Source organism: Zosterops lateralis, assembly GCF_965231275.1.
Source record: "Zosterops lateralis genome assembly, chromosome: 1".
Lineage (NCBI taxonomy): Eukaryota > Metazoa > Chordata > Aves > Passeriformes > Zosteropidae > Zosterops > Zosterops lateralis.
In genome coordinates this window covers 130002560-130146738 of record NC_139762.1, presented here as the reverse complement: position 1 = coordinate 130146738, position 144179 = coordinate 130002560, and the positions used below count along the sequence as shown (strand labels likewise).

The following is a 144179-nucleotide window of genomic DNA, read 5'->3' as shown; positions in this document are numbered from 1 at the left end:
TAAAGCTCTTTGTGAATGTAGGTCTCTCAATCTAAGGATGAAAATATATTCTCATATTTCTAGTCCTAGGAGAGATGTCCAGCAGGAACCATAGGTTTTGCTTGCTCATGAACTGGCAAGCCTCAAGGCATCTCATTTGGTTTCGCTCATTACTTTCAAATAAATCATAGTTTTCTCTAAAAGCAGCCTCCATTCAAAAAGATCTTGTGTCCAAACACCAAAATGGCTCATCCTTACCTGGCCTCCTATAAAATATTTCCACTGCATCCAGGAGACAGAGGTAGATGATTATGAGCCATGCCATAGACTGTCCTCTCTCTCTTTCCACCTTTTCCTTCCCTATCACAGGCAACACACATCTTCACCTCCCTCCTTGGTGTTATGTCCTACACACCAGGCAAACACCGAATATGAAAACTCAAGCTTGTTATTAATTTTACAGAATCTTCCCTCCCTTCTCTTTTTCCATCTGAGGACTCACTGTTAGAGCTCTAAGTGTCATCCATGCTTGGGGATCTTGGATAGAAATAAACAAATGTTGATTTGGGGCCTCCAGGATGGGTGTCCAGCAACCGCCCCCAGAGTCTCACCAGAAAAAAAGACAAATATCTGTTCCTATGCAGGCTTCTGAAATGCCAGAGTTAGACTTAGCAACTTCTCAAACCGTGAATTCAGTGTCCAGCTAGGAAGAAGTTTGTATCTGATGCTATACGTGTGTTAGCACATAGTGTGTTAGCACATGCCACAAGTGTTTGGGTACAGACTCCCTATCTGAAGCATAATCATATTGGGAGAGGAAAATACATTTTATTAGAATAATTAAATATTAATAAATATTATAAATTAATAAATTAAAATGTTTTCACCTACCTTCATGTTTAGGCACTTCTATTACCCCTTGACTACTTTCTGGCATTTTATTTTAATCTCTCAGAGTATTTAAAAGTACATCTCACACACACCACTGTACAGGGTCATAGGCAGCCAGACTCCCTTGAAGCAGATGAGGATTTATGATCCCAAAAATGGGATACAGGACCCAGGTGAGGGAAGAAGAAGAAGCAGTGGAGATGATTCCTCCGTGTACCTCTGGTGTCAAGCATGGCAGTGCTTGGTGAAGGGAGACAGTCAAGCAGACAATGAAGCAAGCACCCTCCTTCTCTTTCTTCCTTTCCACTCTCCCCCAAGGAAATCTGAGCCTGTAACATGGGCTTGCCATGAAACCTGGGCCTGATTTTCAGGTTGTTAATGCATAATACAGCCTTAACATAACTCACTGAAATCAAACAAGATGGTAATTTAGGCATGTCAGAAATTATCTATGATGCAAGCAGGGAAAAACTTTAAAAAACTACACACTGTGTTGTACATCCATGTACATAGCTCACTGTTCAGAGCTCCCAAAGAGGAGCAGCCTTGTAAAGAAAGGCATGTCTGTGAAACACTGCATATATGACATAAAGAAAAATGGGTTACTGTCTTAAACAGATAGTTCACCACCACTACAGCTGGTCATATGAAATCTGGGAATCAAGTGGCAGGAATTGTAGAACTATACTGGTAAGTTTAGTCTTGTTGGTGAAAAAAATCTAGCAAAGATAGAACGCAGTGTCAGAGGTAAAATAAAATTATTTAGAAATAAGCTTTTTCAAATCCTCTTGTGAGGAACACCAGAAACACTGCATTATTACTGTTCCACCCCAGGTAATTGCAGTGAACATTGGCAGTATATCAACAGCAGATTTGTCACTTCTCTTATAGCTCAGAATTAGTTTTGAGAGTCAGAATAACATTTTTGGAGGCAGAAGAGTTGATCCAGCATGGAGTTTGCACTGGGACCCTCCTCAAGTAGCACAGCAGTGGGCATTTGCATGATAGGCCCTTGGCAGCTGCAGCCAAGGCCTCTAAGAATGGATCTGTTCAAGGTTTGGTTTAACAAAAAATGCCCAACACATTAATATGACTTTCAATATGCTTGCCCTACGCCTGCCACATCAGGCTTTATAATCAGCTTTATTAACTGTATGGGAGAAGCACAGGCTGGGGAGGGCAGCAGGACTGGACAAGAAACCAAATTAAGCAAACCTAGAAGAAGCTTTGTAATTTTTGCCTGAAGTCCAATTAGACTTTTTTTTTTTTCTCACTTTTTGTGAAGCTAATGCAAAATTCTCACTCTCTGTAGTGAGTTATGAACTCTGCCAGGTTGGTGAGTGTGCTGGCAGAGATACCCCCAGCCAGTTTTTCATTTTTGAGCAACTACTAATTTCTAAAAATGTCCACTTGAAGCATGTAATAAGCACGTAGAAAGGAGTTCTTTCCAGGCCCATGGAAATGTTTATACTCCCTATTCTGCCTAAAATAAAAATCATGGGGCAAGTTCCTGGCTGGTAAAGCTCAGTGTGATTCTGTCAAATTTCTTGGCATTTTTCCACCTTCTGCCAGCTGAGAACCTGGACAAATTAGAGTTTTAGCAAAAAAGATAACAGAATTATAAAATTCTTCCAAAATTTTCAATAACTACATATTTGTTTATGAACATGGATCTGGTTGTGTAGAATTTAGAAAAATAAATATCTAGCATTTACAGTAATTAGACCCCCAAAAATTTATACTTATACATTTCTAGTGAATAACAGAGTTTCTATTAAATAATATATTTCTTCACCTCTGAAAGAGATGAAAACTAAAATTCTATGGCTATGCAATGTACAGAGATACAGGCAAAAATGAAGGGGAAGGGGAAGGGGAAGCGGAGGAAAAGGAAAAGGGAAAGGGAAAGGGAAAGGGGGAAGAAATATCAGGAAAAGCCCTGCTCAGCCCCTCCCTGCTTATGCTGGGCTATGCTCAGGGCAGGCAGAATATTTGGGATAAGAACTACCAAACTCTAGGCAAAACATACCCAGATGTGGCAGACTGATTTTTTTTTCACAGCTTCATCAAATTGACCACCTTTTCATGAGAACAGGAAAAGGCATATTCTGAGCTCTTAAGTAATTTTGAGACACAAGGGCCAAATGCAACAGTGCTAGAATTCACCACAAGAGTTTCTTTCTTATTCTCTTATTGATAGAAATGCCCAGACTGCCTAATTTGATTATTTGCCCAGCTAATTCAAAATGGCATGAGAATTTCAGCCCAAATATTTAGGTTCACTTATGTGGGTGAAAGATGAACTTATATGGGAAACTTCTAAGTGGAAATTGCACTTACCAACTCATCCTAGGAAAGCCTGAAAAATGTCCCCCACTACTGCTTGATGGAAAGAGAACAAGTAAAATCTTAAGAGAATTTGTGATGAATTATATAATAATTGGAAAGGATGATAACAATACCTGGTAATACCTGACAATAACTACAATGCCTTAAGATTGTAGGAGGGGTCCTAGACTCTACATGAAGCAGACACCTGGCCATGTTCTTGTGTGAGTGCTCCTGAGTGACTCCTCATGCTGCATCCATCAGTCTTCAGCCAAGACTTTGAGCACAGCTTCCTCCTCCCCATCCAGGGGCTCCCCATCCAGCAGTTGCCCTCATCCAGCAGCATGGTCCCACACAGTCCCTACCTCTCCACACCAAACCCATCTCCCCTCTCTTGGCAGCAGGAGAGTTGCTGCAAATTATGGAATTTTTGCAGTTGGAGAATGCTATGGATGTAAAGAGATTAAACCTTGCCCTTTGGGCATGACCAAGCTATGTGTGTCTAGGTATGCTGCACCTTAGCAAAAAAAGAAAAGTGAAGAAATATTTGAATTTTCCAGTCTAGAGGAACTTAATCACAGTGCTCACTGACTTTCTGTCTCAGGTGCTCTAGCAACCCCAACGAGATGCCCCATGGGAGCAGGGCATTTTTGCCTGTGAAAATAACCCTGGGTGCACCATCAAGGTCTTTAGGAAAGAGTTTGTTTTGGATACTCAGCTGATGAACTTTGCTCTAGTGATACCCACTGAAGTCAGTGGGACAGTATCTGAATTACAGCAACAAGGAGATGACATCTTGCCCCAGGGGTTGTAGACTAATGGTGGTGCTGGCATTGACATGCAAGCTACATAATATAAAAAAGAGGATCAAGAGAAGAGGGGTCATTATGCTTCCCAGGTACAACCAGCAAACTCATCCTCTGGCAGCAGTAGGGTGAGAGTGGCATGGCAGGAAAACAGCAGGGCCTGGTCATCCCAGGGACCAGTCATCTCCACCTTGCTGGAGATCCCCATCTGAACAGTGAAAATGAAAAGGACGAGAAGGCCTGGATCAGAAACAACAGCTGAAAAGTGCAGGATTTAACTACTGATTTCTGCAGGAAGAGGGAAGCGGATGACTGTGGTTATGGCTTGATAGTCTTATAACAGCCTGCTGTTTTCTCAAATAACACGGAGTGTGCTCCGTAAAGCAGGAGCCACCAAGCACCTGCTTCCCCTTTGCCTGCATCGGGAGGCTTGGCCAAACATAAACACGCAGGTGAAGAGGCTGAGATGATGAAAGACAATAGACTATTACCAGGGACTTAATGGTGTTGTAAAGGAGATAAATGTCTTTGAAGTAACACCCTTAAAACATGTGACCTTTGGGCTGACCTTTCCTTTCAGATTATGGTATGCAGATCGTTTTATACTGGCTAGTGCAAACAAAGCAAGCAGAGCTAGCATCTCAGCCCCTGTGATGGGAAAGTACTTGGACATCATATCCATTTAGACAGCCTGTTGTTTACTCTAGCTCACCAAAAGTAAAACTCTGCCACAATTACTGCCTTTCAAGACACATATCTCACACTCCAAATAAAACAAGTGTATTATTTTCACCAGAATTTCATTAAGAAGATTGAATCCTGAAGACAGAGAGCCAAACCCAAACCATCCCTCCTGAGATCATAGGCTTTCTCTATTCTAGAAAAGCACTGTTATATGTCACTGGAGCAGGACAGTCTGGAGGACTGAGGTGAACCTGAAGGGGTCACCACTGCAAAGAGTAGAGATGATGGAAGCACAGGCTCTGATTGAGACTATGAGAAAATAAGCAGAACTTTCCCATTCCTCTTTTTCCAGCTGGGAGTATGCCAGCATGAATTAGCAGGTTTTTTCTATGTATAATCACAGCACTGATTTATACTATTAAGATTGCAAGTTCTTCTAGTCACCAGCAGCTTTTCTGCTCTGTGTTTGCATGGTGCTTGGTATAACAATAATAAATAAGGGTAAGAAGAAAGCTGCAAATGTTATTTGAAAGGTTGCATGCACACAGTCTTTGCAAAAGACACTTGGAGAAAAAAACAGAAAACTGGAAATTTTCTGAATCCAGATGCAGGGAGCTATCTCAGGTCTACAGAGGTGAAGATGGGCACTGCTGAGTGAGGATAAGAGAACAAATACTGGCAAGAGAGGTCCCTCACACCTTTCAGCACCCTTGTAAAACAACTGAGTCAACTTTAAAGAACAAGGTCTGAAGATCCTAGCCAGCCTAGAGCCATCTGCTAGGGCAGATGGGACACTGAACATGCAAGGAATTGTTTGAGCTTAGAGAAACTGGGCTGACCTGTGCTTCCCCAGGCACATCTGGAGGGGCAGCACTGGGAATGGTGCCAGGGCAGGGGGTGGAAAGGGGCAATGGTGAACTGAGCACATGGTGGTGCACCTTCAGCAGCCACAAAACAGACACCCATGGGACTTCTTGTAAGCCTCAGAATTGTTGTGGAGGAGAATGGGGCTCGCAGACCTGGGCAGCAAAGCCTGATCTGTTGCTCTTCCTCTTCCCTGAGCTGTTGCCAAATGTCCCACATGCATCTCCTGGGCACTCTGGCCCCACTCCTGCAGCTATGTGTGGAGACATGAACTCCTGCACCTATTTGCAGCCACATGAATGCAAAACTCGGGAACGCGCCCTGTGAGTAAGTGCTGCCCGAGCCAGGGAGCTTCCTGAAATAATCCCCTGCATTGCTGTCCGACCTTCCTCGCTGGGGCTGGGGACATGTTGCAGCCCGCTTCGTCCAGCTGGCCTGGGGTCATGCAGGGCCCTGGGGCAGGGCAGCCCCGAAGGGGAGTTTGGGGTTTTCTCTGTGCTTTTGCCTATTTTTATTTGGCCCTGATTTTTCAGTGACCCAATAGGCTACAGAAGAGCCTCAGCACCAGGGCAGTTCTGGTTAGCCCTTTCAGAAAAGTGCCTGTGTTTGCAGTTGTGGGAAGCAAAGGGAAGGTGATGGGTAGGACCAATACTTGGTTCCAGCCTTAAAATCTTTTGATGGGAGTAGAAAAACAATTCTAATTACAAATGGACTTCGGTGTTAAATTGGCCCCTGGTCTAGAGAAAACCTACCAGCTTTCCAAGAAACAAATAAAGGTGCTATATGGATTTATATGTCCAAGGGACTTGATCCATAATTTTTATATGCTTGGAGTGTTTTTTTCTAAGCTAGATTTCATTTTCCCAAGCCTTGTCATTTAAATGTCTCTCAGCTGCAAATGGTCAGAGGTTAGGAGAGGGCTTGGAAGATGGTACTATGTCTGCTTACCCATATTTATGCTGTCCCCTAAACTGTTGCTTTGGGATATTGAGTTAGATGGATATTTGCCTAATCAACTTGGCTGCTCTTGAGTGCTTATAAAATACATCCTATGTATTATATGTCATGGATTTCAAAGGAGTTTGGGTGGGATTTTGGTTTTGTTGGTGCTTTAATTAGCTGCAAACTTCACTAAGTAACAAAGCCAGTGGTATTTGCAGACAATGCAAAATCCACCCTCAGACAGAACTTGCTGCTGCTTTTAACCTTCCCTGTTGCCAGAAAACCTGCTCTGTTTGTGCCATAGCTGTAATCAGAGGCATAGTGAGGGTGGGGTGGGTGGGGGCAGACAGGCATCCCTCAAGGAGGGCACCTGGGCTGGGGATTTGCTCCTCTAGAACAAAAACAGAACTTGACACTGGCATGTTTTTGACTCCGTGCCACAAACATTTGCACTCCACAGAGCTTTCTTAATTTGGCTAGATGGTATTTATTCACTCCTTGGGAGAGATGGCTGGGACTCCAGGCAGTTTGATTTATGCCAGTTGTTCAGTCTGTGACAAATGGTGTCAACAGTTGTTCATTTTAATTACTGTTCTTGGGCCCAGATGTCTCAAAGATGAGCTCAGCACCGCATAAATATAATAAATGCAGATAATATTAGCAACTCAGCTTCCTTCCTAGGGGAGGAGCATGGAGCAACCTACTGCCCTTTCTCCCCAACTTGTCTCTCCTCTACCTGTCTTCAGTGTGGTACTGGAAGCAGCAGTAGAAAGGGGAGGTGGATTACCTTTCCTTCCTGTTTGCTGGTGGGCTGCTCATGCCTGCTGCTCCCACACTAAAATCACACCTTGATTTGTTCATCATATAGGTGCATATCACTTTGCCCAGACCACACCAGAGCAAGCCCTCTGGCCTCTACAGCAGAGCTGTTCCTGCTTTTCCAGGCTTTTGGCACAAAAGGGAGAAACAGTGGAAACAGAAGAGCTCTCTGCCCATCTCTGTTCTCTCCAGTAGTACTAGACACCATTGAACCAAAAGGGGAACTATAATCCTAAAAACATTTAGCAGGACCACTTTCTCAAGGCCTTTGTTCCCTCACTCAGATCACTATATGGAGGGCTTTTTTTCATGAGAGGTTCAGAGCCTTCCTCATCCCAGCTGGAGCTGGGCTCAGAAAGGTGGCATTAAGGTGATTATTAGTCCCAGGTCATTATTAGTCCCCCTGTCCCCTGTGCTGGACAACCCATCACTCCTGCAGGCTGTTCAACACTTTTTGGAAGGTCACAGGGACTTTGGTAAAACTCAGGAGGGATGAATACAACCCTATATCCTACCCAAGCTGTGGAAAGTCTTGTTCTCCTCTGCTGCCTTCAGGGTAGTGGATGTTGTTCACTAAAACTTGTCTAAAAATGTATCCAAAACCACAACTGGAATTCCAGTGCCTGTATATAATTAATAAGCAATATGGGTAATTTAATGTCTTTATTCTAACTATTAGCTCAGAGTAGGAATCCTTTCAAGAGTGTCAAGCCATGTAGGCAACATTAGAACCTAAGCAAATTATGAGCCAAGTTGTTTACCTCGTGAAACCTCTCACATATTAATTTTGTTTCTTGGCACTTTCTTAATTTTTTACCACTGACTCATGCTGAAGAATTTTCCAGGGTAATTGCAGAAAGCACTTCAGACAGCTCCTATCTTTGGTTCTTGCCTACTGTCTCCCCTTGCACAAGGAGGCAAGCACTGTCCTCTGCCTGGCAGGTGGGGGGATTTACCTGCTTGGCCTCTAGTGGGGTCAGGGTCAGTGCCAGGAAAGCGAAGTCCATCATCATCTGAAGAAATATGGATGCATTGGGAGCTCAAGCCCGTACTGACTTCGGATGCTTTTTGGCAGGATTGGTGACTTTTCCCATCATGAGTGTCTGGGGCAGTGGCTGGGCTCAGAGAGGACATGCCTCTGCCCATGGGTGACAGCCACCCCACAGCCCTCCCCTGAGCCCTCCAACGTCACATGCCATTCAGAGGATGAAACCTGGAATGTGACACCCTGGGGTCTGGGGCCAGCTGGAGGTGGGAGGACAGAGCCGGGAGCACGTTACGACGCCTGTAATCACACTGGACACATACGGTTATATTTAAGTGCTGGATGTCTGCTGGCTGGGGAGGCCGAGGCAAGACTGGACTTGATTAGACATAATGACAAAAATGGACCAACTGTTGTTGAGAAAGCCTCTGCAGCAAAGTATTAGCTCTTTGTTATTGAGATATTACTGTCTGAGGCTTCACTGCTTTCAACTCCCCATCGTTATCTTTACAGACTTCGACTGCACTTTAAATAGGTTCCCAAGTTCAGCTCTTTGCCCTCGGCCATAAATTTAACTCACTAAATATTTTCATCTGCTGTAGAACACACCACACTGTAGAACTTGTTTCTTCATGGCAAATAAATACAGCTTGGAAACAGGACATGCTTTTGAATTTTTTTTTTTAATGTATAACTCTTCTCCCCTAAAATTGTTAAAAATCAACATTTTTGTTTTCCAGTGTCTGAGTTAATGTGTATCCTTTGTATCTTTTATTATGCAATCAGTACTGACTGTACTTCTCTGTATCTAAACATAATGGTTAAAAAATTAACAAGTTTAAATCAATATTTAAATATTTATGTGTTTATTTGCTGCTAAAAGATACAATAAATATATTTATTTTTCAGACTTCATTTAATATAATGCTTTTGTATATGATTGCATTTATCTGCCTGTGTTCATACCCAACAAATACATCAACGTATCTTCTGTTGCTATCAAATGCACTTTTATATTATCTCTAATATACTGGCATTATTTCTATTTGTTCAAAAGTATTAGCAGAAAAGTGCATTTCTATGCAAAATTTTATACAGAACTAAATAACCCTCACTTACACAAACTATTAAAATATATCATTTAGTTCTTTGATCAAATTAGTGGAGATTTTACTTAAGTAAGAGTGACCCTGAGAGTCTTGCCTTTACTGGCAACTGCAGTAGCTTTTAATCTCTGTGCATTATGTAAAAAACCTCCTGAAGACTCTGTACCTCCACAGCTGAGCTTCCTTAGATTTACGGAGGCAGAGGTAGAACAGGCATGAAGCAACATGCTTGTACCTAATGGCTAGGGGACTTCACTGGGGGATTTTACATGAAACAGTAGCTGGATAAAAAACAGTGCTAGACACAGAATCACAGAATAATTTAGCTTTGAAGATACCTCTGGAGGTCATCTAGCCCATCCCCCGCTCAGAGCAGGCTAAACTTCAAAGTGAAATACAACCTCAAGTTAGATCAGGTAGTACAGGGTCATAACCAGCTGAGGTATGAGTATCTCCATGGGCAGGGTTGCTCTTGGGTGTAGACACCAGAGCAGCCCTGCCCAGACAACTACCCAACAAAAGTCATGCTTTTTGCTCAGTTTCCTCCTAGCCCTGTGATTCCTGGCTGTGCAATGCTGCAGTTTCTACACAGACCTACAGGCCAGAGGGAGATGAGGGTACTTGCCTGAAATGTGGGAATGTGGTTTAAAATCCCCTCAGGCAGAGGAAGCCTCAAACCCTTCCTTGAATGGTGGTCCATCTGCTGTGGCCAGAAATGCCGCCGACCACAGGCTTTCTTGTATTATTGATTCAAGTCCTGTGTCTGTTGCTAAAAGCATTCGGATGCTGCTTTATCCCCTTCCAGCAGCTGTACTCACTCAGGGGAGTGCCCCAATCCCAGCCCCAGCCCTGTCCCTGTGTGGGGGTTCTAGCAGGCCAGTGCTGCTTCTCCCCATGGTCAGCTTTGCTGCTGGATCTCTGCAGCTAAGGGGCTTGGTCTGGTGCAAGCAAAGCAAAAGTTACCCACCCAAAGGGAGCTGCTGTTCTCCCTCTATTTCTGAGTCAAAAAATTGTCCCCTTGGTTTTAATCACTGAGGACTAGAACTCAGCCAGCAGAGGGGTGCTTTGGGACAAAAAGGTTTTCTCTTCCACATTTGGGCTCCCTTTCTCGTGGCACCCGCTGGAGAGAATGCCACTGTTCAAGCAGCAGAGACAGCAGGCTCCTGTTGTGGCCCTGGGGCAATTCTAGGGGGAGATCAGTGGTGTGGGCATCTTACAAACCCCCTACTACCACCTGCTAGAGCAGGGGTAGAGACCAAGCAGCAGCTTTTATCCCTGCTCCAGACACTGAGCACAGAGAGATCCTCATCCCGGTGGACACCTGCAGCAGCAGGACTTCCATCAGAGGAGATGACACCAAAGTGAGTTTAGTCCTCTCAGCCATACTCCTAATATATCTTGCAATGGCAGTCTTAAAATGCCCATTTATACCTTTTCCATGTTACTCAGGATCTCAGGGTCACACTTTTTGTAAAAATACTGTTTAGAAACTGGTTATGCATTTTGAAAAAGAATTAGAGAACAGTCATTAGAAAAAACCAGGCTCATTAAGCAACTTATAGAATGGGCATAAACCAAAATAATTATGATGCATAATTTTGAACACAGAATCATGGAATCATAGTAGGGAAAGGCCTTCAAAGGTCGTCTAGTCCAGCTGGACTAATCATCACCCTGTCCATCATTAAACCACGTCTCAAATGCCATATTCACATGTTTTTTTGAATACCTCTGGGGATGGTGACTACATCCCTTCCATGGGCAGTCTGTTCCAATGCTTTACAACTCTTTCCTAAGATTCAATCTAAACCTCCTCTGGTGCAACTGGATGCATTTTTTCCACTTCTGTCACTTTTTACCTGAGAGAAGAGTTTGACCCCCACCTCACAACAACTTTATTTCAGGTTCTTGTAGAGAGTGATAAGGTCTCCCCGAGTCTCCTTTTAGGCTATATCACCCCATCTCCCTCAGCCACTTCTCAAAGGACTTGTGCTCCAGACCCTTCACCAGCTGTTTCCCTTCTCTGGACATGCTCCAGCACCTCAATGTCCTTCCCAAATTGAAGGCCCCAGAACTGAACACAACACTCCAGGTAAAGTCCCACCAGGGCCATCACAATCTTGGGCCTTACCCCGATCCCTGATGTTAGCAGTGGTGTTTTCTGGACTGACCTTCACTTTAGAGACCCCCATAGCAGCCAAGGTTGGAGCACCAACACAAATCTTTGTTGCCCCTACATTTTTCCCACATTTCTGGGCCCCTCAGTTTAGGAAGGACATTAAGATGCTTGAACACGTCCAGAGGAGGCAACAAAGCTGGTGAAGGGCTTGGAAAACAAGCCATGTGAGGAATGACTGAGGGAGCTGGGGTTGTTTAGCCTGGAGAAAGGGAGACTCAGAGGTGACCTTATCACTCTCTATAACTACCTGAAGAGGGGTTGTAGCCAGGTGGGGGTTGGTCTTTTTCTCCAGGCAGCAACTGACAGAATGAGAGGATATAATCTTAAACTGTATCAAGGGAAATATAGATTGGATATTAGGAAGAAGTTTTTCACAGAAAGAGTGATTAAATACTGGAATAGTCTGCCCAGGGAAGTTGTGGAGTCACCATCCCTGGATGTGTTTAAAAAAAGACTAGATGTGGCACTTGATGCCATGAGCTCCATGTTGAGGTGTTAGAGATGGGTTTGACTCAATGATCTTGAAGGTCTCTTCCAACCTATACATTATGTGGTTCTGTGATTTTCCATAAGGAGTAGTGGGACAACAACTGTCCCTGTAATGACTTGCCCAGTTAAATATGGATATTCCAAATGTCTGTAGCTACAGTCTACATCTCTTATCTCAATCTGCACCCTTACCACTGCAAGATGCTGAAATCAGGTCTAAGCTTGGCCAGCTCAACACTATTCCCTGCCTTCATTTGTCCTGTGTCATGTAATGAGTACTCAAACACAGAACTCTGCAAAGGATCGTCTGGGGCTAGGTCCATGTCCTCCTGCTGTGCAGTTACCTGCTTTGGTTATCAGCACCACAGAGATGGTGGTAGTACAGACCAAGACTCCAGGGAGGGAGGGACAAAGTAGGTGATTCTCACATCTGCCCACAGGTTCAGCAAGCATGACTGAACATGCAGTATGGTCCCTCTGGGAAAAGGGTCCAACAGAGATAATGTTATGGAGGTGTTTTATAGGGATTAGGTCCTATTATAAAGGTAGATAGCATATTATATATTATTATTATTATAATTATTACGATGATGATTATTATTTATATGTAAATATGCATTTTATTATTATATGCCTGCATGCATATAAACTATTATTCTTAAATAACTAATATTATGGAGATATGTAATATTGCATATATTATTCTGGTGGTGACAGGAATTGAGACAGGTGTTTCTGAACCAGGGACATATTCTACTCATCATGCCTCGGTGCTGCAGAGCTGCTCTGGCCATGATCCTGCTGTTGGGAGTTGATCTAGAGTTGACTCAGAAGAGAGAGCAGAGCCCTTCCAGGAAGAAGCACTCTCCTGGAGCACAGAGCAATGCTCTTCAGTTCTGTGGGATTGTAGCCTAAAGGATGGGAACTTTGTGCCTGGCTGCAGGGTAGTTTTGCTGTGGGATATTTCAGAAGGCACTTTCGTTGATCACAGAGCAAGATATGCTCCTTGCCTCCTTAGGCATGATGGAAGTCCCAGATTCTTTCTTACTCTCTTGCGTGGAGATTTTTATACTCTCTTGAGTGGAGATTGGATTTCCCATGGGGAAGAAATCAGTGATTCAGAATGAGGGGTTTTCTGTGTATAGTGTGTTTCATTTATTCTTTATCTTCAAACAATGAAGGGTGAAATGGCATGGAGATCATCCCCATTTGGGAGCTGGGGCCAACAAGGCAGTGATCAGCCTAGGAGTGCTCAGCCCCAGGGTCTGCATTGGACCGGGAGGGAGGAAGGCAGAGAGCAAACCACCCCAGAGCTCTCATCCTACAGAGAAACCCCTCAAGGTCCCTTCAAAGAACAGATGATGGTGACACACGCACAAAAATAGTGTGCACAATAGCACCATCTGGTGACTTTGGCTATCAGATTGTATTTCCATGGCACCATATTACCCAGGGGACAATTTCCTCTCCAGTCCCTGGGCTGCTGCTCTTCATGGTCTTTTCATAAAATCAGTGGTTTCAGTTCTTTTGCAGAATAAAAAACAGTAGACATGGCAGAGTCTTTCAAAATCATTCCTGCCAACCTCCCATACTGTTGCTGGTGTGACCCCAAATTTTAACATTCTTATGCTTCAGTAAAGTTTGGTTTACTTTCTTCTTCTTTCATGTTTGTTAGGTATTTGGCACATATAGCGCTACCTACCAGATGCTAGGAGAACTCTCACAGGCCAGTTATGAAATGAAGCATTTTTTTGGCTTTCTTGATGGTTTGTTTCCTACTCCTTGGAAGCAATGTGTCACTGCACTAACACACATTTCTTCAGGTCAACAATCCCACCCTGAGCATGCTCCACTGCTTCTTCCACTGCCACTAATGCAATATTCAGAAGAAAATCCCCCACTCAAGAGTAAGCCTTGTGGGAAGCCAACCATGTGGTCACCCTTTTTGGCTGGCACATACAAAAGTCTTGAAGTAAGCAGTAAGAAGACAGAAACACAGCCCAGGATTACCACAAAGCATAAGTGCCCAAAGCATGCTCTCTTTCCTCTGCCTCACCTTTTTTTTTATTCCTTGTTGCATGAGAAAACAAAAAGTGATAGGAAGTTCTTTTTCATACTCCAGAGAGAATTCTGAGGGTCTTGGTTGGTTTGAGGCAGCACTGAAGTAAAACATAAACATGTGAGTCCAGAAAACCTCCCTTGCTCCATTCATCCAAAGCAGAGGGAATTCTATTCATGGATTCCTCTTCTCAACCAGCTGAGAGTGATGCTTGCTCATGGCTCTGTCCATGACAGGTGCCTCTCCTTGGCTGCCTGCCAGTGCATGCACATCACACTACAGTCATGCTGGTGACAAAGGTGTACCATATACCCCTTTCACTGTGCTCTCCAAACACCTCCTGACCTTTTGTCCTGAGACATCTAGCACATGGAATTCCTGTCAAGATCCACCTTTTCCAGAGCAGTAGGTCAGCTCCAGATTTTACACAGCCTCATGAGCTTCAGTCAGCTCTCTTTGTGTGGTTGGCCTGTGCTGTACCAGCAAATTAATGGACACCTGTGCAGTGATGTATCACTCTGTATTACAATTTCATCTTACAAGGATGTCTAATATTATAAAGTCATCATTACAATTAAATACATTACTGACTACTTGCTAGGTTATTTTGAAACATTCTGTTTCAATAGGACAAGGGGTAATGGTTTTAAACTAAAATAAGGTTGATTTAGATTAGATGTAAGAAAGAAGGATTTTTTACAATGGGGGTGGTTAAACACTGTTACAGGTTGCCCTGAGAGGCCGTAGATGCCCCATCCCTGGAAACATTCAAGGTCAGATTGGACAGTGGCTCTGAGCCCCCTGATCTAGTTGAAGATGACCTTGCTCATTGCAAAGGGTTTGGACAAGATGATCTTACAGGTTTCTTCCACCCCAAACTATTCTTTGATTATCAGACACAATTGAAATTACATTCACCCTTCCCCTGTAGATGAACAAAGCATATTTTGGGATCAGTCTTATCTGCTGTTTTGATTATGCACTTGCATACCCAGAGAAGAAATAGTTGCAAAAAATCATCCAGAAATTCATACCAAGATTCAGAGTTTCCTGTCTAATTACATGTGCTGGATGTGGTCAAAGAGCTGGGACATTCTTCATTACCAGTTTGTTGTCCCTGTGGTTTTGGAATGCCCTGATCCCCTGAAGGCCTAACTCTGCACAGCCAGTGCAGATCAGTGCCACCAATTCAGGGGCACTCTGGCTTCTTGCAGAGAGAAATGCTCAGATGGAAATCTGTGGCTTCTTTCCCCAGCTGTCATTTTGTCCTGTGTTGAACCATGCCTGAACAATCAGGTTGCATCCATTCTGGCAAAACAAACATAGCCAAGGCAGAGCTACAGCACTGGCACCTGATGGTCCAGTTGTTGTCAGTGTAGGGCTGGCTGGGCCCCTCACCCTGCCCCAGGCCTGGCAGCCTTCCCGTCTTCTGCCTGTACTGTGAACAAGGGTAGAATGTGAAAACGGTATTTTTAAATTATGGTGATTTTTTTTTTATTTTGTGAACTTTAATTTTGAAGCACTAAGGTTTCTCATGGGTGAGTCCCAAAATGCCTCCTAGTTACATATTTTATTAAATAATTTGTCATTAGTGCTTCTGTTAGTTAAGCTACAAGATGAAGTGGGCATCCTTTCTGGACAGAGTAGAAGCTGGCCTCTACTGCAGAAAAAATCACTTGGGTGTCTGTTTTTCCTCAATTTCTTTTTCTTGTATAATATCTTAAAATTAGATTAGTAAATTTTTTAACCCCATTCTTCTTCCCATATAGGCACTGTGTCCCATGCACCTTACCAGCACCTTTTCCTGTGCTGAGGGCTGCTGAAAGGGCCAATAAGGAAAACCTGGCTCTGAAATATTACTGTAGGCATAATTTGTGTCCCCATATTTCCGAAGCGTGTGCTTTGTTTCAAAACCTGAGGAAAACTCAGCTTTTCACTTGGGGAAAAAGTCCTGAGAAGGTGCCTTAGTGAAGATGGTCAATAGATAGATCAAAGATAATGTCTCCTCAAGCTTTGCTGGCTCAGCTGCCTGCAAGGACTCATACCACAGCATTTCCAGAGAGGAAAGAAAAGTAATATCAACCCCTCTAGCTGAAACAGCTCCACTTGGCAAAGAGTTGTGAAAGATCACTTGGACCACAGGAAGAGAGCAAGCAAGAGTGCTCTCAGCCTCAATCATCTGCCCAGAGAAGGACTGAGGGTATCATTCTTACTCTAACATCTATTATTACGGTTCCTGAAATGACTAATTAACATACAACAATTAACTGGTTATCAGAGCACAACTGAGACCCTCCCCTGGCCAGACTCCCACGGAGCACAACAGGTGCAGACAGCACTACCTCAAGCCCCTGGGGCAATGGCTGGAACAACATGCATCCTAGGAAAAATGCCAAGCTCTTGGAGGTGAGGTGCTCTTCCTCAGGCCAGTGCAGAGTTTTAGGTCTCTTAGGACTTGTCAGATGCCAGAAAGAAGAGTCATGGTTTTGGGCTTAGATCAAGACGTCCCTACACAGCATTAAGAGCTCTCTGAGCTCCTCAGTACTAGGATCTTAAGTCCCAGGCAGTGGCTTAGGGAGACAGCACAGCTCTTCTGGCATGACCAGCACCACACTGGCCACAGGTGAGCAGCTCTGTGGACCCACAGTAGCACTGCTGTCCTCTCCCAAACCTCTGCCTGACTCTGGTTTCTCAAGCCAAACCCAGTCCCTTAGCCCCAGGTTACACATTGCTTCCATGTCCTGTTGGCAGAAGGCTGGACAGCAGTGATACCTCTGAATGAAAACCTAAGCAAGGCCCTTGGCCTCATCCCTTAATTGTTCCCATGCCTGGCAGACCTCTGAGAGCAGACTGCCCATCCCACTTTTACTGACTGAATCCACTGTGGTGGCCAGGGAGGGACCTTTCACCTCATCCAGCCTGTGTTGAAGCTCAGGCTGGAAGGGTCTCACTAGAAGCAGAGGTCAGTTCCTGCTGGTACTTTGTGGCTGCATTTTTTTTGCATATGCCAAGCATCCTGCAAAGCTCTTATTTATTTTTTTTGTTGTTGGAGGTTTTTTCTGTTTTATTTTGGTTTGGTTTGGTTTGGTTTGGTTTGGTTTGGTTTGTGGAGGTAGGGTTTCAGGGCTTTTTTTCCCTTTCCCTTTCCCTTCCCCTTCCTTTCTCTCTCCCCTTCTCTCTCCTGTTCCCTTTTTTCTTCTTTTTGTGTATCTAAGGATTTGTCTTTGAAAATAAGCTGAAAACTGAATCAGGAAAATGATGGAGAGGAGAATATCCAAAAAAAAAAAAAATAAATATTGGGGCAATAATGAAGACCTGGTTGAGGGAGAAACCAAGAATGAGTAAAGGATTTTATATGTGAGTTACATCTGAGTTTCACCCCTGAGTTACTTCTGTCTCAGGGATGAGAGAAGTGTGGTTTCCCCAGTGAGAAGGTAGCAGCAGGGTGGCTGGGGGTGATTCCCTAGCAGCAGAGTCACCTCTCCTGACACTGGGTGTCCTGAGGGAACCCCAGCAGCACCTCAGCCTGTCCCCCACAGTAGCACCACAGGGAGAGCAGTGAGGGTGAGAGGTGCCTTTCTCAGAAGCAGAAATACCAGACATCCCCCACCTAATAAAGGGGACAAAGGAGCAGAGGAGAAAGGCTTGTCCATGAGAAGACAGAAACAGGTCAATTTTCTTCATGTTTCTGCTGCTGCAGGATTAATTAAGTGAAAAATACACTACGCTAAACACTCAACTTTTCTGTAAATATAAGAATGGAAAAAGCAAATTCTTGTGAAGTGAGTCCTTTTACAGTGCACCTTTTTGTCAAGTCAGGAAAATGTAGCTTTTATCTAATGAACACCCTCTGCCCCCCTCACCCCATGCACCATACATACTTTCTGAATCCCAGACAACTCACAGATATCAGTAGGAAGATGAAGGTAAAACAGTCATTACTTGCATGGCTAGGGGGCATCTGATGTAAAGTGCATTCCCTGGGTTTTGGGTTATGGTTTGTAAAGAAGTGCAGAACACTTACATCTCCCCTTTCAGCCCATCTGTGGCTTCAGTTGACAGGACAAAATGTGGCACAACAGAGCCAGACAATAAACTATTGTACAGTGGAACAGGAAGCAACAGGTAGTGTTTAGAGGAATTAAATTATTTTTGGATCTGATACTGATAATCAGTTTAGGCGAGGGGTATCCAGTGCAAATTTATACAACATTTTTAAAAGACTGGGAGCACTCAAGAAACAGATAAGTTAAAGTGCAGTATAAATGAACCATTCATGAACTCTGAGACTTCCTTGCCTGAATACAAAGCACATGAGAACAGACCTTGTTGCCTGTCATCCCGGACTTTTTTTAATTAACAGTTGCGAGCCATTCTTGTGCAGTATGTCTGATACTGTCAAGACAGCTTTGTGCCTTTTATAGAAGAACAGAGAATATATTAATAAGGAATTCCTGGAAATACAAAAAATACTGGATATCATTCTATCTTCAAAAAAATCTGTATTTCATCCAAATGATAATGTGAAACCTTCACATGACATTCATCTGTTAAAAACTGAGGTGCTGTAAATCAGTCTAATGTGCAGCTATTTAAAACAGCTGCTAGAGTAATGCTTATTTAATTAATCTAAGATTTGTGACATCCTAGATGTCTGTGGAATGGTTCCCATCCAAAGCCATGCCACTTTTTTGAAAGTAGCCACCGTAGATGGCCCAGGGGTCCCATCACCTGTTCTAGGCAAAAAATGCTGGAATCACAGGAGTGTGGGTCAGTAAAGTTCTCTGCTCTCATGGTGTATATTTTTATATAGAAAATGCCTGGGTCTGCAGCCCTTGCTTCAGATCTGCTTGGCAGGAGCCCTGCCCTGCAAGGCTGAGCTGGGCACTGTCACTGGCCAGGCAGCTGAAGAGGAAGCAGCACTGACACTTCCTTTACAGGAAGGCAGGGGATAAGAAAGAAAGCAGGCTCCTCCCGGTTATCTGGTAAAAGCAATAAAGGGCTTTCTACAGCTGTCAGGATGACCCAGGGAAATCTACCAGACACATCAACTCGACCCTGTTTTCTGTCCCAAGGCCAAAGAGCTGACACGTCAAAACCCTGCTGTCAGTTCCTGCCTCAGCCCAGATCTCTGTGGGGGCTGATCCTGCAAGGTGCTCTGAGCAGAAGTCTGGAAACCCTTTTGTCCTGACAGCAAAATACATGAGAAAGTATTATTTGCAGTCAACGGAGCTCATGTTAGGCTGTTGTTCCCATCGTCCCCATTTTCACTGTCATTCTGCAGTGTTTGCACTTCATACAGGTTTATTTTCTATGGGATGTGTCCATCTGAGGTGCCCTGTAACCTGCTCAAGCAAAGGATTCACCTGGAACTATGTAAACAGAACTTTAGTCAAGTGAAGACCAGCTCCAGCATCTATTTCACCTAGCTCCAAACAGCTATTGCAAATAAGAGGAATATTTATTTGTGTCTGCTGTTCTCATCTGGCCTGGCCCCAAGATATCATTGGTACATGTATATGGAGGAAGTTTGTCAGAACAGAGCTCGTGCTGTTGGGGATCCTCAGAAATGAGGGGAAATCAAGGACAGATGTAAAAAAAGAGTGGGGTGTTTTTTAAAGAATGCAGAAAAATCATATCTTTTCTGAGGATCTGTTATACCATGTCTAGAGACATCCAAGAGTAAAACAAGAAGTTTAAATTCTACTTCAAGTGAAAATATTAACTCAAACTTTAACATGGAGCTGCTAACAACATCTTCACTTTTATATCATGTAAGCACATATGCCACCACAGAGCTATTAATTTCCATGCACAAAAACTTTTGAAGGCACAGCACCAGCTGCTTAAATATGTCTATAATTATTCACGCATTAACACCTACTGAATTAGCAGCATTAGCACCTACTGAATCATCTTGTATGCGTTTAAATAAATTAAGGCTGGGATTCAGTAGCACTGGCCTGGGAAGCTGTAGCTGCTGGAGTTATGGATGCGGTGCTGCCTGACCTGCAGAGCAGGTGAAAGGTGTTGCAAAAGCCTTTTTGAAAGAGCCTGTTCTCTAATTGGTAGCAGTGCAACCCGTCAGGCAACGGTGGTTGGCACTGAAATATATTTCCTCTGATTCTTTGTTTCTGTTTCAATTGAGAAAGATTCTTAAACTCCCCCCTCCTTTTTTTTTTTTTTTGAATTCCTGCACTCTTCTTACTAGGCCCCATTAGGAAACTCACATTTCTCCATCTGTCTCAGAGCTTATTTTATGTGGAAATATTTCAAAACTCATGCAGCTCTTGTTCAGCCCCATACAATTGAAAGAAGTTCAAAGTTGGGCAGGGCACCAAGTCAGCAGACATTAATAACATTACTTGCAACCATTCAAAACCTGTCATTTGTTAAGTCTGTCTCTCTCATTCCAACAGGCATAAATCATGTGTATAAATGAGCTCCTACCCACAAAGGAGAGCTGATTTTAACATCTAAGCCTGCGCTGTCACCATCAGGATTTTTTCTTTCCACTATTTTATTTTTGAGTCCAAGACCAGAAGGGAGGTGACTCAGTGCAAATACACCTCAGGAACGTTTTGGGAAAAGAAGTCAAGCAACTTCTGCATGAAAACTTCAGCTCTTCCCATAAACATCCCCCATAAACATCCCCCATAAACATCCAGCATAGCAGAAACACCCTTCACATCCCACTGACAGCACCTGCAACAATCAGGTGGGGAGAGGGGCTGCCCAAGGGGAGGGCAGTGGGTGTCCCTGCTGCCTGAGCAATGAGGGGGCTCTGGAGAGACCATCCTTGCAAACAACCTGTCTCACTCTTGCCACTTTCTCCTCAAGCCCTGAAAAGTCTGTGTCCAGTGCTGTCCTTCTGCAAAAGACTTGTAAATCTGAAGAGAAAGTAAATCGTGACACTATCACACCAAACTGCCATGGAGCTCAGGGCTGGTGGTTATAGAACATCCCACTCATCAGGCAGGCCCTCATCCCTGCCCTCACCCTGCTCCTGCAGACACCAACATGCTGCTTCTACAAGGTAGCCTCCCAGGCACTGGGACTGACCTCACAAATTGAAACACAAGAAATTTCATTTAAAACATAAGAGAAAAACATTTTCATGTGGAGGGCAATCAAGCACTGGTACAGGTTGACCAGGGAGGTGGCAAAGTCTCCATCCTTGGAGATATTCAAAGTCTGACAGGGCACAGGACTTATCAACCTGCTGCAGCTGATGGTGTTGGAGCAGGGGGTGGACCAGACAATCTCCAGAAGTGCCTGTGAGCTTCAGATATTCTTCTATACTATGACACTGTGACTTTGCCTCCCAGCTACTCTCAGACACTGTATTTCTGCTGTGTGCCTCCCAACTCTAATACATCTTTGGTCCAAACCATCTTGCTGTGGCCAGAAACTGTCCTCTACTGTACTGTGAGACAACACCTTGAGAGCACATTCGCCCTGGGCAGGAGTGCCTGTTACTCAGCAGGTCATGGGAAGAGAAGAGGCATCCTCTCCTTTTCATGCATTTCTCTATATTCCTTGCTCACATCTGGTGCTCACAACTAGAGCTAGGAGATCAGGCTCTGGAAGGACATGGTGCCCAGGACTGTGCACAGCTGCAACCCTGCAGCACTGTCATCTTCCCACACACACAGTGTCTGAGCAGCACATATGGCTATAGATGATCATGGCAAGTGCTGTCCCAACCACAGGCTTCCTGCCATGAGAAATTATAGTGACTGGGAAATTGTAGCTTTCTGGGACAGGCCATTACAAAGAAGTGCTTTAGAACCTACTCAAGTATTTTGTGCTCAAGTTAGCCTGAATCATTCTAGCTGGCTTTTTTTTGTTCATACTCTCACTTATTATGAACTTGGGGATTTGAAATTTATTTAATCTGCAAAAATATCTAAGGATAATTTTTGCTTCAGCAAGAGTTGTGGAATCTTGCTCCCCAGAGATATTATTTTTTATATCTCTGGAGCTAGGCAAGATTTCCTCAGAAGTTCCTAAGAACTTCCTTAGAAGCTTCATTCAGTCACAAGATGCTTGGGTTCCTTCCCTCTAGTGAATAATCTCACATGGAATACAGCAATCAGGCTATCAAAAACCTCAGCAAAGCCTTTACTGATTTAAAATGCTGCACCTGGGTGGCTTCCCGAGATGGAGAAATGCTTTGTAGATGTTGTCTTCAACAATTTTCAATCTAAGGCTTGTTCCTTTGCCTTTTTGGGAAACTTCCAGACATTGCTCTCATCTTTTTGCAAAGCCTTCAGCTCATATTTTATACCCTCTTTTAATTCCTTCTCTGACATCTCCAGCTGCTTCAAGTCTTAATTCCAACTGCAAAGTCTGTGGGTCTTGTTTTAGACCTTGTCTGTGATTTTTTTTTCTTTCCTTAATTCCAGACAAGTAATTTTGATATTTCCACCATTTGGTTCTTCTCAGTTCAATGACACCATCAGCTCACAACTCTTTTGCCATGATTGCTTTTCTGCCTGGCTCCTGGTTGTACTTCCAGACACAGGCATTACAGGGTGTTCTCCTGCTCATTTCAATTAAGAAAAGTAGATGGCAGAATCAGGGAGTTCACTGAAATGATTCCACTCAATTACAAAAAATAAAAAAGAGAAAACATGTCCTACAATCATGTTTGGATTCAAAATAGCAAGATACAATTTCTTTGCTATTTCTATCTGCCATTCTCAGGCAGTACTCTACTCCAGGATCACATTACAAATGCTTCCCTCTGGCTGTCTTTAGCTGAACACTGCCATTTTTGCCTACTTTTCTGCTGACCTGGCTCCATTTTTCATGTCATGTTCCTACAACAAGTAACAGTCAGTCACTGGCTACCTGCCCCCAGTGAAACCTCTCTGCCCACGCAGCTTCCCTCCCACCAGCCCTGCCTGCTGCCCACTGTTTCATTGATGGATTTTTTTTGTTGTTGTTGCTGTTTTGCTTGTCATATACTTGCAATGAGCTTCCCCATTTCTTAGAAGAGATGTAGGGGATGAATCATGTTGGCTTGTGTTGTGAGTAAGCCTAGGAAATGTTCCTAGGTGAGTAGTACTCTTTTCCTCCTACTGCCTCCCATCAAGGTGGGACCCCAAATCCATGTCCTACACCTGTGCCCCTCACTACTTGTAAAATGCAGGAGCACATCTCATGCCATCCTCACCACTCACCTCCTGAGTACTTACTACACTTTTTACTTTAGCTTCTGAACTCAACTCATCTTGCTTCTCATAGATATAGGAAGATAGAGATTAGATATAGATAGATATAAATAGATATAGATATATATATAGATATAGATGATATAGATATAGATATAGATATAGATATAGATATAGATATAGATAGATACTTGCAAAGGCCAAGGCAGCAGCACCAGCTCTGGACTCTGTCAAGGCACCAGCTTTCCCTGGAGATAAAGGACACCTGTCCAACAGCACCTGTAGGAGCCTGTATCAGAACAGCATCCATTACTCTTAGCTTTAAATATGCTGCTTATAAGTGCTTTAGGGTCAGTTACGGACTAGTCTGGGACACTCTACTTTCCAACAAGCCAAGTTTTAAGTTTTTCAAAGATAAATATATTCCCAGAGCCAGATGCAAGTAGCTTTTACAATATCTGCATTTTTGTTTTACTCTATACCCTGTTCCTATTATCCCAAAAGATTAAAATTTGATTGCTACTGTCCTGGGAAACCAGAAACTGACGGCAGAGCAGTTAAAGCACAGTTGGTTTTTTTCTGAGCCAACATCAAAATAGCATTGAGTTTTGCATGGTTGCAAGGGAACCAGAAAAAGAGTATCAGATGCATACATAGCTTAAACACCCCCCTTCCACTCTCACAGGCACACACACCCAGAGCAGAGACCAGGAGGAACACTAAAAAGCTCCATAGAAGTATTTATTTTAAAAATAGAAGCTATAGCTCAGCTCCACACTGACTTGCATGACAGTTGCCTGTGCTGGTTCTTTGCAGGGGTCTGTGAAGTGTTGCTTGCAGCAGCCCGACAGGCTGATAAACCCCTGACAGATCCTGCAGGGTTGGAGGGACTCAGCACAGTGATTCTCACAGCCAGCCAGCACCACCACTCTGTATTGACATTGGCAGGGCTGCATGGGTCCGTCAGAGGGAAACTGGTGACATCATGCAGCCTTCATCCTTCCACAGTGACCCACATCAAAGGCAATTTAATTGCTGCCCAGAGGAATGGACATTCTGTAATATACAATGAATCACGTTTTGAAGTCCTAGGAGGTCATACACAGCTCCTGGCAAATCCAGTGGAGGAAGGTGATGTGGATGACAACCTTTTACAGCAGATCCCAGAGAGATTGTAAATGATGATGAACTAGCCCCCTCAAGGGCTTAGCCCTGCACACTGTAATGCCTGGACAAGGACTTATCAGTAGCTCTGTAGGGACACTAAACATCATGGTTATCCCAAGTGTTAATACAGCTCGAGAAAGAAAATCCTATTGTAAATGTTCTTGGTCAGAAATTACTAGGATGATTAAATCAGCTGAATATCCCTGTTGTCAGATTCAGCTGCACACAGCTTGGTACCCCAGTGATGCTCTGGGCTGCCTTTCCAGTCCTGTGAATCCAGGTCTGCTGGGCAAGAAGCATGGTCCTTTAGCCATGCCTTCCACAGCAGCCAGCTCCCTTTGCTCTCGTTTCAGCAGTACTTCTGCACCAGCAAGGAAGACCTTAATGAAGGACCATTACTTGCTTAGCCCTACCTCTGCTCTTGAAGAACTGTGTGATGTCTAACTGTATCTCAAGGCTAATTTGAAGCTATGCAGTGACATTTAAATAATGCTCTTTGTTGACCACTGTTGCATGTATCAATTTTTACTTACACTGTTACACACAGATGCATACCCATATGCCTATAAAAATAATGTGTTCTTCATGATTGGATATCAAAAAAAGATAAATAAAAAATGTTTATGAGACTGCCTTGCATGCCTAGGTCTCCAAAACATTAATTTAAAAATTGTGAAGTCCAGAATATGCAGGGGGATGTAATATCCCTAAAGTTCAGTCTTATTACTCACTGCTGGCTAGGCCTATTCAGAAAACCAGGACTCTATTTTGTGTGAAACATGAATGTCAATATATTTTATTTCTCTGTAGGATGAAATCAAAATAAAATATTCTCCATGGATGCTACCATGAAAAACAGACTCAGAAGACATCTGGTGGCCCTATAGGTGACCTAGATTCTCTAGTTTAGCTGAGGGGTTTGGATCTCAGTCTCTGATATTCCAGGTTCTCTCCAAGGAAAGGTAAAATTTCTTCTGGATGTGAGAAACTTACCCAGCAGCTTCATTTAGGTACTGCTGTGTTTTAGCAAAATGTTCTACAATTATATTTTTTGATGAATCTGTGATTCTGTGAAGCATTTCCAACTAAAAGCCTTGTTCAGCTGGATAACAAATGTTTTATTCTGGTTAGTCCTACAGATGAACTCATTGGAGTCACACCTTGTCTGTCTGTGAGTACCAGCTCCTCCTCCACTTTAGTACATCTCAGGGAGGAAAGATCATAAACACAGAAGAGACGCAATGGGAGTTTCTGGGTATCTGAAATCAATTGAACATGTGTGGGAAAGTCTTAGGATACAAGTGGATCTGGCTGCTGGTGCAGCTACCCCTCTAAAGTCCAACCTGTGCAAGGCCAAGGCTTGTTGGTCACATAGAGCCACCCTGGGCCTCTGACCCCACCAGCTGAAGGTACTCTGGATTCTCAGCATGACAAGTGCAGATACTTCAATGTACTGAGAACAGTAAAGAGCAGGACATTTGTGAACAGCTGCCTAGGACACAGAGGTGAGTGGAGACCTTTGCCTTTTTTTTTATGAGCATATTGCAGCTGCTGGCTGGTCTCTGTTCACAACTGACAAAACAGCAGAAGAAAACAAAGGAGGAGAGGAGGCCTGTGTCTGCATCTGCAAGGGCTTGGGAATCCAGAGATTATTCACTGCAGCTGCAAGCTTCATCATGGGCAACTTCAGCAGGAAGAGTTTTCCTACTTGCCAAAAAGATCACCTCAAAGCGTTTAGTTGTCCTGAGCTGTGCTGAACAAAGTAGAAATGTCATTATTTCTTTGATCAACAGTTCAAAGTGGTACTTAAAATGCCAAGGCTTTTTGCAAACTCATTTTCAGATGAACCTAAAAAAAATTAAGGGTAGAACTTGTTCAGAACTGATAGTTACCATGTGATGATCCACTCTCCCAAACAGGTTCCGAACAGAAAAGTGAGTATTTTCTCTAAAAACCTGGCAAGTCACAGATTTCCTGAGTCAAGTGAGAGACCTGTTATTTGCATAAACCTTTTTCAAAATCCTTGTATGAGAGAAGAGTTTTTTCCTGGTCTGAATATATTCAAATCAGAGCATGGAACTGCTCAGCAGACTCACTCAAACTCCTCTGGCCATCTCAAAGGCAAAGCTGATGGTTTGAGAGGAGCTAGGGACAGATTTCCCACTGACATCACTTTCCCAGCTATGACAGGAAACCACAACGTCTTTATTATTCAGGTGTTTAATGCAGTCAGAGCAGTCAGTAATAAAAAATAATGACTCTGTGCATGTAACACAGACCAAAATCCAGTGATATGCAGTTCTGTGTAGTCCTCAGGCTCCTTCCATATGCTGCTGTCAGCTGTGTTCCTCTGCTGTGAAATTCTATAATTTTTCCTATGAAATAAAAAAAAAAAAAAAAAAAAAAAAAAAAAAAAGAAAAGCCTGTGTCTTTTCCTGAAGATGGTGAGAAGATCTCTCCCATATACTGCTGGGTTCAGTCTGTAAGGACCTCCACAGAAAGTGAACATTGAAAAGAAAGTATCTAGGATTATGGTGCTCCAGGTTCTCCAAATCACACCTATTTGCTGCCTCCACTGAAAAACCTTCTCAGAGCTCATGTTTTCTACTACTGCTAGTGGGAATCCTCCCACTCTTTCTTCTTTCCTATGTGATTAAGTTAGCTTTCCTAGAAAAGCAGGTTTGCAGGAAGTTGTACTTCTGAGGGCATTCTTGCACTCCTGCTTAGACCTAGACCCAGTCCTAAGGCCCACAGTCAGTACTGCCCATACTGCAAGTTTGGGTCTAGTACACAGCACATCTGTCTGTTTGGGTCTAGTACACAGCACATCTGCCACTAAACCCCAGGGCCGTGCCCTAGACAATGATCAGTGCTGTGCCAGGAAGCATTCCAGAAAACAACCTCAGCTCCCTTTTGGAGATATAGCTGTGGAAAGGATGTGCGTTCATGTTTTAACACAGTAAGTAGGATTTAACTGCTTCAGCATTGAACTTTTGGGCTATTTGAGATGCCCCAGCTGGTGTCACCTGGCCCCAAGCATCTGGAGAGCAGTTTCCCACAAACCCTCTCCCCACCAACCACCAGAAGATGTCTTGGTGTGTCAGGCCCTCTCAAGTGTCACTAGACACCTACAGCTGGGAAACTGCACTGGGCTGGTTGATGTCTTCACTAGGAAACTCCCAAGGAGAGGTCAGAACACAAGTATAAATGCTTAAATAGAGACTCATGGTTTATGGCTGAGCTACTTATTTTCTAAAATGATTTGGAAGTGATTTTGTTGTCTGACTTAATTTGCAAACAGCAGTGCATCAGCTTACATACATGAATGTGTATTTTGTTCTGTGTCAGTGAGTGTGTGTGTACCAGATCCAGCACAGAGATAACACTCAAAAAGCACCTAAAGCAGGTAGAGATAATGTAGGTCTGATTTGGCTCTAGATGTAGATCTTATTTCCTTTAAAATCAGGAGGTGTTGGGATCTGAGGTTTTGCAGCAGACAAAGCCCTGCAAACCTCAGCTTCACTTGCTCCCTCCTTCTGTCTCCCACTGTGGAATGACAGAGGAAAACAGGCAAAGCTGATTGCCAAGTGGGCACAACCTGAGGGGAAAATTCCTCCTAATCCCCACAGGGGAATTCATGTCTACGCTGGTGCAAAAGGCCTACTTACCTCAATCTTTGCATGTCCAGCTCCAAGTGTAATTAATTGATATAAAATTATCCAGTCGTTTTTCAAATCCTGACCCATTGTTTGAATCAGTGACCTCCTGCAGTACCAAATTCCACAGGTTGACTACATACTGTGTGAAGTAATATTTCTATCCATTTACCAGCCATTAATTTCCGACCTTTGGGAAATCTGAAATATGTATGATCATGTGAAGGATCTTGAGCCATTCATAGCTGTGTGTTGTGCAAAACACATTTGTTCATTTAACCAAGTCCCAAGTTCATCTGGCCCCAACCTGAGCACCAGGCAAGACAAATTAGCCCAGAAAGCAAGAGAAATAGCAAGAAGCAAGCTGCCAGCTGTTAGATGAGCAAGCGGGGAACCACAGAGATTCCCAGAGCCAAATTGTTATCTTATTTATGTTAGCATAAATCTAAAGTAACTGCACTGAATTACCTTCTGGATTTATCCTTCTGTAAAAGAGATCAGAATCTGACACTCGCTTTGGAAATTTCCTTCCTCCGATTTCCATTTTTCCTAGAAACAGAATGAGACACCATTGTGCCACAGCTTTGTCAAATATTTCCTTACAGAAAAGTATCAAATAACCAATCGTTCTGAGGAAAAACAAATTCCCTTGCTAACTTCCAATAATCAAAAGAAATCTCACAGCTTTACAAATCCAGAGGTCGCACTACTAAGAGAACTAGACAGAATTAACATTTAAAGTGTTCTTTGTCTCTTTGGTCCCTACAACTATCTTTTTCTGTGAAGTTCAGTTTTGGGTCTCAGTCAGTCCTTCCTGTGGAAATGAGTTTGATCAGTGGGAAACACAAAGAGAGAGCAGGAATGGAGATGTTGCAGATGAAAGAGAAAGAGATGCAGGCAGGTTCGAATGTGCTCTACAAATTCAAGTGCCCTCTTATTTTTGGCTTTATTTCCTCTTATCATTGTCCCTTACAATTTTATCACAATGCAAGAGAGAAGCAAAACACAAATATTTCAAGAGAACAGACTAAGTGATGTAATAACATTTCAGCCTGTCCTGAAAAGAAAATTACTACTTCCCACATTTCTAGTAAAGTCCTCAGCATATTTTTTCTCACACATACAATTTTATTGCCAGGGTGTTTTATGCGAGATGTTCTCAATTTGCAAAAGTAGTTCTGAAAAGTTTCTTAAATTATTACCTTGCAAAACATTCTAGGGTATTTAATTGAAATGGCATCACTCTGTTTTAAAACATTGTAGTGTTAAATAAACTTGACCTGTAGCACCAAAGCACTCATTATTCTCCCACTGCGTCATACCCTTGAAATGCTTATGTATATGTACAAAACACTGACTTCTCCAGCCGAAAACAAATCCAAGCCCCCATGGAAAAATAATGACACTGCCACCTTTCTTCTTGTCACTTGAAACTAATAGAGGAAGAGGCTTTAAGAAAGAAGTGGCCTTATCTTAACTACCAATGGAAAATGAGATTGAATGAGACAGGTATTTTAGGTACACAATTGTGCTCTGGGGGTCCAGATCCCACTTGTGCAGTCACAGAGCTCTGCCTGCAGCCCCAGCTGGCAGCCAGCTCTGCCTGCCCGTGGTCTGGGGAGCGGAGGGCAGGAGTGGGCAGGGGGATCACACCAGGAATGTGCGGTCAGGGCCATGGGCAGCAAGGGGACAATGCTCTTGGCAGGACGGTGGGCGACCCAGGAGAACTCATCCTTGCATGGCCAACATCCAGTGTGGATGCTCTCCAGCTAACCCTGCCTCTCACAGGGGCTGTGGACATCACCAGCTGCCTGCCAGGAGCTGTGTATAACATTTGCAAAGCTCAGGAGGGCACAGCCTCTCATCTCTTCCTCCTCTCCAGACTCTGATGTTTGTTCATCCTCCAGCACTGATTTTTTTGTGTCAGAATTAAAGAAGAGGAAGGCATAGCTCAGTGCTGTTACCCAAATTGCATAATTGTGCTGTATGTGTGAGAACCAATAAAACTATTAGCTGCTGAGGTCAAGCCAAGAATCTGTTAATGACAAATTGGTATCTCTCCACGAATGTAAAATGTTTTACTAAATAAACAATTAAAACCAGGAAACTTTGAACTTCTGTCACTACATAAAACCTCATTGTGACTCTATTGGAAGGAGGGATAGCCAGGAGGCAGGCAAGGAAACTTTGTCACACTGATAATAAACTATTTAGTACCAAGAAGAGCTGGTGTGCTGTGTTTTCACAGTGGTTTACAAAGCATGGTGAATGAAGATCAGTGCTTTCATGGGACCAACACGCTGACTATATGGAAAGGAAAGAAGGCAGTGGCATGTGCAGGCAGAAGGTTCCATCATGGAGGATGATACTCAGAAATCAGTTCACTGAATTTTGTACCCTCTCCTGTGTGGCACCACTGTGCTGTTATTTACGGTTTTCCAGTGAAAGAGACTGCAGTTTGGAAATACAGACACCTGAGTTCCCACAATTCACAGCAGGCCAAGGAAGTGGTCACAAACACTAGCCTGACAGAGTTCAAGAAACATTTGACAGTGTTCTCAGGCACATGAAGTGACTCTTGGGCTGTCATATGCAGGAGTTGGACTTGATGATCCTGATGAGTCCCTTCCACCTCTGCATATTCAATACTTCTATGATAGCTGAGACACAGAAGGAATTCATCTCTTGGAATTCATGAGGAAAAGATATAACCCATTGTTATACAGCTACTTCCAGGTCATGTCATTGAAAGGATTAAGGTGTACCAAAGATGGGATGCAGGATAGATATTAATAAGGCTAAGAGGCAACTTAAATAATGGGCAGCTAAAGACAAAAACACATGACACGAATTTTTGAAGGCATTCAGGGGCAAGACTCCTGTAAGAAATCTTGTGGCTTCTCTAAACTCATGCACAGTCAAAGTCATTGCAGAGAAGCAGTTAAAATGTATATGCTGCCAGAGAGAGCATTGCATAGAGATAAGAGAGCCAATGTGAGGGTCACATAAGCTAGTGTCACCCTTCTGGTAAAGAGGGTGAGATATCCACAGGAATCTGAAATCTGCAGTGACAGTACTGGGTGCAGCCTCAGTGGTGCACCCAGCCTCAGAAACAGCATCTCCACAGGTGTTTCATACTATGCACAGTTCTGTCTGCAGAGAGCCCATGGAGCTTCTCTTGCCCTGCAGCCCAGAAGTCAACCTGTCTGTTTGGCAACTGGTGCCCCAAATTCCATCCAGGTCTTCCCCAAGGAAGAGACCCCTATGATGAGTTCAGAGCACCCAAAATTTTAGATTGTCAGTACAGATCTGAAAATGTTCCTGCAGCCTGCAATCTTCTCGTGTCTGTTGTTCCTGTCCTCTGTAGAAGAAAATCAGTCCGAGACAGAAACAGTCTGATGGTGGATGTGGTCTCAGTTGCAGGCTGTGTATGAAAGGCATCCATGGCACACTTCCATCCAATTTCCAAGGCCAGCATAAGAGTCTGAGGAGAGTACTCAAGATATGAAAAGGCAGAAGGAGCAAGTCTGCCAGAGAGAATTCAGCTTGCCATCCCCAAAGGCAGTGTGCTTCTGCCAGGGCAAAGGCAGGAGGAGCTAGTCTTTGAATAGAAGATGAGAGGCAGGGGCTTGTAAGGCTTGGCAGGAATCTGCAAGGGGTAGGAGGAAGAAGACTCAGAGAATAGAGCATAGCCTAGATCAAGCCCTGTGGTGATTGAAATCCTAAGCTACAGAGTGCAGATCATTTGGGTGCACTTCGGGCTAGAGGCAGGGGTTTGCTGAATGCTGCCATTCTGTGCTTGAAATTTTACTCCCCTATTTGCTCTCTGTTGATTTTTACACAGGATGCTCATCTGCACAGACATGTACCAATTGGCTTGACTGCAGCTACATCTATGAGGAGGAAAATGGTTTAGAGCCAGATCCTCAGCTGGAGTAAATCAAGCAGATATGGACTCAGGCCAACTGAGACCATGCATGAGATCTCCCAGTTTCTCCTCTCAAACTGTTATATTAAACTAAACATAAGATACAGTAGCTCCCTATCTTTGCCTTGGTTTTGCACACTGATGTTTTGTTCAACTTCAGGTGCCAGGGTAAATACAAGGAAGGTGATCACACGAAAACTGTATCCAAATCACCAGTGACTCACCCTCTCAGACACCTGTAAGGAAATACAGGGATGGCTGTCACCATTCACTGTTTTAGGAAAGCAGAAGCATAATCCATGAGATCCTGCATAGATATCAGACCTGAAAGGTCTTGATGACTACACCCCAGCACACAGGATCTAAGAGCCAGCCCTGCAGGTACAAGAGGGTCTGGGCAGCCCTGCCCAGAAGCCACATCTCTTGAAGCTCAGAGGTGAAGAGATGATGCTGCCCCACAACCTGATGCTGAAATGAGAAAGCAAAGACTCGGCAGTTCCCCCTTTCTGGAGTTTCTGCAGCATGCTACCATGTCACTCTCCATGTCACACTGAGCCACCAGAAGGCTGCTGTGACTTGTTTGTTAATATTTGCAGAGCTTGGTGGGCTCTGTGAGGTGTTGGTAGGAAGTGCTTCGTCACAGCCTTTTCCATTAGCACACTAATGTGAAAGAGATCATTATACAGCTTGTTTCAGAAATACAAAAGAATCCCTCAGTACCATGGGCCCTCCACTGGTCAGGGAAGCCAACCATAAAGGTGCTTTCATAAGCAGACAAAAGCTTCAAGTAGCCTTTGGGCTACTGTGGGTCTTGTACCTGGAAATCCAAGAGGAGCCATGAGTGTTCCAGTACACTGTGCCCTGGGACAGATCATGGGCACTCCCATCATCTGCAGTACCCAGAAGGCCCCCCCACACCCCAGCCCATTCCTCTGAGACTGCTTAAATTGGTTTTTATGTCACTTTGAGAACTCAGGTGTGCTGCACGAAAAACAGCAGCTCTATATAAGGCATAAAGACAGCATCAGGCCCCTTGGCTCAGACTCTTTTGGAATTTTATTTCAGTGAGGAAAAGGTTGTAGATAAAAAAGATGCTGAGTTTTTTCCCCTCAAACAGCTTGCAAATAGAACAGAAGTATTCACTGGTCTGGGCTTCCTAACTCCACAGAGATCATTCCTGTGTACAGCTGATCTCATAAACTGATGAACAATGATTGTGGCATCCAAAGGTGACCAGTGACTTGCTGGTCTGCAGCACTCAGGGGAGACTCTTTGGTTTTCACATCTGGCCAAACTCTAACATTTGTGTGACCTTTCAAAACCAGGGGAACTTTCCATGAAATACACAGGCAGCCAAATATTTAGGTCTGCAGAGTTACTGTGGGACATTACTTACTTATCACAAACACAAAACTCAGGAGAGACAGAGCAGTCCAAAATTTGGATAGCATGTCAACTCTTCACATTAATGCACTTTCTCTGTTATTACACAGAAACATTATATTTCTCCAAGAGCTTTGTCAGAGCCTGAGTCTGATAGGAATAGATATGTGGCTCCATCATCCCAAGGTATTGATCAGGACTTTCCTACAGCATCTATGTGCCCTAATTACAATTACTAGAAATTACAGTACTAAAAGCACTTCTTCTCCTATCACAACAACGCTGAGCACTATTCCTCCATAAAGGTCATGGAAATCAAAGTTTTTGTTTCCTTCCTGGGTTGATAACAACACGTGCACCACACTTACTTCCCCACCAGCACAGGTGGAGTGACCCTCCACCACCACCCACAGTGGGCCACCATGAGACCTGCCACCAACTGCTGTGTGGTAGCCTTTGGACAGCTGCCAGCAGACACTTTATTCTCAGGGTCACTTCACTGCCATAGGAGGCATACACCACACTTTCCTGCTGCGATTGCTTTCCTCACTTTTGAACAGGTGCTGTTTGCAGAGCTCCAACCTGCTTTGTTGCTCAGGTACATGAATCATCATCTTCTCATGAAGCATCTGCTGCCTCAGAGAAGTGGGATGCTTATCTCCTTCAGCTTCTCCCCATCCTAAATGGGCAGCAGAGATATCTTCTGTAAGGTCCAGGAACTGAGAAGGGCAGGAAATGGAGATGGCAATGAGGTCTTTGAACTCCCTCTTCTGAAGTAAGAACCTCTCACACTGACTAGTGAAAAAGCCATGACCAGCTCCATCAGCTACCTTACGGTCCCCATGAATGCCTCAGGAGTGCATATGAACCAAAACCCAAAGCAGAGTGTTCACTACACTTAATAACAGCTCCTGTGCCTTTATTTCTCACCTGACATTTATGAGCAGCTCTATCCCTTACACACCTCTGGGCATCATCACTGTTTTAATTTTGGTTTGATTACAAATATCCAGAACTGAGGCTGTGCTGTTGAGCTGCTGCTGCTTATGTAAGTGGCATGACCTCCTTTCCCTTTTCAGCACAAATAAGAGGAATATGAACCCTGCAATTTGTTTTCTACCTCCTCTTTTCTTTTTTTAATTTTATATTGTTAATGAAACTAACATTTTAAAATACAATGAGTTCTTTTGCCTGCGGAACTCAAACTTTGCCATGTTCATGCACAAAGAGGACAGGAATATGCATAGAATATGTTGAAAATTGCACTGTAGAAAGGCAGAAAATGCATTGCAATTTCCACACCCTCCATGCAGGGCAACATCTGTCTTTTTTTTTTTTTTTCTGTTTTCAGTCCTTATTGCAACATGAAAAACCTTTTAAAAATAGTCAGTATAATTACAGTATTTTCTTCATCAAAATACATCACAGGCTGTCTGCAAAAGGGAAATGCTGAGCTGCTCCAGTCTCCACCATGGGAGCTACCTACGCCTGCCCTCAGGTCACATACATATTTCTCTGCTTCCCACAACCTTCTGGGAGGAATCTCTTTGAAATAGTGGAAACAAGGGGTGGCTTTTACCAAGCCAGTTATGTCACTTTAGGTGAATTAGGAGCCATCAGCATGCTGGGGAACAGCCAGTGCAGCTGAGCATGGTGTCTGGGTTTATCGCCCAGCCAAGCCAGGGAGGTGTGCTTGGCAGAGGAAGGCACAGTCCCTGCTCTTGGTGTCACTGTCACATCCCAGGGAGCCCCATGGCACACAGGAACCAGCACATTTACCTGCACCTGGTTCCTGCAGCGCTGAACCTGCCAGGTCTTAGAGCATCCCAGCTGCCCCAACTGCTCCTGCTGTGGAGGGGAATAGTTGCTGATTTTGAAAAAAAACCCCAAAAACAGCATGCTGGGGTGAGAAAGCTTGCTGAGGAACTAAGCCTGTAATAAAGTGAAAGTGTTCACTTTTTTAATGAAAAAATTAAGTCTTTAGGATTTGTGTTTTCCTCTTTTGCTCAGCATAGGGTATTGAAAAAAATGGAGAAGGCAGAGATTAAAAACCACAGAAAGTTATATTTTACCTCCATCCTTGTAGAACCTTCTTTAATATCAACAGTGAAATTTTTTTCAGTGATATTTTTTCCACAAAAAAACCCTTTTATTCTTCTTAGGAATATGTCTGTTCTAGTGAGGGGGCAGAGTTTTGCATCATAAAAAAAAATTTGTAGCCATTTTTTAGGTAAAAATAAGAAAGCAAGAAAAAAGCCACTGGGGAAAGCCTTTTTTTTTTTTTTTTTTTTTTTTTTTTTTTTTTTTTTTTTTTTTTTAATGCCAGTCAGCATCCACTTTTGCTATCAGGATTTTGCCAGACTAGTCTTTGGGGAGGTGAAATGGTGTGAATTGAGCTAGCAGAATTGCAAGGGTACAGTGCACCTGAAGATGATGAAATTTGTGTAGCTATGACAATAATGCTAGGCTTTAAATCTGGGTGCAAGAAGGGGTGATTAACATGAAAAAAGCCACAAAGGGAAGAGGGAGAGGAAGGAGGAAATAGAAGATGCCATTGTCTTTAAGAGGCCAGAGAAAGGACAACATTCAGAGTGGTTATTAGCTGCACAGGTTTTTGAAAATAAAACTAAGTGCAAGAGGAGTAGAATCTGCAAAAGAAAAAGCAGAGGCAAGGGTGTGAGCGGGGAGCATTGTTAGCCTGATCACAGGGGATAAATGGTTATTTACTCACCGTGCTTGGCTGGGATGGAGCAGAGTGATGTTGGAGCCTGGATGAGTGCAAGGGAGCAGAGCGGGTGATCAGCAGGTAGGGAACAGCAGTGTTGAAAAGGATGGATCACTCCAGGGCAATGGTTTATACTTGCTTCATTATTTTAAGTAGGCTGAGGCAGGCAATTACTCATGAGTCTGACCACGAGGTATTTAACAGTTGAACCACAGAAGAAGCTGTCTGCATGGCCTACCTCTGCCTGGCAGAAGGCATAAGTTGATGATTAATACAGCTTAAGTCACATCTCGCTTCTCCCATTGGCCATTGGCTAAAATGAGCCCATTTTCCTTGAGGAATAGGTCTATCATGTACAGCTCAGCTCCTGCCTGCTTAAGGATGCTGTGAAATTATGCCTGCACCTTGCCAGATGGTGCAGGACCCAGGCAGAGCTGCAGCTTCTCTGTCCAAAGACACCATCCCTCCCATCCAGATGCTCACTGCAGCACCACAGTGAGACTGAACAAGACATGGGCTGTAGGTCAGTGCTGCACCCAAAGGAATGTCCAGGTCCAGGGGATCCCTGGAGATATGGGATGTAGCCCCAGACTCAGGGGCTGGGGTCTGGAAGAAGTGCCTCCCCCTCAGGCAGCAGAAGCTATGTTTTCCCTGGAGACAGGAAAAGGCAGAAGGCATGGTCATCCAGCCCAAAAGCAGTCCAGCCTGTTTGCAGATGTTGGCTTGTCTACATGGACTTGTGGGTGTAGAGCTCAGCAATAGCTTTTTTTTTTCCAGTTGCACTATGCTCATTGTGATAACAGGAGGCTTAATTGTGAACAGCACTATGAAACCAGTGAAATAGATGTAAGTATTAGCTGATACTCAATACCAGGAATGACCTGTCTTTTATGTCCTCTTACTGTTCTGGTGGAAGCCTACCAGAATGCAGGACACATGTTTTCCAACTCAATAGCAGGTATCCAGCTGGAGAAATGTGTTTCCCTGAATTATAGCCATATGCTATATATCCCACTTCAACATATCATATCATATCATGTTCCATCTGCACAGAATTTGACACTGCATAAAACAATCTGCTTTGAATTCGAATGCATATACTTCCTCACACAAAACAAAACACTCTAGCTGGGCTATGAGTCTAAATGCCTCAGAGCTCCTGGCAAAACTTGTGCCACAAACAGAAAAGACCAGAGCCAAAGCTGTAGGGAGGGGAAGGCATTATCTCTGGGCTGTTCCATCTGAAACAAATTCTGCCTTCACATCAAGGAATTTGTCCTGGTGGTTGCTGATAGAGAACAGAACAGGACCCAGAGCAAGAAATATTTGCAAACCCACAAGAACTACCAACCTGTACAAAACACAATGCCCAAGAGTACATTGTCCTGGCTTTCTCTAAGCTGCTCTAAGCCTCTCACATCTGTAACAGTGTGGTATTACGGGGCAGCTAAAGAGTAGATGCCTTAGCAATTTCTATACCATAGCTCTCATAATTAGAGAAAAAATTGGGGTTTGTTGTTTTTCAAGAAATGTGACTGCTTTTCAATTGTTTGCCCCATTTCTAATGACCCCAGGCCAATCTCATCTCCCTTGCCATCTTAGGCATTCATCTTAATGTAAAGAGTACCCTTCTTCCTGAGACAAAATGTAAAGAGTACCCTTCTTCCTGAGACAAAATGTGAAGTCAGAAATACTTGACAAGTCCTGAAATTATGAACACTTCTTCTTTCATCTTTCCTCTCAAAATCTTTCAGCCATACCTACAGCATACCTAATATTTCATGGCTCTGCTGCCTGTTTTGCCAGTCATTAATTTGTTTGCATTGTTTCCCAGGAAAACAGCCTTTGGCAGATATACATCCCAATTTAAATAGGTTTTTAGATTCTACTCTAAAAGAACAAAAAGAAAGAGCAACCGAATGATAGAGAAGAGTCAGTTCAACTTCAGTGCTGTTAATGAAAATATTCTGCTTGCAGAGTATTGACAAAAAGAGACCGGAGTATGATTTACATAATGCCAGCTTTAGATGATAATAGTAATTTACTTCTCTCCAAAACGATAAAGCAAAAAACATTTGGGAGCTTGTGTCATACTGGATGTTCATCTTCACTAATCAAAGATGTATGTGAGTGGGTTGATTAGCAGGTAGGCTGTACTCAGGCCACAGCTGTGCCAAGGGCCTGCAGACACATATCCAAGAACTGATTCCCCTCATGTCTGCAGGGTTTCTGGTTCAAGATGGACCAGATTTTTCATTGCTTTTATTTGTCTGGTCACAGTAACATCCAAAACTCCTCTCTAAGGCTCCACATGTGAACCAGTATGAAATGATAAACAGAATAGAAATGTTAGATTAAAACTCTTGAGAACACAAAACCTAGTTCCTGAAAAGTATTTCAGAGTCAGCTGTAGGACACAGCTGCCTGCAGAACATCTGCTGGAAAGTACAGATAACTGGTTTTAGGCTGATTGAGGTTAGGGAGTTTTTTGACCAGAATTGGCACCAACAGCAAATTGTGCCTGGTGAATTCACAGAAGCACATTTTTGTCATACTATCACCTATTGTCTGGTTTATGATGGCAACAAGAAACTCTCATCCAGTGCTGGACCCCTTCTGAGGGGAAGTGAACAAAAGGACTCCCTCACTAGGAAGCATTCATCTGGCTGCATTAAACAGAATGCCTTATACAAAGTTATGAGAGACATTTATTCCACTCTGCTCAGTACTAATGTCATCTCAGAAGGTGTATAGTCCAGTTTAGGCACCACAATAGGCATCACAACAAACCCTTTTTCCCATTTCAAGAGGAAAATTCAGATCTGCATGTCTCAAGGGAGACAATTGCAGATGAGTGCATAACAGTTTTTAGTTCTCAGCCTCAGGCAGTTTATGACAAAAAGACCTCAGGCATTGTGGCACTGAAGAGTTCTCCATGCACCTTGGGAGCTCTACCCCCTCCTCTTCTGACAGCAAGGGACTGAGCAAGGCTCACCCTGGCAGACATATCTGAAAATATTTTTCAGAACAGAGAGAAAGAGCTGGCTCTGAGTGAGTCTTACATAGGTATCTGTTGTGCCAAGATATATTGATGTTCCAGGTCATGTTAGTCTGTGGTCAGCAGACTACCAATGATCCAGATGCCAGAAGATTACTTGTTAGATCATGATCCCACAGCACTTTACCTGAGCCCTCATTAGTCTAGATGTCAGAGTATTTCTGACACTTAATATCCCAGTTGTTATTCTCTGGAATATCCTGGGCAAATGAATTACCTTGATACCTTACTTTATACCAAATTACTTGATACCAAATGAATTACCTTACTACCTCATTCATTACCTTGTATTCAGAATTCATTTCACTATACTGTTCACATTCTCTCAGGTATAAGCACTAATAGCTATTTTTTTTTATATTTTGCTTGATGTTATCCTTTTTTAAGTGTGATATTTTGCATAAAGGGCTTAAGTGTAGATTGTTGCTATTACATTTCACTATACTTATATCAAACTGTCCCTTTAATGTAGCAAAATAATTTTGGAGACGTTCATGCTTGAATTGCATGTCACTCTTACCAAGAAGAACATGATACTAATTAGATATGATTTCTTCTGGATAAATTCACCCTGGATATTTTTATCACATTATCATTCTGCAGTTGTTATTTTATGAAGCACTTGAATTTTTTGCAGTAATTCTCGAAGTATTGGTGGTATCTGAGACAGGTTGTATGGTCTGTAATTCTTGGTACCTTTTAAATCTTCTCTGTGTTCCCAAATACACTTGTTAATATTTCAGAAATTCTGTGGTTAGTTCTTTACTATACCAGAGTAAACTTCCCCAGGACTTCGTGCTCTGGGTATATGCCCTTTATTCAAAGGCTCCTTCACTACTCTTCTGCGGGCTGCATTTCAATTCCCTCGTTAGTACTAAGTGTGTTCAGCCTCTCATATCGTCTCCTACTTGCAAAAGTGGTGTTTCACACTTCAGCCCACTCTGTCATTTTTCCTTTGTTTAACATCCCCATGAAGTGATAATCTTTTTCCCTTTTTCCTAATTTCTTTTTCTGATCTCTTTTGCACTCTTTATACTTCAGTCCTTTTCTTTTACCTGGCAGTGTCTTTGCTCACTGGCAGTTTCTGCATGGTGGGTTTTTGTCAACAGACAACCATACAACTTCTGACTCAGACCCCCTGATTTTCTCCAGTGCTGTCCTTCCCAGCAGGATAGGTTCCTATGACACCTTTAAGAATTTCTTCCAAACTGCTTGTTTTCTTAAGGCTCTTTCTACTTTTGGGTCCTCCCTTCAGAACTTTCTCTATCAATTGCCCAAAGCAAGAAAATCTGCCATACAGGAGTCATTTGGTCTTGCTCTCTTCCTCCACAAACACATGAGCTCAAATTGTTTCTAGCAAGTTTCTCTTTATTAATCATATCTATCGTATCTTATCTGGCCATGTCTCCCATAACTGCCTTAATACTTCAAAACAAAGAGTTGTCCAAACACGTTCCAAGAACTTGAGGAACATTTTGTGCTGTTCTGTGCTATGCTGTTGGGGTTTGTTTTGTTGGCTTTTAATTTTTCTGACAGCAGATAACCTGGTAAGATAAAGTCCTTGATTACCACTACCTCATATCCTCAGGACACTCCCAGAAGCTCCTCCAAAACGCAGCATCAACCTCCTCCTCATTCAGTAATCTTTAGTAGGGTTTTACTGTTCCTCTGTTTCATCTCCAACCACTCTGTCTTTCCCCTCTCTCTGGCTTTCTGAACATTCCTAATACACAAGATAATACTCTTCTCTTTTTTACTGCCTCTACTTCCTACACAGATTATACTCTCTCTGCTAATATTGAAGTGCCACAATTTATTTCACTGAGCTTGCATGATGCTGATTAAACTGTAGCCTTTGTTGTGTCCCAAGACTTCTTGTTCTTCCTGTTTATTCTCCATATTCTTACCATTAGAGTGAAAACATCTCAGATGTTTGGCAGGTTGCCCTTACATTATCCCTTTCATTCTTCTATGACCCTCCTGCAATTTCCCAATTCCACCAAAGCAATGAGTTGTCAACCAGACCTCCACTTTTGTTACTCACCTGAGGTCTCTCCTGCCCACTCACTCAAACCCTGCTGTTCTAGGAGTATTTTCACTCATTTTTTCTCTAGTAATAAAATTCTCACATTCTGGAAACCAGTGGGTTTTTTTAACTGATTTAACAACGTTCCATAGGATGGAGATTCTCCCTAAGGTCTTCCTAAAAAATGGTGCCGAAAGTTGTAAGTAGGAAAGCAGTCTTATCGGATAAAGATTCACAGTCCCATTTCCGATTTCTCAGTTGCAGAGAGGGGGCTGATAGCATTCATAGCTGTTAACAAAAGCTAGTTTTGTCAAAATGCTAGCACATGGGCAAATATAAAGTCCCATACTCTGCATTTGGCTCATGTTGTGCAAAGTTAGGTCTGGGTAAAACCTTGGGAGAACCATTTCTAAATCCCCAAAGCATAATACACTAAATAGTAATGTATATTAACTAAGACAGTGGTACTTTTCAAGGCTGCAGTCATCAAGCAATAGGAATATGATGAATGTAGCAGGGACAATATGTTGATTCTCCTCCCTCACAGTTATGAACAGCTGGAACATCCTCAGTTTACAATGGGTCTGATACTGCAAAGAAACAAGAACAAATATTTGGAAATCTAATCACATAATATAGCTAAATGCTGACAAGAGGACTCTGCTCTAGGGGAATATACTCCTTTATAGCACATGGCTGCTATGTGAGAGAACAAATTACACACTATTGATATCTGCTGTCCTGCTGCCCAGCAGCTGAATGATTGACAAGGGTGAAGTTCAGTCACTCAACTTCCTCAAAGCTTCAGATGTGCTTCTGAAGCAAAGATAAGAGTTTGTGAAGAAAGATGTTTCATACAATGTGATCAGCTTAAATCATATTTGAGGTTAAACACTGAGTAGTTAAAAATCAACATGCTTTTTTTTATAAATGCAGTAAACAGACCAACCTCTCATCTACATGGAGATAACAAGGAGGAAGACTGGATCTGCTCTTCATGGGGAATTTCCAGCTTCCCTCCCCAAAAAGAAAAAAAAAAAAAATTCAAAAATACACCTCTCTACCAAATAAAGAGGGAGTCTGTGGTCCAAAAATGAGCTTACTTATAAAAGTAAGGGCTTAAGTCCCATGCTGGTTTTTTTTCATTCATGTACTCAGAATTTGTTCCAATGCATATCTACACTTCAAAGATGAGTCAGTGATTTTCTTGAGCTCGAGAAGCATAGCCAGTGTGATGGATGATTTGTGTAACGTCTGCTGATAAGTATCACACCATCAGCCAGACCAACTTCAGCTGTCTTCTGTCCCTCGTTGTCTATTCCCACTATTTCATAGATTCTGCTCCCTCTTCTGGCCAGCAACATAATAAAAGAAATAATTTCCCCTTTTTAAATGTGATTTTGAGCATGGGGAGTTGAGAAATGGAAAAGAAACTTCATATTACTTTGGCAGGACGAAGAGATCTGAGCTGTGTATCCATTGCATTTCCATATTTGGATTTCTCTGTAACAAAAGGCTTGCAGTATTTGTAGTAAAAAAGTTGAAAAAATAATTACAGTTGTTGTTTTTTTTTAATGTTTTCAATTAACTGGGTATCTCTTTGGGGGGAGGGTCTGAGAGAGGATGGGAAGTGCAAGGAAAGACCATCAATCAGCTTTGCTCAATCTATTCGCTTCTCCTTCTCAGCACAATATTGCTCCTTTTCAGATTTGTGCAAAAGAATATTGCAGACCTAAAAAAGGAAGTGAGCAGAGATCCCATCTTTAGGAATAGCAGACCTGCCAAAATGGGTTCAGATAATGTTATATTAGCTAAGCATGCAGAGCACATGCTCAAAAAGGCCAGTGTTTTCTCTGCTTCAGTAAGCAATATCCAAAAGGTGGGCCTCCAAAGCAGATAACTGCAGTTTCTATCTGTTCTCCACTCCTCTTGGAGGTTACCAGCCACAGACATTTGGGACAAAGGGCTTTCAAACATTTTTTGGCCATTAAAGACATCACCAAAAATTCAGCTAATGTAGAAGAAGGTACAAACTGCACTACACTGTACACCCAGGACAGAAAAACTTTGCCTCTTTAACAAGTTCCTTTGATGGAAGTTTTCTGAGGCCTCCCACAGTTGAACTTTGTCTGATGAAGCTCCCGAAAGCCATGTCTGAGGCGGAGCAGAAAGGACAACTCAGTGACAGCACAGCTTGCCACCCTGCGTGTGATGAATGGGCTTGCAACAGAAGCGATATTGGTTTTTACATGGAAAGGAAATTGCATTGAAACTCCCAGTGTATGGTTTTAGCCAAAAGCATTGTCTGTACACACAATAATTCATTTGCTCAATAGACAGCAAAATAAAGAGATGATTCATTCAGCCTTCTCTAGCTAACAACTCCATAAAATTTCAGATTTTGCATCATGTTCATTTCCAGTTGACAATATCTTACATATCTCGATTACTTTTCCTCAGAGAGTATATTGCAGCATCATTTGCCCATTCTTTCCCTCATAAAGAGAGCAGAGCCTTGATCCATAGCAGAAGACTGAACTGGTGTGGTTAGAACAGCAACCAAAGTTCACACCAGTCAGCACTGCACATGGTGAACCTGGCTTTAAAACCAAAAAAGCCAAAGCCCTTTTTAAGCTGCAATTTCTAAATCTACTATTAGTAATGAACTTGAAACATTATTAAGTACTAGAAAGCAATATTCCCCTGGCAGTTGTACCACCTCTAAGGCTGGAGTCTTCTACAGGTCTCTTAGCTGCTGCTATTCAAACACTCGGGCCCGATTCTGCACTCCTTTGTTCAACCACCAGTCCCAGGGAGTGAAAGCTGGTCAGAGAAAAACGTGTGGGATCAGATCTTGTGATATGGCAAAAAAAAATCCATTTTCCATGAAAGGAACCTTGCTTTCAAACACATTCCACAAGATGAGCAGCTCTTTCAGCCCTTCTAGACATAAGATGAGGCTTTTATTTTTTTTTTCCTGAGAGTGGGGCTCACAGCCCCCAAGCTAACTGTACCACCTCTGCACGCATCACTGAGAGAGGATCCTTCTCTTACTGAAACAGCTACTCATTGAATAGTTCTTCATTATCTAAGAGACAGCCAGGAAATATTTAATAAATATATTACCCATTGCATCAAAATAAATATCATTTATAAAACATTCATTGTCTTTTGCTCATCATCATCATCATCATACAGTGTATATTAATGTCCTCAGTACAGATGAGATTTACAAACGTTTGCCTGAATTTTTCCCCTTAATGCATTCTCCCACTTACAATAATCATTGCATAAAATGCATAAAAACCACAATGCAGCTTTATGCCACTGGCATATACCAAAGACGAAACTAAAGATCTTGTGAGAGTACAAAAAGTCTTCAGACAGGAGGAATGGCTTTAGGTGCGCCTTCAAGTGGCACTTGATCCAACTCAACTCTGCAGCATTTTAGAATTAGAGCCAATATTTACTTGTGTAATCAAATAATAGAACATATAAAAGCAAGCTGACTTTTTGGGAAAAAAAATGTTTAATAATACAATAATAGTTGTAGTATCGTCCAGTAAAGGTGTATTGTAAAAATGTTCTGAATGTTAATTTACCTCAGATAACTTTAGAGTTGTAAATACTTGCATTATATTGAGGTAGACAGGAAAAAAATATTTTCTCCATTAGTAGCACAGAATTTAAATCTTGTAATAATATCTTAAGGAAATGATAATGTTAAGTAAGAATGAAATATTTGATTAATGCTTAATTCTGTACAACTCAAATATAAACTTTTAAAAATATTAGAAATTATAACATTTCGAGTGCATATCATGTTTTGTACATTAAAAAAGAAATGCATGTTGTTCATCTCCATTTTGCACTTTTCAGTCTGTTTAAATAAACAAATATTTACAACTTTTATATGAACAACAGTGCATCCAAAGCAAAATGTGCATTTTAAATTAATGCTCCTGGTCGAGTCTTTTTATTAGCATTTTATATTATTATTCTCTTCTCTTTTTTTTTTTTTTTTTCTTTTTTTCCACAAGTTTGTAGCTCTGCAATACCAGCTAAGCCAACAATTCTAAAAATCGGTGGGGAAAAGCCTGAAACTACCAACACAATAAACTACATTAAGAAAGGGCTAGGAGGCATAGCTTCGAAGTGCACTTTCCTCAGGTGAAGCCACAGCTGAGACCAAAGGTGGGAAGGAGGAATCTTACACAAAACGCCTTTTCCAGCACAACATTTGGGTACAATACTGCTGCAAGTTGCGAGGGCTGCGGTGACACAGCAACCCAGAGACCCGGCAATGGCATCCTTGCCCTCTTCGTGAGACCCGAAGGAGTTTCCCCTCCAATCCACCCCCGCTGTGCTTTCTGTAACACTTCGCTCTTCACAGTTCTTCTCTGCTGTCTTAAAATAAAACCTAGCTGATAATTACAATCTTAAGCAACTCTCGATGGTATTTTTTTTCTTTCTTTTTTTTTTTTTTTTTTTTTTTTCCCTTTGGGGGGGAAAGAGGGGAAAGGGGGGGGGGCGGTAGGCTATTTCTGGCTGGTAAGCTTGCAGGAATGTGAAAGAGAGAGGGCAGAAATGTAACAGCCCTCTTCAGAGCAACTTCAGGGAGAGGGCTCAGTCTGCTCCCTCTCCCTCCCCCGACTCTTTTTTGTACTTGGTAAATTGCCTTCACCTTTGGAGGGAGGAGGATAGATCGCCAGATAAACCCCGGGGGGAGGGAGGAGAGGGGAGCGGGGAAGGGACCGGGAGGGGGCCTCGCCGCTTTCCCGGCCCGCTCGCCCTTCCTTTCCCGCCGGCAGCCGCGGGACGATGCTGCCATAGCCCCGGTCCCTCCGGGGGTGTCCCCGCGGGTCCCCCCGCACAGCCGCGCCGGGCCGGGCTCGGGCCGGGCCCCGCTCGCCGCCGCAGCTCCGCCAGACGCAGCCCCGGCTGCCGCTACCTGCAGCCGCAGGACTCCACCACCATGTCCTCGTACTGCTTGTAGACCACGTTGTTGCCCGCGTCGATGTAGAGGATGCTGATGGGGGTCAGCTTGGTGGGCACGCAGCAGCTGGGCGGCGTGGAGCCGGGGTCCATGGAGTTCATCAGGGTCTGGATGATGGCGTGGTTCGTGGGCTCCAGGTGCGAGCGCAGCGGGAAGTCGCAGACCCCCTCGCAGTGGTGGGCCTCGTATTCCAGCGGGGCGATGATCCAGTCGTCCCAGCCCAGCTCCTTGAAGTTGACGTGCAGCGGCTTCTTGCTGCAGCGCAGCCGGGCCTTCTTGCCGTGCCGCTTGCCGTGCCGGCTGGCGAAGGCCGTGCGGCGCTGGCGCCGGGCGGGCGGCGGGGGCGGCGGGGGCGAGCCCAGCTCGGCTCGCAGCTCCCCGAGGAGGCTCCGCCGGCGGGCGCGGGTGAAGACCACCAGCAGCGCCCGCTCCTGCGCCGGCCGCGGCCGCCGCGCGAAGCCCAGGCCCCGCAGGTCCAGCCAGCGCCGCGGGCCGCGCTCCGCCGAGGCCCGCAGCTCCAGGCACAGCCGCTTCCAGGGCCGCTCCCGCAGGCCCTGCCGCACATCGAACACCTCCCAGGCGGCGGACGAGGCCGTCGGCGGGCCCAGGGCGCGGGAGTCCAGCGGGCGCGGCGAGAGGCAGGCGGAGAGGCGCAGGCGGAGCGGGGCGGCGGGCCCGGGGCCGCCCTGAGGGGCCCGGCGGAACAGCCGCAGCTCGGCCCCCACCAGCTCCTCCGTCTCCGAGAGGGTCGACACATCAAACACGTACTGCTGCCGCCTCAAGGGAGCGGGCGAGAGATCGTCTGCGAGATAAAAATAATTACAGTCAGTTTGCGCTCGGGGGGGATCTGCCGAGAGGTCTGTGAGGCGGGAAAGGGAATGGGCCGGCCTGGGCCGCTCCTGCAGGCCTCACCCCCACCCACAGCCGGACCGGGCCTGGGCAGGGCAGGGAGAGGAGAAAGGAGAAAGAAAACAATATGGAAAAGAAAGGGGAAGAATATGTAAAGGAAGGACCCGCACCACACAGCTCTCCAGCACTAGAGGCAGATCCTGCTCCACGCACATCCTCTCGCCTGTCAGCCCCATACACACGGATCTGTTCTCCTCTGAGGAAAACCTGGACTTCTTTTTTGACACATCGGTGTACAAAGTGCAGCACAGAAAGCAAACCAGATTCCCTCTGAGCTGCTTTCCAATAAAATGTTTACAACCCAGCAAATACAGAAATTCCCAAAGCCCCTGTGTTTCCCCAGAAGCTAGTAAAGCTTGTGTAGATTTCTATAGTAAAAGTGTCACTGGAGCCTCTGTTCAGCAGCCCCTCGCCGCTTTTCCAAAATCAGCCCGCCCCAGGGGTAGAAACGCAGACTAAAGAAATATACACCCGCCTGTTATTTATCGATATCAAAGGTCATTGCGATTCCTAATCAGTACCTTTCACAACCTCGGCTCTACCTGACGGGGTCTCTGGGAACCTCCTGCTGGGCAGGAGAGACAAGGGGATGATTTATGCAAACCAAAACCTTCAGACGCGCCACGGCGATGTAAAAAAAAAAAAAAAAAAAAAAAATAAAAAAAAATAAAATCAATGCGGATTAACGTGCAGTTAATCAGCGCGGATTAGCACGCTCGACAGTCGCCCCCGCGTCGCTGTGCGTTCCCCTGGACGTCAGCAAGGAGATGGAGCGTGGAGCGCAGCAGGGACAGCGGGAATTGCTGGGAAAAGGACCTGGAGCCCGAAGCCAGGGATGCTACGGGGGGAGCATGGCTGCCTGCCGAGCGCGTCCCGCACACCTGCCCTGCTCCCGGAGCCGGAGCGTGGCCGCGCTCCCCGCCCGGCCCGGCGTGGCACCAGGAGTCAGCAAGGAGAGGGAATTCCCGAGCCGGAGCTTCCCCGCCTCCCCGGGGCTGCGCGCCGGCGGGAGCGGTGCGGAATCGGTCAGGCCCTTCAGGCATCCCCGGAGAATTTGAGCCCAGGCCTTTCGCATCCCTGCCTCCGCCTTCCGCTTCAGGCTTGACTGTTTCCTCGCGGTGGGGCTGCTGCTTCCCAGCGAGGGGCGAGAGGCAGCCTGGTCGTGCAGCCCGCTCGGGGAGTGCGGGAGGAGACTGAAAAAAAAAAACACGAGCAAAGCCCGAAAAATGTCGTCACAGTCCAGGTTTATCAGCTGCTTTATCGAGCTGTGAAAATAAAAGTGAAAGCCATCGGGAGTTGCCTAGAGAGGTCCTGGACAGTTTCGTCAGCACTGCAGGTACAGAGCAGGATTCTGTCCATGAGTCTCCTGTGGGTTTGGGGAGCTCTGCCCTTCACAGGGGCGGCCCGGGGGGGAGGAAGGTCCAACAGCTCAGGAGATCGCTGGTATCATTTCCTCCTCCTTCAAGGGGGTCCTGGGAGCTTCAGACAAAAGGGGATGAACATTCCTCGGGTAAGAAAGCGCAGGTCTTCCTCTCCTCCTCCTTCTCCTCTTTCTCATCGTCTTGAGTTTTTTTTCTGCATCCAGCATCTGTCAGATACCCGGATTTGCAGACGGATCTCCTGGCCCTGCCGAGGTACCTCAGACCTTCGTTCAAGGAGTCCACCGACCGTCGAGGAAACTAGATCAGCATCTTCCCCTGATGCTATCCCCAGCTTCGGGATGTGAGCAGAGCCGGGTCTGGGCACGGATTCGCCTTTAATCGCTCTCGTTGCTCAGGGGATGGAGAGGCGTGTGTCACGCTTGGGTTCAGGGGGAGATGCTCGTTCTCTTTGGTGCTCTCTTTGGTCGCCGTGGGGTGGGAGTGAGGAGAGTGCTGCCCCCAGGCCGCTGTCCCTCCGGAGCGGACACCCCACACGCACACTCCTCCTTGTCCTATTCCTGGCTAGCGCCACGGTGCTGGGGTCCCCCACATCTCTGCCGGGGAGCCGGGAGCAAGGCAGCGCTGCCCGCTGTCTTAGCTTTCAGGGAAAGCGCAGCCCTTTCCCGAGGGATGAGGGGACACGAAGGTGACAGCGCCTCTCCCCAAGGAACTGTCCCGCAGGTGGCCTGTCGCGGGGGAAGAAATAATCCCATTCGGGGGTAACATCCAGTTTAGACGTGAGGGAAGCAGAGAGTTGCTGAATTCTCTGCATATCCCAGCTGCTGCTGAAAATGGGCTTTAAAGGGTCTGCAGACCCTTGTCACCCGGCGGTGCGGGAGGAAAGCAGCTCCGGCATTGTGGGTGCCAAAAGGCTTGCTCAGGGATGCTCCCTCCCCAAGCAGCATCTTTTGAGACTCCAGTTTGGCGAGGGTTTGGGGTGTTGCACGGCTGGTCCGGGTTGCCCGGTGGCACGGCACGCTGGGGACACGGCCAATTTGTAGAGAAATGTGCCAAGCGGATCTCTGAGACGGGTTTCAGAAGCACCGAAACTCTGTCCTGGAAAAGTCCCGCTGGCTCAGGCAGCTGCCGGCTCCCGTGCCTCTCTCGGGAGGGCAGGGAAAGGGGCAGGGCTGCCGCTTGTTTCAAATAAGCAGCTTTGAATCCGATCAGATAAACGCTATTTATTCACTCTTGTAACCTAATAATTCCAGATGAATACATAATCCTAAACCAGTACTGGCTCTCTCCCAGCGCAGTCGAGAGGGTGGGAAAAGCAGCGGAGGGCGGGGAGGGAAAGCGGGACCTCCAGAACCTCCACAAAACGGGGAGAGACGGGTCTGGGTTGGGGATCCTTTGTTCCAGCGAAGCTGCTGCCTTCCCAGCACACAAAGAGCAGCAGCAGAGATGGCGTGGAGACACCCTGGCTGTCCCTCTCTCTCCCTGTGAACAGCTCACAACGGAGAGGGGCTTGTCCTCTTCAGTTTTATTTTAAACCCAAGGAGCCGCTGGGGTGAAACCCGGGGTTTCTAACCAGCTCGAGATCTGCCCTTTTCTCAGGCCAGCTGAAGCTGTCCTTACAGATATTCCGGTTATTGAAATACTTGGTGCGAACAGCGAAGTCATCTCAGCTGGGCTGGAGAAAGTCACACTGCAGAAAATGCACTGGGGAGGTGTGTTTATATTTGTAACCTTAATGTAGATGAATGTGAGCTCCGCGCTTAAGTATTAGTTCTATTTCCACTCTCCGTAGTCATTTTTTTTTTTTTTCCCGGGCGAAAATAAAATATTAGGAGCGGGAAGGAGGGACAGAAGGAGAGAGTAGGAAGTTTAAGGATGTGTCTGTGGTGGATGGCAGAGAGCAGCCCCACTCCGTTCAGCCCTCGCCAGGAGCTCGGGCAGCGGCCTCCCCCCACGCTGCTCCGCCGTGCGGTGCCTGCGGTTTCAGCATCTCCGAAGTTAAATGAATGACCGGGTTGAGACGTTTCCCTCAGTCCCCTGCGTGAAGCCTCTCCCGTTTCCTGGGTCGCTATCTCGCCGCAGTCTGGGCTTTGAGGAGAGACGGGGGTTAACGAAGGCTACATAAAGTTTCTCTTTTCATGGCAGATCAGGTACTGGGCTCTCAGCCAATTCATCAGGGCTCAGATCTTAACTTTACATCACTGCAAATTATACCCAAACCACATTCAAGAAGAATTTTCCCATTCCCAAATTCTCTTTCAAGCCGTATTTAAACTCGCAAACCAAAAGCACATTTTCAGTTTTAAGACACTTCGCAGACGCTCTCACAACAATAATCTGGAAATTAAAACATATATTGTTCCTAATTGCGAAGGTCTGCCCGCACGTTGTCTGCAGAGTCACAAGGCTGACAGGTATTTCTTTCGGAGCACTACCCAGGCTGTGGAAACAAGGGGCTGACTCTCCATGTGTGGTATTTCTCTGGGTTTCAATTCCACATCTCCCAGCGCCTGCCTCGCCGCGGTTTTTTATTACACCGAGTGATTAGATTTAAATGTATCGTTCGTTTCGCTATCGAATAACCGAGAAAGACCACACCTTCCTCGGACGAATTCCCAATCCTGCCAAAAACACTAACTAGTTGTTGGCGTCCCAGGAGATGCGCCGAGGCGGGCAGGAGCTTCCTTGGGAGGTTTCTACCTGCTCTAACAGACCTTAACCAGTATCTTTCCCTTTCCCCATTTGCGGTGGTTAAACTACCCGAAATACTTCGACGGAGGAGAAGTAATTCCTCCGAAATTATTCGTGTTGAGAAAATCGCCTGAATATTCCCAGCGCTCGGAGCAAAGCAAGGAAGCGAAGATATTTCTGAGCGATAAATGTGGAAGCGCTGGGATACAGCAACAGAACATACAGATCTGGCCATAACTAGCAAAGACTGAAACATCCATCCCCTTTCACTCATAAACCAGACTTCAGGCACGAGAGGACTCCTACCCTCAGTGTCAGCCTACCCCGAAAACTCAAGGAAAGGAGGATTTTCTCTGCTCGACCGTTTTGGGTTTTTTTCCTACACTGAAGGGAGGAGGTAAATGAGGAGGGCGAGAGTGCCCGGCACCGAGTGGCCCCGGCCTGCGCCAGATTCTCTCCCCGCGGGGCCACTCGGCTGCGGGCTGGGGCCAGCCCAGCTGCGGCACAGCATCTCCCCGCGGGCGGCGGAAACAACTCCACGGCTCCGAGGCGGGGAGAGCTCGGACCTCCGTCCCCACCGTGTCCCACCCCTTCCAAATGAAGAAAAAAAAAAAAAAAAAAAAATCAGGAGCAGGTCCGAAATGAGCCACCGGAATGGTTTGATAGGCGTTAATTGCTCGTCCAGCTGGAGCAGAGCGGCTCCGGGGCTCCCGGCGCCTCTTCCCCAGTCCACCCTCCCGTCCCGCGGCGCTGCGTGAGCCCCCGCGCCTTCTCCAGGGACAACAAACAAACGAAAGATAACCCAAAAAAATCCTCCCCGCGCCGACAGCCCCGTTTTCACCGGGAACAGGCGAGAGGTGCAGCCGCAGTTGCCGAGGGGACGCCGCGCTCCGCTCCGCCCGCGGCCCGGCCCCGCCATCCGCTCCCTCCCGCGGCTCCCGCGGCGCGGGGGGTGAAACAGTGGCCCCCGAACACACCTCCCGGTACGGGCACCGCGGGGCCGCCTCGCCCAGCCCGGCCCAGCCCGGCCCATCCCGGCCCGGCCCGGCCCGGAGCCGCTCGCCCCTGTCCCGGGAGCGCGGCGGGGATGAGGAGCGGCAGCTCCGGCCGTCTGGTCTGCATTAGTGTTTTTATAAGGGGCTCAAACAAATCGAATACAAGGTCACCAAATAATTAACAGTTGTGAATTCCCTCCTTTCCCATTAAAATACTTCCCTGTTTATATTTCATTTTCCTTCTGCCAACGACAACAGTGCTCGGGCAAAGGCGCTGCAGAGATTACACTACATTGCAGCTTTCCGTCCACCCAGAAAGCCGCTGTTTTGCATAAATATGTTGTACTAGACGAACTTCAAGTGGGATTTAAACTCTTTTTCTTCTGCCACATGCACAGCCGGGCCATTTTCAGTTTCTGCACACGGGATCCCCCTCTCGTCCCAGCCCTCTATTCACCACTCTTCTCACGACAAGAGCAGAAATAAAGATGTTCGGATCCCTGCCCGTCCGAATCAGCCGCCTCCCAACTGCAACGCGAAACTGCACAAAGAAAACGGGGAGGGGAAAAGGAGACGATCTCGACCTATTTTGCCTTGCCCGTCCCTTGGGCGCGGACAGCAGCATTCCGTGTGCGGGAGCCCTGCCCTGGTGCCGGTGCTGCGGGCAGCTCTGCAGGCACAAAAGGGTGAGCGAGGGGCACGGGCAGCAGCCGACCCTCGTGGCAATCCCTTCCCACGGAGATCCTTTGGAAAACCGTGCTTTTTTGGTTTTCGATTTGTTCCCAGTCATGTCGCGTTTCTTGCTAGCTGTGAGATTGCTTGTTTATAGCTCCCTTCTCCAGCTCCCTCTCTCTCTCTCTTTTTTAATTTTTTCCCCTTCCCCTGCCTGGTGGAGTCCTTGCAGCTCCTAATTGTCCTGCCTTACTGTGGAGCTCCAATGCTGGGGGTCCTGAGGCCAGTGAGAGCACCATCTGCGTTTTAATGAGTTACTTCATGTGCCAACAGTAATTTTCCTACATTCAGCTAAGTCCTGTCTGATCTTGCGACCGTAACAAGGGGGAGCGAGTGGGGGGCCGGAGGGAGTGGAGAAGGGGGAATCTCAAACCCTTTCCCCTCTCTTTTTCTACCCACGGCGGGGGGAGAAAAATTACATATGTATTAAGCAGTAGCGTGGCTTCACTGCCTCTCGAGCTACCCTGAAAACGATCTTATTAAGCGGGAAGAGGCGAAGCGAAGGGAAGCGGCTCTCGGTGTCTGCACCGAGGGGAAGCGCTTTGCCCCGCAGCCCCGGAGGCTTTGGGATGCTGCGGCCGGGAGCTGCTGCCGGTCCGAGCCGAGCTCCGAGCAGTCCCGCAGGCACAGCTGCCCGCAGAGAAAGGAAAGGGTATTTCTCGGCAGGACTGGAAGTTGCTCCTCGCTCCTCTGCGGACCGCTGTCCCCCCGAAATGCTGCCAATGCAGGATGGGCGTGCGGCAGGTGGGACGGCCACCGTCATATCCCCCCCCCGGAGCTGCCGTTTAGGTAAAGAGCAGCCCATCTAATTGGGTCAATTTGGGCGGCTATATTGTCTGCAAATGAATTGACAGAAAATCTGCTTCCCTGCTTTCCCTGAGCAAAGACTGTTCATCATCAGCACAGCTCCAGCTCGCCAATTAACTGGGCTAGCAGCCCACGGGGAGGTGGGCAGTAAAATAGCTCCCACTTCAGAGGAACGGAAGCTCTCTTGAAGTTTTTTGGTGATGTGCCATCGACTGGTCCACTTCATTATGGGAGACTAGACAATATTTGATATGTTATGACATGAACACTCAATTAGATCACTGAGTTGAAATACTCCAATCAGTGGCTTGATGCTAAGCAACCCTCAGAAGGTCCAGCAGAAGGTCACAGCCTGTGACACATCAAATCAAAATCAATGGGGAAAAGTGAGGCTTTTCCTTAATCAAACCGGGACTTCTGTTAGCAAATCACTTCTCCCGGACTAGAATCTCACATGCAGCGAGATGAGCTAAATTTGTTAAATTAACTGTCTTTCTTCTGCTTATCAAGAATAAGATGATATCGAGCGCGGCTCCATTTCCTGCGGCTCGCAGAATTAGCGCCCCGTTTCCTCTCGGTCAGGGAGAGCGGGCCAGCTCCTTTCTGACGGCTCAATTTTCCAAACCGCGTTTCTAGAAAGCGACTCCTCTTCCCCCCATCCCCGCTTTTAACAGCGACGAAGAAAACAACCTCCATAAGGCGAAGAGCAAAACCCCTTGTCCCCTTTCCCCTCGAAAAAATCTGTGGGCTTCCGACCGCGAGGGGCACAGACTGTGGGCGCTTCCACGCATCTTCCCGAGCCCAGAGAGGCGCGACGGGCACCGAGCGAGAGGGGAAGAGCCTTTCCGCCTCGAGAAAGAACCCCCCGAGCCGGGGGTAGCCATGGGGCAAGGGGCTGAGCCTTGCCTGCCGTGGGCGGGGAGAGGCGTCCGCCTCGGGGAGGCGGTGAAGGGGGTCGCTTTGGCTTCAGTTCGATTTTTTGGTTTGGGCCGATGGTCTTCTGTAGCTCCAAGGAGCCGTGTGATTTTTTTTTTTTTTTTTTTTTTCCTGGTGCTGTATTTTGCCCTAAAACGGGTGGGACACGGCGGGAGGGCGGCAGCTGCCCCGGCAGGTACCAGTGCCCGGGGAGGCGCGGGCAGAGGGGAGGGTCTGCACATGTGCGAGAGGGGGAGCAACGAAAGCTCAACCTTCATTAAGAACCTGTTAATTAGTCTATTCTTAATGGCGCACAACCAAGGTAACGAAAAAAAAAAGGGGGGGGGGATAAAAGGGGTAGGGGGCGTTTTTCTGAAAGGGAAATTTTACTCTGGATTGACGAGAAATGTGCACCCGCGGCGCGGGGTACGAGCGATACGACGGCGAGAGAAAAACACAGGAGGGCCCTGGCCGAGGCTGCAGGTCACGGAGGGGCCCGGGAGCCCCGAGGTCCAATCCCGGGCGGGGGCTGCCTGAGGACCAGCCCCAATACAGCTCAAAGGATGCAGCCCCGGAGCAGCCGCCAGGTCTGCCTGAGCCCCGGTACCGGGCGGTCCCTGGGCTGTCCCCCGCAAGCCGAGCCGGAGGGTCCCAGCCCCAGCGCTCCTGGACGGGGCCGAGGCTCTTCCAGGTAACCCCATAACGCGACCCGAGGCGAGAGCAGCTTCAGGCAGATGTTCGCCCTCGGTCAGTTTAAACTTTCCTTTTTGCCGTGCAGCCGCGTCGGTAAGAGCCACCCTTTCTCCGCCGGGTGGAAGGAAACCAGAAGAGCGATATTTAATTTTTTTGTTTTTCAAGGTGGAATTTACACCCAAAATTCGCCAACAAAGCTGGGCCGTGTTTTCCACCATCCCACGACGATTCGGGGAGGAACACTCGTGTTTCTCGCACTCAGCACTAGGTCTGCCTCGGCTCGGCTTTAGGGCCGTTTGCTTTAAAATAAAACAACGCGACTCCAAATTTACGGAAAGATTTGCACTTTCCCGCAATGCCGGGGCGGGGAATAGCACCAGTGACCACTGCAGAGGGCTCCCCACCGCCCCAGCACCAGGATCAGCGGGATCGCAGCGGGAAGGGGCACCCGCAGCCCCGGGGGAACCGGGAGGGGCCTGGGAGGGCAGAACTTACCTCGTCCCCTGTCTACAAAACTAGTGATGGTGTTGGCGGATTTGGACGACTGAAAAAAGCTGGCGTTGATGCCCAGTTTCTCCGCGATGGAGTAAGTCCTGAACAGAGACAGCATGTACTCGTGGGGTTCGGCCCGTGGGAGCGCCCGCTCCACGGCGTGTGTCCCTTGTCGCGGGCGGTTCTCCCGTGGGGACCGCGGCGCTCTGCGGCTGCGACCACCTTTAGAGGAGGCGGGGAGGGAAGCCGGGAGGCAGCAAGGTAAATCCCAGAGGAGGCTGGCGAGCAAGGCGGCGGAGACAAGGGCCCGGCGTGCATTCATAGCGAGAGGCGGCGGCGGTGGGGAGGAAGAGGAGGGCGGCCCGACGTGCGGCTCCGGCGGCCCACGGAGCGGCGCGGGGAGTGCGCGGCGGCGCGGAGCGGAGCGGCGACTGCACCCGGGCGGGCTCGGCCCGCGGCCGCCCGCCCCGCCCCGCGGGTACCGCCCCGCCGCGCACCGCCCCGTGGGGACACCCAGCCCGCCCCGCTGGGCGGGCCGCGCTGGGGCGGGACACCCCGCCGGCCGTGCTCGGGGGTCCCTTCGCTCCCGCCTCGCCGTGTGCTCCACGCGGGAGGCGGACACCAGGGCCGGAGAGGGATGCCGCGCGTCCTGCTGCCACCTCTCGGGTACCGCTTCTCGTCAAGCCACCGGGGCTGTCATCCGTTCAGGTGCCTCACGGCTTCTCCAGGTTTAAATGTGGGCAGATTCGTTTGATGCTAATGATTTTACTTGAGGCTGTCTGTGTTTCCGTGGCTATGTGCCTGAAAACTTGGCACAAAGCAGGGGTCTGACAAGAAGAATTTGGTGGCAAGTGAGGGTCTCACCTTGGGATGTGCCAGGGCCCATCTAGCTAGCAGCCTTGAGGCAGGCCCTGACACCCATTAGAGAAGGAAGGAAAAGCATAGGAAGAGCCAAAGACCATTCTCCTTGTCTCAAAATCTGCAAATCGGCTCCCAAGAGGAGCACAGTGCCAGGCTGGGACCTGGCAAAAGGGCAGCGCTGGGCACTACTGGGCAGGCAACTGTAAAGATAATCAGGGTAGCCTGGGGCAGGCAGGAAAGATTCCTCAAAGCAGGACACACATTTGCCTTGTCCTGGTCATGCAAAAGACAGCAGTGGAGCAGAAGTGCAAGGATTCAGAAATTCACCCACCCCTTTTCATTTGGCTTTAGAGATGCATCCTTCAGCGTAAAACTGGTGTCAGTTCTCCAATGGTTTCATCCAACCACCTGTCTGGGATTCACAGCCATGGACAAAGCACAGTGACATGCATTACTCTACCTGTCCTGATCACTTGCTTCTCCTTCACCTTCTCATCTTCCTGCCTGAACCATGGCACTGCTGCTGCAGGCAGCCACAAACCACCCTCTTCCACTTCCCCATGTGGCTTTTCTCTGCCCTGTGCTGAGCATTCTTCCTTTCCTCTCCTGATCTCCCATTGTCCACTTCTTCCTACCTCTCCTATCTGCCCCAGTTCTGCCACTGGTGGATTTCCCTCTCATTCCAGTAAGAGGTTCTGTGTGTTTAGCTGTGAAAGCCTGGTCCATAGGAAATAAAGGGAATCTGACATTCATCCCACATTGAATCTGAGATCTCTGACCATGCTCCTCCATCAGCTGCCATTCTTCTTGGAGTCATACACTGGACTTGTGGACTTGTCTTTTTCTTCCCTGTTCTCATTTTCCATCAAGGGAGAGCAGCTCATGCCTGGGCTTTTGGCACCGCTCCCAGTGCAACACAGGATCAGTGAGATGAGAGAGAGCCTGACAGGGCATATGAAGCAGGCTTCTAGCCTGGCACATCCCAGTTTGCCTGTAGGGTGCTTAGTCCCCCTGTGTTCCTATGGAGAAATGCTGGGGACTGTGAGGAACACAAACATTCAAAGCAAGCGACAGGCTCAGGTTCCAAGTGAACCAGGCTGCATCTCTACTACCAAAAAAAAAGATAATTCCAAGACAGGAGCTCACACTGTCCTGCAGCTGTCCATACATGGCTTAGAGAGCTCCCTGGCGTGTTTTTGGCCCATGGCACCCAGCACTTCCCCAGCCAATACCCAAGCCTGTTACAAGTTATGGCTTGTGCCAGGGGCTGTCCCTGGATGGCCATCAGGATGTGCCCATGTGGATATGGGACACACAATACAGCTGGGGTTAGAGAATGGGGCCCATCATTGCCTTGGCCTCTTTTTAGCAGGATAGATGTACTGCGAGATGCTGGCAGATGAACTGTGAAGAGACAAGGCTACAAAAAAGTATCAGTGACAGTGCAGAAATGAGGCAAGTGTTCTGCAAAACCAATTCCCACTTCATTCCTTCCTGTTTCTTCACCCCCTTTTATTTATTGTGCTTTCACTCCTCCTGTCTATCCTCTGGCTTCACAGACACCCTCCTCACCACTAACCTCCCTTTTCATCAGCTGCTTTCTGCACTGGGAGTGTCCCCCCTCCTCCTGTCCTTTCAGCTTCTCTTTTCTGATGCCTCACTTTTGTTGCTTCTGCTCCTCTTTGCCACTCCCATCCTTTCTGCTCTGTACTTAGCATTTTGGATATTTTTTTCTTGCTGTGATCCAGTTCCTTCCGGAGCCTTATCATCACTTTTTTGTTTCCTTCTGCCCCTTTTGTGTCCTATTCACTTATTCCATGCTCCTGCCGGCTATCTCCAATCAGCTGCCCAGCTCCAGTTTCTCCTCCGTCAACTTCTGCCCAACCCTAGCCCCCCAGGCTCTTTCTTTTCTCTCCTGCTGTATTTCATTGTCCTGTTTTTCTTTTCCGATATTGTTCTCACTTCCCACATCCCCTCCTTGTGGTCCCAAATGCTGCTGCTGCATGGCTGCCCTTTCCCACTCTCACTCCGCTGGTTTCCAGGGTCCCCTCTGGTGTTCCTGGAGTGTTTGTTCCCTTCCTGCCTTTGTCTCTTGGTCTGTCTCTCCTCTTCCCTCTTTGTTCTCCGCTTTTTCCTCCCTTGGCCTCCTCATCTCCCAAGGGGAGGTGGTTTCATACTAATGCAAAGCTGCAAGGTCTCAAGAGCAACTTCCATTGGCCCGATTTAATTTCTACCTGCTGCTTTTGCATGTTTTAAAGCATTCTCTAAAATTGACTTGGATGGCTGCTTTGCACTATCACTTCTTTATCAGGGGCCTGACTTGAAGCCCTCTCCAGGTAAGAGGGCCTTTTTTCTGGCTCTTTTGACCTTTCAGGCAGTGTGTAGGCTGAGCCCTTGCTAAGGCAGATGCCCCCTGGTAGCACCCCAAGACTGTTGCTCAGTGGATGAAAGTGCACATAGGTAGCAGTAACAGTCATAAATAGGCAGTGTTGCTTTCCAGCCCATTTCTCAGAGTTTTAGGTTGCTCAGAGTTGTCCCCGTGCCGTTTTGGAAGACAATGCCATTGTTCAATACAGCTAATTGCCAAGACAGTCACTTACGGGAATAACAGAGTACAGAACTGAGGGGATATAACAATTGTGGCGCCTCATGGAACAGCACAGTCAGGTCACTGAGAGTGATTTGAATATATTGAGCCATCTTAAGAAGCTTTGGTTTTGATTGTCCATGAGAAAACTGTGTGGAAGTGAACCTGGGAACTGCAGGCAGGAGTGGGCACTTCGTGGGGCAGCATGAGAATGAATCAGCGGCTGTGAGACACTTTGGATCCCTGCTTCATGCATGGCAAAGAGTGAAATAATGGCAGCAACAATAAAAAGACTAAAATAATAGCAGCCACCAGAAAAGAAGAATAGTGTTTTAAAAACTTGTTTCCTTTCCGGTTTTCTCAACAATAAAAGTTGGCCAGATTTCAGTTTGTAATTGCATTATACGTATTTTGTAACATTATTTTAATTTCAAATATGTTTCTCAGAACTAAAGCAATCTGGAGACTGCAAAAATGCAGTTTTAAAACCAGTTTCATTAATTTGCTTGCACTAGCACACATACTTTTCTTTCACATTTTTTTCTTTCTGTGAATTTGCTGTTCTGGGGAAAAGCATAAATGAATGGAGGCAAATTTGAAAGTCAGGAAGCAATCCGAATCAAATGCAATTTCTTTCATCTGGAAGTTTAATGGAAATTTCTCTTGCTATAAACATAGTATGAGCAGAGGTTAAAATTCATCCTAGCAAAGTGGTCAAGTCAAGATGTCAGCATCACTCATTTCACCCCTGGTCTGTGGTGATCTGTAAGATTTACTGTGGTGTGTAAGGGATATGAGTACAGAGTTGATCAGTTTGTAGACATTCCTCCTTAGTATTTTTTTTCCTTTTTTGCATCTACGTTGATGCTTATTTTAATATGAATGATCTATTGCACTTTTTTTTTTTTTTCTATGAACCAAAATAATTCTTTATTAGGATGACTAAAAAATGTACCCCTCAAACTATGGGTTTTTCCCCACTTTAGCACAATAGGCTCCAAAAAGGCCGTGGTTACACCACATAATCAGGGGGCAGGGATTCCTACCAGCACAGTGGTTAGCACATTTTCCAAAATACCCGTGAAGTCCATATGTGCTGGTTTTCAGCAGTACACCAGCCTCCACAAGCCTTGTCTTTGAAAATGGGAATTTATTTTTCAAAGGCCATGGTTCTAAAGCACTAAATTCTTATCCTTTTAGCCTCAGCATTTTTAGCACCTCTAAATTTTTATGCAGTGCTCCTGAAAAGGTTGGTTTTCAGTGCTTCACACTGGCAGAAATATTTATTTTCCAGGAGTTATATTTTGGCCCAGGGAGTTGTTTCCCCTTCCCCAGATGGATCTTTCCTTATGGGTAATGGGCTAGTTCCTCTCCCTGCCTCCCTCCTGGCTGGGCTGCCCTGCTCTTCGCTGAGAATATCTTCTGAGATGGAGCACCAATTCCTTCTCTGCTGCCTGCATTCTGGACCATCACATTAGCCAATTTTTTTTCCTTAACACAGAAAACCATCATTTTTTCCTAAATGTGTTTATTTCAGCATGCCCCATCTCAAAACCGTCAACGTAAACCTTGAAAGTCTAAGCAGATCAAGATTTTTAACCACCAAAACTATGGTGTGTGAACTAACAGGAGACAAAGGAGCATACCCAAATAAATAGGGTTGCTTTAGGAGAGTCTGAAGTACCTCCTGCATTGTGGTCTTCCAAAGAAAGTTTTGTTTCACTTTCCAAGCATCCCGCAAGGGATCTGCACCTCTCCCAGTGCCCCACAGCCTGCAGAGCTCTTCCAGATGAGTCTCCTGTGTTCTGGCTCAGGGGAGGTTTGTGCAGCCCCACAGTGTGGGGACAGGCTTTCCCATTTCTCTTTCCTTCTCTCCTGCCTTTGGCGGTTAGTCTTTTCACAAGAAAAGTCGGGAGAAAAGAGCAGGGCTAACCCTATGCATCACTATTGCTTTTTGCAGTGTTTTATTTTGCCACAAACCAGTGGCAACTTTGTTTCTCTGCAAGCTCTCCGCATTTTTGTCACTGTCTCAGATTAGAACCACATTGTCTCTCATTTACAGTTAAAAAACTTAATATATGGACATGAAGAATGAAGCCACTCCTGCATTCTTGGTGCATCAAAACACATCCTGACATCAGGAAATAAATTGCAGCATGTAGATCAGGAGAAAGGGAAGAAGTTTGCAACAATGATTCTGCTTTCGTTTGCTCTGGTGTATAAAATTAAAACTATGTAGGAAATTGTTTTTCCCGTTTAGGATAGATTTGATTTTGAAAAATTACTGCTAACTTTGTAAACATTAAAATAGATGCAATAAAGATGTGAAATTTCACACAGGGGATCCACAATGTTTGTCTAATTATAAGCATATGGTTACTTTACACGAAGTCTCTGTTATACTTTTATTTACTAGTGCTTGGGGAAAACAGAGGTTCTCAAATTCAGTGTTTATTTACATGTATAGGGAATGTCACAGTCTCCATTAACCTGTCATAATCTCTATTTCTGTCTTGGAACTCCAGCTATATAAACCAAACCCCCACTACCACCATCATTTTTAATTTGTTCAGCTACTCTGCTAAATTAGACAATTTCTGTAATTTCTTAAGAATGTATATCCTGCTGCTGGTGGCAGGATGAGAACTGCTTACCACCTCAGTGCCTGCTTATTTCAGCTCTTGAGGGGGTAAAACTGAAAGCTGTTGCTTCGATGCAGTTTTCTTTGTTCTGAGGAATTTTGTGGGACTTTAATTCGTTGTTTTCTTTTTAGTCTGACTTTCTGCAAGTCAGAAGACTGTGAAACAGCCCTGGAGGATGCTCAGCATTTTTTCTTTGAAATCGACAATTCCTAATTCTACAGGACACAAAAGGAACTCAGATCCATCACGATGCAGCCCTCAATTTGTGGGCTGAATTACATTATTTTTTGTCTTTAATACTGAGTGGCCACAGGTCTAGGGCTGTTCTTTGCTTCAGGAAGTGTGGGAGCTCTTGCACAGTAACTTCACATTTTAGAAAAAATGTGAAATAATTTGCTGATTTTTTTTCACTTTTTCCTTCTATGTGAGAATAGTTACAGTTTTGATAAACTAGATTTACCTGGGCATTTAGGTTTTTTGGGGGTGAATACCTCAGCTCAGACTTCTATCTTTGCTTTCACTCAGGCTGGTGCTATTAAATGATGTTATGAATGATCACAACCACACATTCTGACTGGAGAGGGATGGGGACATAGAGACAATTCCTTTCAAAAGAAGATGCAGGATTCTGTACAAGGTGTTGCATCACTGCAGTCTGGCCTAACAGCACAAAGAAATTTATTTGCATCCCTTTATTGTATGATTCCTTTCTCACCCATCTCTTTTTCCTTCACTTATCTCTCATCACTTCAGCATTACATGGCCACTTGGAGCATGGCAGCTGGGTTTCCTCACAGACCCTGAGATGATTTCAAGATGTCTTGGTTATCATCCCGTTACCTGTTCTGGGGAGAAAATGAGCACTTATCTGACCCCTCAAAGATATAGGTACCAATCTCATCCCTACTCATGCTACCTCGGAGTGTCACTGTGTTTCTCCTTGCTGTTGTTTCTGTTGTTTCTGCCTCATTCCTTGTTTCAGCTACCAGCTCTTCAGGACAGGATATGCTTCCCACCATGCTGCTGTTATTTAATTATTTTCTTGGTAGGGAAAGTTTAATTTTTCCTTACATTAGTTCAAAGCAATCCACCAGTGCTAGCTCTGCTGAGCCCACTGAGTGTTGCTTATTGCCTTCCCAGACCAGGACCTGGAGCCATTTGTCCCAGAGAAACCCTTCAGGAGCAACGCAGGAGAATCACTGCATATGGATCCAAACCAGGGGGGTGCCAATGGAATAGCTTCTGGCAAAGAAAACAAACTCCTGGGAAGTGTAAAATTCATTTTGACCCTTGGCAATGCTTTGATAGTGGAAGGAGATGGACTGCAGCAGTTCTCAGGCTGGGGGTATTCCCTTGTCCAGAGAAGTTGTACCTGAGGTTGGTGGCAGGGGAAGGAGAGGCACAGGCCATCTCTGTGATGATGACAGCTGTCATGGTAATTCCACCCCTTCCTTTTTGTTTGGTTTACTGAGAAGGGAGTTAAAGGCATAGAGGGGAGGAGGAGGGGATCAAGGAAAGACAGGAAAAGGCAAGCTGATAGTGGTTTTATATCAAAAGGTTAGTTGTCAGCTGGATCTTCCCCAATAAATAAAGGGACTTGATGTGAATTCTACTCCACCTCAGAAAACATCCCTAAATGCTGCAAGTGTTCCTTTCCCTTTAAATTTATTTTTTTGCATTTTAAAATATCTGTAATTTTGAAAAGCCGCTTTTTCTACCCCTGTCACAAGAGAGGCAGGCCCAGCAAATGGAAGCTGATGACTTGCCCTGGAGAAAGAGTTGAAGTATTTCTCCAAGGGGCAGTGCTACAACACAGTCCCATGCCTGCCAGCAGCCACCAGGACCCTCCATGCTCCTATCCCAGCCAGCCATAGGGTGCATCCTTTATAGGTCCCAAATTAACTCAGCTATTTTGTTCACTAAAAGATGATTAAACAAGCAGTGAGATGTTATTATTAGAGGCTTTCTATTAAACTATGACTATAAATACTGGCATAGGAAGGATAAAGCTTCCTCAAGCTAAGCATGTCAGAAGATAATATTCCCTTTACCATTGTCCAGAAAATGTATTGGTTGACCTAAGTGTTTATCAGGGCTATCTCTTAGGAAATCAACAAGTTCATTTTCAGTTCCTCTGACTGCTTTGTATTTAATGCAGTAATGTGGTTACCTATTATATAAAACTGCATCATTAAATAGATTCCTCAAACCATTTTCAACATTACAAAGGCAAAAAGACTTACACAAAAGAATGCCAAGGCTCAAAAAGAAGCATTCACTAGCTAGAGCACAGCAAAACCCTCTTGCCTGTAGCATATTTTGTTTCCTTTGCAGCTTAATCGTAATTCTGAATTCCCTTATTTAAAATGCTTTTTCTGGGATTAATTAAATCAGCTGCTCTGATTCTGATGTGTACATTTATTCTTTCTTAATGTATGGTGGTGTTCTTTCTATATACAGGAGCAGTGGCAGCAAGCCAGAGTAATGCCAGTGTGCTGTACCAAACAAAGAGCTCTAAAGCAGAAGTGTTTGTTGGAGTATTCTCCTTCCCCAATGCTGCCCTGGCATGGGGAATCACTTCCACACCTCCTATACATGCACAGCTGCTGGTGTGAGCAGACACCAGTGAGTCAGAAGGGAACTGGGAGTGATGGTAGAGTAAGAATATTAGTGCATTTACAAATAAAATTATGGGCATGGCCTTTATCCTGGGTATTTTATTTGTGTCAATCAAGCAGCAAAAAAGTCCTTTATAAAAGCCAACCTGAAACTGTGCAAAGAGTGTAGATATCAACCCTCATGCTCGCTGTGGATCACACAGAATAAAGGTATAATAGTTTGGGAGGTGCTGTTTTGCCTCTGAATGTCTGAAGTTTTGGAGAGATTTGCTCACTTTGGGTGTGGGCCCAAAGCCATCCGCAGGCAAAAGGAGTCACTGGGGCAGAAAGCTGACTTTTTTATTGCAGGGCTGGTCTACAGTGATCAGAATAAACCTGCTGCTGTTCAGCCTGCAGTGCCTTTTCATCAATGTTTGCTCTCACTGACAGTAATGGGAATTATGGTTGCAGTTTAACTTCCTCATGTGCCAAGGTATAGCCGCAAACAGTTCTCCTCTATATAAAAGAAGACCAGGCACTCTATAACTGCTAAGAACAGGCTGTCTGAAAGGTGTTTTATTAACTAAAGTTGGGGAAGAGAATGAAACTGAAAAGAATACGACTGCATATTAAACTACATGAAGTGGTCATGACAACTGGGAATCTTGGTATCATAAAATTTTAACAGCTGGATGCAATCAGTGGGGATTTTCTGTTTTTCTTTTTTTGTTAAGCTTGATAAAGAAAAAGAGGAAGAAGAAAAAAAGAAAAATAAAAGCTTCATTTTACTCAAGCAAGCTTTTTATCCAGCTCAGCTTTCTTTGCTTAATATCAGAAGTTGTCTTTACTTCTCTATAAATCTCAGCACTGCCTGTGCTTAGTTGACATCGTCCTTTTCCCGGGGCAGGGATTCCACAACTGGAGGTGTTCAATATCCCCAACAGCATCACGACAAGGAATGGAAACCAGAGAAATGCATGTTATAGGGAGACTTCCCCTGTGCGTATGCAATTTTCAGAACTTACCAAACAATTAATCAAAATCAAATTTTGCCTCACAATTCATCAAGACTCAGCTGTGCCTGAAATCCTACAGTAGTTCTTCAGCAAAAGGACAACGTTCCACCATAAGTCAGCAGAAACACTTTCATGTTTGTCTGGGCATCTTCCATTTCATCACGTGTAGTCTCAGCCCAGGCTTTCACCTATGTACATTTCTTTCTTACACTGCTTGCTTTCTGGTAATGTCAGCACTTGCCTTGAGGTAGCTGAAGAAACATTTCACAGACTGAGCTTTATCAGATCTATAGAAACACAGAACATTACCAAAAATAATGTAATGGATTTCCTACCCCCACGAAAAGCATATGTTTAAAAAACAAGTTCAGAATTGTATATAATTTATGCAATGGTATTCCTTGATAGCTCCAGTGAGGACTGGCTTATTTGTCCAGGGAGTAATAGGATATTATTCAGCATAACTGAGTTTGATGGCTCTCTGTCTGACTTGTGTGGCTTTGCTTAGGCAGCCTTATAAACAAGCATGTTTCCTCAGTTCATTGTTATTTCTGTGTCTGTTAAAATGCAAACTAACTCCAAACTTCTGACTTCACCTTTCCATACTTACATGAGCATTGTTGTTTACTAAAATAACTTCATTTTTCATTTACTGATGGCTCATGAAGCCCACAACAGCATCCACATGTCTGTAGAAAATCTGCTTCTCTTGTTGCATTTTCAGCGTTCCCAAATCCCACTTGTCTCCAAAGTCACAGAGGTTGCATTCTGTATAAACTCCTAAACGCTTGTTTTGAGGACTGTGGATGGGCTTTGCCTCTTCTGAGGGACTCAGCACTGCACATTTGTACTGAGGGTCAGAGCAAGGCAGGATGGAGCATTGGGGCTGCTCAAAGAGCAGATGTCACCCCGGGAGTTTTCACCTTCAGTCTCATGGTTCCTTCAACGGGTTCCCTAAACCATATTTTCCACGTTCTCCATCAAAAATAATTTGGAAACACCTGCAGAAGGGCCAAAACAAACACTAGCAGATGGTGTTTGGAAAACGTCAGGGGCTGCCCTTGATGAGGTGCCTGGGAAGGGAGCTGAGCACATCCCCTGGCAGTGTCCATATCAGTGGGCTGTGGGGAAAACTGGTGGGCAATGGAATGCTGGCCGGGCTTGGTAACTGCAAAGACCTGGGATGGGGACCCAGTCTCCAATTTTGGGGGGCCGTGTCTGGACTGCAAAGGACTTCTAAGTGGTGGCCTTGCTTCAGTCCCAAATGTCTGTAACTGAAGTGAGCCCTCACCAAACAAAGACGCTGCATGTGCTTTGAGCAGACATGTAAACTCAGAGCCACCAGCACAGGCTGAATTATCAGAGCAAAGAGACAAGAAATACGCTTTTCTATGGAGAGCCAGTTAAAACTACAACCAAACCACCGTGCTTGGACTACGTTATGTATTTCAGAGGCTTGTACAAGGCACTGTGTGGGGATAAGGTGGTGGGGGTTTTTTTGTTGTTTGTTTTGTTTTGTTTTTTTTTTTTTTTTTTGTTTTGATATTTTTGTTTGTTTGTTTGTTTGTTTGTTTGTTTGTTTTTGGTTTGGTTTGGTTTGGTTTGGTTTGGTTTGGTTTGGTTTGGTTTTTTTTCCCAAGAGAAATTGCTGCTCAGGTGGCCCTCGGGAGCATCACCGAGTCCTTCCCTGCATCACTCCAAGTGAACTAGCAGCATCCAAGTGAAAACCGGGACAGTCTGAATGAACATCCTCAGAGGGAGACGTCTGACTGAAAACAGGCACCGTACTATGGGTGTCACCACCGGGTGACACGAAATGCGCTCTGTGGGGCCGGCACTCAGGCTCCGAGCAGACTTTTCCTTGAGGAGTCTGAGGAGTGCCCGGGCTTTGCGGGGGACACACGGACAGTACGGGCTCTGCTCCCATTTCCTGACCTCCTCCACTTTAGGGGCCGCCCGGGAAAGCGGCCGGTGGAGAGCAGGGGGGCCCCTTCCCCGCAGTTACCGAGGCAGCGTCCCCGCCCCGGTGTCCCCCAATGTCCCCTCGGTGTCCCCCCGGTGTCCCCCCGGTGTCCCCCGGTGTCCCCCGGTGTCCCCCGCTCTCTGCCCTTTCCCGGGGGCGGCCGGGCCGTGCCCGGGGCGACAGCGCCACCTGGCGGCCGGAGCGAGCGGCGCGGGCGACCCGGGAGACCCTTCCCCCCACCCCTCCGGCGGGTTCTCCCGGTTGGGATCCGGTTGGGATCCATTTGGGACACATGGGCGCATTCCCTGCTCTGAGTGTCCCCGAGCGCTGCTGTGACAGTCACACGGGCCTTTTCGAGGACGGTTCCCTTAATTTTGTCTCCGTTCCCTGGGTTGTTCTGCTGGAGTGCCTCCACTTCTCAAAAATTTCTGACCTCCTTTGTGTGTTCATTTGTTCCACATGCCCATTCCATTTCCATGCCCAAAGACTGATTTTCCCATATGACACTTGCCTTGCATGCTGTGAGGATCCATCAGGAATGACAGCACAGACATGGAGCAGCTATGGAGAGCATCCGAGGTGAAGAAACGCTTTGGATCCATCCAAACATTTAGGTTGGGTTTAGGCATCCGACCTAAATCACACAGCACAGCAGGATTATGACATAAGGGTTTTTCTCACAATAGTGAAGAGGAGAAATGCAGAGATATAAAAAATTGAAAGTTATTTTCCTACACTTAGTGTAAGTCTGGAAAGAGTGAAAAGTTTGGAGAGAAGCAGCTCAGTATGTGCTGGTCTGGGGGTGTTGGCAAGCTGATGAGTGCAGCAGCTACCCAGGGAACTCTTGTGGGCTTTGCTGCAGGTCTTCCTATAAAGAATACAATTTTCCAATGATTCATGCTTCTTTTTCGTGTCCTCACAGGACAGCTTTGTAAACCCTGTGTGAGCTCTGCCTGAGACTACAGGCTCACAAAGGTACCCTGCAAAATAAAAAAGCCAGCACGAGCTTCGGGAGCAGTTCTGTAACTCATACAGACCTGGGCATATATGTGAGACTGTCCTGGAGCCAAACCCTGCCCCATGTGTCACTCACCAGTGTCAGAAACACCAGTTTTGTTTCCAGATTACTCTTTGCTGCAGGTGTAAAGTGCTAGACCACAACTGTGGCATATCAAGTCATGTTATGTCCAGCTTTGTCACCTCTGCTAGATAGCAGTGACTTTTGTCAAACCACCAAGAGGCTGGCAACAAAATCAGGCACAGTAATGCCTAACAGAGCCTGTCTGTCTGCAGGAACCACATGCAGGCTTAGTATCCAAATGGTCTGTGAAATGATGCTCATGGTTCTGCAGCTCTGCTTGCACAGCCAGGACTCAGGTGCAGAAATTAGGTTCTTCTGTGGCACCCCAGCTCTGCAGGTCCTTGTTTTCTGCTCCTTGGAAAGTTTTATTCTTGATGTAGGATGAACTTTTAATGATTTTTCTTTTCTAACATTCACATACATTCCATTCTTTCAACTTACTGATGAGTGTAGCAGCCTGCTCTCCATTTTCACAGCATGTTTTGCCCATGAACTTAATTTTCTCATCAGATTTTGAGAGTTGCAGAGGCACTTGGAAAGTTCTTGGCTTACATGCACTGCCCCAGACCACACCTTCTCCTTGAGGAATTCCCAGGCTTTCAACTGAAGACTGTGATCTCTGTAAACCCTTGTCTGTGATGTCTGAATATTTGTAATATTTCTCATTGTTCAGGATTTAGCTCCATCCAAGTGCATGGGGTGACTTGCCATTCACCAGCAGATATGTTCCAGGCTTCCTCCAGCAAATTTTTATCACCTCTCCAAGCTCTCCTGTGTACACCAGTGGGCTGTCAAGGAGAATGAGGAGAAGAAAATCGTCAACAGAAAAAGTTTCACCTGCTTTTGCAGAGTCCATGCTTTGCCTTCCCTGCTGACCCCGCCAGTGCCTGGGCAATGTCCCAGCTCAGCCCTGAATTAGGACTTTGGGCTGTCCCTGTTGTGAGCTGCAGCCCTGTGAGGTGGGTAGTGCTGTGGCCAGGCAGAGGGTGTGAACCTCGCTCAGTGCCCGTGTCCTGCTGGGTCAGCCCCTGCCCATCTCCACTGGGTACACAGAACTGCAGGGCTGCAGGTCCAGAAGGGGTCTGTGTGTGGGAGCAGAAAGACTGCTGCTAAACACATCTCTGGGTTGTGAGAAAGATGGAGCCTTCAAACTGTGTCTGGACTACTCAGTGCTTTGTAAGCTTTGGTGCAAGAAAAGGGAGAGCCTAGGATTTCCAGTGAAAGAAAAAAATCCACAGTAATAAATAAGATTTAAGACTGATGGAGCTGTAAGAACAATAATTGCAGAACGACATGCTGGTAAATTTTTATCACACCATAATACATATGGCACCAGCAAAGAAAGTCTCTGTTTTCTTTGCTTAAGTGTATGAACTACCACACATTTATAAAAGCAACCATTCCTATTCTCTTACGCTGTTTCGAATATATTTGAAAAGCACAGTCAAGTGTGGGGAAGTGTCCAAAAAAGTTGCATCTGTCTGGTTTATGACTGACAGGAAAGGCCAAGCAATTATCTGAACTCCTGATGGGACAATTTTGTTCAGATGTATTTTGGGGTCAGGAGGCAAGGATTTAATCATAGAGAGTTCTTCAGCTTATGAAACACACAATGTGTCCAAAACAAGGTCTGAAGTTGATTAGACATAAGTATTCAAAAGGAAATGATTTACATGACAGCCCTGGATGTATCGTCCTCTCAGTAAGATCTGACCCAGCAAGGCTGAGATAACTCACTTATGAAATAGGGCTTGTGGACCTAGTTAGGCAATTTTTTTTCTCATTGTAATGCTTTGTGGGGAATTAGTACATAAATCTTCAGGAACCAGGTGGAAATGTAGGAACAGTTCCTCAGCTGGTGTAAATGAGCGCAACCACCAACTGGAATGCTGGAAAACCAGGGCCATGGTTTCTAGATGGGCTGACAGGTTTTGCTGTGTTTTTGTGCTGTTTGGCTGGGGCTTAGAACTGCCCAGGCAGTTACAAGGCTGCACATGTGTGTGGCATGTGCTGCAGCTTTTCCTCCAATGCAGCAGATGCCACACACATGCCCAGCTCTGTCATGGCCTCTATGTCCAGGGAGTCTGCTCAGGAAATAAAAAAAAAAAGGTTCCCTTATTACGCAGGGCTTTGGCACCATGAGTATTTTGGGGACACCTGCTGTTGGCACTAAGAGACAGCAGGAGCACAACGATTTTGCCTGGTCCAGCATTTTCCTCCTATTTTTCACCCACAAACCATAGAGACTGAGTGCCTTCGTAGGAAAAGATCACACAGAAGGTATTAAAAATAATAGTTGTCTTTCATGTCCCCTCTTCCTTTTTCCTGTTGCCATTTCTTAGGGCAGGGGGGAGTGGTGGGGGGTGGGGATGGTACAGCAGCAAGACAAAGCAGTCTATTTGCAAATGTTTCATTCATTGCTGTTTATTTCTATGCATTCTGCATTTTTGTCTTCCAATTCTGGCATGCACATAGAGTTTACTGTGAAAGATTGAGAATTAATATTTTTAAATTCAAACGGGTTAACTTTTTTAAGCTTTCCTCTCACAGATGAGACCTCTTTCTCACACCTTCTTAGAGGGCTTCGCAAAAGGTCCCTTATGCTTTTAGCAAGACAGGCTTGATGTCTCTGGAAGATTTATAAGGAGTCACAACTTAATCAAGGAACCAAGAAAGATTCATTTTTCATGTAACTTGTACAGCATCATCACCTGAGAGGCTCAGCACTAGTAAATCTTGCTGGCATACTGTGGAGGGTGATCCCGAATTTTCAGCCTCCCCAAATGCAAACTGAAGGGATACACTGCTTTATGTCTCCTTCCAGGCTGAAAAGAAATATGTTGGAGAAATAAGCCCTTTAGATGGTAATTTAATTTGGGGCAGATGTGCCCGACAGCCATGACATCATCCTAAAGCAGGCCTTTTCTCCTTCTCCACTTGCCCCCTCCCCATATCTTTACAGGAAAGATATGGAACATAAAGGGATTTATCAGGTGTCTTATCATAAATGTGCTTTATATCCTGCAGTGCCTCTGTGAGCTGGTTCTCATAGGTAAAACCAACTGTTGGCTTTGAATAAGGACAAATAAACAGAAAAAGAAAAGATTGTGCACAGGAAAGAATTTCCAGCAATCATGTACGTTGTGGGAAAGAAGAATAAAACCAATTATACAATTATATATTAAGAACAAGTGTGTGATTTCTTTCATAGTTGGAAGTGTAGGTGAATTTGCTTTCAACTGCAAGTGAATTCAGCTCTGCATTCAGCAGCAAGCAGTGCTGTTCACTGAGCACCAGGAAAGCCATCTTTGGCTGAGAGACGAGGCTCTGTCCATTTAATCACTGGCACCTCTGCTGAGGCAGCCAATGCAGGTGGACAGAAATCCTGCCTGTCAAGTGGTTTTGACTCTCTGAACTCCCCTCCTCAAAACCTCCAGCCACCACCAAATTAGTTTCACATTGATTAACAATTTCCATTATGCTTGAGGAACACGTGGATGTCAGAAGTTAGGTGGCAGTGGCCTGGGAAGTACCCAATTAATCTAAGTACCTATTTGGAGAATACAGCCCTGGAGACTAAATTACAGCCTAGGATCAGGTGCATTTTTGAGAGTGAAGTCCCAATTTAGTTGTGTTTTAAGTAACCCAGATCTTGCCCCTATTCCATACCAGAAGAATTAAACTAGAAGGATGAAACATGGAGCTTTGAGCTGTGGCAGGCATAAAGGAATTGCGTAGAATGCTTTTGTAAGTGTAGCATGGAAAGATTTTGTCTCCATTTTCCATAGGTGTCTTGGGAAGCATAGAAATCCCTTAGTCTTTTTTCAGAGTCTTTTACGTTGTGCTTTAGAGGGTTTTTTATGTGGAGGTCTTTAGGTCTTTAAAGAGCAGTAATGTCCAGCCTTCTGACAAAAATGCAAAGCCTCTTGGTGTACTGCAGCTTGTAAAGGAGAACATATAAGATATCTCATTGCTTTAGCCAGTGCTTGTACTTCACCATGCTTAATGTGCACCCACAATGTGACAAAAAAACCCCCTGCTTTCACCACACAAACGCTGCATGTTTTCTTGGGTAAGGGGAAAAAATGCCTGCCATGAGGAGAAAGGCTGCTGGGACAAGGAGTATTGCTCATCACTGCACGGTACTTGCTAGGACAGCAAGATGTTCCATGCTGGTGCTAATAAACCAGGGGAAGATTTTCATGCCCATAAAAGCATAAATATCTGACTAAATAAAAAAGGAAGAAAAAATGCTAAGTGAAAAAAAAAAAAAAACCTGACTTCAGTACTTGCTCTTTTTGCTCTTTAAATATCTGCAGGCAGCAATGCTCGCAGGGAGTGCCAGGAATACGAAAAGTTTGAGGAAGGGCAAGCGTTAGCAGTCTCAGCCTTTTCACACTTGTTGCTGCTGAATCATACAAAACTCCACATAACTCCACATAGCCCCGTTTGGGGCTGTGGGAGCCATTGCCAAGATAGTGACATCTTTGGGCCAGCATAGCTTTCCAATGTGGAGAATTGCATTGACCCTTCTGAGGGAACCAGGGGGGCAAGATTTATCCAAACATAATATAAATTGTGTATCTGGGGAAAGAAAAAAAAGATCAGGATAAAGTTAATTTTCACTGCAACCATTTATGTGTTGGCTTTGTGAAAACTGTTTCAAGTCATTGCCTTTCTTTAGGAGGGTCAGGAGGCCAAGTCCAATGATAAATACAAAACTCTGAGATCATCATTCCCTTCTTGGACTTTAACTGACGAAAAGCTCCATTCTGTTTGGCTGGGCTGCAATCCAAAGCCCAGCGACCACCCTGCTGCAGCAAAATGCTGAGTTAGGGTATTCTTGAAAACCTAAAACATCACTTACCCTTTTCCTGATAGGAAACCCGTAAAAGTCCACTGTGTCTTTAATTGTCCATACCCTTGCAGTCTTCTTCCTCTAGGCTTGATAGACCCCTATTGCAGTTGAAGGGTGTAGCATCTGGGGCTCTTGGTGCCAGCAGAGGTTTTAATGCCAGGATTTCACTCCTTGAAGGCAGGGGAAGACTGGCTGCTGGCCAGGCAGCATGTGGGCAACGCTGCCTTAAATCCCACTCAGGCTGAGCTTGTGCTGCTGACTGAGCAGTGACTAGGACATCCATCTCGGTGCTTTTTAAAGGTGTCCACCAAAATCTGGGTTGAGAGTATCTTCTTCTTCACTGGTATTAGCAACATCCACAGGATCTTTGTTAAAGTAACATTTGCCTTGTTTTAATCTGGAGCATGAGTTCAGTGCATTTTCTGAACATTCTTCAACACTGATTTCCAGTTGTCCTGTATCTTCAAGCTGGAATATTTTAATGTTAAACTAAACCTTCCTTCTAAGTTAGGATGAGCATTTCAGGACAAAAAGAAACCCAAACCCCTTAAACCTATCCCCTTCCACTGCAGTAGGTGAAACTCACTTTCCACAAGAATTCCCAAGCAAATTACGGCAAACTTCCCCAACTTCTCTGCAGCTGCACTGGCAGGGGGCCAGCAGGCTATAGGCAGTATCAAACTGAATGTAAAGGTGTAATATACATAGCCCAGAGCTACCAGCAGAAAAGGCTCTGTCCTGAATCCTGTGGCTGCAGAAGCCAGTGTGGCACCCAGTATACAATCAGTCCCACACAACCAAATTGTGTACTAAAAACTACTTGTCTCTTCCCTAGCAATAAAGTTCTGTTGTTCCTGCAGCATCTTCTTCAAGCTTGAGCCCGAAAAGCACAACCTTCTCCTGTGCTCTCCCAGGAGGATATTTCTTTTGCCTCTGACAGATCCACGACTGAAAGAGGGTTCTCCATTCATGTGAGGGATGCATAGAAATGCTAATCCTCCCTTGAATCAAGGGAAAAATTTCTCACCTTGAATTGGCAACAATCCCTTGGCCTTTCCAGGACTGTGGGTGCTGCTGCTCTCACTGTTGGCTACCAGAGATGTTGGGTTTTGGTTTGGAGCAGCCATGTGCAGATGCAGGATGAGAGGGAAGGAGGCTGTTCCCTGCAGAGGATGCTGCCTTGCTCTCCTCCTTCCCTTCCCAGCTGCTTCCTTGGGTGCTTGGTGCATTACAGACTCATGATCACTGCAGACCCCAGCACTGATCAGCAGAAAAAGACAATGTATTTAATAATTTTTTTTACAGTTTTAAAATAGCAATTGCCCAACTGAGTGGGGCATATGAATGTGTTCCCCATGACTTTCTCATACAGACAGCAAAGGTGAGATGAAAGCATAAGTTAGTGGGTGCACAAGTGGTTGAACTTATCATGGTTTGTCATCAAACTGAAAATTCATTTTTAACAGGTCACCCAGGGTCTGTTTGAGGCCTGTTTCAGTTTGATATTTTCATTAGTAACTTGGATAATGGAATAAAGTATGCTTATAAAATCGGCCCATCACACTAAGCCAGGAGGATTGTGAGCATAGTGGAGCACAGGATTAAAATTCAAAATAGCTATGAAAAATTTGAGGGCTTTTCCAGAATCAACAAATTGAACCAAAGAGAGATACATGCAAAGTGCTAAGAGGTCAAAAGGCCTCATGTTGAAACAAAGAGTGACCAACCAGGCAGCAGAAGAAACCTGGAGGTAAACACACCCCAGCTGACCTCAGTGACACCCACGAGAGCACATGGGGATATGGGGATATGAAAGCTAAGGGCTGGGCAGTAACTTTGTGATAGTGGGAACTTCTCTCCTCAGGTTTTGCATCCAGGAACTGGACATCACCTTTTAGAAAAGACATAAATGAAATAAGAAAGCCCTGAGAGACCATCAAGGGTATTACAAGGTTTGTAAAATCTGACCTGTGAGGAGAGATTGAAAGATCTTGGAGTTGTTTAGTCTAGTGAAGAGAAGATAGATAGGTCCAAAGAGAGTGGGATAACAGCCTTAATTTTTTTTTTTTTTATTATTTTAAAGAGGATGAAAATCTGTTATCTTTATATCCACTGAGAGTGGATATAAGGAGTAATAGATTGAACAGGATGCAAGGGAGATTTAGCTTAGATAGTAGGACAAACTACCCTATAATCAAATATAAGCTCAAGAGCAGGCTGCCTTTGTGGATTGGGGAGTCCAGCCATTAGAGGTTTTTAAGGACAGATTAGATGAATGGCTGTTGCAGACAGCCTATCACAGTTCTTCTCACCTCAGCACCAAAAAATAAGCCACAGGGCCCTACCTTGCTGGTACTGCTTTATCTTTCCCTGCAGTAACTTGCTGGAGTTCTGCAGGAGCTGAAGGAGCTGTGCCAATAGCTCTTGTTCTTCTGCTGGGGAAGCAGAACATCTCTGTCAGGAGGAAAACCCAGCCATCTACCTGGGACGTGTGTGGGCACCATGGCTGGTACTTACACAGGCAGTAGCCACAGCTGCATGCTTTTGCTCCATAGAGCAAGTCATTGCAGAGCTCCAACCCAAGCAGTCCTTGGGCTTCCTTGCTCAGTTGGATCTTCTCTTAGCACATCTCCTAAGGCACCCAAAGACAGTGGTGAAGTGCTTCTCCCAAGTCTCATTCCTGATGTTTTAGCAGATTTGGTCCTTGGAGGCAGGTCTCACAGACACCATTCTAACAAGACTGAGTTATAAACTGAGCCAACCTTCATGACAGTTCCTAATTAAAGGGAAAAAAGTAAAATATCCAAGCTGCAAATGGCAAAGGCAGCCATACTGCTTTGTACATCAAAACAACTGTACATCAATCACTCGTCTTCTGACTTCCTCTCTTTTTTTTTTCAGTGATACAGACTGCGATAAAATATGGTTTAAAAATCAGATGGTTAAGCAAGATGTGCAATTTGCTTAGTATTATAGCTTCTACCCCAAGCTGTGAATCAGTGCCTCCTCACTCTGGCAGTCTGAGATTATTTAAGCATATAGGTTTGTGTTCTAGGAAACAGTAAAAATTGTCTACTCGATGATAAATAATTGTTTCTTCTTTAGAAGCACTTGTTATCACCTCCTCATACTGAATATTTTTAGTACTAGCAAAGTATCTTCTTTTCAGCTCCCTTGAGACATCTGTTCTCCATATGGTGGAGTTGCCTCTGCTTACACAGCCGGTTTCTGGGAAGGAGTCTCCTGGTATGACAAATTGGAATTATTTCCAGGTCTTCAAACACTCCACTAGTTCCTGACTCGTGTAATTGAGCCTAACAAGTTCTGCAATATTGTACATGGTTTAATCCCTCTTGCCTACCTAATTTTTGTCATATTACTTCCACTGACAGCAAGCTGCCCTTAAAACATCAACACCAGGTTGTCAGCAGCAAAGAGCCACTTAGGAGCCAGTGCTGCTGCTGAGCCTGATAGGGTACATCACCCCACTGTGCTGTGCTGCCCCTCTGCTCCTTAGATTAAATCTGCTTGAAGCAGCACTGTTACCCCATCCTGGCCATGACCATGGGCCTGCCAGCATAGGAGCACAGCCTCTTTGAGCATCTGTGCCAGACCCTTAGCACTGTGACTAGCACAAGAAAAATGGGGCCACCCCATTGCTATGGGCCACACTATTTGCCTCCTGTGGTTTCTGAACTCTGTTCTGTGAAACGAAGACTCCTACAGTCAGATAGAAAGGTGACAGCATTTTTTTCCCTTTGGTTTGACAGCAAATGCCAGAGAATGAGAGCAAAAAAATAAAAGTTTGTGTGTTATGCATATATCTATAGATACCCTCTTATTCCCCATTGTGGCCTGTTATGTATCTATTATGTACTCTCTGACCTTGCACTATAAAACACATGCACTATTCAAATGTATTTCCTTATTACAGAAACTGCCAGTTTGAATTTTTCTAGAAGCTGTTACAATACAAAGAGTCACAAAGCTTGTCAAGTGATTCATTCCACACAACAGCATGATACTGCAAGTAACAGTGCAGGGAAACCACACAGATGATACTTGAGGAGCAAGACTTTCATGGAGGACCAGTGGAAGGCACTGAATATTCATACTTCTGACTCACAGGGTTTTTGTATTTTAGTAAAAGTCAAAGCACCTGTTTTCCTTCCATGCTTAGAGAATCAGGGAAGTGCCACACCAGCAGAAGAGAAGAAAGCTGTGTGCATGGGGACAAGAAGAAGCAGTGTGAGGAGCACTCCAGAGCAGCAGGCCCTCATTATGCTGAGCCCCCAGCATGCTGATGGAAGTAGGTTATACTGAATGAGCTGCGATTTCATCTTGAAAATCTAATTCTTTCATTAATTCACACAGTATTTTTTCCCAAGATCCATAGATAAAACTCCAAGGATATGATATGTGGTCATGAGAAATGCATCTAGCCATACTATTTTTTTCTATGGTAAATATTGAATCTTTCTTAATTAGAAAGAAATCAGTTGTTTTGGCAGCACAATGCCACATACACAGTACCTGGAATAGAGAAGTACTCTGGATCCTTCTGTGAATAATGGGGGCAAAGTAAAAACAGAGTAACCCAGATGAAAACTAAAACCTGAGGGGGGGGCGGGGGGAAAGTTTTTCTTAAATTCTTGGTTAGTGAGAAACTAACCTACCTGTCTTTTTATACTTTAAATAAGATATATAGAACAAAGATTTTGTTTCTTACAAATTACTATGTGGACTCGATGTTTTGAGATAGCTCAGAAATCTGTGTTTTATAGAGTTGCAAATAAACTTTGTTTATGAAGCAGCAGATAGGGCACATTCAGCAAGCATGTTATTGCTTAGGTTCCACATATGAGACAATTTCTACAGTTAAACAGTATTAAATATTTCAGTAAATCACTGCATCATTAAGGACCTAAAGGGCAAGGATGTGTCAAATTGAGTATGCTGCTTTGTCTCAACTTTTCCTACATCCAAGGTTACCGCAGGACAGTTCAGTGGCATATTCCCAAACACTGAGCCACTGCCAACATTTTCTTAATGGGATTAAATTGTGCCTTGTTACTGTACAAAGACACATTTTAAGTACACTTGGCCATTTATTCAATGTATGATTCTCTTTGGCTGAATTATTAGCCTGGGACTGTGGATAGCAAAGTCTTTATTTAATTTCTTGCTGTAGTTCTCCTAAAATTTATGCAATTAGCGATAGAGATATTAATGGAATGGAGAAGTAAAATGGATCATTTAGAAGTTTTTCCCTTCTTTTAGTATCTCTATCAATAATTAAATAAATACTGGGAAAAGTAAAGCACATTGATGTACGTACAACTAAAATCATTGAATTGATAAACAGCTGTCCAGACGGACTCTTCTGAGATGACACCCTGCTTGCAGAATTTGAAGGAAGGGGATACATATGGCAGCAATACTACCCACAGCTAAAACAAGGCACAGGCTTGTCACAGACAGGACTCAGAGGCTGGGATGGACATGGACATGAAACTTCTGCCAAACTGGGCCTCTGGTACCTTTCTGCTGCAGGCAGTAGAACAGCAGGGATCATCCCCACAAAGACATCCTTGGGCCGTGACATACATGGCAGCCGCAGTCACAGTAGATTAAACATGATGAAAATGTTCCTGGTTGCTGCAAACTCTAAATTAAGATGTAACTAAAAGGCAGTTTTCTCTCCTTCGAAGCTGGCCAAGAAAACCTATACAGTGGCCAGGTTTACCAGGCTCTTCCTCCCAGCTCAGCAGCAGCACAGCCTCCGAGCCAGCACAGCACTGCCCAGTTTCCTCTGCCCTGGACCCCTGCAGTGGGCACTTCCACCAGATTCAGCAAATCATGTGAGTGCTGCCTGTTGCAGAGGTGGGGAGGAAATCAGAACGTTGTAATTAGAGCTGTATATGTAGGTGCCATGTCCAGGGAGGTGACACCCCTGCAGGACCCCAGCCAGCAGCCCCGGAGACCTCTGCATTCCCATGAGTGGGTGGCTCATCAGACAGCAGCCATATCCCAGTCTTACAACAGTCAGTACCCACTCGAACACAAACTCTTACTGTGGAGTTGTTAACATCATAAAATATGTTCTACAACAATTTCTGAGAACTCCACACTCACTATGAACACATCACAACTAAGGCTCTACTCCTGCAATTGTCTTTTGCTTGCTAAAACATTGATTTATTAAAGACTTGATCCTGATCTTATTTCACAGCTATATAATTCCACTACTATGACATTATCCCAAAAGACTTTAGAATACAATGCATAAACATGGAAAAATTAGGAGGATTGCCAAATGGTACATGGGAAGAACATCCCTGGATTTGATCTTGATGCTGAAGACCATAAGCCTGCTTCTCCCTTCTTGAAGACTGGTAGAAACCAGGGCAATTGTATGTTGCAATTGCAAGGGTAAATATGAGAGGTTAATGAAGATAATTACTTCTATCACAAAGCAGTGTTGTCTTTCATTTGTTTATATTCTAAAAACCTTTCCTTTTCTGTGTATAATTGCCAAGGGGGAGCGTTGGTGACTAACTGTGCTTTGTAATGAAGCACAGTTGTCCAGCTCCTTCCTACAAAGGAGCAAGTCAACACTACCAGGGTTTGCACTTCTAACAAGGACTGCACCACTTCCAGTGCAAAAGCCACCATTGGTAGAATTGAAACAAATTTATGGCAAAAATTAAAACATTTATATTTTAACATCTCCAGACTTTATTAGGTGTTCTTTATACAGTCATCTGGTATGTTTAAAGGGTGAGAAATCATATAAAAGGAAATATGGTCATAACTGATTGAAGTAATAAAACCCTGAAACTAAATAACATCTCATAACTCATTACACAGCGTATATTAGATTTCATTACATCAGTATATGACTTAGTAGTAAATTCTCCTGTTGGTCATAAACCTCTAAAGTGTTGTCATCCTGAAAAATGAAATTAAAAAAGGGAAGAAGACAATGCCAGGACGTTCTGGTGGTGCTTGTACTGTTACAGCACAGCCCCACCTTGTGTCAGGGTGAGCTGGCCTTCATAGGTGATGCTGGAGATGGGTGATGTGTTTTTCTCCACAGTTATAATCGTGTCCAGGACAAAGCCACCCCTCCACCTGAAGCACTGGCATTGCCAGGGGTTCATTTTTATGTAGCTGACCTTCTGCTGAGCTTGTCACTCTCGTGTGCTGATGAAGCCACCTGCATGTCTGGCACGGGGCAGCTCTTGCAAGGTCGGTGGCTGAGCACACCCTCCCTGAGTGCACCCCTGTCTGCACTGGGGTTCAGGAATCCCACTGCGCAGGTGGTGAAGCAGCAATGTGCTGGTAACACAGGCCAGAGCCTCTGGGAGCTTGTATTCCCTCTGCCGGGGCACTGGGCCACGTTACCTGATGGTGTTTGCTGCTCACCACCCTGGGGAGGGCATGTGGGAGTGGTTGCTGCCCACCCAACTTCCTCACCCTCACCATGCTATCACCTGCCCTTGTTCACAGCCTGGTGTACTGCTACAGGCTGGCAAATGTGGCTCTGTCACACGCCCTGGGCTGCAGGGAGCTGGATGGACACCCCAGCTACTCAGCACTTGGACAGATGGCATGGCTGGAGCCCAGTGGGACTGTGAACTGGGGCTCTCAGGAGGGACCTTGGAGAGGCAGTTCACCAATTCATGTTACCCCATGGAAACACCAGCATGGGGGATTTCCAAAATCCCCTCTCTTTCTACAGCTGAAGCATCTCCCTGCTGATTCCTAAAGGCTATTCAGGATGTTGGTATCTTTCCAAATCCTTCAAAGGGCTGAGCAGAGGGTCACTGATGACCTGAGCAAGCTCCATGAGTCCAGTGACCTGCTGGTGTGTTTAAGGGAGGTCACAGTCACACACAATGAAGAGAGGAGCACGGGCTTATTTCTGGCATAAGCTCACCATGCCCACAGCTTCTTTGTGCTACAAACAACAAATGCTTCAGAGAAATTGCACAAAATGAACCTTTGAGCTGGGGATGGGCTCTGGTGAGTGTTTGAGTCACCCAGCTACAGCGTCAGGGACCTGCTCCCCATCTTCTTGCAGCTCCCAGAGCCTTGAACTCGTTGTGCTGCAGCACAGCACCAACACCTCATCTGGGGCTCCATCCTCCAGCTGCTCAGGCCGGGTCTGAGCAGGGGACCAGCCCTGTAGCTGGGAAAGTTGTTTTCTCCCAGGAACAGCAAGGTGGCAGTTTTAATCCAGGTTGCCTCTTTCCATTTGAATGTCAGGATAAGATGGGCTTCTGCTAGTGAGGTGAGCAGCAGGTCCCTCACTCCAGGCTAGGAGATTCTACTAAAATGATTTCTGAGCAGATTTGCTAGGATCAGTCCACAGCAAATCCCTTGATGCAGGGTTCATCTCTATGCAGCATGCCATAGCTCAGGTCTAATATAGGCTCCGAGACATATGCACAATATTGGTCTGGCAAAGCCAAGCATAAGCAGAGACCGCTGTGGCTCTCAGTGTCAGCTGTGAACAGTGGATCTTACTCTCTACAATTCCCCTAAAAGCTTTTATGTTGTTTCATTTGAGAACCAACTTCCCCTCCTCCATCTGACAGTTTATAATTACCCAGAGCAACTGATCAGCAATTACACCATTTGCAACATCTGGGAGATCTTAAGGCAGATCCCAGTCCAAGCTGCACTGATGTAATTGTTTTGCTGGGTGAAGGATGATAACTCTCCCCACTTATGATTATACTCCTTCAAAATAATCCAGTGGTGTTTTTGAGGCTCACTTATGTCAACACGTGCTTTATTGTGTCTTATGTGTTTTTAGTGTTGGGTGGAAGCAGCTGGAGGAGAAGTCCCCTTTCAAATCATACCTCCTCTTGTTCTTTTTGAAGTAGCTTGTTGAATAAGGCTGTAATGGCTGCTTTGGACATGTTCAGACACATCACTGGCTTTGATATATTTACAAAAAGCTAAGGATGGAAATTCATTAAAGAGATCCCCCAGAGCTCCAGAGGTGAAGATGACTACACTCCCCCTTTCCATGAGAAAGAGCAAGAGTCTGTGACCAGATAAAAAAAAGGCTGTACTTCTGAAAGGAAATATGGTCTCTTACTTTTGTTATTTTTCTCGAGAATTTTTTTTTGGTGTTGTTGCTTTATAAAATACATAAATAAAACCTGTGTAGTTGCTGTCAGTGCAGCCCCATGTCCTGACTTTGCCTTGCTCTAGGAGCTTAAGCGCTCCTAGGCAGGGATGACTGCCTCCGTAGAGCTCCGAAATTATGATCTCACCCCTCCTCTGATACCTTGGCTTTTGCAGTGCACAGAGCAGAGCTGAGACAAGCCTTACCTGGCAGCAGGATGCATCTTGCCTTTTATCAGAGCCACCTCTACACTGCCACGACAGTGTGGGGAGCTCCAGCAGGCCGGGTGAGTGCCGAGCATTGCCGGGGGCCCACTTGCACATTGATGGAATTTTCATCCACCTTCCTCAGGATGAGGGACTGTGGCCGAGAAACATGGAGAACTTGGAGAATTTTTAGTTAATTGAAGTAAACCAAACAGATCAAGCTGCTTTCATGACTATTTCATAATAGTATCTTTTTAAACTAATACTCCACTGGGGAACGCAACTTGCAGACAGAAAACCCTCTGAAGTGCCTTGAAGAGATCTGAGCCTTGGACTCTGAACTTTGCTGCTTATAAACAATCACTTCAATCTGCTAGGCCGCAGTGGGAGTATGAGGCTTCATAAAAGGGCTTAGGTGTTGGAATACTGAGTGCAGCAGTGCTTAACTCCATGTCTCACTATGCAGCCTCCCCTTGCAATCCAGAAGATTTAGACACAAAGAACCAGATCCGTGCAGGCCAGTGGGGAACCGCTTTAGGAAGGGCTGAGGAGAGCACAGTCCAGCTGTGCTGAGTTACCTCCTTCTGATCAGGTTTCAGGCTCCAGATCCTTTCCCAGCACAGGAACCAAAGCAGCACACCCTCATAAAACAGCAACAGCAATTCCAGCACTTGCTTAGACTCTTCAAAAGAAAGATCCAAAAGAAAGATGTCTTGCAGCAGAGATGTGAGCACCTGGAACTCAGACCTACCCTGTAACTGTGGGGGCACCTTCTTGAAGATGTTCTGGTTTTCATGAAAGAAAGAGATGAGGCTGGGCAACAGGACATGGACACTTAGACCATGCCCAGGCATCCTGGAGCCAGGGCAATGACAGCTTGGATTTCACTCACTATCAGGGTCAGTAGATAATCTTTAAGTATTCTTTAGGGAAATCTTAAGCCTCAAAGAGTGCCATGAACTTGGCATTCCCAAAGTTAGGACGCACAGGTATCACCCTCTGCAATGGTCTGAAAAGCACCCTTGCCTTTGTCAAACCACCTCATACCTCTCTCCACATACTCAGTGGTCCCATTTCCCAAAATGCATTAAACCAAATGTTTGCACATAAATGCACCAACTCCATCTCACCCTCACCGTGCACCTCCAAAGCAGGCAGAGGGGATTTGAGGTCAATTTATTTTCCTTATACTTCCTGCAGATCCCTGTACATGATTTCCTAATCCTGGGTCTACCTCAACCCCTCACCCACTCCGCATTCCTCACTCAAGCCTCGACCTATTTCCCTGATCCTGAACCAGGGCTCAGGTACTACAGGAGAGACCTGGGCAGAAGCTGGTGGGCAGTTGCCCAGGCAGGCAAGTGTCTCTAGGCAGGTGGAGTCAGGAATTCCCCTTATTATGAAGGACATCATAAACCAGGCTAGAAAAAAGCTCAAACCAACCAATTAGAGTCCTCATGTCTCCTGGTACAGTTTATCAGATCTTTCACAGCTGAAGTGAGCCAGAAGGACTAATAGTCCCACTTGCACTCCAGAAAATATGTAAATATTATGTAAAAATATGTAAGCATTCACAGAGAAGGGAACTGTGAATCCACACCTTTTGTGAAGAAAAAGGAATTGAGCTGACAGTCTGCCAGCATAAGCTAGCATTAAATCACTGGGGAGTAGAAGGCATCGAGGGCTCTTTCTCCAGACATGTTTTAACACACACCTTGCCAGGAAGGCAGAGATGCAGATGCTTTCTGTCACCTTGGGACAGCACACTTGCCTCTCACCTCATCCCAGCAACACCAGTAGAGGTTCTGAGTGAGTCAGGAACTTCTTGACACTAAAGGAAACTTAGAGCTCCACATAGCCTGCAGGGGAGTTTGAGGAAAGAGTTTTGGGATCAGGCTCCATTCAACAGTATTTAGATGCTAACACAAACTGTTTACAATAAAGTTCGTGGCCCACAATTTTTCAAGATGTTAGCCCTTTGGGCCATAGACCAGCTAAGAGAGGCTATGGGAAGTAAAGTCACCCTGGTGTCACTCTGGAGGGGTTGCCTCTGCCTGTTCTGCTGCCCAGGAGCAGCCATGGCCCAGGCCACAGTTTCACCGACTGCCAACATCATGGAGATACCCTGAGAGTCATCTTTCACCTTTGCTATCTAGAGAGAAAATGCCTCAAGTCAGAATATGTTTACCATACTAATGTTAAAATGCTTCCATTAAAATGACAAGCACAACGTTTCATCAAAATTCTTACGGGATTTGTATCTGCTGTAGCTCTCCTTCAGATGGAGGTTGGATGTAAAACAAGCATATGTTTCTTGTTACAGTGCTGAAAAAAATCCATTATTTTGGGGTTGACCAATTCAAAATTTAAAGAAATCAGTCTGACATTGCAAACATCATCTTCAGCAATCAAAATGTATTATTATATTTCGTTATGTATTTAATAAAGAGAACTTCAAGTGAAGCACATTTGCTCAAAAGTGATAAAGAATAATTTAAGCTAAAACTATCATCAAACTGCAGGACTAGCAATGTCAGCTCAGACTCTTAATTTTACACATACAATTCAGATGCAGTGAACTAAATTACAAAAATACCTCAGTAAGTTATGGAATCCCTATAAAATTTATATCCAAAAAACTACATTAACCAAGATGAAGGATTCAAAATCAGGAGTAAGGAGATGCAAGATTTGCTGTTGCATTGTACATGATGATATGACCTTAAATTGCAGCTTCACATTTTACCCAGCAGGCACTCTTCTCATTCAGAAATTCTTTTCAATCCTCTTCAGTGCATGACTCATCCTTGCTTTCTGAAAGCACCAGGTACAGGCCACAGATACATCACCTTCTATGTAAGTAGTTTTGCACTTACCACCAGAGGAATAAGGATTGTGAGAATCCCTGTGAAATTTGCTCCTGCTACAACCACCTGTAGTAACCATTGTGTGTATGGATAAATACCGACACTTGCACCTCACATTTTCAGAACTGATGAACTGAACCTAGGCATAGATGTGATGACTCTGCACTTCTGCAGATGTAGCTCCAAGCACAGAGATATTAAGCACTTAGTTCACAGAAGCCCTGTAATAATTTTGCTAAGTGTCTTGCTTAGTATTATAGAAGAACTTTGTGACAGCAGAATAAAGAAATTCCAGTTCTCCAAAGCAGAATGCTCTTTCCTTCATCATCAGACTTTTTATTTCACTTCTAGCTATTTGACTCCCTTTACTGTTACCAAGCTTTTTCTCAAAATGAGACAACTTTGCAGCTAATGGCTGCACAGGCTGGGGTGATTGAGAGGGCAGGATCACACAGAGAGAAGGACAGCTGGGATGGAATCATCACAGTGAAATTGCAGGTCTGAAACCCCATTTTTGCAAATGCATTCCTTCCCATCCCAGGTATTTTTAAGCATAACTGCAAGCATTCAAAACTGAGAATCATGCTGATCCTTCAACTTATCACCAGCAGGATTCAAATCTTACGTATAAGAAAACCCCAATTTCCTCTGTCTAAGATTAATGCTTGTCAGCTCAGTATGCACAGAGGGTGAAATATGAAATGCCTCCCAAGCTACTCATTCATTAGCCAGTAGCAGAAGCATACAACTCTCACATCACATATCCTAAAGAAGAGTTTGGTCTCTAACACAAAGCTCCCATAGCTCCTGGTTCCCAGCAACAGATGCCACTCTTACACCAGCTTCCTTCCTCCATATTCCTCAGCATTTTCAGATACTCCTAAATGTTTCAAATATACACCCATCTCTACCAAAAAATCGCAAATAACATTTTCCTTATTAATAGCCTTCCAAGATACAACTAGGCAGTAATTTTTTCAAAATACTTCAACAGAAGACTACTGCACATTATGGAAATTTAAACTTAAAAATTATCAATCCAAGTCAGAAGTATTTGAAAACTCATCTAAATGAACCCTCCGTGAACAGGCAAGCTTTTAACATGGCTTCCTTTTTCTTCTTTCCCTTGAGCTGCCCAAAAGATCACTTGGAAAGACTCTTTTATTAACTTCTACTACTCACCTCTGACTCTTTTAAGATGTTACATTTGCGAGTAAAAGGGTCAGTGATTTAAGATGCTTTAGGCCAAATGGGGCATGGCTGCTTTGCACTTTGCTCAAAGGTCAGCCTATTTTTAAGAGCCTTATGCCAATAAAGCCCTTTTGTCCAAACCAAGTAATTTTTGAGAGACTTTTTTCTTAATTCAAACCTGTGGTCAAATAAGCAGACAGTCTTCCCAGAGAATTTTAACTTTTGTAGAAATCTGACCAGCTATGCTTTGAAAGTACTACTTTCACTATGTAATTAAGTCTTCTAATATAATTTTAAGAGATAATGAAGTAGTTTAATTACATTAGAAAACTACACTCTAAGAATTCCATAAATTGTGAAACTTCATGCCCAGTTTGTCTCTTGGAAGAAAATCATAAAGTTCCCAAAAATACATCAAATTATGTATGATTTAATAATTAGATTGTACTATAGAGGAAAAAAAAACCCCTCATATTCTTAATATAATTTCCACACAGACTTCAAAAGAATATTGGCAATGCAGGTATTTTTGCAGAATTTTGTTTTGCCACATCAGACTGTCAAGTTTTGAGGGATCACTGTATCCATCCTATAGATGTAAGGAACTTAAGCAAGCAGGTGAAGGTTAGTAACAGAGTGATGAGCAAAGCTAAAAGCTTCTAATCCAGTATTTTATTTATTTGGCGATACCAATTCAAAACATCAGATGTGGCTTTCTCATTATTCTTTTGGTAAACCGAGTGTTGCATTTGGCAGACATGCACAACAAAAGGAAAGAAGCAAACCTTGAGGCCATCATGCAACGTTCTGTACTTCATCCAAAAGATCATACAACAGGCTCTGAATGTCATGCCTAATACCAATATCTGTCTCAAATTCACACTTCCATTAAATTATGGAAGACTAAACTCCAGGTCTTCAGCCAGTAAGGACCAGTATTTTCTGGATACCAATCAATGAAAACTAGAGCATGCTTTAGGTGATAAAAAAAAAAAACAACATGAGAAGTTAACTATGTTAAGTGCTATCTTGTTTAAAGCACATCAGAATATCACTTTTACTCTTTAAAAGAATAAAAAGTCTCAAAAAGCTGAAGTGAGACAGTCATTAGGGTTTGCATGAAAATAGTTTTTAAGGCCTAACAATGTATATGGTCTATAAAGTTAGTGAAACCTTTCCTATTTTATGATTAAGGAATAATCTATATTTTCCATTTTTACAGTATGTATCTGCTTGGGTACACAGAATATCACATTCTGCTGTCTCACAATACGATTGTAACATTAAATACTGGTTCAGTACTGTTGTCTATTGTCTACAGTGACAAGTGACCAAATCTCCTTTTTAACTCAGAGAGCAAATAGCACCAACAGCCTTGAACACTTCTTACCTAATTCTACTTCTGCAGAAAACAGCTGTGTGATGAAAAGAGTAAGAATCCAAAGCTGGGATGAAGACTGCATACCACTAAGCTAATGTGTAATGGGAATGTGCTCACGGGAAAGATCCGAGCATTAGCTTGTTAACGTTTAGAAAGAACTCTTCCAAGATTTTTATATTTTGACATGTTTATTTTAGTTGGATGATCAGACTCAATGAACAAGCTGAAACAGTATTCCTCAGCCTCACAACTGCCTCCCTATGGATTTCTACAACCAAATGTTTAAAAATATCAGAAATATCTGGATATTTGCATGAAGTAGTTCAATAGTTACTTCCTGTTCCATGCTTCCCTTTCTTGTCTTTCACGGATTACTTCTTTTAGGTATGGTTCAAGATAAGGGTGATCCTGAAAAAGAAGAGAATACATTTAAACTTACAGCAAGGTCCAGAAACATCTCAAGTCATTCTTACAGACTGTTTCTCATTCCCCCCCCAGGTTTAACTAAACACCAATCTAACAAGAAAAAACATAACCCCCCAAAAATTCCAGGCTTACCTACCCTGAAAAGGTAAACTTTGTATCTGCCAAGTTCTCTACTGCAGCAACCACTAATTCCTAATGCCTCATCAACATGAACAAAGTGATGCTTACAGCTATGCCTTTAGAAACAGTGTTTTTTTGGCAGATACCCAAATGTACAAGATCCACTTTAGTTAGTTCAAAGTCCAACTATAGTAATGTACAATACCCATTTCAATTAGTGTAAAGTCCAACAATAATACTCCAGATAATCTCTTTCGGAGCTCAACTTCTAACCAGCACTGTAAACTTCTATTTGGTAGAACACTCTGACCATCTTTAACACTTACAAACCAAACTGCTGCTTGAGGAAATACACGACCAATTATTCAATGCAGCAGTTATTGGAATATGACCTATGAGACCACAAGAAACAGCTTCTGCTTCTTCAGAGATGCATTAATATCTTTATACTCTCCTATAGTCAAAAGTTAAACAGTAAAATTCCTCTCTGCTGGGTAATCTGGAGAAAGCTGAGGCAAACAGCAATGCAAAGTCTGTAAATCAATTCACTACCAAAAATAAAATTTAGTTGTATCTGATAAGGAAAGTGCAGTTTGTTTTTTAAATTACAAGGTGACACTTATGTTAATGATTTCCCCTCAAATTACTTATTATTCCTTGGCACTTCTATGAATAAATCTGTGGCTCAAGAATTTCTGCAAGATTAAGAAATTAATCAGAAAAGCAGGAGACCTTCTTTAAGAATCCCAAAGCTATTTACATTTGTATTGTATTTCTTTATCTGACAGCTTAGAAGAAATATTTTTTCTGAACACAATGTGCTGTGATTCTGAGCTGCAGCTTAAGCTTCTGTCATTTTGAGAAAAATTTAGTAATTCGTACTGAAAAACAGATTTTTAAACTGCAATTGAAAGTGTTTTCCAGAGTTACTCCATGAGATAGTGACTCATTTACTGACTACAAAGAGCACGTAAACATGTGTCATCTCAGAGAATGAAAATCCCAACAGTGCCATTTAAGACCTGCACCCTGGAAACACTCCATACACGTACCTCTTCATACTTCATCCACTGGTCTTTCGGAAGGATCTGATGCTTCAAGCTCAAGTCCAGCGCTCGCTTTATGCGAAATACTCTTGCACTGTACAGATGTTCTGGAAGTCTCTTCAATGCCTCTTTTACATCATCATCTTCATGCAATGTATCATCTCGCATTAACCCTGGACCAGGAAGAATTTACAGCACCACTGAATAAATGTCCCTCAGTAAGATTTAGGACTGATGCATGTGCCATGGGCAAAACATTTCCAGGACAAAATTATAAAGAAAAATCAAACCAATCCAGGAGAGCCCCTAATTGCTCACAGAGAATATGCAATCCTAAACACTGACTTTCACAGATTCTATTTACTTTTATCACTAGTTTTCTTAAAGAGGAATAAGAAAAAATGGGTATTTAATTTGATGTGTTTCATGAGAATATACATAATAAACACTTCTCTGGATTTAAGGGGTGAACTTATGTGCATCTGATTTTATATCTCTGTTTAAGATGACTGTCCAGGTAAAGGGTTTTTGACAGCTCTGAATCCATTAGAGTCAGTCAGCCACAGATGAGACTCCTTCAGCACAGAAGAATTTTTCTCCAAAGTGACCTGTTCATAATGACCATGTCTCTGCTGACTGTGTGAAGCTCTGGGAACCTGAACCTCTATGTTGGTGCACGAGTTCCAAACCAGAAGTTAACTCAGGGAGAAACAGCCAGTCTTCTCAAAACTAAGAACACTCCCACACCTTCTGTGGAACAAAGGAGTCTTGAAACTCAACCAACCTTTCTGTAAGGTTTGGTATTAACAAAATAGGACAAAATATTACTTCTGCAGCATTCCAAGATGATCACTACAGCATACCTACTGACTTGTGGTTAAAGGCTTTCATCTCATGGGACTGATTTGGCAGTAGTGTCTCAATAAAACAAAAATTTCTTTTGAGTCATGGATTCTTAAATTCAGTTTTGTAATTTATTTCAAAGGCACAGTGAGCACTGCTGCTGGTTCAATCACTATATTAAAGTTGGTGCTTCTATAATTTTTGACTCCTATTTCCAGAGAAGCAGCAGAAGTAAGAATTTCAGACAGACATTATCAAAGAGGACTGAAGCACTGCATCTTTGGAGGAAGGATCTAAGCTTAGGTGTTACAGTTTTCTTGTGATTTTTTTCTAAATTCCCCAGGGCAGAACTTCCTTTAAGAGATTTGCTTGTATTGTGGTGAGCAATAAACTGCAGCACCTGAATATTCAGATTCTTGTCATCTAATAACTGTTCTGCCATCTAAATGGTTGAAACAAACCTGGTAACAACTCTGAAACAACCTGAAGACAATACCATTAAAGGACCCTCTTGTCCTTAAGGAAACCCTGTCTTGACACCTATTCCACCACTATGCAGGACAGAGTTAGGCCAGCTGAAGTTACAGTGACGTAAAGGGCAGGATAACTACAATCTCTTTTGCACTTTGGATACTTTGCATAAGCACTGCAGACAGGCTGACTGCTATCAGTGGGAACCTCCCCAGCCTCAAGGGCAGTCCTTGGGTCAGAAGACATTGGCCAGTGGAAGTGACTCGATGGGGAAATGTAAATAGTTGAGTTTTCAGGACTGCTTTCCCAAGTTTTTTCAACTGTCCCAGCTCAGCCTTAGCTGTTTTAAGTTAATTCACTGGAACATCAGCAAACACAGAAATAACAGAAATAATTGAAGCTATTGTCAACTTTTTTCACCACAGAAGTAGTAGCTAATTTTAATGAAAAAGACTTTTGCCAACCTGCACGTACATATGCCAGCTATGAACCATGACTAGTCTGAGAGCTGTTACATTTGCAGTTTTTAAAACTTACCCAGTTTGTTGAAGCCAGCTGCATTGTAATACCACTTGCGGATCCTGTCTAACAGGCGACCACCTCCTGCAACTGAACGTGACCATCATCAGTTGCACAGCAAGGCAAAATTCAACATTTAAACATCACTGTGGCACTACACAAATATTTACATGCTTAATGTAACATTGCATCAAGTCTGAATCTGACCACAAATGACTTGGCCTCTACTCCTCAGTACCCCATAACTGGCACTGAACAGGTAGAAGATTTGCTCATTACATACAAGAGTTTAACCCATTTCACGGAATTTGAATATTGAGCTGCTTTAAGACTTTAATGTGACCAAGTCCTCATCAAAGATGGCAACAAAACTCTTAGACTCTGTAGCACTCACATGAGCCAAACCCACAGTTTCTACATAAAGCAAAACCATCAGGCTTTTCCAATGATTTATCCAAGTTCCTCGGCTTTCGCTGTGTGACTTCAAGCCCAGAATATTATACTGTTAACCTTCTGCTCTCCTCTCCAGACACTAGAATGCTATTCCTTTTTCAAGAAACTGCCAAAGTCAACCACGAAATCCACACTAAATCCTCCAAAAAACAAAACAAAAAAAACCACAAAACAAACACAAACAAACAAACAAACAAACAAAAAAAACCAAACCCACAAAACCCCCCAAACAACCCCACAACCAAGCAAAAAAATCAATCAGACAAAAAAACAAACCTCCACACCATATATAGCACGATCACTTTCCTTTAAATGTGGTTGGGGATAGCAGAGGCGCTTTTACACATAATCAAATGCCTCAAAAAGGGGTCTAGAAGGCCACGAACGGCACAGCACGGACAAGGCAGTGTGGGCGAGCTGTTTTATGTAACTTCTAAGCCATCTGCCTTACAACGCCAGCCTCGAAACACCCCAAATGCGATCATCAGAGCACCACCTCAGCAGGTTATTTAGTTACTCCTCCATCCTTCAGGGCCAGACAAGGAATAACCTCAGACCAACTGCACGCAGGACAGCAATGCCCAGGCCCCCCACGAGCAGCCCAAGCACTCCCTACGCCCAGAAGACTCAGGTATCGGAGCCAGGCTCCCCCCGCTGCCACGGGAGGGCCTCGCCCGGCGACTGTGGAACCGGCACTCGCTGTCCCCGTCAAGGGCACACGGCGCACACCGACTCCCCAGCTCCCCCTCTCCCCCGCACAGGGCCCGCCTCGCTGCCCAGCGCGGGCCGGGGGGAGTCTCGCTGCCCAGCGCGGGCGGGCAGGGGACATGGACGGGCCCGGCCCCACCGCGCCCCCTCAGCCCCCGCCGCCTCACCGGACGCCTTGGCCGCCATGTTGACCTCGGAGCGGCGCGCGGCCTCCTGGGAAAAGCGCGGCGCATGCGCGCTGGCGGGAGGGCGGGTAGAGGTGACAGCCGAAAATAATAAAATAAATAAAGAGGAGCTTTGTAAAGAACCATAAGAAAAGCGCCAATCGGACACGCCGAGAAGCAGAAAGCGTGTGGCAGCCGCCAGGTGAGCGGCTCTGCATGCTGAGGCACAGATCGCTGCACCTGCCCAGCCCTTCCCTCAGGAAGGGACCACCGCCTTTTGAAAGAAGCCAGAAACTATTTCAGTCAGAAAAAATTGTGGGGTTTTTTTTGTTTGTTTGTTTTTTTTTTTTTTTTTTTTTTTTTTTTTTTTTTAATCGTAAAGCCACAAAGTTTTTGTCATGAGCCTCAAAAAATTCTTGGCTCCTCTCCCCCCTCCCATTTTAGCACTCCCAATGTTTTGCTCCCATTCCTTGTGGTGGTGGGAAGCTACAGCGGCAGAACATTGTCTATTTAACATTTCAAACTGGTTCAGCTATGGCAGCAATCATTTCTATGTTTAAAAATATTAAAGGAATTTAAAGCTCGAAGTTTGAGACATTGAAAATATACACACTCGGTAATATAATGTCTGTTCCAATGGTTTGTCACATGGTAATACATAGTAATAATCATAAGGCTGGTGCAGCAAACCTGCAAAAGTTAACTCAAATATTATGAGCCCACATACCTTCTATTAACATTTCTACTATAAACATTTTTTACAAGATTCTTTGAAGATTAGAGTTTGGTATTAGCATTTAATATAGTCAAAAATCCAAGTAAGCATATTGGATATAGATACTTTTATTTAACAAGAGGAAATGGGAGGAAAGTGCTTATTCATCACATTTCGGCCACCATGAAATTTGTTATGCATCTCCACCAAGGGCAGTCTATTTAATAGAATATTTCAAGCAATCGTTCCAGGCCCATGGAACAGGAAACATGAGAAAAAAAAAAAAAGGCTAAAGAGTTCATCTCATATATATACTGCAGACAATTAATGTGGCTTTTCAATGTGTTTCAAGCATTTCTTTTTCAGATTCTTAATTTGGATTAATCAGAATTTATCCAAAGTCATAATCCAGAGATCACTACTATTCTCATTCTTTAAATCTCTTTAACCTTATTTTATTTCCCACCTATTAAAAGAATTTAACCTTTTGAATTTTATTTTGCCGTGTGCATAAAATTTGCTATTTTTAGCTTCAACAATGAGGTTTTAAAACATTGAGGCTTTATTTAATAAGCTTAAATCCAAATTAAAACATCTGGATTTCAGATTTCCTGAAGGAAACTGACTGTTTTTAATGAAGGAATGGAAACTTCTAAACAATATCAGTTTGTGTGTGGATTTAGGCAGCTTTTTCATTTTTCCCAAATACACTGTGAAGCATTTGATAATTCCATATTAATGTGTTTTGCTTAGTGATAAGACTAAGTGTTTTCAATACTCCCAATGATGCCCAATGTCAGTATTTACTTCAGCTTTTACAACTGACCAACTCTATCACCTTTATATATATTACAGCCTCTTTTCATGCAGTTACTTGTACATTTAAGCCACACAAATCTCATTGGTGGGGGGGCGGGGAGCAGAACTGAACACAGGGAAGAGAAAAGTAACTAAAATAAAGTTATTCTAGATTTCAGGGACAAAACCAGCTTTATTTTCTTTTTATAATTTGCTTAAATTCAGTTTGCCTTTTTTTTTTTTTTTTTGACATTTCTAACCAGCTTTTAGGATACTAATTTCAGCAGTCAGCTTCAGAAGGAAACACCTTTGTAACCTATGGAAAGAATGTCTTTCTGTATGAGGAACTTCACATATTAATGGTGTGACTCTTTCTACATACAAGGAAAATAATAACATTATTAGTTCAAGCAGTTAAACACAGCACTACTTTGCTGCCACATTATCTTTTCTATTCTAACTTTTGGGGAAGAGGGTGAAAGGAGAAGGCAGGGAATAAGTCACTAGCCAGTTTTGCAATGTCCCAAAAACCTGTCATTATCAAAAGAAAAAAGAAAAATTTGAATTTACCTTTCTGTTAATGTGCTGCATCATCCACTCTGAATTAAGTTAGCGATTAATTACGAGGCTTGCATTAGTAGCAATTGACATATTGGCTCAATCCTTCTGAAATACATTTTTAAGTCACTATAAGTATTACTGTGAGCCTTTAAATCCTACATGCTTCATAAACAATGACTTCTTAAACCAGTAATTAAAAAGTTAAAAGACCTTAGAGGGAACTAGTTTTATAAAGTATGTTTATTTTGTAACTTAATTCTATATTTTTTTACACGTGTTACTAATTAAAGTGTTTTTAAGAAATTTTCAAAGTCCTTCATAGACGCTTTGGCAATCTCTGTACAAAACACCTCATCGGGCAAGGACACCAGCTGATCCAGAGAGATGTAGCTGGGTTGTGCTGGGTCATACTGGGCTCTTCCCAAGAATGCAAGAAACATATGCCTCTCTCTGATTCGTAATAGCTTTGAGTTGAAAACCTAAGAAAGAAAAAAGGGAAGAATTTTTTAGATTGTCCACATTTCAGACTGTGAGGCATTGAAAATAAGAGCCTTTTTTAAACAAACTGAGGATCAAGGAAGCAAACAAATAATACACTTTTTCCTTTAATTCATGTCAAACACCAGGTAGGTTACATTTATATATAAATTATCTAAACCCTAAATAAATACATCAATACAATATGCTGACATACACACACAACAGAAAACAGGGAGTGATACAAAAAACCTAATGTGCTTGAAAGTTGTTTCTATATAACAACGATATTACTTTCATGTAATCACAGCCAATAAAATGGAGATATTCAGTAACAGGGAGCACTTTCCCCGTAGCATCAGACAGATTCAAATGACCACTGCTACAAGGAAGAAATGAAGACGTGACCACATGGCATAATGCAAACAACAAACTGGCACAGTGGCAAGGGCAAAGGTGAGTGGATGAGATTCCTGTCATCATAACATGGCCAAAAGGCAGTGTGGTGGTTCAAAATAATCATTTGTCTTCTGCTGCACAGCAATGCTTACCTTTGAAGATACCTGCCACAAAAAAAAATAATCTAGACAGTCAAAGATGAGAACAATGGTAGGGGAAACAGAAATCAGCAGAACATTTAAAACAAGAGGGAAGTGGGGAAGATGAGATGCACAGTTAAGTCATAAAAGCAAAGCTCTACATTCATTTCTGAGTAGTACAACTGAATAGAGAGAGATGCTATAGAGGAGATAATGACGAAAATGTGAATGCTACAGGAAGCAGAGATTCTACTAAAAAAGAGACTACATTGATGGAAGAAGAATTCCATGAGGATGCAACCTAATTTGAACAAGGAGGGAAAAACAAAACTACTGATCCTCCTCTGCCTTCCTGGAATTTTAAAAGAGAGTCAGAATACAGGGAAAAAAAACCAAAAAACCACTTAACCACCATTTATGGAGATAGCTGACGGAAAGAATGGTTACAAGAGCAGCTGTAACATCATAAAGAATTTGACAAAAAAAAATCCTGTATATTTCCTATTTTCAACATTTCTGTCATTCAGGATAGCACTGAGTACAGATGGAGATAAATATGCATTTGTGAATGCACAAGTTAAAGCTCCAACCATATATAGACTGATGTGCACTACCTGTATCCTGGAAAGCATGGTTTTAGAGGGTGAAAGGGAAGAACAGGAAAAAGGGAGAGACTGTGCAAAGAACAAGTAACAGAGGAAACTCTCCGCTTACCCGTCCAAACAAAGGGAAGACAAATAATGAGGTGAACCACCACAAAGCCAAAAATAAGACAACTGAGAAGGAAGTGAGCAAAACTTGTGGTAATTTACAGATTAAGGAGGGCAAAATGACACAGAGGAAACTCTCCGCTTACCCGTCCAAACAAAGGGAAGACAAATAATGAGGTGAACCACCACAAAGCCAAAAATAAGACAACTGAGAAGGAAGTGAGCAAAACTTGTGGTAATTTACAGATTAAGGAGGGCAAAATGACACACATTAGACCAAGCATCCTTGTTAAGTAAAGATATATTAAATAGCAAGATGATTAAAATCCTGAGGAGTAGTTTTGTTCCTCCACACAAATTTGGTTTTCTAGCCACTTAGATTCTCTACTAGACTTGCTTTAGAAAGTAAATTACTGCCATTCAGAAGCTGTAATTTGTGCTTTCATTTTTACCTTGTAAGAAGATAATGCCACTGTACATCAGCATTGAATAAAGTAACTAACACTTTCAGCTTTTAATTTGTGAGGAAACAGCAGTAATGAGGAGGTAGAAAAAACTCCCAAAATAGTAATCAGGAAAGTAATCTATTTTCAATCCTGCAGTATTTTAGCAATTGCTGCAGCAATAAGACCAATGAGAATCTGACTGCCTAATGGACAGAACTTCTCTTACCTTTACACTGTATTTTCAGATCCTAAAATTTCTAAAGCCTATTTTTAAAGTAGACAAACCTGAAAGAAATGTTTGTGTTTATATATATAATGTTATTTAATGAACAGATCTTTTGCATAATCTGTCTTCTCTTGTGTCTCTTAGGTAAGATTTCAGGACAAGCAAATCCCTGAGCAGACAGTAATATCTCTTGCATGAATACAGAAGAGATAAGCATGACTTCTTCTGTTGAAAACCTTAAAATTCTCAAGACTGGGTAAGGATCTCACATGTGCTAAGGGAAAAAAAGCAGCAGTTCCACACTGAAATCCTCAATAGTTTCTGAATTGCTAATGAAAGTTACCCAAATTAGAGTAAAAGTCACAGGCTAGTTGAAGAATGTTCTGCATAGAGCAAGGCTCCACCTTCAGCACATTAGTGAAGTGGCTTTGACAAGAGCACCTACAATTTATACCCAGATTAACAACTCACCTGAGGAAAGCGAGTAAGCATGTGGTGGGGAATGCCCATTATGTTGTGTAAGTAGTCAAATGTCTGTTTGAGTCTCTTTTTACTTGCAGTTAAAATCTTGGGAGTTTTAAACACTATCTCTTGAATTTCATTACATTGAAAACCAAGTTCAACTTGACAAACCTGAAAAAAAGCACAATTTTATCTTCACAAGTCAGCTACAGCAAACTTAGCTTATTTTAATGTGCCACTGAAATAAACCAATGCAAAATTCTTTTATCATTTTTTCCCCACAGCAACAAGAATGCAAGCCACAAAAATATCTGCCACTTCAGTTCTTCTCAAGTCAGACAATGCAAATCATTTATCATTCTGGATTAAAGAGCAACTTGTTTATAGAATATACCCCCAAAAAGATGACTTCTGTGAATGTTATGTATTTTTCAGCTTGTCTGAGATATAAACAAAAAAGCCATGTCCCTATATGTATGGCAGTTACAAGCATAAAAATTCTTCCCTAAGAGTCCTTTATCATTTTCAGTACCAAGCTGTCAAGAGTTTTTCTTCCTGTGGAACTGTAAAACACAGCAATCAAATAACTAGTGCCTCCTCTTGCTAAGGTGTTACCTCTTTTGCTAATGTATCTAAGTTACATTTTTACAACAGAGAGTATAATTGCTGTAGTCTTCAATTTAAGACTGCTGAACCTAAAAGAGATGTGTAGAGTACGTGGTGTATTCAATTTATTCTACAGTTCAATAATGTCTAAAGTAAGATGTCTCTTTCAGAGACTAACTTGACTTCAATTATGATTTCCCAAAAGGAAAACAAAACACATTTTTTCAATAAAATCATAAGCACTCCTCCCAAAGTGCAGAATGGCAAGCAATTCATTGAGTTGTTGAGAAAGAATTCAGCATACAAAAGTGTCTGTTAACTCAGTCATTTCTTCTGTCCTCCAGTGACACTTACAAGCAGCTTGTTTTCAGTCATGAAGTCAAGGGTGTGCTTGCCAGTTAACATAATCAGGCTTTCATATCAAACTAAGGTACTTCAATAGGCAAGAAGATGGTGTTTTTGTTCGCCCAGTTTGATGTGCCAAGACTGCAGTTCATTTCCAGAACTGCTTGTCAAATATAAAAAGAAGGACTTAGAATCTGGGTTTTGAATTTACCTTAGGATTTCCAAATCCTTACAGGGAACTGTTTCTAATGACAACTATAATCAGGTCTTTCAACTCTTTGTTTTAACTTTTCTGCTTTATAAATATTTGTGCAACACATAAAATACCAATCAACTAAGACAGCATTCAAGTATGAAAATAAGTGGAATACAACACAGGAAAATAAGTGGAAGATAACACAGGAGTGGTATCTTCCACGGACTTGAGTTGGCAGGATCAAGATACACAACCAGAATTAGGACCCTGTGTTAAATCACTGCAGATATAAAGCTGAGCCCACTTTAGAGGTAACTGTGACAAGAATCTTGAGCTTTTATGTTCTACTCTGTGACATGGAACAGCTCCCTCGACATGACTGCTGAGCTCAAGTGTAAGTTGCTTTGACTGCACTTAATCTGACAGCAAACATATTTAATATTCAGTTACTCTCTAGGCCACACATGCTAATATCCTTACTGTGTAAGTCTCAGCAATACTCAACAAAGTATGTATTATTCCCACAACAGGCAGTGGTGATGCAAGCTTTCAGATTTTACCCTGTCAATGCATCTCTAATTGTGCTTGATGAAACCCTCAGAGGATGGACTAAGCCATCCTTCAGCACATTTAGTCCAGGACTGGTATCTTATGACAACCAAGATCAGCTACTGTATTTCTTTCTAAATAACAGTCCATTCAGAATGAAGGATACAACCTGATCCCTTCTGAACTGTTGTGTTCCTCCCACCACCAGTTTAGGACACAGAGGTCTGAACAGAGATTCTGAATCCAACCTCCTGAAAAGCTTGAGCTGTTAAGAATTAGTAGATTCCAACTGTGAGGACCTAAAAGAGCTCCCTTTCTTTCCCTCTCTCACATATTTTAAACATAAAGGTGCTATGCTGTATTTCTTGGTAGATAAACAATTTATTCACATAGAACTGAAGATCTTAAAAAAATATATTCATTATAATAATGGCTCCCTAGCCTCTGGAAACAATGTGTGTTAAAAAGAAAGCACTATTAATTAGAACAGTCTGCTACTTTCCAGTCTCCTCCCTTACCACACACACATTTCAGATTGCAAGATTGCTAGGGTTTAATAGCTTCAGAGCAGTGAGTCTGCCTGAAAATTATACATTTTGATTCATAGTTACTTGTTATAGGATAATGGAATTTCACAAATTGTTACACTACCTCATGCTGTTTGGCCTCGATGGCTTTACAGCACAGTAATTAAAGCAATACATGGTTACATTTTCAAAAGGGAAAGTAATCCCCATGAGTTTGAAGTTATTTACCCAACAGCTGTTAATAAGGACCATCTGCCATCAGACAATAGGTGTCAAATACACATTTTGGCAGGCTAGTTTACCTGCCAGGAGAAAAATAATCGACTGCACATTTCTTGCTCCTAAATACTTATGGACAATCCAAGTTAGCAAAAAAACATAATAATTAAGGGGGGGGGAGGTGGGAAAGATGGAGTATTTTTCTACTCATTAAAAAATGGATAACCATTTATGTCATCGTATAGCAACTTTTGGCAGGAAGGCACTCCATCAGAGTAGAAGACAGAATAAGATACCTCACCATGTACTGGGTAAGCTTGCACGCTATAGAAGAAAATACATTGTTTAACAGTTATTTTATACCACCACTAAAATTATTTCATTAAATTCTTTCTGTACATAATCCCCTACAGGAAATTTATCTTCTGACAACTCTTATATTGTATGGATATACAATACACTTTTAATATCTATTCAAAAGCTCACCTGAAGATTTTCTTTTACAGGTTCTAATTTCCCAGTCAGTAGCCTTGGGAGACGAATTACTAGATCCTTTGTCTACAATCAGAAAAAACAAATTAAAGAGTTTTACTGAAGGCTTCTTTGTAAATGTATCTGTGAAAGAAAGATCCTATCTAAACTTTGATTTTTGTATTTCATTTTATCTCTACACCAAAGATGAATTTGCACAAAGCAGCAGTATGTTAAGATGCAAAACATTACTCAAATATGTTCTTTTGGAAAACAAAAAAATAATACAATTGTAAAGCAGACAGGAAGAGGGAGTAAAAGCACACATCAAAAGGAGAAAGTATGCTCAAGTGCCCGATTCCTCTCAACCTTCAAGTTGTTTCTTCCTACCTTTTTTAAAAAAAAGTAAACAACACACTACCCAATGGAGGCTATAAAAGGATTTTTCAGTGGCAGTGGAGCTAACTTCAGAGTCTGGTTAGACCACAGTGTAACAGCAACACCACTACAAGACATGACTCTACATTCCCTAAAGTGTCTGATTACTTGTAATCCACCCTGAGTACAAGGTAGTGACTAAACCCTTTTCCAAGGAGATCTCTCACCTCAAACATGGAAAGACCAGCAACAGGGCACTGTAGCAGCTATGACTGCTCAGCTAATAGAAGAACCCCAGATTCCCCTTGGAATTTGGCCTTCATTGCAAACCCCACCTACTGCAGGACATAACTAACACTGCCCACTTACTCCAGGCAAGTCGAGCTACTTACTATCTGCCCTGAAAAACCCAAAACACAGTGCTGAATACTCACTAAGCACATAATGTTGTATGCACTCATGAGCAAAGCCAGAGGTCATTCTTGGTGAGCTGCGCATATGATTTGGCATTTATCTTGATATGATATTCAGAGATTAGACTATTTTTTAAATGATGATGTAAGTATGTTACAGTTTCTTAAAGAGATGAAGAGCACCAAATAATTTTCTGGAAGTTCAAAGAGCTGCTGTTTCAGTAATTAATTCAGTCCTCTGACCCTTAAATAATAAAACTGGACATACACATGCTTATTTGATAATAATGTGCAGCAAGTCATCTTCAGAAACTGTTTCAGGTCCTCTGAATATTAGGTGTCCATATCACTTCCATAGACAGTTAAAACCATGTTACCTCCTGTAACTCTCTAGTGACACTACTGATGATAACACAATCTTTGTTATAACCTCTAAACACTTGTATTTCAAGACCTTATAACTGCCACTAACAAAATACCTGAAGACTTCAGTCCTTACCTTTTTTACACTGAGACCAAGTTCATTTTTGAAGAAACCCAATCTGTTATCCAGTCTTTCCACTGAAAACAACAGCAAATATGGAGCTCTTGAGACTATCTGAGCAATTTCTGACTGACTGAATTTTTTTGATTTTAGGTAAGCCACTCTAGAAAGAGAACAAAAACAAAATAAAATCCAGTGATGAAAATTTTATTGCCTCCATTTATTCAGTGATCACTTAAATTCCTCAGTGATATCTTATAAATGGACAGATGTTCTAGTGTTAACATGCAACCCTGCCAAAAATAATTAGGATGAAATCTGCAGTTATCGTAAAAGCAAAATACCCTCCCTTCCAATTAATTAAAAGTAAAATAAACCTCAGAGCAGAATGTCAATACTGAAGACAGATTTTAATTCCTTCCAGCTGTACTTAAGCAGATAACTATGTTAACCTACATTTAACTACCAGCCTGTCTCCTAGATTGCATACACATTAATAGGTCATCATAGTGTATGGACAAGAAGATATATACAGCCTTTTGCTATTTTAATGAATTCCATTTCTACTGCTGAAAGAATGAAGTACTATACCTCATGCATTCTTGTTTTGCCAATAGCATTGGAGTAGAAATATCATACAATGATGCTGTGTGTAGATATATTGCCCAAAAAGACATTTCTACATCAGCTGAAGTTACACTTGCTGCAAATAGGTTTCTACTTTCAATCACTGGTCTAACAAGTGAGTAACAAACATCTGGTTGTCAGAAAGCAAGAGGAGTAGACTAAAGTTTTGATATTTAACAGAGCTTGCTTGCTTTCATTCCAAGTCAAAACTTTTTCCAAACTCTGGTGATTTCAGTGAAAGTGAAATCTATTTCAAGTACCCCTTGCAGTAGATGATTACCATAGCTCCCAGAAAAAGAGGCATGAAGAGGGAAATACAGACATAAAGAGACACAATCCACATACTACCATGTACTAAACAACTAAACTATGATTTGGAGAGGCTTCCTCTGGTTATAGATGAGAGTAATTGTAATATGAGAAGTATTTGCAGTCAGATCAACTTAGACCATACAAGAATTTGTTTATCTGGTAGTAATTAAGAGACTAAATGAGTTGCAGAATATTCTGCAGAAGCAGATATTCAGCAAAAAAATGGGCTTTCTGTTAAACTATGTCTTGTGGAGAGAAAAAAAAAATACCTTCCAGTCAGTACAACTTCCCTCTTTCCACAAATCCTCAGAAATTAAGTTATCACAAGCCAAAAACTCCCAGATGGAAGATATAAGAACAAGCTCTAGAGGAGTAATTCCTAACTGAGCAGACACCCAACACAGAACGTAGCACCCTAGGCTTCAAACAATGACAATGGAACTGGCACAGCTTCCAAGCATCCCAGAAACTGCTAAATGAGCAGATTAAAAATCAAATATTTTGGCTGTCCTGACTCCACTTGTTTTCTTTTAACAAGTCATTAAGATGAATACCTGAAGCATTTCTTCCTGGAAAGGCAAGAAACTTAAAAGGGATGGCAAGATTGTAGTAATCTGACTCTAGAAACAAATATATTAAAGGAACACAACTCTCCAACCTGGCCAAAGTCTGAGACACATCTGTGAGTACTGGCACCAAGGTTAGCCCTCATTCTACTACAGGCTCAGCAGTTCTATGTAGCATGTTAGCAATTTTAAGTCATCATTAGCACCAGCATAAAACAAAGCATCTGGTGCAGCTGCAGTACAGACACTGATTTGCAACTGTCAAAATTGTTAGGAATTATGGAATGTTTTGATTTTTACAGTGTTTATCTGAAATCAAATGCCAAACCTATTGAAATTTGTGTTTTGTTTCCTGGCAACATAGAATCCATAGCAATAAAACATTCCAGAGTGATGTAATCAATACCACGTCCATCTGCACCAAACTGTTTATGCAAAGGTGATACTTAGCTTTCAAAACACAGCTATTTGAGAAACACTTCACAGCCTTTACAGCACACTTACTTTAAAGCCTGCAGGAAATCATTCACCAGTGTCGAACTAACAGAAGAATCATACTGCAGAAAATGAAGAAGAAATCAGATTGCTCTGTTCAGCCCCCACCTCACTAACCAGCTGGTGCCAGAGGACCGTCACTGAAAAGTAAATCTGACTTCATGGAAGCGTTAGCATATTTATCACACCCCCCCCCCCCCCCCAAGCTTCTCTTCAGAATATGCTTTGATATCTAGGCTCAAAACTGCTGCTGGTAAATGACACTGGCTATTTTTTTAGATATTGTTTCTGAAAGCTCACTTATTGAACATGAGATTAGAAGAACAAAGGGGGAAGAAGTTAGGTCTCTGTTATACAAGAGTCTACTCATGTGTCTGTTTCAAAATATCTGTACTTTCAAATTTCTGTTTCAGACAGAAATGCTACTACATGCAAGAGCCAAGATGACAGACTTTCTTCTCTGGAGTACTGGGAAGTTTTGAGTTCATTAAAAATGCACATACACACACAGGAGTTGTTCTGAAAAAAAACGCTATCGAATTAGGAGTAATATTATAAATAAAACTTCATTTTAAGGACTGAAGAACAGTTTAGGGCCATACAAGTGTGAATGAACACATACACACACACAAATTAGTTCACTGTAGTGTTGTGTTGAGTTTCAGCTGGACAATAGGAAAAAAACGTCACCAAAACCTCCTGCTGTTATAAGATGTCAACACAGAAGAGATCTGGTCTGCTTCCTTGATTGCAGAATTCATGAGGTTTCAAACCGTGACTGAAGAGATTAATATTGTTCTATGGATTTATGTAAAGCCTCAGGGATGTCATTTTGGAAAGAAAGGTGACACAAGTAAAGCAAGTGGCCTAAGATGGCAAGCTACCTCCTCTGTGGCAGAGAGACAGGGATGGACAGTAAAATTTGTTAATAGAGGTACATGAAGGTATTGACTTATGATACCATCACATGTTAGTGCCAACAAAAGGGGAGGCACAAGAACACAGAGTCAGGGATTGACTGAGAAAGGAGGCAGCAGGCAGCACAGGCTCCTTCAGACAAGGTTAAACCAATTGGGAAACCAGATCTTCAAGCCAAAGGGCTTAACACCCTGGTACTACTTGAAAGGCTTACCTGGTTTCTAAAGCTTCCAGATCTTCACCAAGGATGTATGGATTTTTGGTCAGGAATGGTCCCAATTGATTGTCTTTTATACCCACATCCTTAAGAAACAGAAGTATTTTTTTTACATCTTTTTCAAAGTCCAAGGTCAGTAAGAGCTGACCTGCCTTTTGACGTTTCTCCACTTGGGATAAGTCAACTCCTACAACAAATAAAATTAGATTTTTTTTTTTTTAATTAAACACAGACCCTGCTTTCTGTAAATGTTTCATAAAGGCATGTTGGAATTTCTAGAACTATTCAATTTTTTGCACCGATTTTGCATAATTTAATTACTCAACACAGCAAGGCTACAACACCTTGTATATTGTGAAAAGACTTCAGATAAAATAAGCAGTCATTTTAGAAGATTTGCTGAGTTTATTTTTTGAAGGAAGACATTTGCAGTGAATACTGCATGTCCCACATTTAGAGACCTGCTCTTGTTGCACAGAAGTATGTGTGCATGAAATTTCCAAATCTGTTATAAAAGGGAAGAGGACAATTTTGCAGTGAAGTGACTTTGTATACCGACTCACACACAGCAATTTCTTACTACATGGAGACAGATAATAATTTCTCCCAAATAATAATTTCTCCAACCTCCTTCTAGTCTTCCCTGCATGTTTGGGCAATAAGGTGGTCAGGAAGCTTGAACTAAGGTATCTCTGTAGTCCAAATGGTTTTTTGATGAGAAGGAAGGTTCTCGTCAATCCCTTCCCTCTTGCCTCTCCAATGTGCTGTGCCTCACTCCTAAGATTATGCATAGCAACCATTCTTTCTCCTTCCTTCCAAGGATGGAGAGCTGCAAGTTGTTTTGCAGCAAATGAAAGCATCCTTAACCAGCCCAAAAGAAGAAAGACCAATTTAGGCTACATAGCAATCCCCATCTCCTGAAGCCAGGGGAGATGCCTCCTTCTAACTCCCACAGCACTAAAGGACTACCACCAGCCAGCTTTTTTTCCCAGTAGTGTGGCACTGCTAATGACACACTCCTCTCTTTTTGTCCATTTACACTGGATAACATTCTGCAGCTTTTTACCATTGGTGACTGCTCCCATTTTCAAGTTTACATGGTAACCAGTAGGAGCAAAGCACAGATTACAGGATCTCCAAAGCTCCTGCCACAGGCAGATCACACAAAGAAAATCACACATACCGAGGTGGACGAGTTTCGCAAGGGTTTCTGAGTGATCAACATAATCTCGGAGTGTGGAAGACTGAAGAGGGATAAGTGGTTCTGCAATGATTTGTACAGCTTCTTCCTCAGAAATCACTTCCAAAGCAGATGAAGGTGGGATGTCATCCCAATCTAAGAAATAAATATAGAAGACTTAAATACATTTTGTCAAAGACAAAGTTGCTCCCACCCAATGCTACACAGATCTCTTAAAATCCCTTTCAAAATGCAAGAACACTGTGCCAACCTTTTATTTGAAAACATAAAAACATAGACTCTGCTCCCAGTTTTTGCCTCTGTTCCATCTGCTGGTCACTGTCCATCAACTTTTACTCATATGGCCAAATCTGAGAGTAGTACCCAACAAGCCTGCCTTCAGCCTGCTGCCTGGACCACTGCAGACAACAGATCACATCACCCTCTGGAAAAGGATTGTCTTTTATGTGTCTTCACAAATGCATTCTTGCCTGATCACAGCCAGATAAAAGGCTACTGCAAAGATTATTTTTCATAACCTGACAAGCCCACTATTTTGTGTCTCTTGAATGTGATGCCTGAAATGCAGCTGTTTTAACTTTCAATGTATTTCGTAGCCAACTCCAGCCAAGCTATTATGTCTTATTCATTACAGAAAGGCAGCTGACTGCCACTATCTCTAATAGCAAAAGGAATAATTTCCTACTCACTAAGGTTTCAAAGGGAACATTATTATGTTTTTCTCTTAAGGGTTCTGAGCCACAGAATTCAGTGTCTTTTAAAATAAATCTCTAAACAGATCTATTTTTCCAACGATAAGAGCTCACAGCAGCAAGATTAGGATTACTGTTTGCAGGCTACCTTCTAGCATCCAGATCAATCACCAGTTTGATTACTGATCAGCTGCCCTGATTATAAACTCTTCAGGAAGGGGATTTTCTGTGCTCTATACCTTTGTATAATGGCCTCCTAGAGAGCAGGGTAACACTGTTCCATGTCAAGAAACAAAAGCACACCAACTCTACTGTGACAGATTCCAAAGTAATTAGGATGTGCCTAATGCTCCAGAAAACTGCACAGACTAGCTTGATAGCTGTAGAAGGTCTTGTCTTTTTCTCACAGCCTCAGAAACAAAAGCACAGTAAAATGTTTTCAGCAACACTTACACATAGAACAGGAACTCTCTAGGAATCCATAGGAATATCAAGGGGTTTTTTTCAACTTGTTGAGGACCAAACCAATATACAATAAAGTCTTTTCCAGATACATGCATGTCATTTATTACCACTTTCAGGTGTTTATACTTCTTATTGGGAATCATACTTCAAGTCACCAAAACCCCCCAAAATTATCAATTATGTTTATTCCATTATATAGACTGTCAACTGGGCAAAATGCTACACACAAACACATTCTCCAGTCTGTCTGCTGGCAGATAAAAATCCAGCATGAGGATAAACTGCATCGCAGGTGCAGCCACATACCATCGTTTTGGTGCAGCATGTTTCAGAACCAGCTACACACAGAGATCTCCGTCGCAGCTCTGAGACACACCAAATAGTAAGTTCTATACAATCCAGGTTGGCTGGGCTCAAAGCAGAATCTGAATATACAATTCTGATAAGTAATTCACAGCAAGTTTCCTCAGCATACCCGATTTCAAAGGATGGAAATATAATAATCCTCGTTTGCATATAAAAGTAGGGAAAAAAAGTGAGTAAATTTCCTCAGGGCAAGAGCACCGAGGTGCCGTTTTACTTATTTCCTTTCCTCAGGAGATAGTTGGGCGAGCATTTCTCATCAGGGCAGTGCTTAAGGAGGCTTCACACCACTACCTCCTGTTGGTCATCCTTGATCCCTCAAAAGGCAGTGTAGTGTGAGCTGCTTCAGGCGTGGAATCTCCCAGCCTCGCTCAAAATAAAAACAAAAAACAAAAACCACCCAACGCCTCCCGCCTCCCAAAAAACCAACCAAACAAAAAAACCCTTTTCAGTTTGTACCGGCACATCTGTGAGGGTAAGGCAAACGCTCATCATATGCAGATAGGGTTATGAAAACTCCTTCAAACGGCAGCTCCAGACCTACATTTCTACCCAAAACATTATACCTTTATCTCACTTAAAAGGCATGCTACATTGACCAAAAATATCAGAATTAACTACGACGCTAATCCGAAGTGAAACTCAGGACCTCCAGGTATATATTTTTGGCAAACAGGGCAAAAAAGGAGAACTCAGCTGGGCTTAAACAGCAGCATACTGACAACACAATACAAAGATTTGGGAGATTTTGGTATCCCTCAAAGCCTCTTACCTTCGTCCAGTATTTTTGCATTCAGATCAGGTAATGTTTCTGCTTTTGCTCGTTCCTGTTGTACTGAAGGCAGGTTACTTTCTGGAGAAGATAAGGATCCGCCCTTGGCGCTGTCGGGCGAGGAGCAGCCCCCTGCAGACACCTGTGTGTAGGCCTGCAGTCTGCACAGAGCCCGCTCCTTTCCAGCGGCCACGGGGGGAAACCCACGGCAGGCCCGCCCGGGGCCGCCACCGCTCCTCAACCCAACAGCACAGGCCGTGTTCAGCAGGCAACACCAGCGGGAGGCCTGCCGAGCCCACATCGCCATCGCCCGCCTCAGCACAGCATCCTACGGGGAGGAAAAGGGCGCGGAGAGACACGGGCGCGGCCTGCCTCGCCTCAGAGCCGGGAGCACGAATCCCCTGGGCCTTACAGCGATCCCTCACTACAAAGCATCGCGGAGCTGCCTTAAGGCTTCAAACGGAGGAGCCGGCTGTGAAGGCCGCCCTGTACCAACAGCCGTTCCCTCGGGAGCAGGGGAAATGCCCAGCCAGGACCTAAACACGCCCAGGGACACGGGGTCCCCCGCGTACAGCCACCACAGGGCGGAGAGGCTGGGCTGGGCCGCGCTCGCCGCGCTCCCCTCGCAGGGTTCCCGTGACTGTGTACACACAGTCAGCGGCTGCCTGCGCCCTGCGGGAGAAGGGGCAGCACTGCCCGGCGGGAGCAGCGGGAGCAGCGGGAACCCCCCCGCCTCACCTGCCCCGCACGGCCCAGCCTGGACCCACGTGCGCGCCCCGCGGCCCGGCCCGGCCCGGCCCGGGCGAGACCACTCGGGAGGAAACAAGGGGGGAAGCAGACAGCAGCGCCCTTCTCTTTGCGTGTCCTAACGGGGCGGCGCGGCGCCGCCTCCCCCCCTCCCGCGCTCCGTTGCTCTCTCCCTCGCCCCGTGGGCGCGGCAGGGCCATCTCCGCCCCTCGGCGCGGCGGGCGCGGCGCGGCCGCGCGCGGCTCGGCTCGGCTGCGCTCGGCGGGACGCGGCACGGGCCGGCGGGGCTGATTCGAGCCGGGCTGGGCTTGTTCGGGCCGGGCCGGGCCGGGCTTGTTCGCGCCGCCCTGCCCCGCGCAACCCACAGCCGCGCTGAGGACGAGGCGAGAGAAGCCGGCGAGATGGTGTCGTGTGTGGGGAGCCGGACCCTCAGCAAGGACGACGTGAACTACCGCCTGCACTTCCGCATGATCAACGAGCAGCAGGTGGAGGACATCACGCTGGAGTTCTTCTACCGCCCACACACCATCACTCTGCTCAGCTTCACCATCCTCAGCCTCATGGCCTTCGCCTTCACCAGGTGCGCGGGGAGCCGCAGCCCCGCCCCGGGCAGGGCCTGGGGAGGGTCGGGTCGGTGCCCGGCCCGGGGCCAGCAGGGCCCGTGGGGTTCCTCCAGGGCCGGGCCGTGCCTGTGGTGCGCTCCCCGGCTCGGCAGGCCCGTGCTGGAGAGCGGGCACCCTCCCCTTCTCTGCAGAGCTGTTATCATACCTACCGCCTTTCCTGAGAACTCGTTAATCGCTCTGAGGATCTCTGCTAAAGTCTCTGCTATAACGCGTGTTTCAAGGAGTTGCCAAAAATGGGCTTTATTAGGCTGTCGAGCTGCTCTGCAGTGGTATCAGTCATGTAGACGGGTGTGACTGTTCTGTGGCATCGATTCTGTACCCTGCACCCTGTCTGTAGCCAGAGTCAGGCTGGCTCAGGCCCTGGCATTGATGGGCTTGGCCACATCCTTTGCACACCACAGGGCATCACCCCTGCAGCCATTCATGGCGATGCTGCTAGGAATGGACAGATTTTTCTTACTTGAAAACAAAGGGTATAGCGGTGCCGTCTGATGGGTATCTTGTCTGTTTTTTTGAAGTTGTGCGTACTTTTTATTGTCTCCTACTGGATGTGAAGATGGTTGCATAATCCCCCTTTAGAGTAAGTTGTGTAGTCTGTAGGCAGTGGTTTCTGAGAGGTTTTGGCTAGGTAGTACAATGTGATTTTAGGCTCATTTAAACCTTTGTGGTATTGTGTGTACGCAGTCACAGATTTCAGTGGTCTTGTGGCTTAAACTCTTACAGTGGTGAATCACTCCCTTAAAAGTCACCTTAAAACATTAATTCATGATAGCTCTTTGTTTGATGTAAGAAAGTGTTTGTCACTTTTATTTGTCACTAAGTCTGATACACGGTTCAGTGTGTAATCTTACGTTTTATTCTAAGAATCCAAATATATAGTTTTTATCAGCTGTGAAATAGTGGCTTGAGCTGAGACAGGAGCATAAGGAAAAGTAAAACAGTGTAACTGCAAACAGTCTGAGGTGTGCCTTTTCTTGTTTCAACATGTGTATGGCCCCAAGGAAGATGCTTTTGGTGAGCACATCCCTTGTTCTACTTGGATCCCTTAACTCCAAAATCATAGACATATTTCTGTGCTCTGCTACAATGTTTAATTACAGACCTTTGCTACAAGCGCTCCTCATCCCCTTCCTGCTCACTTTTCTCCCTGAAGGGCTAATTTAGGTCAGACTTCTGAGTCACTACTAGCTTCTCATCACAATGTCATTCTGAAGGATTAATGGAATTGATTGCTCACCTTTGGGGAAGGAATTTTGCCATTAATTCTTTCAACCAGAGGATGAGCTAAGAAGCAATTTCAGCGCTTTGGAGTCTTCCAGGCCCAAAGAAAATTGCTTCACTTCTGGGATGTTTGTTTGCATTTTTCCAAGAGCATTGCTGGTTTGTCTTTCCATTTGTTATGCTGTCTTTCTAACTGACTTCTTCAGTGTAATTTTCTTCCCTCCCTGTCTATTTCTGCCTCACTTCCTGTGTTTAAATACCATTTGACTTCTCTTTAACTCTTCTCTATTTCTCCTCAGGTTGTGGAAGGTACTCTGATTTTATTTTCTCCCCTCTCCTCCTTCTGCTAGTTTCAGCTATTGTAGGAGCTTCATAGATCTCCTGAGTGATATCAGAGTGCTGCCTCTGGGCCTCATTTGAGACACCATCCAAACCATACACATACATTTTCTCATTGAGAAACTGGGGGAGAGGAGATACTTTCCCACGTGCTTTTACAGTCTGTGATCCTTTCAATCACCTTATTGCATTGAGTCTACACTGACTCGTGCAATAAGGTGATGTTTATTTTCCCACTTGCTGGGCACAGAGCACTGTAGACTTCCCTGTAAGATGTCACAAGTGATTCTTTGCTTCCCCTGTGCTGTCAGTTGTTCCGCAGCTCTCCTGGTCAGTTTGTTGAGTGGGGGATTTTCTATGATAGATTCATGCTGATGTTGTGAAGTAAAAATTTATTTTTTCAGGAACTTCACTGTAGGCAGAGGAAATTCTGTGTTCCTTAAAGTCTTGTTGTCTCTTCTATAATTCTGTGAGGGTTCCAAGAAACTTAGCAAACACTTTTCCCTTGTGTGTAGCAAGCCATACATAGCATGAAGCCCTCCTTAGGATCACTGAGAGCAGCTGCTACAGTCTTTGAGCTGACAGATAACGGTGAAACAGCAGTAATCTTCAGGTATGATAATAATAATCCAGAGAAAGAAATGTGTGTTTAATTTTTCTGTGTTAAAGTAGGGAATTGAGAGTTCTGTTTTTTAAAGCACATCCTTCTAGGCCTTCTGACAATGGCTGCAGCTTCCTTGGTTGTTTCTTGCTGAATGAGCCAGACACAGGCTCCTCTGTCTCTATCCTGCACCTTGGGGCAGAGGTGTGGAGTGGCTCGAGCTTTCCCTGCCCTCTTCCACCCTAGAGAGAGCTGTGGCCCTCTCTGAGCCCAGAGGCAACTAGTAGGAGTGAGTCCTGGAAGGGCTGTTTTGTGGGACACAACAACAGGACTGAGGAAGGTGACAGACTAGTAGCTTCTGGTACGAAGCTGCAGGGGTTTGTGGAAGCAGGAGTAAAACTTGTGAGGACGTAGGGCTTTTGTCTTCCATGTCCCTTGATTAATGGGCTTGATTAAACTGGCTGTTGTGTATTTAGGTTTGGTTGAGTTTATGCAATAATTTTTTTTCCTCCCTCTCCCACATTCCAAATTTGGTATTATAGCTATTTTTTCCTCAGTTGAGTATCCTCTCTTCTTGTGATGTTAACTCACTAGTTAAATTTTTAATCTAGTGCTCTGGAAAAGAACATAAGAGGGGTAAAGATTATGCTGTTATTATGCACTTTGGTGGTTTTTTGTTGTTTTTTTTTTTTATCTCTAAAAAGCCACAGAATGGAAAAATGCCCTCGTAAAGTGGGTTAAAATTGAGAGAATTTTCATCTGTCCTCCCACATAAGCATTAGAAGCCTTGGTTTTGCTGCATGAATGCTTGTATTTCAAAATCAGAGTCAACGTTTCTGGGGCTAAGTGAGGAGATGATTTAGCACATTTTCCCAGTTGCAGCTTGTTGTGATTGCATCTTTTCCTTTGGCATTCCCTGATATAGTTCTTCCAGGTAAACATTATAATTCTTATACCAGCTAGTGTGCAGCAGCAAGTTTCTTGCTCCCACCTGTTCTTACCTGCTTCTGGCGAGAAGATTGGGTGTCTATCCCTTGTGAAATGTATGTGCAAGCCAAAAACAAAATGTCATGCCACTCAGATGGAATGAAAAGCAGTTTAACACTGCATACATCTTTGTTGATTTTGGGGGGAAGTGGTGCCAACATGACTAGGGCAGCTTTCCTGAAGCTGAGTAGTACTTAGAATCCTGATATGCAAAGGTGAGGACCTTATATACCACCTGGCACAGCAATTAAGTGATGTGATTACAATGTCTTTCACTTCTTTGTTGGCTGTGATGAATTGATGTGATGCAACTGTAGTTATTTGTTCTATCTAAAAAAAAAAAAAAAGTTCATCCTCTTGGTGGCAGCCATGAAAGCATATTCCCATAAAGTATTTGCATGTGTTAAAAGAGGGATATGGTTTTGCTGTCTGAGCTGTCAGAGCTGGAGGCTCTGGCTAGGAGGTGCACTGCGATGACGTAAGGTCTTGGGATTGTCAAGGGAGCCAAAGCTGAGCTCTGGGACTTGGGGTTTATAGCTGGTATAGTGTCAGCCTGTGCAGCATGGCTGCTGGAAAATGACTGGTAAAGCTGAACTCAGCTGCTTTTAAAGAAATGCTGTGGGGAGTCCCTAAGGCCTGCAGGGAAACCATTCATGTTTAATGCACTTTTTCCTTCCATACATTTAAACTAACTCAGTGTTTAAATGCCTCACAGTGATGAAGGCCTGCTGGGGAGCTGTTAAGGTTCAGTTTTGAGGAAAAGGAAAATAATCTGGCTAAGTGAGAAATAGTTTGTAACTGCAGCAAGTATCTAATGTGGAGAGCATTTATGCTGTCATAGATTCTTTACTGAACCATCCAGAAATGTGACAGATGCTTTGCCAGGAAGAGCTTTATACCTTTAAAGTTTGCTGGGAATTCTTTTGTTACCATGTTGTGAACAAATAAAGAAATATACTTAAATGAATAAACTGATCATAAGTACATGAAAACTAGGCAGATAGTAAAACTTTGACTTCAGTTGTGGTGGGTGATACATTATGAAGTATTCAGTGTTTAAATGATGATAGTCTGAAGTTTGTTTGTATTACTAAAGTATCTTAGAAGCTGTCTGCTGGTTAGAAAAATTAGGTGAGGGCTATTTTGTTAATCTTGCTACCCTATTCTACCTGCCTGAAAAGAAAGGGCTCTCTCAAGTTTGCCTTGGCACTCCAAACTTTTTCTTAGGTCTCTCTTCTGGCTATAACAGTAGCACAAATAATGCATTTTATATTTGGAACTTTGGCTTAATAGATCTAAAAGAAAATAGATATTTTTCCTTGGGTCTTTTAAGTTGTGGTGTGTTTCTGTTAGAGATTCGAGCTGTACATTCATTATTTCTAAAGACTGATTGTAATCATTATTTCTGTGCTCATCTCAAGCATTTAGTGTTGGGGATAGGCAAAGGGAAGTGAAGGGTATTGCAAGTAGCACCAAAACAGTAGAGGGAAACCTAGGAATTACATCCAGGCTTCCAGAGGTTTTAGTTTAGGTGTAAAAGTAAAAGTTGCTGTATAAAAAGTAATTTGATGTTGTTTCTTATAAACATTAACGCAGGAAGATTTTTTTTCACCTTATATTAAATTTGGTCATTGCTTCTACATTCACTTCTAACAATGCTATGTGCCACTTCTAACACATGCTGTGACTTGCATGTGTTTACTAAATATTTAACCCTCCTGTAATAAAGGGACACCCAGAAGTGTACTGTGAAAATCATTCAGTGCAATTACTCTCTCTTGTTACATAATGAGCATGCATATTTCTTATTTTTAATTTTTATGTATTCTTTGTTTAATATGTCTTGAGAGCCTATTGACTTCATCCTTATAATGTACTTTAATACTGTGTTGTCTGTCTCTTTAGGGATGATTCTGTACCAGAGGATAATATTTGGAGGGGTATCCTCTCTGTGATTTTCTTCTTTCTAATCATCAGTGTTCTAGCTTTTCCTAATGGTGAGTAAGATTTATATAACTTATACTTCAAGTTTTTTAAATGTGAAATTCTCTTTATTGCCACTATATTTACTTTGACTTTTATTTAAAGACCAATTTTCAGTGTATTTTTTCTTCACTCATTTGAATTATTTTATATTAAGGAACAGTCTAAAATGAGTTGTAGTCATACTCGAGCAGAGATAAGTGTTATTTATAGCTTGTTATTTATAGTCTGTATTTAACAAGGAAGCCAAGTTCTCAAAACCAGTGTCCTATTTGCAGATGTGCAGTTGCAGCTCAGATTGCTAAGTAACAATGCTAACAGACCCTTAAATAATGTTTAGGACGACTTTGCCTCAGTGTGTTTCAACAGAAATGTAATTCTAAAAATTCTCAGATGCAACACCTTACCAGAAGATAGTGATAGAAATGGTTTAAGTTGCATTTACAATGTAAAACCACAGTTGCTCAGTAAAAGTTGAAGTTGGACAAAAGTTTTGGTGGTTGTTCGAGGAGCAGAAAGTGTAAAAACATAAGAACATTTGTGTGTAACTTAATTCTGTGGAAGAAGTGCTTCTACCTGTTTGTTTGTTTTGATTTTTTAATTTTTTACTTATAGCTGTCAGCAAAATCATAATTCTTGGATCAAGTCTAAACTGTCTCACAATTGGTAGTGTTCAGGAAAAAACAGTGATTGTGTTTGTTCAAGGCAGCTTTGTACTGAAGTGTTGGGATGTGTTTTTCCCATATGTTAAAAATCCTGTATGCACACTTTTCACAAAGTTCTGCCTTAAAAACTGAATGCCAGAAAAAATGAGCTTTATGCATACAGTGGTGAAAGAATGGTCTGCAGTGTGTGCTGAAAATATTTGTTGAGCCGCTTCTTGCTACCTAAATGTATGATTCATCTTTAGATGTTTTCCAGTTTAACCAGATTTATCTTCTCTGCTGCTCACATTAGCTGAGAGGTTTTTAGTCGAATAAATCAGTTTCATCACTGGCTCTAAAGTAAATAATTTGGCAGTGGTAAAGAGCACCAGTGTCTTCCCTCTTGTCAGCTATATATGATGTTCAGTTTGGAAATTTCAGGAGGCCTGTTTGGTAACATTTCTTGTCGGTCTGAAGGCTCAGTGCCATGTTTCTTTGTTAACACAGACAAATTCGTATGGGATATCTTAACTGGGAGCAAACTGCAGTCTGGAAACCAGGTCAGGACATCCTCAGGTGACACCTGAGATGTGGTGTCTGCTGAACAAACAGCATACTACTGTTCTGGATATGACTCCATAAAAACAATGAAAAATTGTCTTCATGTTACCACCAAATGGCAGTCTCCTTTTTCCACTCTGAAATATGCTGTTACTTTTAAAAAAAAAAAAAAACAAAAACAGAGCTCCAGCTTTCAGGTGTATTACATAGTTTGATGAACTGATCCATGCTCGTTCCAAGTAGTCATATGCAATATACTCAAACATAAATTTTGTGGTTCTTACTGACTGTGTCCTAATAAGCTTTTCGTTTGCTGTCTATAGGACCCTTTACACGTCCTCACCCTGCTCTATGGAGGATGGTTTTTGGTAAGTTTGTATTTCTGACTTCTACATTGATTTTGCAGGACCTGCCTTTTTAACTTTCTGATGAATGGAATTGTCACGAAACATAATTGTGCATCAAACTTGTGCGAATGTTACTTTCCTCCCACTCCTGAGCAGTTGCCTATAGTCTATTCTTAGTTATGTTTGGGAATATCCTTATAGTACTCTGTCAGGATGGTGTAAATAAAATCACCAAAAAGGGATCATTCATTCTGATACTATGTTTTAATCCTGTTTTGTGCTTCCCAATCTCCTTCCCCCACACCTTTCCTACTATCAGCTCTTCCAACCCCAGCTACTGCATATATTGTCTGACTTCTAAATCCACTTGAGTAGGTGGTTTCTTTTCATTACTGGCAAAATATGCTATTACTTTATATGTTTATTAAATTGCATCATTGCATAGTTAATAAAATTATTAAAATTATTAAAATTATAGTTGTTAAAATTATTAAGATTCTTGAGATATATATATTCATATTCTTATGTCATTAGAAGTACCTGTAAATATCAATTGCATTCATAGTTTGAAAAATAATTCTGTTAGCTATAAAACTAACAAGTGAAATCCTGCTCCTTAAACATCAGAATTACACAGCAAAATTATGAGGAATTTTATTTTCAAATAATGCAGGGCTCACAGAACATATGCTAGACTGCACATTTGATTATTTTTAGGCAGACTGAATGTTCCTCTCTCCTGCCACCTTATATCTAAAAATAAGTAGCTTCCCAAAGTAGCTGATTGCTCATCTGTTGACATTGAGAGGATACTGCTGATTAGACAGTACTCGTTAAACAAACCTGCTTCTTGGGAAGTTTGGGAAATACAAGTCCTACTGCTCATTTAAAGTTTCACCACATGTAGAGTAAAAGGTCATTCTCAATGTTGATACTCTTAGAACTTGACTCCTGTATTTCTGGGAAAAGGCTGCATGCAAAATCAGGGGCAACATTTTTCCCTGTGTAAGTCTGCTTCTTCTGGCGTGGTTCATTTAGCTGTGCTTCAGTTCTCAGACCCCTTCGATAGATAAAGGGCAGGACTGGTGTGTTCTCAACATTTCCAGATGCCCCCTGGCCTGCAGGCTGTGCTTCCTTTAGCAGGGTGACATCTGTTCCCCTCGTGTGTCTGGGAGGGACTGCACAGGACCATATAGATGCTTCCTGTGCGTGTGTGTGTGTCTCAGAACAAAAGTTGCTTTCTGGTGTACATTGGGGCCATCAACATGTGTGTCCTGGTTATAGTTTAAAAGGCCTTTCTAGAATTGCTGCAGTTTATTTTGAATGGCAGATCCTAAGTTTATTCACATTAATCTTTCTGCCTTCCGTGACATTGCTGCAGGATACAAATACGTTTGAGGCTATGGAAATAGTGTTTACATGCCTCTTCCAAATGAGGTCTTGGGTATCTGTGAGCTTGTGAATAATGTAAAGATATGGTTCCAACAAAGGTTCAGATACCCACAGACCTACACCGAGGACTCAACTTCTAATAAGTTTTTCTTTAAAGAAACAAAATCCTTATTCAGACTGGAGGAGAGAAATGGTACTCCCAAATGCAATTGTATTTCATAATTTATAGTCATGTGAAAATAAATAATAATCATATTTATCTTCAAAAGGTTCAAGCAGCAAATTTTCCACCTCACAGAAGTGACTCAGACATGCATTAGTTTATATTTATAATTACTCTTTATTGCCAGTACAATAGAATTTCCAGGTGACATTATTAAATTGATCTTTACGTTGAAATCTGTGCAAAGGTTTAGGGGCTTGTGTTAATGAGACCAAAAATACTTAAAGCAAAGGGACAGAGCTAATGCAATCCTGGATCTTAATGTATCTCTTACTAAGGAGCTTCCTGATCACAGCCTTGTACTACACATGTCCAAATTGATTAGACTGATTTTGTTTTGATGGTGTTCATTCAGTTAAGCATGTATTACATCACTTGTCACAGGAGGGGATATGAAGGGCTGAGTGCTCAGACATTGTCATCTGACTGGTGTCTCTTCAGCTTTTCTGCATGTAGCTGCTGCATATAGAAATTCATTTGTATAACAACTGTTTGAAAGTAGCTTTTTGGAGTCTGTGTTCCAAGCAGTTTTGCGAGTGAACGTGATTTTAAAACTGAGTCTTTTTGCAGGTCTCAGTGTGCTCTATTTTCTGTTCCTGGTGTTCGTGCTCTTCCTTAACTTTGAGCAGGTAAAAGCAGTGATGTACTGGCTGGACCCTAATCTACGATATGCCACAAGGGAAGCAGATATTATGGTATGTATCCGTGGCACTTTATTGTACATACTTTAGACAGGTTTTATATGACTGGTAATGGATAAATCTGCATTTGGTGGCATGAGCAATGCAATTTTGTGCCTATACTTGACAGAGTCATTAAGTCCTTTTTGTCAAGGACAATATTTACATTGAAATCAGCTGGTGTCAGTCGTCTGTCAGTCAGTCGAAAAACAGTCGTCTCAGTATTTTTTTTTTTCTAATGTAGATGTTTGGATGACTGTGCAATTTGGAATATGATATGTGTTTGCAGTGGAGTGGCTTTGGATTCTTTTTTGGTAATAGATATGACCATAGATACTGAAAATAGACTTAGTAAGGCAGTATATAAATGAAGCCTGTATGGTATGTGTCCCACATCAGGGTTTTTGATGCCATAGGGCTGCACTCAAAGAACTTTGGTCTCATCTTGTTGCTCTGAACTAAGTACGTTACTGTTGAGCTATGGAGCTTGTGGAGTACGTGTTTGTGTGGCAACTGCAGGACTCTACTCCCTTCCAGTCAGTCAGCAGCTGAGCACTAACGCTGTTACCATTGAGAAATTATTTCCATAGACCATAATCTGGAGTGGCATAGAAAGCCAGGCTTGTTTTTCTGTTTACTGAGCAGCTTGCAGAGTTTTCCATACTGAGAACATTCCCCTTGAGGTAGGGACATGAACACAGGGAGCTGAGGCTATAAAAGGAGGCCTGGGAGAAGGGTGTAAGTTATGTGGGGAGGCAAGTTGAACACAGTGTGAGCAGCTGGGCACCAAGCAGAAGAGGGTTACTGCATGAGGAGGCAAGAGGTGCCAATCTTGCCCTCCTCACTATCACTTTAAATTACTCTTACCATCTGACCAACATGCTCCCTTGACCTTTGTGCATCTGTCCACCATGGTTACCTGTTGTATACTAGGTGCTTTTATAGGGCTCATGCCCTATGTGTAGGGGAATGGAGGTTGTCTTTCACACGTGGCAATTTATTGCTCGTGCAAACCAATGCACAGCACCTCATCAGCAGTGGCTGCAAACTCCTGCCCTGTAGCAGATTGGGGAATGGAAATCTTGACAGTGCAGGAAGTTCACATTCGTTTGATTGATAGTGAGGGCTGCATGCAGGCTCCTTGCCTGGAAAACTGGATGCTTCAGGTATTGCACCTCAGCCTGTCAGCAGTATGTGCTGTGCAACTCTAGGGCTGTGACTTTGGGTTCTTCAGGAACCACCTGTGCTGGTGGGGAGGTGAGGGCAGCCTGCCCTTAGGCTGGGGGGAGGACACATGGCTAAATGGAGTCCCAGCAGAGGGGTCAGTGGTGTTGTTGAGCAACAAAAGGGTGCTGAGACAGAGTCTGTTGGTTTGTCAGATTCACCTGGCTCTCCTGTCATTTAAATTAGAAATAGATTCTAACTAGGGGAGGACTAGTATTACTCCCGGCACAGAACCACAGTACAGCAGATTCCCTGACTGTAGCAGTCAGAGGAAACTTGCTCTGGTCTGCTTTGCAATCCAGATATTGTCATTTAAAGTTGGAGTAAAATTTTAAAGTGTAGCTGTAATGAAGGCTGCAGCTTGGTCACTTTGACAGGACTAGCAAAGTTGCTTGGATATAAAAAAAAGTTCAACACATTTCACTGTATGGCTGGCAGAACTGCAGCAGGAAAAATGAGACAGAGAGGAAAAAGCCTCAGTAAAAATAAAAGCAAAAAAGTAAGAGCTCTGGAAAAAAACCTTACTTTTGGAGTATCATGATGCAGCAAGGAGCCTGCACATACTGTGGTATATTCCGTGCTTCTCATGCTGGCAAAGGAGCCAGTTTCAGTTCTCTTGGTGCACTAAAGCTGCAGGTTTACAAGCCTTAGAACAGGTGGTGCACCTTTCTGTGACCAGCAGCGCAAGCAGGCATAAGAAAGCACCAGCAGTAAGGGTTACTTATAGTAACCTACACAACTCCTATCATCCCATTGTGGGACTTAGCTGCCTGCTGATAGAAAGATTTATATGAAATTGTGCATTCTTCTCTTTGTGGTGGCCAGGCTTTAAATATTTCCGTACTATCTCCTTTTCAGCTTGATCATTTGTGTTCATTTGTGCAGGATTAGCAATAGTTCTGGCCTGAAAGAGAATTCTTGATTCAACAGCACTGAGCAGTGCTGTGTTGTCACCTGCAGGTGGCAATGTGTATTTTAGGAGGATTGAAGAGCAGGGATTTTTTAAAATATGTGTTTCCTGTTAGGAATAGTTCAGTTTGTGCCCAGTGATGAGACAGAATCCCACAGCTGCAGCTTTCTGATGGCTAACAATTTTTATTTTTTCTTGTTGGGCAGTGATTTCTAGCAATTACTGTACAACATGTTATAAGAACCCTGTTCCTTTGTCATTTGTGACTAGAATATTAAATAGTATTCTTAAGGAATCTGCTGCTCATCTGTGAAAAAATGTTTGCAAGTTCCCTTCAATCTTTTCCTAAATTTTTTTTTCAATCCAAGCCTGTGACTGAACATCCTCAATATGAATGGGTTCTGGGAAATTGGTTTCATGAGGAAAATAAGGCACAAAAGATACTCAAGTAAACATTGACATGAGTAACATTACATCAGAAACGGGGGAGGATTAGCCACTAATAAGCTACATCTGATGATCAGGTGGTGTTGGAGTCCAGGGGATCCCTTTGGTCACCCTGGAAGGTCATAGACCTTGGCAGAGAGGTCTGGGACCCGAGCAAGAAGGTTTGAGATCTGTACAGGGGAGGTTGGAATCTGTACAGGGGGGTTGTAGTAGACCCTGGCACAGAGCCCAGGAAGACACAGTCTTGACTTCAGCCCATGGGAAAAAACTTGTAACACTGAGAGAGGAATTACAAGTCACAAAGGTGTGACAGACAGTAGTGTAGTTTGTCACCAGGTGGAAAATTTTGTAGTTTAGGAGTTCTTAGAATGGAGGCGAATGGGGAACAAGATGGAGGATTTAGGGCAGTGCCCTGGGTTCTTCTTGTTCTCCCTTGGCATCCATTTTCTGATGTGATGGGGGCACAAAGTAGTTTAAGGGATTGGGTCAAAGTATAAGTGATAGGTATTGGCACGTAAATGTAAATAACAGGCACGTAATTATCTGTGTAAGAGGGTGGTGACTTCAGATCAAGGGGGGAGTCACTTTGTGTCTTAGCTGCTGCTCAGATCTTGGCTGGGCATGGAAAAAATTGTGAGATATGAAATAATAAACAACACGAGAAACCTTGAAAAACAAGACCTTGAAGACTCTGCTTCTTTCTTGTGACCTGGCTCAGGGCTTTCAGAGGGCAAAAGACTCTCAACCACCTGAATCTCGGGTGAAGAACCAAACCTGAGAAGAGAGCATGAATGTGGGGAAAGGTGGTTATTTCAAGTCAAGACTCCAAAGATAGGCAAATAAGAATTTTCTGGAGTATTGTTTGCTGGTTTTATTGTCCTGATTTTGTTGTATTTGTTGCTTCTCTGTCACTTAGGAAATATGCACTTCTTCAGGCACCAAAGTTTATTCTATTTCCCTTTAAATTAGAGCTGTACTGTGATGGGAGCAAGTCTTAATACTGGAAGTTTTCTGCCACAGTTTAGAAGGATAAGAAAATAAGGGTATTTTAATACCCTTATAATTCCAGGCTTATTGCACTGGATGGAAAGATGTTTCTTCTTTCTGAAGTTGTGTGTTGAAGGAGCAATTTTGTTCTGTTTTTTTTTTCCTTTTCTTAACAGGAGTATGCAGTGAACTGTCATGTTATCACCTGGGAGAGAATCCTCAGCCACTTTGATATATTTGCTTTTGGACATTTCTGGGGCTGGGCTATGAAGGCTTTGCTGATCCGCAGTTATGGGCTGTGCTGGACTATTAGCATCACCTGGGAGCTCACTGAGGTAGGCCTCTCCTTTATCTTAATTATCAGCAAAGCTATGAGATGTGAATTGTTCTTGGGGGAAGAGTGAATGTACTAGAAGGATGGCTCTCTAGTTCTCAGTATAGATTTACATTTTAAGTCTTATAAACCAGATGCTGACTAATTGATGCAGCTGAATGAGCAGACAACAGCAAGCTGCATTTTAGGTAAGTGATTTATTACTCCTTGATTACAAAGGAAGTTTAGGTCAGCCTATTTGTGCCATTCATAATTTTCTACTGTTATGGGGATCATGCTACTTCTTCTACTTCACATATTTCCTGATTCAGAGCAACTGTTCTCCTTTTTCACCTTGCAATATCTGTGATCTACTCTCATAGTCCTTTTACCTCATGTACAACATCACACACATTGTGTCTAGTCATGCATAATGTACAAGTGAAATGGAGTTGTGGGATCTTCTTCATGTGAACACCTGAACTTAGTCTTTAAAATCAGTTTTCTGTAAAGCTTGCTGTCTTGAGAATGCTTGGCTTATCTGACAAAGCATTTATAATTTAGAAACATAGATAAGGATTTGTTTGTCTAAAATTGAACTTTCGAGTTTGAAAATCCTGGTGCCATGGGTTCCTCTTCAAAACATGTTTTTGCTCTGTGGCATTGAAGGATACTGTGCTTTCTAAGTGATTTTGAAATTGCTTAAGATTAGGATTTCACAAGTACCCATTGACAGAAAACGTCTTAGCTGGTTATTGTACTCATTTTTTCCCTCTGGAAAAGAATATGCTTGGATTTCTTTCACTGGTACTCTTATTGTTCATCATACAACCCTCGTCTTCAATTTGACACAGTATCAGGTGTGAAGTATTCCCCTTGTTGGAAGGCAGATTATTAGAACAGGCAATGTGTTGGACAAGGTTCAAAACACAGATATGTTATCACCACTCAAATACACTTTTGATGAATTAGATAATTCACGAGAGTAATTAGAAACCTCCAGAAGTTACCAGGGCAGTTACACAGGGATTTAGCTGAGCATCTCCCATTAGCATTAACAAATTTCAGCCGGCTTCTTGTTCTGAAATGGAAAACTTGGCTCGTGCTTCATACCATGGGATTAAAATTGAGAGGCAGACAGACCTTGGTCTCTCTTTCTGAGAAAGCAGCTAGAGAACCTGAGTCTGTTGGGCAAACACCTGTGCTCCGGGTTTTGCTGCCTCATTATCTGTAACTTCTGGTGTCTTTGCCTGGTATTTGTAGGCTAATGAAAAAAATAAAAGGGAAACTTTAGCAGAGTAATGAACAACACTGTATCACTTGAGTCCTGAAGAGAAACTCAGATTTCATTTTTGGAAAAGATTGAAATTCACATAGCTTTGTCAAAGAAAAACAAGTGGTTTTGATACAATTTTGCAAGAATTTTCATAGGAATTTTCATTGCCAGTATTAGTTACTGTAATGTACTATAAATGGGCCAGCATTCATTCTTGTTGTATACAGAAAACATTCTTCTTGTTCCTTTTCTCAAATCTGTTTTTTTGTTTTTCAGTACGTTATGCTTACATCTCTTAATAAAGGAAACTTTATTACAAAATCATACCAATAATCTTCAGCCACAATGTATGTACATTAACTGACAAGAATTGTCAGTTTTTTTGGAGGTGCATTCTTTAGTTTGCTATGTGTTTTGTTAATTATCTCTTTAAGCATTGCAGAGGGACTGCTTAACACATGGCTGTCTTGACTTCCTAGGTAACTTTTCCAGTCTATTTTTGGATTGCAGTGATTTTTCTCATAGAATAGGATAATACAATTATTTTTCTTAAGGGAGAAAGAGAGACAGTGAATCCATTTCTAGCTCTCAGTAAAATGTGTTTATATCTTGCCTTAACTCTGCCCAGTTGTTCCTCTCAGTGCATCAGTAGAGTGGAAATGTCCTCTTAATTTCTTGATGAAGTACAGCAGCAAAGCTTGCTGAAATATTGTCTGAAATGTGGTTGAACTCTTAATTTTTTTACAGTCACTAAATTTCCTGAAAATAGAGTTTTGAAGTAGAGACATCTTATGTCTTGAATACCATCGTGCTTTAGTTCTGGCAGCTGTAACAAATGCATCCATTTTACTTGCTGTATCTTGTTGCTGGTTTAGAAAACGTGCTACTTGAAACTATTTAGCAAAAATGAAACAAAGATTCTCTTAATTTTTTTTTTAAAGCACAAACCACCTTATTTTCTCCAAGAAACGCAGTAGTTCTGTTTGTTTTATATATTTCTATAATGTATCACGTTTCATCTTTGAGAGGCCAACAGCTGTGTGCTATCCTTATATACAATATAGTCTCAGTAGGAAACAGTGAGAAGGAAACTCCTGATGTTTTGTGTGGTTCTGTTCAAGGCTTTCTGAAGTTAAAGGAAGGATGCCCATCTAATTTCATTGGCTGTGGCTCATGCCCTTGAAGTATGCTGTGTACTGAAAAGCTGATTTTTGAATGTGTACTTTAAAAGTGAATTTATATGAATTCTATGCTGTTGCTCACCCAGAATCTTTTTGCTGTATTCTGTAGCTCTTCTTCATGCACCTTCTGCCTAATTTTGCTGAATGCTGGTGGGATCAAGTCATTTTGGACATCCTGCTTTGTAACGGGGGTGGCATCTGGTTGGGCATGGTAGTTTGTCGTTTCTTGGAGATGAGGACCTATCACTGGGCAAGCTTCAAGTAGGTCTAAATTTAAGCTTGGTAAACATTGTTTTGCATGTATAAAACTAGCATGGAATCTGCCTGTGCTGACAGTGCTGTAATTTTATTTTAAATGTTAAATATCAATGTCATAGTAATGTTCCTGTACAGCATGTGTTTGTAAATGTGACTGTATATATGATTTTCTATTGCAATTTTAAGTTACAAGCGTTGATGCCAATGGACAATAGAAAATAATAAAGCTATTTGCATTTTCAGTTTATTCTGTATACATAAAACTTTGAGGAAGTCATGGAGCAAAACTAATGGTGATGGTTTTCTTATTGTATATTTTTAAACTGGGTTTGGGCTCACCTTGGTGATGCATTAGTGTGGCAATCTGTCAGCACTAGCTGTAATTGCAGTAGGGACATGGAGCTGATGGTTCCTGTGCTGTGAATTGTCTTATTTTATTGCTGACCTTCTGAAATAAATGGAGTAACTGTAAAATAAAGAGGCATTTGTTGTGTTAAAGGGCAACAGCTTTTGGCCTAGTGTCAGTTCCTAGCTGTCCAGGTGTGGTTTCTTCCATAGCTTTTTGCCTCTCTCCTGCCTTGTTCCCTGCTAGCTGGTAGCAGGCATGGATATCTGCACATTACCAGTGGCGTAGATTAAACAGGCTCAAGTGCAGTAAATTCCCCGGAGAGATGGAAGAGGAACTCAGATCTTGGCTTCAAAATTGGTACCTTGTATGAATTTGTGTACTGCTTTCTTTTTTTACTCACAGATTTGTTAATTACTCTAAGAACAATCCAGCCTTTAGTTTGAATTCAGTTTTCCTGCATTTCTATCAGAATTGATGGTCCTTCTGGCTTTAGAGAGTTCACTGAAAGTTTAAACTGCAGACTAGCTATGGTACAACTAGTCTTTACTGTCTTTGTGGGATAATTTTTCCTCATGTTCTTTTATATGCATGAGTAGATTTTTCTGACCTTTAACGTGCTGCAAAAATGAGAAGCTTTTGCTTGCACCCTTTTAATTTCCTTCCCCTTTCTCCTTCCCTTTTTTCATTTAATAAATACAGATCTTAAAGTTTAGAAGATTCTCCCTTGCCTAAGCTCTCTCTGGCCTAGAAGAACACAAATATTGGAAATACCAAATCTGAGGGGGCTTTTTTTTCTTTTTTTTCTTTTTTTTTTTTTTTTTTGGGGGGGGGGGAGGGGCAGAAGGGCCAGAGAAATAACAGGGTAAAAACTGGCTTCTAGTCCTGCTAGTCTTCAGAAGAGAAAGCTCTGAGTTTTTCTTAGATTTTGTGTCCTTTGGATGGTGTTGCTCATCTGAAGTAATATTACCAAAAGCAAGAATCAGTAATACATGTCAGAGGAGCCTGCATTAAAATCCCCTTTCAAAATGGAATTTAAATGCTTTCTAGCTTCTAACAGTGCTATCACACCTCTCCAGGAGGTCTGCACACATCTGATATCAGAACAGCAGGGCTTATGTGTGCTGGAGGTGTAGTATTATTAAACCTTATAAAGGAGCTAGCCCCTTATACAAATAATGAATAATGAATCTGACAGATTCTTGAAGGATTGATGTCAGTGAGCTCCAGAACAAGGAGTGTTTGGGGTTAGAGCAGTAGCAACATAGACTAGGAAGAAATAACCTCTAGATTTTCCAAGGAAGTTGCAGAATTGATGTCCTCATTTCTTTGAAGGGAATGATAAATTTATTTGTAGTTAGTCACTGAGTTATTGACTAAGGATAGAGAAGGGTGGACTTCTTTAGCAGAATATGCACCTTGACTGAAATGCTTAATAAGATTATTTTTCTGAATTCCCCCTTGCCTAGTACATAGTTGTGTCTGAGAATATCTATGCTGTTGATTAAAAAAAAAGTGATTGCTCGTCAGAGACATCTGTAACAGGGCTGTTGCTTTTTTGTTTTTTCCTTCTGGCATATTCCTTGTATTTACTCCAGCCATTATTTTTTTTCCCAGGGACATTCACACAACCACAGGGAAAATCAAAAGAGCTGTATTACAGTTCACCCCAGCCAGCTGGACCTACGTCCGCTGGTTTGATCCAAAGTCTTCATTTCAGAGAGTAGCTGGAGTCTACCTTTTCATGATTATTTGGCAGGTAAGAAATAAATCCTGTGAAATCAAAGCTGCTATCAGCTCAGTTACTGGTTGGCTATGTTGGACTAAAAGTTATTCTGATGGAATGTATGCCTGTTATTGAAATACTCAATTAAATTTATTGATAATGCAGAATTGGACAGGGCACTTTCACAGGAGTTATGTGGTAGTTCAGGAGTGTAATTACAGAATCTCTGGAAAAAACCAAATGTTACAGATTGCTACATGGGCTTTTTGCAATTGGCATGCATTTAAAAACTGCTAGGCAGTGGTTTGGGTGGTGGAACTTTAATTTATTTTGGTTTTGTTGTGTTGATGTGGTGGGGGGTGTTTGTTTTGCTTTAGGCTTTTTTTTATTTTTTTATTTCCCATTGACTGTTGAATGGATCAATGATACTCAGAATACTGTCACTGATCCAGCAAGACTCTAGCGTCACAAGTGCTTTAAAAACTTAAAACTAAAACTTTTATGAATTTGTTTTTAATTTCCTAATTTAGTGTTTTAAAGGAAATCCATACATATTTGATATAGTTGTTTGAGGTTTGGGGTTTTTTTAAATATATGATCTCTTCCACTTCTCTCCCAAAATTGCCTTGGTCATTTGTACCTGATTTAGGATATGCAAGTTATCAGAAGAGAGTAAATACTCTCTTCTGTAAGAGAGTAAGTAAATCATATAGGTTTCTAGAGGAGAAATCTTTGTTTTACTCCTATATTACTTGCTTGTCCTAGCAAAAGGCAGAGCAGGAATTTCTCTTTTGGTCAATCTTACCAACAGGGTTATAGTAGAACATAGATTTCTTTCTATGCTTTAGTTTCCATATTAATCTTTGCACATTTTCTGTACTAACTCATTAGGAGTTATATAAGTTGAACACTATTAACGAGCTTTTTTTTTAATCTAGCTAACTGAGTTGAACACATTCTTTTTGAAACATATCTTTGTGTTCCAAGCAAGCCACCCTTTAAGCTGGGGGAGAATTCTCTTCATAGGAATCATTACAGCACCCACTGTAAGGTAATTCTTTTGTTTTGGGGTTTTTTTTCAGTTTAAAGTAGCTTTAACATTTAGGCATCCAAGAACTACATATAGTTTGTGAATAAGTATGGCATGTTTCACAAAATGTATGCTTTTGCCACCATGAAATGCAAATCAATCATGTCTTGTCAGTAAAATGTATTTCCTGACAGATAAACTAATGAGGTAAAATATACATTAACAACTGTGTTGCCGTAGGGATGCAGAGCCAGTCTGTTCTTCTCCTGTTTGTATAGTAGCATCTCCCTGTTTTGTGACTTAGCTGCATATGTTATCCTTGAGGACTGCATGTGAAAGTATTCAAGTTAATGAGTCAGGTGCTCCTAAAGGTGTAGATGAGGAAAAATAGAGCTGTTGGTTTTTATAACAGCTCCTTACTGTGATCAAGCAGTAGCTTATTGTGAGAAGAGAACAGTATGTATGCAGCATTAACAGCTGTATAGGAACATGAATGTGGTTTTGGTCATGCTTGCAATTTTACCTTGCTAGCAAAGGCCCTTAATTTTCTTTTTTTCCCCATTACATAGTTGGAGGTAGACAGAATTTACACAGATCTGAAGTCAGAGGCAGAGAATTCCCTGTTCATGTCCAAAGTGATGTTATCTTGGACAGTTAAATGGCAGCCATGAATTGGTTTATTCCTCAAATACTGTCTCTAGTTATGTGCAGTGATTTCACACTATTAATTAAACCACACTAAACACCCTGTGAGCTGTTATATAGGTGAATTTGTAAGAGTTTTTGGTTTTCTTTGTAGCACTTGCACATCCATAGAAGTCTTTATTCTTTAGCAGTCCTTGTATTGTTGGACTAATAACACTTGTCTTCCCCAGCTGTCAGTGGAAATCAGAAACTGAGAACAGGAAATTTGATTCCAGTTCTTTGGAATTCACCTCTCTAAACTCCTAAATTTCTGGAACATAGAGAGCCAAGCAGAATGGTCTCCATACTGTTTTCAAAATAGTGAAAAATTCTACTGTTCTTGGGAGGAAAATATGCCAGTGGTTAGACCTTTCAAACAGGATGTGGAATAGCCACATTCTTGCAAGATTCAGACCCACATTTCTCAAGAAAATGCAGTTTTTAATAAATAAAAGACAAACTGTGGAAAAAAAAATAGGGATTCTCTAATTATTTTTGAACTGTTGCAGTTTGCCTGTAAGAATTGGAGACTCAGCAGAGATGCAGGAGATAAATGTTACTAGCCTACTAGTTTGGGTACTTTCCCAGTCCTTGCTCTCAGGATTGTTTTCTGTGTTGTCTCAAGCTATTTGATATATGTGGTAATCTGTCCTACTAGAATTGAAGCCATCTGGTAGACATCCAGAATGATTGCATGTTAATTTAACCATCAGCACTTCATTTTCACTATAGATAAATCTGTAACACAAAGTTTTTTTCTAAATGTAAACATTTTGGGGACTTTCAGCTTCACTGAAGAATTTTCTTGCTTCTCTTCTCAGGCAATACTATGCTTACCTCACAGACACACAGTGCAAGAGAGTGGGAACTCAGTGCTGGGTGTTTGGGTAAGTGTTCTTGCTGCATTCCTGAGGCACGTGGACAAGTGTTAAGGATGGGTCCAGCACAGGAACAGGCAGTTCCCCAGGAAGCCAGTCCTTGGTTTATTTTGGTTTTGCAAATTCAGAGGAAAGGGAAATTCTGAATTTGGAGGTAGAACATGGGAAAGGATAGAATGAGTAAGGACAACAGAAGAAAGAACTAGGAACTACTGGATAAGACTAGGCTTCTTCAAAGTACCATTGGCCTTTCTGCCCATATTCTCAATCAGGTGAGAAGGGCAAACTCTTGCCTCTACAGCTTGCCTTTGCTTGATGGTTGTGAGAGTAATGCTTCCCTGGCTGCCAAGGTGGACATTGCTGCTGTTAGCAGCATCACAGCAGAAGACAGTGAAGCAAGCCATGGTTATCCAGTATTTCTATGAGTGTACTATGAGCCATGGTGACCTTGGCTGCAATCTCTTTTTCTCTTATAGGATACATTTAAATGAAGAGTTGGCATGGTTGTTTCTGAAAAATTGTTAAGGATTATAGAACCTATCATGCTTGGTCCAGAGCTCTCACTGAACACATTAATGTCATGTGTGTCAATAAATAGATACCCAAATATGTCTGTAGGATTGCTTAACAAGAACTGCAATAGAACATTCACCCACAGTCTGATCTAAGAGTGGGACATGTGTATGGAATAAGTATTCTTCTTCCTACTGCTTACTTCTGTGATCTGCAGAAGAAAAACCAGAGCATCACTAGGAGGTCCTGTTGATTGCAGAAAAAGAGGAAATCTTCCAGTAATTTAGCTATCTAGAATATAATTTCTGGAGCAAATAAAAGAAGTGTATAGAACATTCATATCTGCGGTAACCAACACACTTCTAAAGGCACAAGTGGAGTCTTAATCACCCTAACTATGGATATAATTAAAATTAGTGCCTTTCATTAGTACAAAACTGTTTCTTTTCATCTTGACATAACTATTGCAACTCTTGATGGATGTACAGTAAGCAATGTAAAGCATAAACAAGGCCAATGCAACAGCCCTGCTGAAACTGCATTATTTTCATTAAGATGAAGCCCTTCAAAAAGGAGTATCTGTTAGGATGTTGCAAGACTGTTTTGCTTGGATGAAAACTTACCATATTTACTTCAATGGAGTGCTCTCCTCTCCCTTCAGTAGGACACTAACACCTTTTACATCCTTCTTTCTCTTGATTTGCCACTTCATCAACTGTAATAGCTGTCCTATTGTAAAATGTGCTTAACCCAAGTATTCTTGACAGGAATAACAGAAAGAATGTATAAATTCAGGGCAAACAGCTGTAATTTTTCGAGTCCTTATTGAAAATAGTCTATTGTTTTGTTTGTTTGAGTGTATCATAACCCTATGCTTGTTTCCTGATCTTGGTCTTTCTCTTCCCACTCCTGTAGTTTGGTTTCATGATTTTTTACTGTGCAGCTGGATCAGTGAGAATAATATAAAACCAAGAAAGAAAAATAATTAGTGACCCAAGAGAGTAATACTGCTCTCATTTTTTTACTAATACGCATCTCATTGATTTGTATATTGGCCAGTTGGACGTTACTGCCATGAATTTAAGTTTTGGCCTCACTCATCATGCTGAAAGTCACATTAAATAGTACTGAAAAAGCTGTGATTTATCACTTGCACCAGGACCATCTCTGCAATACCAGTGGTTTAGTCAAGCACACATTTTTCTTCCTCTTTCATGGAGGAAAATGAGTCTTCTCTGAAGGCAATAGTGGCATTTTTGTGAACTAGTAATGGAGAGTGCTGGTAGGGAATGTGTCCTCTGTGTCAAGCTTGGGAGACTGGAACACTTAATCTCGTGTTAAGTGTGTCTGCACATAGGTGAGGAGTTTTCATGCATTGCTCAGATATTCTTATATTCTCTATTGAGCAAGCTAAGTATTACACTCTAAATTTATTAGTGTTTTTCATGATTTGCTTCAGATTGAGATGAGTCCATTTTCTACACTTTTAATGCAGGTTTTTAGTGCCACTTTTCTACACTTGTATTGTTAAACATATGTAATTTTCAGGACCTATACAAACTAAATTTATTTCCATGGCAGACAATAGAAACTTTGGATTCCTATACAAGTAATGGACAAGTCTTAATAGCTTTGAACCTGAAAAGGTGGAAACACCTGGTAGCAGGGAGAGAGATGGAGATACTTTTTTTGATTCTTTTAATGTCTGAGAGGGAAGTAAAAACTGCATTTTTTCCCTCTCACATTTCTCCCTAAATCCTCTGAGGTTGTCATGTGGACCTGAGTTTACAGATAAAACAGAGCAAATGCATGGATTCTCAGAGAATTTGAATTGTTGTTTCATATGAATTTTCTCATATGTGAAAATATGGGAAGTACATGTGAAGCAAGCAAACTAGACAATTTAGAATTGTACGTTTGCATCTAGTGGAGACGTAAAGCACAGTTCTAGTTCATCCATCAGGGGAGTCTGTTGGGTGTTCAGCATGGAAAAGAAACTTCTATGTGATGAGAGCTGAAGCACAGTGGTAGGCACAATTGAAGATTCTCTGCCATTGGCATACACTCCTTATTCCCTGGTGCCCCATGGAACAGTGAAATGCCAGTCAATCACTTTTTATGTGCTGTTTATGCTGAGAAAAGTATAGAAAAAAAAGGACATTTGTCAAAGAATTTCAGTTAATGGTGGTGTCAGGGAGGTGTGGACTCACTAGAGGATAGTGCTTGTTTAGAGTTGACAGTCTGAGGTCTGAGTTGAGAACATGTGAGTTAAATCCTTCATGTTTTTAATCACTCTCCCCTCTGCTTTCATTTACCCACAGAGTAATTGCCTTCCTTGAAGCTATTGTGTGCATAAAGTTTGGACAAGATCTTTTTTCCAAAACACAAATACTGTATGTTGTGTTTTGGCTTCTCTGTGTGGTAAGTGAGATTTCTCATGTGAAACATAAAGCATGACAAAAGCATTGAGAGCATTCTAAATAGCTTCCTCTCTGGAACACTGGCAGCAGGGGATCATTGTGGGGCAATGCTGGTAAAGAGATTTATGCATGTCCTAGTAAAAACAAATGCTAGATTGCATAGAACTCACTTTGAAGGGACTAGAATAACTTATTTTCTCATTTCTTCGAGACATAGCAGATTACTGGTGCTTAACAATGAAACAAACAGTAGTTATAGGATGCTTTATCTTTGTGAGGGATGATGTCAGTTCAGTTGAGCCTAGCTTTGGTAATGCCTGCTGGAGATGAACAGGAGTTAATGGATAGTGTTAATAAGCAATGCGTGTTGTGCCACACTGAAGTCTTACAACTACATAAACAACCCTCATTTATCAAGCAAATCATTCTCACTAAGCCTGTAACTTTCTGTACTTCAGTGTGATTACTGCAAATGCAGCATGAAATGCCCATTTTATAACAGTAAATGGACATTTGTCTTGCCAGACTTGTAACTCTGATGCCAAACACATTTTTCATGCTCAGTGAAAAATAAGGCATTTATAATAGGCTGGCATTTATAATAGGCTTCTCCCTTCTAATTGGTAACAGTTTGAACAGGTGATGGGGAGTCAGAATTTATTGTTCTGTTATTTAGCGTGGTGATTTTATTCCTGATACTTCAGAGGAGAAAAGTATTGAATTGCTTCTCAGATCAGAGTACCACAAAAACAAATATGTAATCTAGCCTGAAGCATAGGGCAGGGAGAAGGAGAATTTGGTTTTCTCCCAGACCAATGGTTCCTGATAATATACCTACAATTGCCTACCAGCTGCCTTTGTGTGACATCTGTACAGAGTGTGGACAGAAATCCTACTGGCACTATTTCCTGTGGGTGATCTGGATGTATTTTCCTGCTCCCATTGAGAATTGTTCTGCATACCCCATGGTGGCAGGCTCTGTGTGTAGCTTGAAGTTGATGCACGAGTCTTACTCATCCTGAGAAAAGATACAGGGAGAGACAGAGCATGAAAGTCTAAATGTGGCATCTCCAGGGACTCTGAAACTTTGAATCAGCAAGGAATTTGGAAAAAGTTTTACAGATTTTTTGATGTTCTTTTTCTTCTCCTCCCTTGTGTAGGCCTTTACAACTTTCTTGTGTTTATATGGTATGGTTTGGTACGCAGAGTACTACGGCCACCGAGAAAAGGTACTTATATAACAGAAACCTGTGGGGTTTTTTGGTTTTTTTAATTCCAGAGTTAAGATTCCAAAGCTCCTAGATATTGAAATTCTTTACCAGAGTTAGCATAAATGGGGATAAGGGGGGTGGTCTAGAGTGTGACTGAAGTCAATAGAAAGAACTCTGAATTGAGCAGGCTTTGGACAGATCCCAAATTACACTGTGGTTTCTAAAGAATGCTGTCCTCTTAGTTACTCAAAATGAGGCTGTAATTTTAGCAAAGCATTCAAGGATGAATGGTTAGCTAATGTTCCCATTGTACAGGTGGAATGCTAGGGGAATATTAAGAATACTTGGTTACACAACAGATCACGTGGCAAGTGGTGAGTTCTTACTGTACCATCTATGTGGTGCCTTCTAACTAGGAAGGGAAAAGTCTGAAGCAATGTCTGAATGTTTTATGAGGACTTCTGCCAGTTTATAAATCCAGTTGCAAAAGGGAAGAGTACTGATAACAAGAACCTCCAACATCCCAATGACGTGTCCTTGTTTTTGCAGACCTTATCAGAAAGTGAAGACAGTCCATACAGTCCAGATGCTTCCTGGCTTCAGTCTAAATTCAGCAGAGGTATTGGTACTTCTGTAGCTGTATTCCTGAAATGGTATCAATAAGGCTCAGTGCTAGAAAATGAGGCTTGAGAAACTTACCTAGTTTCAGCTGGGCTTATTTTAACATCCCTGCAGGACCAATGCAGATAAATCATCCGCTAAGCTATTTTTCTTTACTCCCTTTCAAATTCTGATTCTTGAAAATGTATTTATTTTTTAATGTGTCAACTGGGTTTTTTTCTGTTGTTACTCCAGGCAGTTATTGTAGGTGTCAGGCATTTTGCATTTCATAACTGTTATGGACAGGTTTTCTCTCTGAACATTGCATGTTTGATTTGCTGTACTTTTATTTCTCCTTGTTAAGGAATAGTCAGCCATGTGCCCTGGACCTTGTGTTTACTAATACTTGCCTTGTCAGTTCAGTGCTGATGATCATAAGCAGCTTTCTCTGCACTATGCAAAGGCAGCTTCTTTCTGACTTCTTTTCCCTACACTAGAGGTCAGTTATCTGCCTCCTCCATTAGCTTTTTGGTGTGGTCTTGCTTATTGAATATCAAAAACTCACACCTGGAAGTTATCTGTCAGGGTCTATGTTGCAGGTGTTTGTAAAATTAAAAATATTTCTTATGTATCATATGCTTGAAAAGCACCTACAGCAGATCTTCTTTATATTTCATGCTTCATTTTTCTGGATGTTTATTCTCAGTTTAGTGAATTTGTAGACTTTTATAGTTGGGAGAAAAATTATTTGCACTCAGAATGTTTTTCCAATTTATGCATGCTGGAGAAATCTGATTTTAAAAAATCCTTTCTCCATACCTTCCTGTTACTTCGTCAATTACAGGTTTCAGCTTCTTTCACATTTTGTTCTTGACTTCTTGTTTTGGTGCTCACTGCCTCCCATTTTTTTATCAGAATAAAATATATTTTATCATTGGAAAGACTGAAATCTACAAATGTACTCTTAAAAGATCCTTAAAAGACTTTGCTTACATGTTTCTTAATTTCTGATAGTAGTACCTGCCACTTAGAAAAATGGGGAGGTTTAATTATTGCTATGATTTAAAATGAAAGATGTTTTACCACTGTACTCTGCTATAGCAAACTTCTGATTTTGGGGGGAGGGAGGAGAAGAATTTTACAGGAATCTTAAGACTTGCTTTAAAAAAAATAGGCCACTAGATGGAGTACAAGTATCAACCAGTTTGTATTATTGCCTGAAATAATCCATACTGTAAACACTGTAGCTCTAAAAAGCCCTACTGCCTTTCAGATAGGAGCTTGACAATGTCACCTATATAAATAGGTATATGTATTAAATAAATATTTGTTTCTCAGCAGGTGCTGACAATAGTCCACCAAAACATTCAGTCAATAGTGAAAGCCATTCATCTAGAAGAAGAAATCGACACTCCAAATCAAAAGTATCAAATGGAATTGGCAAGAAATAAGAATGGTATCTAAAGACATCCTACAGTGTGACCAGAAGTGACAAAGAATATCAGACCTGGCTCTGAATTACCAAATGGAAGATCCATTTTTAAATTAAAGTTTAAAAAAGGAGGTGTTGAAGAGAAGGATGATGAAGATGGAGCCACCAGTGTAGTGCAGATCGTTGCTTGACGACACTTGCCATTCACTGACGTAAATCTAGTTTCTTCAGCATGTGGCACCAAAAGTTCATGAAGGGTATACTGGAAAATAATGTTTTATCATAGCAGGTACTCTCTGTTTTGTGTTCAGGTGTTGCAAGTTCATTTTTTATATCTGAGTTGAGGACTTAAACCCAAAGGTTAGTGAAGTGATAGTCAGTTGGCATAGTTGATTGGATTTTTTTTGTTTGGTTAATTTATTGTGTTGTTTTCTAGAAGAGTATGCAACCCTTTTGGCTACTCTGCCCTTCTTTCTCAGTCTCACAACAAAACTTTCCCATGCAAGTGTTAGTATTTAAAAATTTCATATTGCTTTCTTTTGTTTAAAGTCTCTTTAGGCCTTATGTCGGGGTTTTACCAGAAAGGAAATGGTCCAGTTTTCTTGTAAAGGATGTGAAATTGATACTCAAACACAGAAGTTTTTTTGTTCTACATTGTCATCCTGCTTGAGTCATACATTTTCATTTTTTTTAAAGTTTTTAAAATACATATATAATAATCTGCTTCATAGTAGAGGGCCAAGCCTCCTGTTCTCTGTGACAGAGGTCATGTTATTTCATTGTTTTTCCTCCTCTATTGTAGTGTGTTTTGTAAATTTGTCTTTTTTTCATCTGTGCCACATTGTGTACAGTGTTTCTTCCTACTTCCTTCTATTTGCTTCCATCCTAGCTGGACCCAGAAATCCAATTGTTTTCAGACTGATATCAGAAACTGCTTTGAAGGCTCAGATGCCCTACTGAGCTTGGTGATAAGGCAGTTTTTTGCTGAAGTTAAGTTGCTTACTATCTTCATGAACATAATTATTTGTGAAGACTTGCTGTAGTCTTTGGTGTCTGAGAGGCAGCACGATGTCACTGTGATAGACCCCATTGCTGTGGTGTTTCCTATCATGCATCAGATACTCAACAGCAAAGTCACCCTTTCTTGCAGTTTTTTTGTTTTTTTGAGAGGAGTGATTTAGTTTTTGTCTGGATGTTCTTTTGGGGTTTTTTAATATATTAATTGTGACATCTAGCAAAGTGGATAATTCTCCAGCAGTGAATGTAATAATTAAGTCAAGAGGTAAGAAATCATGAGCAATCAGTTTCTGTATTAAGTTATCAAAATGTTTTAGTGCCAATTAAATTTTGGTATTCAAGGCATTCAGAGGGCTAGGTAGCTTAAGCAAGGATAACTAATACCCATTAGTTTCTTAGTCTTTATGAGAAAATGGGATTTCCTTTTTCTTTGACTAATGTTACTGTGATTTGCCACAGGCTAGGTACTAAAGAAAAAATGCAGCAGAGACTTTATACAAGTGTATGATACTGTAAATAGAAGAAAATATCCTGTGTAATCCATCACTTCCTATGTGCCACAGATTATCAATGTTTTCAATGCACTTAAGTGTTGCTGCTGAGCTCCTCAGAGGCCTTTAATTTCCTACCCTGCTTTTCAATCAAACACAGAGTGTACAACTTGAAAAGTAATGTAGTAGAAGCTGCTATATCATCATTGCTGCAGTGGCATGTAATATAACATGAAAAAATATGTTAGGAAGACTTTCAGGCTCTCCTACTACTTGGTTTCCATTCACACTATAGCAATTACATATGTTGCCTTTTTATTTGTAATGTACTACATATTGATGAATGTATTTGTAGATTTCTTTGAATACTGAGACTTGTTACTTCTTTTATTTCCTTGGTTAAAAACTCAGTCTGTGTAAGACTGAAGAATGGCATTGTAAATTTTCTATTGATTCAATACCAAAGTAAGATGTTTGAAATCTAATGGTTTAGGTATTTTAAGTACCATGGTTTTCCAATGTGAGAGCCTATTTTGTACTTGCAAAGGGTACAGACACCAACTATGTATACAAAGCTTTCCTGTGTAAACAGATGCTGAAGTACAACATCTACCTTCCTGTGGGGACAAGCACACGTTTTCATAAATGCAGACCTGGTGCGCACATTGCTGAACTGCCCCCTAAAAATATTGGAAAGAGAAATATTGAGGTGTCATCTTGTTGGAAGCTGACTTCTGTATACTATTACAACAGCTTGGCCTTGAAGAAATGTTGTTTGACAACACATTTAAGTTATTTCCAATTAAGTCTTTTTATTTTAAACATTTGTGTTTGATTTGGTTCTTTTGGTTGTTGTGTGATTTTTGCTTTGGGGGGGTTGGGAGGATGCTGGGTTTTCTTGTTTTCTTTGGGGGGTTTGGTTGTTGTTTTGAGGTTTTTTGGGTTTTTGGGGGTTTTTTTGCTTGGGTATGTTGGGGTTTTTTCTTACTTTACTTTAAAAGAGGCATGGCTAGGGACAAGGGAAACTTAAGTAAACTATTCAAATGCTGCTTGGTAAATGACACTTTGTCTCCTCTATCAGCAGTTCTGGCTGGAATTCACATGTGTTCTCACAAGTCCTCCCCTGACTGACAACTGTATTTTCAGCCCATCACTTTGGATGTGAGCTTTGCACACATTGGAAAGGTGCTTTTGATCACTGCTGTAAAATTAGTGATCTCAGTTTTATCAATTACCGTGCTGTTGCTGAATTCTGTATATTGTAACACCTATAATGACAAATCACTGAGCTGTTTAACAACAAGCATCCATGTGTGATTTCTGCTGCTTGAACAGTGTTTTGTAACAGTCATGCACTGTCCTGTTTTGAACTGCTTGTTCTGTCACAGCCTCTCATTCCTACTTTCCTGCTTCTGATGTTTTTCCCTTTCTCTGTCCTCCAGTGATGTCCCATGCTGCTATGGAGAGATTGGAATTGGCCCTCCAGAGGCTGTCCATCAATGTCAGTCATTGAAGGGAGGCTAATTTGAGGCAGTGTGGTATAAGCAGAGGGTAGTGGCAAGAACCTTAGGTAGTAGATTAAATAAAAATGGAGAGTTTTAAAGTAGAGGTGTACAAGCAAGAGGTTGAGCACTGAACTTCAGTTGTCATGTTGCTGCATAGATCATACACCACATCTAATTAAAATTTTGAGCATGGTTTCGACCAATTCTTTTGTTACTCTTCTGTGAAGATCATCACTTGTTCCAGCTGTTAAAACTTTATTTTTTCTTTATTATCACAAGAGGACACAGATGTTACGCATATTTAATAATTTTGAATAGAATTGCTCTGTATTGATTGCAAAGCAATGTATTTTGCAATAATTGAGTAAATCAACCCATGTCACCAGTATGTGTGTTTGTCTGTACCTGTAAGGCATAGGAAATTATGACATACTGTCTTTAGAAACTGTTATGTTTTATTCTAAGTAAATGCATTTTGACAAATGCAGTCATTCCTGAGCAGCCTACAGTGCACTCTGAGGTTTTGCTGTAATTTATTATTTTGGAGCAGCAGATCTGATAGCAAGAACAGTTACATTATCCTATCTGAAGTTTTTCTAGTGTACAGGATAAGTTCTTGTCTTGTTATTTTTGGGTTTTATTTATTATTGGATGGGGAGAGCTGAGTTGCAAGATGGTCTCATGACAGACCAAGGAAGAAAGAAGGCCTCCTGTACCAGGACTGTAGGACAGGCAGTCAGCAAGTAAACAGCCAGTATAAAGGTGCCACTGAGTGTCTAAAACACTTTGCTGTTGTGGGAACTCTCAGCAGTGGAGGCCAAAGCAGTTTCCAGTTCTGTTATACCTGAAACCTATTGTGAGCTGCTGATTGCTCCTCAAAGCCAGATGTGTAGTTTGTAAAGCAGCATAGCTTTCCTTTTCTTCTTCAGTTCCTTCTCCATACAGACATTGAATACTGGGACTTTCTGATTTGCTGGGAAGGGCTTTCCTTTCCTTTTCAACATGACTTGCCATTTTGAATGGTTTACAGAGAGGCCATATATTTTGAGGTTGTAGTAAAGTTAGGGGTAGCCTAACTTAAGGACTTAAGCTTGTAGTCTGGGAAGAACACCTAAAAGTCAAGTGTTCAGTTTCTAAACCTCTTCTGAATGGTGGGAAAATACCTGATTTAAAATTTTATAGGAGCCACTTCTCTCAAAACACTGCTTATGACATTGGAGAAGGGGATGGGGAGGGTGTTTATGTTTTCATTCTTCATTAAAGCATTAAAAATACTTGGAAAAAAATGTAAAAGTAGAAAAAACTTTGTTTAAGAAGCAACACTTTAAAAATGTGCTCCTTTTTAAGCATGGAGGTCCACTACATTTGAACTACCAATCTTTGTTTTATGTCTTGGTAGTTGCTGTTGAGGGTGGAGCTTAATCATCAGTGTCAGATGGGTCTACTGGCTTTATTTGTGCTCAGTCATGCTGTGGCACAACTTGCACACTATTAAGATCATATGATTTCGCCCAGACTAGAAGCTGGAGCCAAAGGCTTTGTGTTTGAAATAGGTGTTGGTGTGCCTACTTTAGTGTCTGAGTGCTCACATTCAGCTACATCCTTTTAATGTATGCATGGAGCAATGCACTATTCTGAGCCATTTGTTCCCTCTGGTATATGCTGGAGTACTCTAGGGAATACACAATTAGGTTTAACCAGAGGTTTCTGAGCTGATTTTATTTTTTGTATGCTCAAAATACCTCCTGCAGTACTCTCGCTCCCTATGTCTGCAGGTATGATCTGCCTTCTTATCCACACCACAGTTTTGTTCTCTGGAGACATGGCAGGCCTCGGTCCTAATTCAGCAAATTCAAGTAGTTCCCTAAAGGTGCAGTTTCCCAGTTGAGTGGAGATGTGTTTTGGACAAACAACCTGCCCATGTTATTCACTTTTGCTTTAGCGTGGCTGGTCTGGAATTGGGCACTTAAATATTGCTCAAAGAAAGTAGGACTAGAAACCCATAAGCTCTTCATACAGTGGACTGAAAAGTACAAGGACAACCAGCCTCCTGGCTTATGCTCAGCAGTGTCCATGGTCTGTTAGCTTTATGCCTTCTCAGTCATCTGTCAGTGCTGTAGCTGCAGGTGCACCCCAGGTGCCTTCCCTTGTGCTGCTTTAATTTGTATGAGCCGCCCCTGAAGCCAGCTGATAGTCAGGCTCTGCTACTTCCAGCTTTTTTTGGACTAAGTGATACACCTTTCAGACATGTCAGCACAGCTGGGGCCAGAGGGCTTACCATTGGCAGTGTGAAGATGATAAGTAGGCTTTCATACTTGCTCAGGTTTTATATTGTACCAATGAAGCCAGTAACCTGCCTGTACATGAGAGCTGTATGCATAAACCATGAAGGTGGCTCTAGGAACCCATTTTGGGTCTGGAAAAAGTACTTTTGTTTGGTTTGTTTATTTGTTTGTTTCTGGGTGATTCTACATTTGCTGTTGCTTTTAGCAATTACACTATCCATCTGAAGAACATCACAAAGAGTAGATCCTGCACAAGTCTTCTGTTGAATGTTTGTGATGTCTCTGTTCACTTTGGACAGCTGTTCAGCAAAATTTATTATATTCCTTCATACTCTGAGTCCAAGTCATGATTATCTCAAGAGATTTTGGAAATTTGAGGTGTCAATTTTTATTACCATCTCCTTCCTCTGTCTTTAATTTGAACTGTATCATCTTCTATTTCCATCATTTCTCAGTGAAAGACAAGAATTGGTCTCTCATGCATGGATTTTGTTTTTCTCACAAAGGAGCAGTCTTGCCCTCAACAGTCTAAATTATATTATGGTAAGACGAAGCGAGTTTTTACTTCCATGCAGAAAAAAAAAAAGAAGTGTGGGAAAGAATGCAAATTGTAAACATTGAATTCCTATAATCAGCAACAATGTGAGTGCCAGACTATACTAAGGATGCACATGGGTTCAATTTTCATAGTTTTTGAGGATCTCAGTTTTCAGATGATCATAAAATAACTGGATGGCTTATTTAATGTTTTTAGAGTAGGGGAATTTACAGCAGCAGCATTCCTGTGGCTGTGATCCAAAGTATGTTCTACTACTGCTGTGCCCTCTAGTTCAGCATTTCAGTGGTTCTTGCTCAAAAAACAATGCATGAAATAGTTGTGTGCATTTGTATATGTACATACAAATCTACCAGATGAACTTTCTCATCAAAAAGCTCAGAGCCTGGTTCAGTACAGTCTCTGTGACAATGACTACAGCACATTGGAACTGAACATATGGAAGCATCCAAGCCTGTAGTAGCCTTGGAAGGTCCAGGAGTAAGCATTAATCTCAGTTGCAGCCCCTAGGTGATGCTGTAACACAAGCACACAAAGAATGTGACCTGGATTTTCAAATGTTGCTTCTAATTTTGGGCTACTGGCTTTAGCCACCCAGGCTTGGTTTTAAAGATTTCATAACTCCCGTTGACTTTAATTACAAGTGCCATGTGCACAGTCCTGCAAAGTGGCCCTGTTGTCAAGACTTGCTAGAGAATAACCAAAGCAAAATAAAATCAAATTAGTAGCTTTGAGAAGACTTATTTAAAGCATTAAATGATAGCTCTAGTCTTTGGAGAGCAAGAGCAATAGACTTCTGGTTTCCACCATACACAGACTACCAATTTCTTGTCTGAGTACCTTCCACATTTGAAGGGAGTACTCTTTTCTGCTGAGGATCTATGGGATGAAGCTCTGGGCAGGGTTCTTATGGCTTTCTTCCTGTTCCCACTGGCCTTTGTGCAGGGCACTGGGAGGGATAGGATGACTGCTGTTTGAAAAGGTGGTTTGGTTTTTGCTCCCAGGAACTCAGCTGAACCAGGGCATGATCTCTGGTGCTGCCCATTCCCTTGAGTTTGTGGCTGTAGCCATGAAGTTGTGAGTTATTCTCTTTGCTCAGATGAGCCTGTCCCTTATCCTTGCCAATCTCTTTGGGACAGGGAAGCCACTGCGTGCAGATTGTTATTGCTTCATGTGTTTATGTGGCTCAGAGTTTTGGATGACTCGGAGTATTTATCAGCAAGCATTCAGATCTTCATACCATCTGCAAAGAATTCGCATTTCTCCTTGAAGTGTCATTTTTTTCTAAAGATTTGGAAAATCCTTCTGGTCGCAAACCTCAACAAGGTACCCAGCTTGTACCAATTACTATGACTTCTATCTATTAACACTAAGATGGCTATTGAGGAAAAAAAACATAATTTAACTTTTATATGGTCAGCTGGAAGAAGAAATTGCAATCATCATTCCTTGCAGGAGGAAATAGTGTCCTTGCTCTTCTCAGTCTGGTTCTGCATAGTGTGGCCACTAATATAGGTAAGCCTGTATTGGTTTTTGTTGTAGCCTGACTTCAGTACTTAATGGAGAGCAAAAAGAATACAGTGAAAGATGTTGCTAAGAGTCATATTTTTCCATTAATCAAATAAATAACCTGGCAGAAAACCAAGACCTTTTATTACATTAGCTGAGACATTCAGGGTTGTGGTTTTTTCTTATTTATGTGCTGTAAGGGTTGTAGGTGATGCAAAATGATGCTTGTAACATTTTAAATACTATTATTTCTGCCCTTTTGCTGACTTTGCCATATT

The 144179-nt window shown here is 42.9% G+C and overlaps 4 protein-coding genes across 5 annotated transcripts; 1 reads left to right on the top strand and 3 right to left on the bottom strand.

Annotated features, from left to right (window-relative positions):
* Positions 1-46200: 46200 nt before the first annotated feature.
* Positions 46201-56285, bottom strand: GDF6 (growth differentiation factor 6; the record flags this gene model as incomplete). The annotated part of the gene is made up of 2 exons (XM_083877025.1): positions 55866-56285; positions 46201-47051 (listed from the first exon to the last, which is right to left on the bottom strand). Exons 1-2 carry the CDS (start codon positions 56182-56184, stop codon positions 46201-46203), a joined length of 1170 nt encoding a protein of 389 aa, XP_083733151.1. The 5' UTR covers positions 56185-56285.
* Positions 56286-88423: 32138 nt separating this feature from the next.
* UQCRB (ubiquinol-cytochrome c reductase binding protein) lies at positions 88424-93065 on the bottom strand. Its single transcript, XM_083872335.1, has 4 exons — positions 93008-93065; positions 91698-91769; positions 89853-90019; positions 88424-88662 (listed from the first exon to the last, which is right to left on the bottom strand). The coding sequence occupies exons 1-4, from the start codon at positions 93024-93026 to the stop codon at positions 88585-88587; spliced, it is 336 nt and encodes a 111-aa protein (XP_083728461.1). The 5' UTR covers positions 93027-93065; the 3' UTR covers positions 88424-88584.
* A 926-nt stretch (positions 93066-93991) lies between these two features.
* On the bottom strand, positions 93992-109462 carry MTERF3 (mitochondrial transcription termination factor 3). Its single transcript, XM_083873448.1, has 7 exons — positions 108755-109462; positions 106445-106597; positions 105259-105448; positions 102142-102289; positions 100867-100938; positions 97948-98109; positions 93992-95557 (listed from the first exon to the last, which is right to left on the bottom strand). The coding sequence occupies exons 1-7, from the start codon at positions 109059-109061 to the stop codon at positions 95363-95365; spliced, it is 1227 nt and encodes a 408-aa protein (XP_083729574.1). The 5' UTR covers positions 109062-109462; the 3' UTR covers positions 93992-95362.
* Positions 109463-109856: 394 nt separating this feature from the next.
* PTDSS1 (phosphatidylserine synthase 1) lies at positions 109857-139839 on the top strand. Of its 2 annotated transcripts, none has more exons than XM_083881159.1 (13): positions 109857-110081; positions 115178-115269; positions 116784-116828; positions 118993-119117; positions 122847-123005; positions 125550-125701; positions 127662-127803; positions 128709-128821; positions 130306-130371; positions 133197-133296; positions 134456-134524; positions 135056-135125; positions 136448-139839. In XM_083881159.1, exons 1-13 carry the CDS (start codon positions 109903-109905, stop codon positions 136555-136557), a joined length of 1422 nt encoding a protein of 473 aa, XP_083737285.1. In that variant the 5' UTR covers positions 109857-109902; the 3' UTR covers positions 136558-139839. The 2 variants fall into 2 exon arrangements, with proteins under 2 accessions (XP_083737285.1, XP_083737284.1); XM_083881158.1 differs by having other exon boundaries at positions 136445-139839.
* The last annotated feature ends 4340 nt before the right edge of the window (positions 139840-144179 follow it).

Coding starts and splice junctions, on each gene's coding strand:
- UQCRB (XM_083872335.1), bottom strand. Junction 90,020..91,697: donor AGCTGGCTTCAACAAACTGG/GTAAGTTTTAAA, acceptor TTCCTGGTCCAG/GGTTAATGCGAGATGATACA. Junction 88,663..89,852: donor AGTGGATGAAGTATGAAGAG/GTACGTGTATGG, acceptor CTTCTTTTTCAG/GATCACCCTTATCTTGAACC.
- MTERF3 (XM_083873448.1), bottom strand. CDS start 109,061: ATGGCGATGTGGGCTCGGCAGGCCTCCCGCTGGTGTTGCCTGCTGAAC. Junction 102,290..105,258: donor CTGGAAGCTTTAGAAACCAG/GTAAGCCTTTCA, acceptor TTCTCTTTCTAG/AGTGGCTTACCTAAAATCAA. Junction 95,558..97,947: donor TGCTTACTCGCTTTCCTCAG/GTGAGTTGTTAA, acceptor TTTCTTTCTTAG/GTTTTCAACTCAAAGCTATT.
- PTDSS1 (XM_083881158.1), top strand. CDS start 109,903: ATGGTGTCGTGTGTGGGGAGCCGGACCCTCAGCAAGGACGACGTGAAC. Junction 116,829..118,992: donor TCTATGGAGGATGGTTTTTG/GTAAGTTTGTAT, acceptor GTCTTTTTGCAG/GTCTCAGTGTGCTCTATTTT. Junction 123,006..125,549: donor TCACCTGGGAGCTCACTGAG/GTAGGCCTCTCC, acceptor TGTATTCTGTAG/CTCTTCTTCATGCACCTTCT.